A 144,179-nucleotide genomic window follows, 5' to 3' on the forward strand; every position below is an offset into this window, starting at 1 on the left:
AGTTCCAAAACACTCTTTTGAGAAAAGTTCTCTCCCTGTTTAAGCTTTTAGGGTATCTTGCATCTTGGAAAAAAAGTTTTGAAAGAACACTTGTTGTTGTCGTGTGGGAAGTACAAAATGAAAACTAAAAAAAAAAAAAGAGAGAGAACACTTACCTTGCAAATAAAGAGTGCTTATCTGCTGTTTTAAAAAGAAACTGAATTTTCTTAAAAGCTTTAATAAAATGAAACATGAGGAAGATGGAAACAAACTCGATTACCATCCTTGCGGTAATTTTATAACTAAACTGCAAGTGAGTGAAGACTAGGTAACATTTAGAAAAGATTCTGAGCGCTCTGCCTGTTTCTAAACAATTGTGTAGTTGTCATCGTTTGAAGATGACACTGTGAAAAAAGTTGTTCTTTAAAGAGCTGTAATTTTAAATTTTCCTCTCCAGCACTTTCACAAATGCAAAGTAACAGGTTTAAATTAGTTTTGGTAGTCATGTGGCAGGTTAATAAAAATTGATTTATGAATTGCACCTTCCCAGTAATTTTTCATGTGGAAATAAGGCATTATCATTTACTTTAGAAATACTGTACTGTGGGGTGAATAGAAACAAGGTATATTTTTAATCTTACTATTTTTTTTTTGGAAGATTAAATTTTGACGTAAATTACTTTTGTGAGTATTTTATATAAATTCAATGCATAATTTAGTTATTTTCTTTTAAAATGATTTTAGAATAAGAACTAGCTGCGTTGTCCGGTTCAACTTGAAAATAAAAATTGTGTCTAGTGATGTATATTCGACAAACAGGCTTAAATAAATAATAATAATAAAAAAAAAAAACATCATGCAAAATTTCCCTTCCAAACAATAACGACAGATATTAAAATACTTTTAAGAAATTAAATCAATAAAGATGGATTTAAAAAGCGGTAACTATGGAAACACAAATTAAATTAGGTTTAAGGAATTAAAATGCAAAAGAAAATGGTTAAAAATTTAAATGGACATGAGATTTTTCAAACTTGATTTAAAGAGGCTTGTAACTTTTTTTCCTTTGGAGATAAACTTAGTTTTTCGACCATAGGTTGAGTTAGGTCTGAAGTAAAAAATGTCGTTTTTTCCAATGGCGTCAAAAAGAAAACTGTGTGACAATTCATTCACTTTTTATTGATAGATTTAATGAAGAAGTGCCTAAATTTCAGCTAAGCCTAAAAAATTTTAGCTAAAAACGTAAATAACTCTTGCTGTAACTAAGTTAGAGCATTGAAGCAAACTGCGTAGAACGCAGAAAATTCTACCCTTTCCAACGATATGTGCTATTAATATGTGCAAGCATTTTTTCATCCACATATTGAGGAATTTATGTGAAAATTGGGCCTAAATTGGAAAAAAAAAGATCTATTTAGCGAAATTTTTTCAAACTGGTCTGCAAAACCTTTCTGGTGCTGAAAGGAAGATACTGTGAAAATTTCAGCGAAATCGGCCACGTAGTTTTCGAGTTTTGTGCATTAAAACAAACAGACGCTTTTTGGAGACTTCATTTTATACTATGTAGAGATACATTTCAAAGATTCAGAGGGTTGAATATGACCTACAGATTACAGATCGAGTATTGTTGCAGCAGAACTTCTTAAGCTTCTACACTGATTTTGTATACTGCCGTGTGCAGGTAAAGGGCAGTAACTGCAAATTTTTCATTTTTTTGCATTTTTGACATCTATTGTACGTTATCTTTATTGTACAAGCTTGCTTATTTAGTTCCGGCTGAAAAAAAACTTCTAATTCCAACATTTCCAGATTGTTAGTATTGAATCGAAAACACGTTTCATCAAATATCTCGAAAACTCATTTCTAGATACTGCCGTTTACCTGCACACAGCAGTATAGTGCAATTATTCACCTACACAAATCTCATGGGGAATGGAATGTTTCCATTTTCTCCTTAGTCTCTGGGCTAAAATAAAATACAATTTCATTTGATGAAAAACAAATGATGACAATTTTTCATACCCAGCTACTTTCAAAGAGCACAATCTGGGACACAATGCACTAAATTTCAGGTCCCGATTCATCCAGAAGAAAGGGAGTTGAAACACTGAAATTCTATCTCCCTTTACCCTAACCATCCCTATTTTATTAATTCATCTTTACAATACTTTTGAATATCCATAGCAATAGTACTTTTCTCCACCTCACTGATCTTTTAGCTGTGTGCAGGTATATGGCAGTATCTACAAAAATCAGTTATAGAGATATTCGAAGAAAAGTATTTTAGATTTCCATCAAACAGCAGTAAACTATTAGAAATTCTTTTCATGGTTTATTTTAAGCAAAAACCAAGTAAATACGTTTGTACAATAAAACTGAAGTTAAATTGCAGGGGCGGATACAGACTACCATTTTAGTGCGGGTCATGCTGAAGAATACTCCCCCTACCCCCATGAACAAACCAACAATTTTGGGACCAAAAAAATTCTGAAAATGCTTGAGTGTCGATAAAAAGTACCAAATCGACCAGTAAAAAGGTACCTAACAGGGCATAATTGTTACAAATTAATTTCATAAGTATTGAAAAAGTAGAATTTCAAATATTTACTTTCAAAAATAATGAACTGAAAGACTAGTGAAATTGTTTACACTTTATTTATAAAATATTTGAACATAATGTAAACAGATACCACTGTCGATGGTATAGGGTGGGGGGGGGGGGTCTTGACCCCCATGATCCTACCCTTGTATCCGCTATTGGTTAAATGGATGACTGAAACTCAAAAAAATGAAAAAAATATCAATACTGCCATCTACTTACCCAGTGCAGAATTGTACTTTATACCCTATCCCCAAGTTATTTGTTCATTTAAAAAGATGTATATTCATGCTCATTTAGTGAATTTAAGGTCCAACGAAATAACGTCTGTTTCCTTCACATTCTGGTATTATTTACCTTTTTATAATAAAAATATAGCAAAAACAAAATTTTTTTTTTGACCCCTTCAACTTTGCTATAAACAGGTACGACTGTAATTCTACTTATTTTAAACATGGTGGCTGAATGTGTGATACCTGGATCTAGACCTATATCGCAACTTTTCAGGTTTATGTGTTTTCTTATAATTATAACTGACTTCTCCCGGTTTCAAAAGTGTATGCCAAAATCCTATTTACAAACTTGACCAAAAAAAAGTGTAACAAAATATCTTTTTTTTTTATTTTATAGATTTACTTCAAAAGTTTATTTTAAGATTGAAAAAAGCTATTTGAAACCATTTCTTTTAGAGTCCCTGCTTCCTACAGATTTTTAAATTGGATAATTTCAACTAAATGATAGGTTTACAGTTCATTTAATATTCTTTTTAGACAATAAAAGATGCAAACTTTATAGGAATCAAACTTTTAGAAATTAAATCTATAAAAATAATGATTCTGAAGCTTCAAAAGTCTAATAAAAAGTAATGAAATAATTTGCCAAAACTACACTATTAAGCAATTTATTGGTGCATGATAGCTTTTGTAACTTTAAAACTCAAATGTTTCTTTCATTAGCATTTTAATACTTCAGTACTGTTTTCAGCCATGACTTTCTATGTTTTTGTATAGCATCAAATGTAAAGTGAAACTGATATAAGTGAGAAAATATTACAAAGACAAACACTAAAATATAGTAAGATATTCAATCTTTAATAATATATTTAATCGTACAATAATTTTAGTGAGTTTTTTGTACCACAATTGAGCCCTGATTTAAATACATAATAAAGCTTAAAATATTCAACAAAAGAACAATAAATGCAAGGAAAAGAACATCTGTAAAATCTGTACAATAACAAATAAAAATTGTCCATTTCCTTAAACCACAATAAACATTCAGACTTTAAAATCAAACAGGGCAGTCAAGCTGTGAAGGTCAATAAAATTTAGTGATTTACTTACAATATCAATCAGTAACTCACATTACAAAAAAGAAAAAAAAAATGTTCGAACTTCATGAGACCAATCCTGCAATTCAGGCATGCACTGATCACATGGTTTAAGAACAATCAAGATCACAGGAAAACTTTACAATACAATTGCTGAAAGATCAACTCCGAGACGGAAAGCTAAACAAATACTCTCTGTTCCACAACTAATACAGAAAATAAATTATCTATCAGAAAAATGGTGTCACAAGAGTTGCCAGTTGGGGAGGGTGGTGGACTGCTCCATGTTATGTGACACTCGCTCAGGTACGTTGTGACTCAGCCAAAGTTCATGAAGCTCTTCATATCTCTCAGGACAGAGGTGCAGGGGATTGCCTCGAAACAGACCCTGGTCTGTTTCTCCGTATTCATCTACGTATGGGGGTGGAATGAAGCAGCCTTCAAGAAACAAAACTTCAGTGAAAACCAATTAACAATACCACACAAGAAAACTGTTTATACTTAGTAGACTTGAAAATAATAACAAAGCTATTCTTGCAACAGTCGATTTTTAAAAAAATCTACTTACACTTTTTGAATTCGTAAGTTGATCATATATTTTTAACATATTGGATTTTTGTTTTACACTTCATTTTTCATATTAGTTTTTAGGAAGTCAATGCAGAGAGACATTTTTTAGATAAATTTTTCTGTACAGGTTAAAATGCAAGTTTATGTGTATTATTTTGGATACAAGCTATATGAGTTCAAAAAAAAGATTGTGATTTTGCCCTATTTCTACGGCCATCCTGTTTACTCAGCCAAATTTTAGTTTACAGAGCACGTTATGCGACACATACTGATGTCAAGGAAAAATAAGTACAAACCTATTAAAACTAAACCATTAAACTATTTTAAAAACCTCGTTATAAAAGAAGGATGTTTAAAAACCAAAGCTTGCTGACCTGAGGTGATGGTACTTGCCATTTAGAAAAGCGTCAAATAAAAAATTTAAACTATGTAGATAGGCTACTATTAGATTACCTTTTAAGTGCCATTTATCAATAGCTCCAATGACTTAATAAAAATACAAATGAAAAGCTTTGAACAAAATTACTAGTTTATCAGTAATGAGATGAAAAAAGTAACTTAATGTAAAGCAATTGAAAACATACCTTTATTTTTATCTGACAGCAGCAATACTTTACAATCCCTGATCCTCAAAAATATGCCAACTCCAGAGCCACAAAAATGAGCATGATGTGTACAAGCACCAACAAGGCTCCCGTTGAGGTCTATTTGGCAGCAATAACTCTGTGAACAGAGGACTGTACCACAAATTAGGCACATGGTGGGGTTACGACTGTCATCTGCATCTGATTTGGGGCACGTGAATTGAGAAACACTGTTGATCAGTTCACTATAGTCTGATGGTAAAGGAACTAATTTATTGATGGAAAAAGGATGTCGGACTAAGATCTCGGTTCCAGTCTGCTCTGGTGTCATAAGCAGGAGGTGTAATACTCGTGGATGTCTTGCCCAACTATTTCAAAATAAATAAACATATATATAAATGATAATAAAGAATATACAAAACTCGACAGTAGTTGATGAAAGTTTTTTATAATAATTTATAGGTGAATAAATTTTTTAAGCATTTTGAAAATATTTTACTGTTAACAAAATCTTAAAATAAAGCTATTAATCTTTCTGCCTCCAACATAACAAAAATAATGGGTCACTTGATTACAGGCAAGATTAAAGATGCAATACTTTTGTAATATCAAAACATTATTCAAGGTTGCACTATAAAATGTTAGCCCCCAAAATAAAGATTTCAGTTGAGAGTCCCAAGAAATTATTTTAGATTATTAGTTGAGAAAAGAATAAAAATAAATAAAAGCTAAATATTAGGACAATATTTTTCACCAGGAAAATTAAAAATACAAACAACTATGACTCTGGAACTCAACGGGATTTAAATCCTATTGAACAACTATTTGCCAGGATTTAATAATACTTTTCACTTTTGGCTAACAAAGCAAATGGAAAAGACAAAAATTTAATTCTTAAAATTTCTCATCAATTTTGTAAAAACGAAATTTTGATACGGTTAAAAGGGGGGGGGGGGCTGATGTAGAAATCAATTTGAATTTATCATTGTTTCACAGTTTTTAAAATGATTATTTTGGCAGCAAACCGTAAGATTTTTTTCCATTTGAAAACCAAATTAAGCAAGGAAAAACAAATTTCAGATACAACCCATTTATATTTGATCAAACCAATAACAAAAGAATTCCAACTATTTCCAAACAGTTTCAGAAATAGAAAAATTGTTTTTTCAATTTTTTCTTGCATTCTTCTGAAAATTTCAACAACACATAAAGGATAATGTGGCATCTAGAAAATTAGATTTTCATTTTTTTAAATCTCCTTTTCTTTCCACAACTGAAAACTTTGCTTGGGGCATAGTTTAGCATAAAAATAGGATCTTTGGTGTTTTTGCAGCAGCATTTAGCGAGGAGTTGAATTTAGCATGTTGTACAACAAATTTTTACCTGTGTTAAGTGTTTGATGGTATTTAGAAGGCCTTTTTAAACAGATGAAGGAAAGCAGGACCAAAGATCGATTTTTAGACAACTGAAGCACAAGCAACACTCAGCATACCTTTACTTGCACTCAGCGAAAATTATTTGTAGCACGCTTGGAGTCAATTAAGGGAAATTGTAATTGATTACGTTTATGATTACAAGCATGAAAAATAGGAGATTATGAGTATGATTATAATCCTTTGCTAAAAAACAATTACGATAACAGTTGGTAAAAATGTAATTGATTACAATTATCGTACACTGATTACGATTTTGATTATGATTACAGACTCCTGATACATACTCATATTTGCTGCAACAATGTCATAATTAAAACTTAAGATTTTTACTTGTAATATTGTAGAGATGATTTCAATGATGATTGCGACTGTGTCATATTAACTTGAAATTTTTTACTATTATTATACATTTATTTTGAATTATGACGTTGTTGTGGGAAAAGATAAAAATATGAAAGATGGGCACATCTAGATAACTTAATGTAGATTCATTACATAACACTACATTGACCGTATATTATATACAGGTGTAATTACACCCATATATCGAAATGTATTCGCAGTTCATACTGTATTTGACTTTAAATTGGTCCTTGTTATTTTGCTACAATTAGAAACGTACCGAGTACTCGGTAACTACTCGGTACTCGGCCAATTTGCCGAGTACTCAGTACTAGACCAAATTTTGATCAGATACTCGGCCAATACCGAGTAGTTGCAAAAAATTGAATATTGTCCAAGACAGATATTAAAATTTATAAAAAAGCGCAATCACAAATAATATTCTGCAATCATTTACAAGTCAAATTTAAATTTTGAGAATAATGAAGTTTGTAATGCTTCAATGGAATAAATCTTTATTTTAATGTCCCCAAAGTTAATAAAACTTATTTAATAAAAATTGTGCAAAAAAGTAAGTATAGAAAATATGGAATTTTTATATTAAAAATGGATTTTTGCTACAAACAAGAATTAGTTATAAGAAATATAAAAATACATTTGTTTAAAAAATAAAAGGAAATAAAACAACGTTAAAAGCACAGTGCAGACACGTGTTTTGGCATTACAAGTAATTCCTTTTTCAATGCACAAAATGTGAGCTCGTTTAAAGGCATACGACAAAAGTCGGATTCTTTTGTCGAATATCTTTACATTCTTTAGCTCACATTTTATGCACTGAAAAAGACGTTCCTTGTAACGCAGAAACAAGTATCTGCAGTGTTCCTGCACATTCGTTTTATTTGCTTTTAAAAATTATTTATTTTTGGCGGAAAAGAACTATAATAGATTGGTATAATTTGTTTTAATTTCAATTTGATTAATCATATCTTTTATATGTATTTTTAATTTTAAAAATAATTTTTTTGCAAAATTTTTGTCAAATATACAGTCGAACCTCCATATATCGCAGTAGCAAATTGCCGGAAAAAAAATCGATCTATAGAAATTTCGATATATAGAAACAATCTTATTTTATCCTAAAAATCTCCTAAAACATTAAAATTAAAGCCAATTTTCGTGCATGAAACTTAGTTTTTAATTTATACGAGCATTAAATGAAAGTTAATAATTAAAAAAATAACAGAAATTACATTTTTGTGCCTTACATATTCATTCTTCGGCAATTCAACTTGATTCGCAGGGGATTTTCGTTTTGAGAATGTAATCGAAAGAGAAGTAAAAAATCAATCTACGTAACTTGAATGATTTTCACTGAAGCTAAAGACTAGGAATGATGATCAGCAGGCTATAGAGATAACTGGAAACTGATTTTACTGTATTACTGGTTGCAACTAAGATATTTGAAATAAGCTTGAGGGAATTTAAGAACTCCAGAACAAAACAAAGACCTATCTACACACCCCTCAACCCCAGATTCCTTATAAGTTTCCCGCGTTGCTACGCCAACAAAAAAATACATCATTATACTGATTTTCATGACAATCGGTTGAATGGGGCAGAAGTTGCTACTCTGCAGTGCCACCTGGTGGCGAGTGGCTTCAATGAGCATATTATGCACTTTCTCTGTAGAAAAATACATATATATAGCAGTTTTCATAATAATCGGTCCAGGTATCAAGTGAAGCCGTGACTATACTCAAATTTTGTACTCACGCAGTTTGCAAGATCAATCAATCGCTAAAAATATCAAATAGAAAAAGTTTTAAATCCCCCCGTTGCATGAAAAGCCATAAAACAATAAAGAAAGAATTTATTTGTTCAAACTCAAGAAAAATGGCAACAGCTAACTTCTTATCAATGAGATCTTTCACGCGAATTAATTTCTGCAGCCGATAATTTTATTCGTATTTCTCCAATGGATTGTGACTTAAATTGGAATAAAAAAGGAACTATCGATCGGATTTTTTTCGAACTGGTCTATAAACATTTCCAGTACCAAAAATAACTAACGGTGAAAGTTTCAGCCAAATCTGCCGGGTAGTTTTTGAGTTCATGGATGACATACAGACAAACATTCATTTATATATATATATATATAGATGAGATAAACAGCCTAAAATAGAAAAAAAACGTACTAATGTCACGAAAAAAAATTCGATATATAGAGAGTTTTTCGATATATAGAAACAATATTTCTATGCAATGAACATAGAAATTTACTGGGATTTCGATATATAGAAAATTTCGATATTTGGAAGTTCGATATATGGAGGTTCGACTGTATGTATATATATATATATATATATATATATATATATATATGTAAACAAATTTTTTAAAATAATGCGCAATTAAATTTCAGCAGGAATTTAGTTTTAAAAACTATTATATCGACATGGAGGTCTATACAACTGTTCCAATAAGTTCAAAATTCATCACATGTGTGTCGGTGGTTCTTCTTAAAACAAAATTGGTACTTGGTAACTCGGCCGAGTACTCGGTAACTCGGTACTCGGCCGAGTAATGAAAGGCAAAGTACTCAGTACTCGGCCAAAGTGCTTCTCGGTACGTCTCTAGCTACAATCAAAATTTTAAGAGTTTACAATTACTGAAAATTGTGTGCTATTAAATTTCTACATTAGTTTCTTAACTGTATAATATAACATCAGAAAATATGGTGCAATTATTAAAAAAAATTACTTACAATGTTTTTTTATACATAGCACCTACAATATCATAAAAGATGTGGATAGTGGAAGTAAAATATACAGATATGAAAGTAAATGTTTGAAAAATTTACAAAATATGTTTTTTAATGCATTTTAAGTTTAACTAATGCCACAAGGTGCCTGTTTTTGTTCTCATTTTTTGAGATATAAAAAAATTGCTAACAATACTAAATAGTCGCTAAACTGGAACAAATGATATAAAAATTTAAAAGGTTTGTGTTATTATTTTTAGCACAGGGTACATGCAAGTTTTTGATCCTTATAAATATAGTGGATCGATGCCATGTTCATTTTAAGCTATTTGCATAAGCTTTGATTTCATTTTTGATTTAATCACCTATTAAAGAATTTGCACTTTCATAAGTCCTAGCAGGTTTCCACTCAACTTGCATTAAAAAATAAGAACGGACATGGATTCTAAGCAGTTTGATATTTTTTTTGCATACATGAATAATTTATATTATTACTTATATATCAGTTTTAAGTAGCGAAATGCACTTATTTTCACTTTAAAAAGTAATGTAAAACATTGAAAAACAAAATTTTAAAATAATTAATCGATATCACGAAATGTAAACAAAAGTTTAAAAAAAATATATCCATGCAAACGTGTTTACCTTTTATATATTTATTAAGTAAAAATAATATCAGCTTTAAATTGTAAAACATAAATTTAAGTTTAAATTGTATGAAAATTATTTTTGAAAAACATAATAATAAATCTCATGTATACCAGAGGCAATACATATAAATCTTGTGTGCACTAAAAATCATACAAAAGCAACAAACTGTTGTATGAATATGTGATTTTGAGATATAACACTTCACAGGATCAACAATTTTTATCACATTGTAAAAAAAGGGGGGAGGGGAATGTAATAATAAGTAATTTACATTGACGTCTGTTTCGTTAAGAAAAACAAGTGTAACGTGAGGTGTTATATAAATAATTTTATTAAAATCCTCTGTTTTTCTTACTGTGAGGATACAGTCATCAGTGCAAATTATTTACAACTACTTTTTCTTTTTACGATATCATAAAATATCTTGACTCTGTGAAGTATTATGGCTCTAACAGCATATTCATATGACAATTTAGATCTTTTCTCAGAATTTTAAAAATGTGTCAAGGACTTTTCGGACACCCTGTATAAAAAAGCCAAAAGATTTTAAACTGTTCCACAACATTGTTGAGCAGTAGTACTTTTGATATTCTTCGCTAATACAATTTTAAAACGACAATGTACTGCGCTTTTTTGCCAACCATCGACAGATGAAAAGGGAAATTGATACATGACCAATTGTGAGCATTAGGGAATCCAAGAGGTAGGCCCCTCCCATGGGGTACTAACAACCTAATGGCTTATTCTATGACCCTGGATTCAAGTCATCGCTTATTGTTGTTCAAAGCTTGTATGCTCGATCGGCTCGGGGATCCTAGGTTAGATAAGATAGGTCTCAATTTTATGACCCTCATTTACAAACTGCCTTTGAGGCGCAACTTGAAGTATTTTGCAAGTACGTGAAATACACAGCCAGCTCAGTCATTTCCAGCCGAGGACTGCAGTTTCGTGCTTATTAGCACTCATCAGCCCGGCATAGGAAAGTGACTGAGCTGGAGATGGAAAACCTCTTAAGGAAGCCAAGAGTGCGAAACAAACTGGTAGCTAATATATAATTAGCAGACCAGACGAGTGACCGAAGCAATGGTTCGGTTCAACTCGAAGATTGAACGCGAGGCAAGGTATATTCAGTAAATTACCGCCCATTAGCCAGGGCTAAAGCAGAAATACGTGAAATACACAGCCAGCTCAGTCATTTCCAGCCGAGGACTGCAGTTTCGTGCTTATTAGCACTCATCAGCCCGGCATAGGAAAGTGACTGAGCTGGAGATGGAAAACCTCTTAAGGAAGCTCGTCTGGTCTGCTAATTATATATTAGCTACCAGTTTGTTTCGCACTCTTGGCTTCCTTAAGAGGTTTTCCATCTCCAGCTCAGTCACTTTCCTATGCCGGGCTGATGAGTGCTAATAAGCACGAAACTGCAGTCCTCGGCTGGAAATGACTGAGCTGGCTGTGTATTTCACGTATTTCTGCTTTAGCCCTGGCTAATGGGCGGTAATTTACTGAATATACCTTGCCTCGCGTTCAATCTTCGAGTTGAACCGAACCATTGCTTCGGTCACTCGTCTGGTCTGCTAATTATATATTAGCTACCAGTTTGTTTCGCACTCTTGGCTTCCTTAAGAGGTTTTCCATCTCCAGCTCAGTCACTTTCCTATGCCGGGCTGATGAGTGCTAATAAGCACGAAACTGCAATTCATTTTATTTTGGTTGGATTATAGTTACCATTACGCAAGAAAAGCTTGACTAAAATTTTGATTACGATTACAAGAGTATCCCATTGACAAATTACGATTATGATTACACAAAAACCTAATCAATTACGCAGATTACAATTACGTAATCGATGATTACTCCAAGCCTGATTGATAGCTATTGCATTAGTGGACTGAAATCACTAAAATCATACAAATACATGAGCAAGAAAAGCACTATATATAATTCCTCAAATATTTTTGGTAATTATAGGTGAAGAAATTTACACCAACGTCATACGTAAATGAACATAACGTGTGACTACTAAGTTGCATTGAAATTGAAATCATTACTTACCTTAAAGCTAACTGCCTTAAAGATGTTGATGCAAGAAGCTCGTCAAGGGTTGGAGGCAAACCAAGGTATTTACAAATGTTCTCAAACTCACAATCATTTATTTCCTGAAGAGAAGGTGGAGGAGGAGTGTCTGTCAATACATGAAAGAAGATAGCAGCACATCTGAGAAATGGCAGAGAGCCTACTTTCAAGCAATGGACAATAGAGTGTCTGGACGGAGCTGATATCCACTGGTGGGAGGCAGCAGCCATCCTCATTTCTTCATAAAAAACAGAAGCAATAAAGTTTTCTCCTTGCATTTTTGGATCTTCACCGTCACTGGAGACGTCATCTGTTTCCATATTTTCTTCTTCATGAAATGGATATGTAAGAAGAACTTGTACAAAGTGAAAAATCAGCATAAGATGCAGCAAATGTTTATCAAGTGATGATCCCAAGGGATGCAAAATGCGTTGTTTCTCTTGATCAGAATGCTCAAATAAAACGGGCATGGATAGAACGAGGAAAACAAGCATAGAGAAAGCATCCATATCCAAGCAGCACTGGGGACTGGACACATGATGTTCTCCCAATACTAGGTAACGTAAGATACGAATGCAGTTTGTACGGACGACATCATGATCGAAAATGAGCAAGCTGGCTCCACAAAATCTAGTTATTGCATCCAGGCAAAGGGCATTTCTAGAAGAATGTGCACCAAATAATGCTTTCTTCTTATCTCGCAACATCCACTCCATAGCATGAATGGTGTACGTGCATGCCCACCAAGACATGGATATTATCCGAACATCGGATTCATTGACGACAACATTTAGGCCAACCTGAGAAAATCAAATTTTATATTAGAACATTGAATAAAATGAGTTTCATTAAAAAGATTAAAAACATTGTTTATAGATTAGACTGGTTGAGGAAAGCGGTAAAATAAAAAACATTCATTTTAACTTAAAGGCTCAAAGATTTCTGAAGTTCTTCATCAATTTCAAAAGTATCTGCATCTTCTCTCTCTTACTAGTCATTGACTTGGAGTTAAATATATGTTTTTTCAATTTATTTCTACTTCCAACATATGTTCATTGCCTATCCTAAGGTAGCAAAAAAACCTATTTTTCCAAAAACCTTTTATTTTTCTCAGAAATCTTTAATAATACATTGCCGTGGGGAGGTAAACGGCAGTATCTGCAGAAATGAGTTTTCAAGATAATTGAAGTAATGTGTGTTGGATTCAATACTAAGAATAGGAAAATGTTGGAATTACTCTATTTCCGCGCCTTTTTTCCAAAGGGAACCAAGCAATCAAGCTTGTACATTAAAGCTAAAGCACAATAGATGACAAAAATGCAAAAAAATTAAAAAAGAAAAATTTGCAACTACTGCCCTTTACCTGCCCACAGCAGTATACAGCACAGGTAGGCTCTAATGCTGTCATCCTGCAAACCATAATTTTATTTCAAAGTTTTTGATTCACAGAAATAAAATTTTTTTATTAAAATTGTATGGTAGTTTTCTTCTATGCAAATGCTTTCAGACATGCCAACCTTACAAAATGAAAAATCAGGAGAAACAAAAATTAGAAGTAGGAGACACATTTGCACCTTGGAAGCAAATTGATAATTTTAACGTTTTTAGACATACACTATAGAAATATTTATCCATAACATTTTGTTTTAGTTTTAGTCTTCTATGCAAATGCTTTCATGGTACTTCTATGCAAATGCTTTCAGACATGCCAACCGTACAAAATGAAAAATCAGGAGAAACAAAAATGTTAAGTAGGAGACACATTTGTATCTTGGAAGCAAATTGATAATTTTAATTTTCAGAGACATAAAGTATAGAAAAAATTATTCATAAAATTTTTTTTTAAGTTAACAAGTTTTTAAAGATAATTTAAAAATTAAGAAAAAAAAACTGATTTATGCAAGTTAGAATTATTATTTAGTACATTATTTAAAATTACTTTCTTAAGTCTAGCAATTGAATTAAGAGGGAAAACTTGAAATTGAATGAAATATATTCAATTATAATTAACTTTTACACATAGTCATGAGAAACAGAAAGAAAATAACCAAAGAAATTACTAAAGAAAATATTTATGTTATATAAAATTGCAGCCAGGCAACAGCATTTTGAAAACAAAAATTTACATAAGCAATAACACTTGTTTTAAGTTTTGGATAAGCTGCTTTAGTATTTATTCAAAAACATACAGACCAAATTTTTTGCTATTACAAAAATCTCTTAGCAGACAGTCATTAGGGACTCACTGAATTTTCACCACTGAGATAGAATTAAATTAAAGCAACTAACTCTACTCTTGACAGTCACAACATTTGAAGACTTTAAAAAGCAGGAGAAAGTTCTCAGGTGGCAGGAGCCTCCTGCATAAAACAGGAGAGTTTACATGTCTGCACCTTAATTAAAAATTTTAACTATATTTTATGTAGAATTTAAATCCTTCTGCTGTGAAACATCGAAAACCAGTTTATTACTCGAATTACACGAATCAGCATAATAAATTATCTTTTAAACAGGACAGAAAAGAATTCAAGGACAGAATTCAAAAAGACAATTTTCATTTCCTTAAACGTCACTTGAGGATTAATACTGAACTATTTATATATAAAGCACCACTTCAAAGCTTCTGATGCTAAAAGTGAAATTAGTCTTCATCAAGAGAAATTTTAAACATTTCAGTTAGTGATTCTGAGCAAGTCTCTGAACAATTTGCAATGTGCATACTCTAGGCCAAATATGGCCATCCTCGGCAAATTGTACCATTAACAGAAACACACAAAGACTTACTGAAAATTAAAATAATAATAATAATAATAAAATATTTAGAAACCTTCCCTGGTTTAGATCCTGAGAATGTGTTCCAAGTTGAAATTCTAACCCTTCAAATTGATTAGCTGCCTTTTTTTTAGTCTGCAGATGAACAAAAAAAGATTTAATCATTTTGACTGTATTTGTTGCCATTGTCTATTTGTTAATAAATAAGATTCTGGTATCAAAATACTTCTGGACTCAACATACACGAGTATATGGCAAAACTTCAATATTGAAAAAATGTTGGGACAACTCCTAAATTCTGACTATTCTTCTAACGCCATTAAAGATGTCCAGAAATGTGTTTCTAGGACTCAAGAGAGTCTAAAATTGCATTTTTAAAACTTATTTGCAAAAGGGCAAATTGTCTTAGACATCTAAAAATAAAAAAAAATTGATTTCATTTTTGAAAAATAATTGGGTAAGTGAATCGCAACCCCTCTTTCCCTTCATTTCTCTAAAATAGCATAAAAACGCTAATTTGGATGTGAATTTTGAAAATTTCTCTTTCGGTTGACTGAAATCTGTCCTCTGACCATCTCTAACAACAGCAAAGATTGATTAAAACTGCTTTTCTAAGATTTAATTCGGAAAACTTTAAGGGAGCTATCACTCGATCCTCCCACCTCTGTCCCTCTTCTGATTTGAAGACAGTCTAAAACTTTTAGTACCTATCTTTTGGCATGAGGAGGCAGTTAAAAACCGCCATCTTTTTGGACCTTGGCTTTCCCCTCCTTTATGTGAAAGGGGGGCTGGCTGCGTCCATGCTACTGAGTTTTTATTTAAAAAAAAAAGTTTTGGGTATGGAGGTGGGTATAGGGGGGAGGGAGGAGAACACTGACAAAACCTATTGAAACAATATTGTTGGATTGTTGACCCGCCTTGCCTTCAAAAATTTATAATGTGGCCCATGAGTAAAATAGGTTGGAGACCCCTGTTCGAATAGGTACTTCTATAAATGAGTAAAAAAAGGGCAACTTAACTCTTTCTTCGATATGATTTTTCTGTCAATCTATATATTAAAAATAAAAACTACTAGTTTGAATGGTAATATCAGGGCCCAACTAAAGTTTTTAAAGACAATGGGAACAAAATTTATTTGGTGCCCCTCCCCCCCCCAGCTTATTTTATATGCAGAAGCAGTAAAATATCTTGTTCCTTGTGTAATTAACATATCTGTACTAAATATGGTGGTATCTTATATTACAAAAAATAGAAGTGACATAGTATAACTAAACATGATAATATATCGTCAAACTTCGCCCGCTGGAAAAAGCCATTAATATCAAAATTATCTATGGTATAACTGTAAAAAGTGTTGTAAATTTAGAACAAACTTGGTGTGGTTTTGGATTTTGCAAAAAAGATTAAATTTTTACAGTTTTTTTTAGGTTTAATATTTACATCTTGCTATAGTGCGATATGGATTGAGTCCAAAATCAAAATTTTACCTACAGATTTGGTGCCCCCCAAATGTTGGTGCCTTAGGCTTGTGCTCGATGTGGCCATGCCTTAATTTGGCCCTGGGTAATATCTTTCGAAGTATTTTTTTCTGTTAATTGAACAAAACTGAACTTAATCTTGACACAACCTTAAAAACTGAGTATAGTTAATTTTAAAATGGGATTAAAGAGAACTTTTGCACACATGTACCATATTTTTCGGGAATAAGCGCTGCATCACGATTTTTTCTCAAAGAAAAAACCTTTAAAATGTATGGGCCGCACCTTCCATAAGGGCGCACCCCAACATTAAACAACTTGAAAACACAGTCAGTAGTAAAGAAAGTTGGATTAAATGAAAAAAATATTTTTTTTTATTTTTTCGTTAGTATTTTTAATTAACAGTAATGAAATATTTTTAAAAATCCCCATTTTGCACTTTTTGCCTTCGGCATCCATCGATTCGCCATCACTCCAATGGTTAATTTATCCGATTTCTAACAGTAAACGTCAATGCCAAACTTTATAGCAGCAAGACGTTTTCCAATTGCTTCTGCCTTTAGTACCTTAAACTTAATGACTGCAGTATAACTTTTCAATCGCTTAGGAGCCATTTCGAAAGCAACTCTGAAAAAATTCCATAAAAAAGATAAAACAAGAACGCTAGAACGACAGCAAAAGATGCAACGTGACGATGTGAGTAAATAATAAAATAAGAGCTAGGAGACAAGTTTCCAATTAGGTTGCTTGACCGAGCAACTCACTTTTATGAGGGGGGGGGGGGGGGGGTAAATTCTTTTTACAAAACTGGATATGCATCCCCCCCCCTCACGAGTACTTTTGCTGGCTCCTCTCCCTGACCCCATTGCTCTGACTCTATAAGACTTGCTGGATCACATGGATCAGTATTTCTCTCCTTAGTGAAATTCGTGCAACCTCTGACTCACCCCCCTCCCCCCCTTGCCTTACTTGTTTCCCAAAGTCGAAAGATTTTGCAAAATGAAAGGAAACAATGTGGTGCTATCTATTAGCAGCATTTTCATTTTTTTCATTTCTTTTTTTTTTAACTTAGAACTTTTTTTAAACTTGAAAATAAAAAAAAAGACATTGTATCTGCCTCACCTGTTATATGCACTGCACAGGCAATTTTTAAATTTTTTTTCTTGTACGCGGCACAGGACTACTTATTCCCGAAAATACGGTACATCAAACAACAGCAACTTATTTTTGAATTTTAAAAACACATCAGTAAATATAAATAAGTAGATAATTTAAACCACATTATTTTAGCAATATATTTTCAATTTAATTTATAACAAGGAAAAATGTCCTGTAACAAAACACTTGTGTTGATAAACAAATGATGAATGAGACAAAACTTACTGTATAAGTAGCTTCAGTGAACAGCTTCATCATATCAATTAAATTTTGTGAAAATGAAGGTACAGATTCGTCAATATTATCACTCTCAAATGCTGAAAACAAATCTTGGAATTTATCAATATTGAATTCACTTATTTCTTTTGTGGCATCTTCAACAGTTTGAGCTCGATAAGAAAATGGAAAATGTTTCAATCTTTCATCTAAAAGGGGGAAAAAATTACTGCATAAGTTACATGAAAGAATTTTTAAGTAAAATGACTGGCACCATAAAGGGGGGGGGGAGCTCAGGTACAAAGAGGTAATAAGTATAAAAATATACTGGATTGCAAGATATGCCAAGACAAAAATTTTTTTCGACAACAGTATTCATTTTGTACAGTAAGAAGATCTACAGTTTTACAAGTTGTCCATAGACCAGGGTTCATACTCTATTTCGATTAAAAAATTCCATGACTTTTCCAAGACTTTTTCATGACTTCAATAAAATTTTTCATGACCTTGTTATACGAAGAGAATAGCACTATTTAATATAAAACTTGCCAATTTCTGAAAATGAGCATTAGCAAAACTTCTACATGAATGCCACTGCATCATTGAAGCACCTACTCACAACGGAAAAATATCAGTGTACATTAAAAAACTTAACTATTCTTATTTGTCTTCAACATATAAATTTAAGCAAAGTAAAAATGCAGTGAATTGAATATGATGATGCTTAAGTGTCTAATATGTTTGTTATAAACAGGCAGGATGATAATGAATGGGACAAAGGTTGAATGAGTCATCACTAAGTTTCAATAAATTTGCTTCAAACGTTGCCTTTTAGTGTCAACAGTGCATTTAACCATCCACATAACTTGACAGTATTTTGATTCTGTAAAGTAAAGCCACAGAGTTTAGTTCTTTATGTTTCAAAACCAGATATTTATGTCAAAAAACCATTCAGTAGCGAATAAATCTTCTGATTCAAAAGTACTTGCTTTGTTTATTAATTTGCACATTTTCAAATGTATATAAATTAATAGTTCCAGAAATTCCAGAACATAATGTTTGATTCCTGACATTGAACGTAGCAGTGGGGCGCATGGATTAGTTTAGCAGGCCGTATGTATGGGTACTAATGTTTAGAGTATTAAAATTCCCCTTTTTCTGTCGTCTATTGCCTGGCTAAAGATCTTTATTCTCTAAAACCTTCAACAAATTAAGATAAACTCTGATAAATTTAACAATAAAGTTTTTAAGAGTGATGGAAACGAACTTTGATGCAACTGAATTGCATTTTTTGAGTGGGCTTGGCAAAACCAGGAACGTGCAATTTCACTACTATACAGAACATAAAACATAAGAAATATTGAAAATAATAGTAAATTCAAAATGAGTGATGCTCAAGCAGTAAAATCACCTCGAAAAAAAGGCAAGTGGCTGCGACAGAAGTGGATGTAATGAGATTTCAAAATTCAGATTTGATTTTGGGCTCGTTCAATTCTCCACTTTTAATAGCTTTTAAGTGTAATATTGTTAAATCACTCAAGATTTCTAATGCTCTTTTAGTTACTGTTACTTTCTCTTTGTCCAGGACATTTTTCCATGACTTGAAATAAATTTCCATGACCATCAGTGAAAATTTCAATTTTCCATGACTTTTCCAGGTCTGAAATTTGCTTATTTTTTTTCCATGACTTTCCAGGATTTCCATAATTCGTACAAACCCTGATGGACTTATGGAATTTAAGAAATAAAACTCCATGCCTGCATAGAGTTATACATAAACTAATTAGTAAAACCCATGTTATGCTTTTTTTGGGTTTCAATGGATATTACTAACATCATCACTTTTTTAAATGGAAATCTTTAAATGAAAATTAAAATTAACAAAAAGTAAATGAGCTTTAGCAGCAAATTTTTGGCTTAGAACATAATTACTATAAAGATTTAAAGTATCTATAGAAGAAAGGAGCCAAATGTACAATAGTTTAACACTAGAAAGACGGAGGGGCCTGTGTGGCCCCTCGCGTAGTTTGTTGTTTAATAACTCGGATAATATCTAACGGAACTTAATGGAGTTTTCTGACTTTTCATTATATGACACTATTTGAGTGCTTGTTTAATCATTTAATCATTCGCCTCATAGTACTGTTAATATTGATCCTTATACCTAGAAAGACGGGAGGGGCCACAGTGGCCCCTAAGTATTTTGACAATTAAAAAATTTAATTTTTTTTCCTTTCTCCTAATTGTTGTAGCATAAAAAAAATGTCATTCACTCCAGTTTAACCTGTAACTTCCTCTTTATACAGCCGTTGGATATCCAAATGCTATAAACAGTACCGACTGCTTACCATCCTAACGGTGGCCATTGCTCTTAGAAAGGAAAACTAATTCAACCTTTTGCCCAGTTATAGAGAGAAAAAATAAAAATAATTAAGTACCAAGTTTTTATTTAGTCATGAAAGAAGGTGTATCAGGCATGTGGACTCCCTCGGGAAGAATTTTTAAAAGAATTCACTCCAAAAATGGGTAGGGGCCACACTGGCCCCTTCAGTCGTTCTAGGTATACAGAAAATGTCAGTCGTTCTAGTGTTAATATGCAACATCCCTATTGTGGCTAAAGAAGTGATAAGCTATTTATTGATGAATAGATTTCGAAATGCATAAAAAACCAGATCAACATGCAAAAAATAGCTGTAATGCGTAAATTTTACACCAAATCAGCAAAAAAAAAAAAAAAGACACCTTTCTTGAGTTTTTAAGTAGGCCCAGTGGCTTAGTGGCCTACAACCCGGGTTCAATTAAAGCGAGTGATTGAAGTGTTATTTTTAAATGCAATTTTTTTTACAATACTACAATATCTTTTAATTGCTTGTATTACATTTTATGTACTAATACAATGAAGTTCCTAAGTAAGGTCAGCTTTTATCTTATTGGTTCCTTCCTTTTCACTTTTTTATAAGTTGCTTGCAATTTTCAAGAACTGTGGCATCCATGCTAACCAATTCCATGGATAATAGGGAGTTTACAGTATCTTATAAAAATAATATAACTTAATAAAATTTTGGGAGTTGTTATTACATGAGACAAAAAGATGACATATTAAAGAGAAAACAATTTTTGCCATTGTAATACTACATACGCAGTAGGGTGGGCCGAAAAAACTTTTTTTCGAAATCTGTTTTTGGATAGTGCGGAAAAGTTGCTATATGGGCCCGTTATTACCCATAAAAAATTTCGCTAAATTTGTTTAATATTTAGCCGGCGCTATTTGACCTTGAAAAACTGAAAAAAGGGCAAAAATGCACTTTTTGCAAAAAAAAAAAAAGAAAATGGGGGGGGGGGGGGGGGAATAAAAGTTTGAAGCTAGTTTCAGCAAACATTAGAAGTATCTGTCAGTGAATTAGTTGAAATCCTCAAAGACTTTTATACATTTCGTAGAATACTTAGCTAAGCTCCTTTAAGACTGACACATGGCAAAAATGAAAAAAAAAAAATTTAAATTAGTTTCAAAATAAGTAAATACTGAAATGTTACGCAATACGTTACTTAGAAAAAACAGTGAAAATTCAATCAATTTTATGCGACATTTGTACGCCAATTTAAAAAAATGCACACACTCAAATAAAAAATAGTTACATAAGATGCTAATTTTTTAATCTTCGGTTCCAATTGTTTCTCCTGGATAATAAACGGCGCTCAACTGCTTCTATTATTCCTAAGATTATGTTATAACTATTTTATATATGTTTGACAAATAGAGCCCTTGAGTATTAAAAAAATGTGAATCCTCTGAAGTCTTTTAAACGGGAGCCGGACATTTCGAATGTCATTGCATTATTATCTTTGTTTTGGTATACAACACGACTGTTATGTAGAAACGTGCGGAAAAGAAAGTAAAGCGAGCAAGCACAAGTAATCTTCTATTTGGACCTGGAAGAGATTTGTCTCCTCCTGATGCTTTATTTCTTCCAACATATGAGGACATTATCAGATGTTATCAAATCACTAAGATGCAAATAAAGGGAGAAGGAAGTAAGCAACCATCTTCAGCAAGTGTGGCCGCTGTAGTTGCAAAAAAAAAATTATTGATATTTGGGGGCGCGCTTCCCTTCCCCTTGTTTCGATAAGAAGAGAGATTTTATCTTATTATTCTAAATATAATAGCGCAACAAAAAATGCTAAAAATATAAAGACGCAACTTTTACAATCAAAGCTAGGCAAATTTAAAGCAGAGGCTACGACTTTGACGTTTGTGCCTCCAAATGCGCAGATTTATATTCGTGTAATTGCAGAAAAAAAGCAAAAGTCCCTGATAGAGAAAAAAAAATTGTAATTGATCAAAGGGCAGTAAGAAAAATGGCTATTGGAAAAGTGGATAACGTAACAATGCATATTTCGCTCATCCTGAACAGCTTCTGTTGACAATGTTGTTTGACTCAAGAAAATACATTTGGGAATTAGCTGTTAGGTGCATTCTGAACTCTAGAAATAAGAAGACGAAGAGCTCGGATGGTTACGATTTTTTAAGCGTCCTAAACTCAATTTTGAAGCCATTGATTATGTTGATTTAGTTCTTTGGGCAAACTGTGTTGCAACAGAGCCACCTCTTACAATGCATCTAAATGACCAACAATTGAAAGAATTGTGCAAAGAACAGCCTACAGCTGTTTCGAGAAATTTCCCTGTCACACGGAAGCTGTGAAACGTTGTGTGAAACTAATGACCGAAGCTGCAATATAAGTTCGTGGTGAAACTGCACAAGATGGATACATTCGTGCCAAACTTCAAGCTAGGAAAGAACTTCCATTTCCATTTGATAACAAGGGACAATATTATTCCAAAAAATAATATTCATTATGCATGAGGTATTATAAATCAAATTTGAAGATTTCTTTTTCAAAATTTTATTATCTTTATATGTAATTCTAGAAAATGTATGATATTTTTGCGTGATAATAATTACTATGATTAATAGTGTTATTTAATTAATTAGTCTATGATTTAATTTTGAAAAATAATTTTCAGAATGGTTTTTTAAAAAATTCAATATTTTTTCATTTTTCTCCAATTTTTGATGTCCGAAAGGAGAGATTAAATGCTCATTAAAATCAATGAAGATTTTATGGGCTCGAACTGGCTTATTATATAACATTTTCGGTGCATTCCAGCAAAATATTTGGAATTTAGTTTTCAAAAAAAAAAAAATGACGACAAAAATTCATTTTTCTCATTTTTTTCGGTTTTTTAGTGTCAAATAGCGCCGGCTAGATATTTTTTAATATCCAAGAAATTTTTTGTGAGTGCTAACTAGCTCATGACGCAACTTTTGCGCGCTATCCAAAAATTGATTTCGAAAAAAAAAAATTTCGGCTTATTTCGGCCCACCCTAATACGCAGTATGAGGATCCCAAAACTAGAAGGCTCAAAACCATGATATGACGTTCTGGATTATTGCAATATTTGGAATGTTTTCTAAATTTTGCTGATTTCCGCAATAAATTTCAATTTTTGTTTCTTCATACTCAATCTAAATGAAAACATACTTTGGTATGCTAAAAAAAAAAAAAAAAAAAAGTCAAAAATAATTCAATACTGCATATGAGCCCATGTTTTTATGATTATCATGCCAAGCGATAAAAAATAAATCACATTTGTAATGAAATATAGCTCTATTTTTGCTCACTATACTTTGCATTATTTATTAATTAAAATATTAAAATAAGTATTGTAAACTGAGATTGGATGCTAAAACATCATTGCATAATTACAGCAAAATGCTAATATCATGTGGGACAGGTAGTATCAATAAAGGATAAAAATAAGTTGCAAGTACTGTACTTTCAACAAGTAATAAACAAATGTTAACAATTTTGGAAAAAAAAAAAAGTTTTGCGATTCCGATATTGAGGTGCCATACTGTATAGCAAGAATAAATTGGAACCAAATGTGAAAAAAAGGTAATTTTAAAAGCAAAAATAGCAGTTTAGTAGAAAATAATATACATCTGACAAGGGTTTAAATATACTGCATTTTTTTCATACTTCGGACAAAAATTGCTTTACACAAGCCTGGTCCCCATTTTCAAAGACCCCCCCCCCCATAACATTTTTTCTCTTACACCGAGTTTGGCCTTAGAGATTTGCCTTTGACACTGCAAACTTCTTTTATATAGAGCTCTGCAATAACTAGAGTCACCACTGTTAATTATATATTTTGAAAAAGAAACTTACCATCAGGAGGTAAATTGGTTTTTTCCAACTGAAAGCCCTCTAAAACTTTTTTCATGATGCTTAGCCAATCATCAACTGGCATTGCTCTTGCTTTAGCTGGTTGTGATGATGGAATGAGTACTGACAATTGAGGTATGAGGGGAATAACACTATTACTCAGTCTTTCACATAAAGGACACAAGAACTCATTTTTCTCAACATCGAAACTAGTGTGCCTTCCAAAACTGTAATACAATGCACTATTATTAATAATAAAGAAGAATTTATACAGCTACGGATTATTTAGTTAAATTCATATATTACAGTTTTTAATTAAAAAGAAACAATGAGCCTGAAACAGTTTATAATTCACATGTTTTGATTGAAATACAATTTTTAACTTTTGTTGTTGTTACTAATCACAGATGGTGTAGCATAGTTAGACAGTCTCTGTGAAACTAAAACCTCCAAAAAATCCAGAAATTAGTTTGTGTCTCTTAAAATGTCAAGAACTGTGACATTTAAGCATTTGAGTATATGATTGGGGTTGGTCTGATTGGCAAAGAACCAATGACACAACGGTAAAACCGTTTCTCCTCCAGCTGGAAAGCAAGAGATTTGATGTGACCACTCCAAAAGCATGAGATAGCTGTCTGTTGTCTCCTAGGGATGTCCAACTGGTGAGACCATCCAGGTCTTCCGACCAAAATACCATGCATGATTCGGTGGAACCTGCCGAATTGCAATCAACTCCGACCTTTTGGTTGGGGAGATTTATGAGAAAGTTAAACTACTGTTATTATGCAAGGTCTCTTTAGAGGCAGTCTTGGGCAGGCTCTCTCATTTCCGATTAGACCAAAATGGGAGAGAAACCACCGACAGTATACAAGGTGTCTATCAGAAAACCGAAACACGAGATCTAGAATATTCAGGCTTGTCAAACCCCCAAAGTCATCCATCGAGAAAGGTGCTGTATAGAGACACGACTGTCCGTTACAATCCAAATGGCCTTGAAGCCAATATCTGTGGTTGGCTTTTGCTGAATGACTTTTTAATCATAAACTTTTCCCTTTTTTACATAGAGAAAAGGGTTCCTTCCAAAAACATGTCTGCTATTTTCAAGTGAAAAAAAGGAAGATTTATGCTAAAAAATTAGAAGAAACTAGAAGAATTAAAAAATAAACCAGAAGATATTGTGAAACAACCAGAAGAAATTATCACACAGTAATGCAAATATGAAAACCAAAAACTTAAAAATTGAAAATAAAATGATACACAAACTTGCACACATGCCAATTTTTGACACCCATGAACAAGAAGTGCAGAAAACTAATTAAGGAAAAAATTGTGATTTATGAGCTGAAGGTACATGTCAAAGAAACAAGAGAATTGAATTTTATACAGGTTTTAAAAATCTTTATTTTGATTATTTCTAAAGCAATAATGACTCCTACAAATGTAATTTCATTTTAGCAGGATTAAATCTCAAATTGGTAATAAAGTCTTCCTAAAATAGTTGATGGAATTCCTAAGCTAAAAGCAATTTTAAAGCAAAATGTTGCTTTCATCATTCATGAAAAATATTAGACTTGTTAATAATTTGGTGTTTAACACAAAAGTTTTTAATTAACTTTTGGAAGAACATAGTTATCACAATTCTGTAACATTATACAATTGTAAAAAATATATTTAGTATTACTTGTTTTCCATAAGATATATACAGGGGTGGAAAACCGAAAATTCATTTTTGTATCAGTTTTGTATCAGGATGATCACTTTTGTATCAATGAAAAAGTCAATTTTGTATCAGGATGATTACTTTTGTATCAATGAAAAAGTCAATTTTGTATCAGAAAGATCAGTTTTGTATCAGGTGAACTCATTGTTTTGTAACATAATCTTTAATATTGTATAAAATTACTATGCAATTTGAAGCAAATACAAAATATTTGTAGCAAAAATTACATAAACAACTTTTAAAATCCAATTTGGTGGCTGTATTGTCATTTAAGTGTAGGAGAAAAGACTTTTGGGGAATGAACAATTCATTATAATATACACTAATCTTATCTCTTAATCATCGCATATGAGTCAGACACAAGCTACTTCATAGCTTTAGGTTTTCTAGGGAGAAAATATGAGATTACTTGAAAGAAATTAAAGCATATAAGGCTCTAGGATATACTAATATATGTATCCAAACATCTTTGTTGAGAGTGCAGACGTTAATTCGAAAAAATTTCAATACTTCATATAGCTCGGGGATAGAGCCAAAAGACTGGAAGCTGATACAGATTAATTGATAAGCTCCCTTTTCACTAACAAATAAAATCTTAAAAATTTTCAGACTTTTTTAGTAAGCACCCTTAGAAGATTTTGAAAATCCTAAAAAGGGGGTTGAAAATTTCCCCTCAAATTTTTTATTAGCAAAAACTTAAGGAATTATTTATCAACACTTAGGTAAAAACAGAGCTCACTGAATTTTTTCAGGTAGTAGATTAACTCTACTTTTCTATTACTACTTTCATTCATCAGCTCATTTTCAGAAAAAAAATTTCATTAGCTTAACAAAAAAAAAAGAAGAAGAAGACGAACAAAGACTGCATATGAATGCTTGGTACCTATTAGAGACGTACCGAGTAGCACTTTGGCCGAGTACCGAGTACTCGGCCTTTCACTACTCGGTTGAGTTACCAAGTACCAATTATGTTTTAAGAAGAACCACCGACACACATGTGATGAATTTTGAACTTATTGGAGTAGTAGTATAAACCTCCTTGTCCATATAATAGTTTTTAAAACTAAATTCCTGCTGAAATTTAATTACGCATTATATATATACAATTTTGTTTGTGTCAAAAATTTTACAAAAAAATTATTTTTAAAATTAAAAACAAATAATTAAAAGGTATGATTAATCAAGTTGGAATTAAAACAAATAACAGTAAAATTCCTCTAATGCGGACACTAACGGGACAAATTTTTTTTGTCTGCAATATAAATGTGTCTGCAGGACAGGGGTTTAATAATGTTATTTGCATTGGAACTGGGGAATTAAAAATTGTCCGCATAAGAGGGGTGTCTGTTAGGAGGGGTTTCACTGTATACCAATCAATCATAGTTCTAGTCCGCCAAACTTAAATAATTTTTAAAAGCAGATAAAACAAATGTGCAGGAACACTGCAGACACGTGTTTCTGCCTCCCCCCCCCCTTGTTACAAGGAACGTCTTTTTCAGTGCATAATATGTGAGCTAAAGAATGTAAAGACATTCAACAAAAAAATCTGATTTTTGTCGGATGCCTTTAAATCTACGAGCTCCCATTTTGTGCAGTGAAAAAGGAATTCCTTGTAACGTCAAAACACGTGTCTGCAGAGTTTCTGCACTGTACTTTTAACGTTGTTTTATTTCCTTTTATTTTTTAAGCAAAGGTATTTTTATTTTTTATAACTAATTTTTGTTTGTAGCAAAAATCCATTTTTAATATAAAAATTCCATATTTTCTATACTTAACTTTTTTGCGTAATTTTTAATAAATAAGTTTTATTAACTTTGGGGACATTAAAATAAAGATTTATTCCATTGAAGCATTACAAACTTCATTATTCTCAAAATTTAAATTTGACTTATAAATTTTAATTGTAAATGATTGCAGAATATAATGCTTGCTCTTTTTTTTTATATAAATTTTAGTATATGTCTTGGACAATATTCAATTTTTTGCAACTACTCGGTATTGGTCGAGTATCTGATCAGAATTTGGCCGAGTACCGAGTAGTTACCGAGTACTCGGTATGTCTCTAGTATCTATTGACACATCACTTACCTGTTCACATATCTGCACATTTTATTTAACTTCATGAAATATCCATTTTTGATTAGTTCGAACTTCACCCAGTACCAAACGAACTTTTCTTATAAATTAAGTGGTTTAACCAACTACATATATTTTTATTTTAAAAGCAATTGATGCATGTACGTGAGATATTATATATATATATATATATATATATATATATTAGGGTGTCCCAAAAAAATGAAAGTCGTTTTTTTAAAACGCATACCCTCTTATTTTTTTCCTTTTATATCAAAATCGTTGGAAAAAAAGTTTCATGCAATTTGAAGCACGGTAACCCGTGCCGACTTGCGCCTAAAGGCCTAAACGTGTAAATAGCACGTGTATTCATATAAGCAAGCTAATGCTGGCGACGCGATATTTTTCAAAGCTCAAAACAGCTGTAAATAGTGCACAGAAAACAAATGAAAACAGAAAAACATATGTTGGGGGGAGGGGGGCTTATCCGTAGTAATTTGCAAACCGTCAAACATGTCAGTACGAATACATTCCGGTCAGCGAGCGCAGTATAGTCCTTCCATAGGGAACGAAACATGGCAGTGGAATTGCAAAGTTTGAAAAAAGGGATATTTTTAATAGGATTCGTAAAACAACAAACTACGGGCTTGAAACTTCCCTCTAACGGACAAGTTCTGTCGGTTTTGTTTTATAACATTCGAGAAGTAAATTTAACCATCAGTGAAAGTGCAAATATCGCTATTCGGGAATGCATCATCTTTTGGGAAAAGGCACGCGTTCCCACCAAAAAATAAATTGCTAAATTGTGTGAATAAACTTAAAAACCTGAATCAAATCTAGAGAGACTTACAAAAAAATGCAGAGAAACTGCAAGAAGTATTCAGGCAGCGCCAACAAGAATTTTCAAGTAATTTAAACAATTGATTCAGTATTGCACATGCTGATGCACTTCGGTTAATCAAAATAGAGGAAGATGGGACTGTTGCCTGCTTTGAGTGCTCAAAAATCAAAAGAAGATCGCTTATCTATAGTTATTTTATATGGATGTGACGGAACAACTCATTGCTGAGTCTAAACTGGATAATTCCACAGGAAAAGAACAAACAAAGGCTGTTTGAAAGGCAGTTTTAGATTGGAATCTCGAAGACAAAGTTAAGTTGTGATATTACAGCTTCCAGAACAGGTCCTTTAAGTGGTTCTTGCGCTATTCTTGAGCAAAAATTTGATAGAGAAATGCTTTCCTTTGCTTGCCGCCATCACATATATGAACTGATCTATCTCACTTAAATACAGTGCTATGGAGGAGCTGCGGAGTTGTTCCGAACTGTACCCTAACTTGGAAAATTTACTTGACTTTTACCGTGCTGAACTTACTAATATTACGCTCAGGGATGACTATCAAGAGTTGACAGAACTGCCTATCATATTTTTAGGTGGATATACCAGAAAATGAATTTAAAATAAGACCACCGGGAGTCATGCACAAAGCTCGATGGATGGCTCGAGCGATTTACTCCCTAAAACTATTATATTTAGTTCACAACTAAAATTAGATACGAAGGAAAATGAAGCATTGTTTGATGTCTGCTTTTTTGTAGTGACAATATACGTGAAACCATGGCTTCAATGCATTTTGACAGTCAAAGCACCCAAAAAAGATTTGTGCTTTTTGATAAAAGTGTACGAAAATGTGGACCCAATTATCTCAAAAGCTGCTCTACAAAAATTCATCCAGCTTTTATGGTATGGTCAATAATATTTCATTCCTTTATGTGAAAAAGACTGTCTCAAAGCTTAGTGCAGTAAACGATGCAGCTGAAAGAGCGGTAAAAATGATGCAGAACTTTCATGGTTTGCTAACAGCTGATGTGGAACAAAAACAATCTGTTACGTTGTGTTCAAGAGCAGAGGACGTTCTATTCTGACTGCAAAAAGCAAACATTGAATTAAAAATATGTACAGTAATGTTTCTTTTAGTCTAATATTGTTGTAAATATCTGCTTTAAATAAATTGATGTCGCGTGTAGTAATGAATTATGCAGTTAGCAATTTTTCCACTGTAGTCGCCTTACAGGATTTTAGGTCCAACTTTGACCTGAAGTCGGCACGGGTTCCCGTTATTTAATTGCAATGGAACTTTTTTCTCATGTTTCTGAGGTGAAATGGAAAAAATTTGGAGGGTATGCGTAATCGATTTCACAAATTTTTTTTTCGCCATTATATCTTGGGACACCCTAATATATATATATATATATATATATATATATATATATATATATATATATATATATATAGTTATTTTTCTTAAAAAATAATTTTTTAAAATATATTTTTAGATTTTTATAAACTCTTATATAATGTTTTTACAACAAACTATTAGTAGTTCTTAATATTACTTAAAAAAAATACAAAAAAAATACTTAAAGAATTATTTTCTCCCCTCTTTCACTTATTTGGTCTTTTTTGGCTTTCAATGGCAAAAAATGAATGTAACTGACTGCTGTTTATTTTCTTGTAGTAAACTTTCTTAGGTAATAAAATCGCATTTTTGGCGCAGTTTGGCAAAATCACGAATTTGGCCTTTTTGTATTAGGATGTATCAGAAATTCAAACAGGTGCAATTGGAGTAAATTTTGTATATAGTATGTTTAATTAGACACTAAATATACAATTCATGATGCAAAGACACAACATTTGCTTAATAAATGTTTAATTTTATCAAAATTTATAACTAAACTTTAGCATAATTTTTCATCCCCATTTAACACTACAAATATTTTAAAATTTAACAAACATTCAATATCACAACTAAATCTAAATTTAATTTCATTTGAAAAATATTAAACAAGAACTTAAGTTTCAGTATTATTTGGTTGATTTACTTCTATATATAAACATTTCTTAATTTGAATAGAATAGTTAAAAAATATAAATTGATCTGCCATTTGGAGATGATTAATAGGTGCTTTAAAAGCAATATCTGCAGTTTTTTTTTTTTTTTTAAGGCTATATTTCAACACACAAGTGCTCTAAAAGAAATGAGGGGAAAGAAAGGAAATAAATCATTTATTCATATGAATGTATTTCTTCTTCGTTCTTAAGATACACTGTGAGCATTATTATAGCTACAAACAGTAGTATCCTAAAACACTTATTGGTTGCTTAGGAAATATTGGCCAAATAAACAGGGATCCATAAATTTGTTTAATGCTAACTGGTTTAGTTAGTGGTATTGTCAACGTTTTGTTCCCATTTTCAATTTCATTGAAAACTGTTTACTCTCCCCTAAGTTTACACTCATGACTCAAAATTGATGCCATTTACATAGCACTAAAGCAATTGACTTCACACCCCACTTAAAATGGATATCCACAGTAGCCTAACAAGATAACAAAAATTATTAGACACATCAATTAGCAGATTTTCAAAGCAAATATGAACTATTAGAAAAATGAAAAGCTCAAAGAAAACATCTTAGGAGTCAGTACCATTTTTCGATTTAAGATTCAAGAACAATCATCAGGTAAAATAACAAAAATTGTAAAGGTTATTAATACAGTCAATCTTGCATTAAAAATATTTTTTTTTTTTTTTTTGAAAGTTCAAGAACATCAATAAAAAAATATTTTCCCTACTAATTATGTGATAATAAAAATAATTTAATGAGTTTTAAACAAAAATTCTTCACTGCATAAAATCTTACTCCCATTTCTAAAATGGTTCCTGCATAGGATAATGGTTTTAAAATAAATTCTTCCAATCTAAGTTCTCAACATTTTCAAAATTGCTGTGTGTATTCCCACTTGTACAAAAAATGTAAGTAGTAAATACAAAAATGAGGTTTTCTTCCAAATGTAATGAAAAATAAATCACAAAAAAATACAATGCTTGAGAGAAAAATAACATTAATTCACAAAAAACAAAAACAAACAAACAAAAAAAAATGTTTTACAAAGAATACAAATTTTGAAGATTTCATCTACATCCTAACATGAATATTTCAAGCAAAAATTTTTGACTTTTTTTCCTAGCTAGCAAAAAAATTTTTAAATGTTAAGAAGCAAATATTGATATCAGTTTATTAAATACTATATTAATCAATAAAACTTTTGCTTAATATAGATAATTACCGTAATGGTCTTCTTTGCTCTTTATGAAGGACAGACTCAAAAAATTTCTGCCAACAGTCACTGTGCATTACATGACCACAAGTGCTAATGTGAGGAGCTGAGAATAAATCAGACGGCAATAACAAAGGATCATATAATTCTGGCTCTATCAATTGGTGCTTTCGATTTTTTGATAAAATTGATGACTTCTGTACAAATGCAGCTAAAACTAATGCACGTCCTGAACATGTTAGTGCTTGATCTTCACGACACAGGATACACGTATAAACTTTATTTGAAAGTGAAGTCCACCTGGTATCTGAATAAAAACAAACCGGGTCGTCAGTACATAATTCAACATATATGTCCATTTCTGATTTGGATAAATTAGAAGAATCTTCTATCAAGGTATCCTTAAACATATCTGCATGCTCTTTGATGAAACTTTTTTGCATGGCAGACATTTGTGCCATTATTCGAGCCCTCCTAGCTGCAGCCATCTCAGCCTTGCGCTTCCTATCTTGAACAGTATTTTCACAAGAACTAGAAGTTGATTGAATTGCATCAACATCAGGAGTCTCTGTATCACTTCTCGCATGTAGAGCTTCAACTGCTTTAAATTTATTTATAACCCAACGTAAAAGGTCCTTAGGAGCCTCACCACATAAATCTACACGTGGAGATTTTAGACATTCCTCCAATAAGTTTATAAAATCTTTTTTATTAGCTCGTGCAGTGAAACAGAAGAAAGAACTCTCTTTTTCAGTACTAGTGGCACGTTCTTCCTCATGCAATGCAATTCCCATTAAGTGCAAAACTTTTTCCAGTTGTGTTTCAGAAAAGGCAGATGAATGCAGATTAACTGTTCTTTTCAAAACTAACTCCATAACATGCAGCATGACATCACACTGGAGAATGTTGGTTATTATAGCATATCTTGGACAAAATGCAGGTGGAACAGGAGGTAAGCAACACATTTCTTCACAATTCTGTTTCTTTCTTTTTGCCTGAATTTCTTCTGCTTTTGACTGTTCTTCCCTAGTATAATGATAGTAAAAAGGATTAAAGCATTTATAATACTCAGGTTTTAGCTCATATTTTCCTGTGCCAGATCCTTGAGGTTTCTTGAAATTTGCAACTTCATTAACAACTTTCTCCATTCCAGTTTCATCACTAGGATCTTTTGGCAACATCTTAAACAACTGACTGTGGGGCATAGGCTCGATACAAAGTAACTGAATGATTTCTTTTTTAATTTTTTCAGCTTCAGTAACACTTCCTAATCCTGGAACATATCTTTCAGACACAAGCACTAAAACAAGACTTAAAAATTCTTCAGCAATGGTCAAAATTTGACGAATATTATCATCCTCTGATTTGCGGTTGGTACCATCATAATTTTCAGCAGCCCAATTGAGTAAACCATACTTATAAATTAAATGAATAAGAAACTCGTTGCTTTCAATCATAGAAGCTGCTATTTGTAACATTAATATGTCCTTATCATACATCTCATCTCTGAGGCGAACATTGTGGTAAAAGTACACTTGATTCAACAAGGAATATCCATTCCTCCTCCACATTCCTGCACGGAACTGAGCTAACATTACCAAAGTTCTTAGAGGAAGTTCCATCAACTGCTCAGGACTAGGCCTTTCAACATTTTCCATTACAAACTGTGGTCCTTCATATGAGAGATTGAATTTCTCAAAGTGCAAGAAAAGGCCAGCTATAAACCTTACTAATGGTAAATGAATAGTAACAGGCTCTGTAGCAACATTATATTCAATACATGATGCTGAATGGTTGGCCAACTCTACTCCAACGCAGGTTATTTTTGATTGTGAGTTTTGAAAGTGCTTCAGATTGTTGCGAAAAGTTTTGACAAAGACACTATAATCAGATCCACACCACTTGAGCATAAGTGACATAATAGTTGCAACTTTAAGCTGCAAATTTATTCCAGTTTCCCATTCAGCTTCATATTCAACATGTTGACCTATTTGTCTCACAACAGCATCCATACCTTGCATCATACTTAACAGTGTAAAAAATGATTGCATGCCGCATCGAAAGTTCTTCCTCAGTTGATCATTCCACTGAGATGGTGTAACAGTGACTAAATAGCTTAAATCGTACAACATATATTGAGCTCTCCTGAAACTGTTATTATTTTGATTCCTTTGAAAAGCGAGTTTACCTTCTTCGTTTTTATTTCTTTCACATTCAGCCAAAAAGGCTCTTAGCACCACGGTAATTGCATTTTCTTCTTGAATCAAAGCATGAGCCAATGTAGGAACAGTAAATATCTGAACTGACAAAGAAGTCACTGAAATAGAATGTTCATGGTCATCAGCGATAAAATCTTGCATTAGTCTTGGGTAGACAGATGTAAAACACTTTGCAAATGCTTTTTTACAGTGCAATTCCATCAACATGCCACTGATGAACAGCTGATGCCACTGGTTTCGTGCAGTTTTCCACAACTTCGTATCAACAAGCATCACTTTTTCCAGAAGGTCATCATCCAATATTTCAGTGGTGAAAACATGACAAAATCCTATTGAAAGAAAAATTAATCTTTTAATGACAATAATATGCATCAACATACATATACAAATATGTACTTTAATCAATTGTACATTTTTATGTTCAGAACAATGGCACAAAAATATAAAACTCTTAAAATTACAAAGAACCTTGTAAACACAAATATGAAAAACATCTTGCTAAAATATTTCACCAATAAAGAAGGAATACTTTTATATTGAATAAAAATGTTTTTTAAAATCAATATTTGTATTTTCCTGCAAAATAACAACAGAATTAAATTAACTAATCTTTTCCAGTTCCCCAATAAACATTTTCTTTTGAAACTAACACATCTTTAAAGTACTTTTTTCTTTCAAATACTTCATTAAAATTTTTCTTATGTTATATTTTAAATATTTAACCGAGTTTCAGACACAACTTGCTTTAAAGTAAACGATAGAAAGCAGAAAAACTAAAAATAAACCTATTTGCATTTGACATCACTTTTTTTTACAATTCTCATAGTTCAACTTTCTAATTCCCTTTTAAACATCCCTATTTTTTTCTTTTTTCGTTTCAGTTTATTCCCATAACATTAATTTCTAATAGCAACAGTGCAAAAAGTTACAGATAGATTTTTTCTTTTAAAATTTTATACTTGAATTCTAGACCTACAAATTGTCAAAGAAAACTACTTTGTGACCAAAAAGTTAGCAATGCATATTGTTTAAACCATTGTAAAATGACTAATGAAATTCAGGGCAACAATTTAATTAATGTGTTGTCATTTCCATTGGGCAAAGGAAAACAAAAGAAACAAATGGACTACATTTTTACAGGGCTTTCCAGTTAATTCTGGAGAAAACATACCCTGTGCTTTTCCTGTATGATTTTGTAAGGAACATTCAAACTCTACTAGATCATTGATACCTTGATAGTTTCCATCACAAAATAAATAAGTAAATAAATAAATAAAATAAGTAAAAGTAATCAAGAATTCATCAAAATTGGAACAACAGTGTGGTAAGAGAATATTTATATTTAAATTTAGAAACAATAGTCTTCTTGTTAACATTCATTACTTAGACCTTATAAGAGAAAAAATAAGTTAAGCAAAACAAAACATATTGATGACTAATCTCACCCTCTTTAAATAAAAGTTGCATAAAGATGCATGTCAAATAAAATATTAAATCATTTTTGCATGTGTGATACATGTTTAAATAATTACTTCAAAAAAAAAAAAAAGATTTTTTTAAAAAAATTATTTGGGCATTGATTTTCACAACTATTGCTAACTTTTCAGTCATAAGTTTTTTTTTCTGTTGCAACAAGTAAATTTACCATGTTTCGAATTTGTTCAGACTCCTTTTTTCTTTTCCTGAACAATCTTCTCTTTTTCAAAAGCTTTATGATTTCTCATTCATGTTGCTAGTTTTATGTACAGAAGTAAATCTTTTTAAAATTGAAACATTTAAAATTCTAGCATAAAAAGTGTTGCTCTTTGGCTCATCAAAGAATTAAAAGCACATGCTAAATCCACTTCCCAGAGCTATACTGCCATGTGACACAACTTTCTAAAGATTTGGATCTTCTCTGGACTTCAAAACATTGCAATAAAATTCATTTAAACTAATTTCTCCATTAAATGAATGAAACTGTTCTTTGTATTCAGTTTTTTCAAGAAAACTCCAGACTAGACCTTTGCATGTTCTGAGCAAGAGTAGAAAAGAGTTTAACTTCCATGGTGTAACAGCCACAAATGGAGTATTGCCTTTAAAACTGACTTTGATGTTCTACCTTAGTGTTAATTGGAGAGATTGACAATTTTTGAATGAAAAAAATTGAAGAAACTGAAAACTCCCGTGACAACCCTGTTTTATATGCAAACAGGTTATATTTTATTCTTTACAGGATTTTTGTAAGTTCTCAAGAGAACAAAATGTAAAAATATGAATTCTTGGACATCCCTGTTTCAATCTCCCGGAACATCCCTCTCCCAAGCGAAAAGTTGTATTACCCGGTCCCTCTTGGTATAAGCAATGTAGAAAGCAAATGTAAGAGAAAAGGACTGATTTTTTTTTTCTTTTGTCTATAGAATTTTAGTTTGCTGCTGTCCAACTCTCTTTTTTTAAGACATTCTATTTTTGATGCAGAGTTGTATTACAAGTGAAAGGACGGCAATGACATCAGAGTAAGATAATGAGAATGGAAATAAAGAGCTTAAGTACCCCCAGCATAAATTAAGTATTTTTATTAAAGGCTCTAACCTTTAAAAATAAAAATTTGTTTGAGGCTTTTTTAAGGGCTGCAAAACCTTTGAATGAAAACTCATCATTACGTCTATAAATCAGTTATGGTAACGTGATCTATTGCCCGTCATATAAAGACTAAAATTTCATGGGTCTCCTCATTCTCAAGTGTAAGAAAATTTTTAAAAAATACATTCATTGAAGTATTAAAAACCAAAAACCTTCCACATTTAAATATCCACATTAAAACCTTCCACATTTCATCTTTTAAGATTAAGCATTGAACAAACCTTCATTCAGGGACACAATTTTCTGCATCCAGTTAAGAAGCTTCAGAGCAAATGTTTGATGAGCAATAACTTCAGAATGCATCACACATACATTAAGCTTGCTTGCTTGTCTTGAAGTTACTCTTTCAATCACATGCCGTACCTGATTGCAGACATTAAAAGTTGAGCACTTGACAATACTACGACCTTCTCGATCAATCATAGTCGCAAAATCTATTGCAGCTTTTTTCGAACAACTAATAGCTTTGCCTAAAGTTTCGATAACCTAGAAAAAAAGGAAGAATTTAAGTTGGATTAACTGGATTATATATAAAGACACATACATAATAAGCATTTCTTTCAAACCTATTAATTATGATTTCTTTTCCAACTTTTTTTTTTAAATTTTACAAATGTGCTTGAAAAGAATTTTTCTGAATTCTTCATTCTATTATTATTTTTTATTTCAAATGACTATTTTGAAGAGTGGAAATTTATAGATTGGAACTCTACATAGATTTTTACTTTAAAACTTTAACAGGAAACAAATTACTTTTGATAATTTTTCCAGCTAAAAGTGCCATTTATAATGTTAACTAGAATGGTTTTGAAATTATCATCAAATCAATAAATTATCAAAACACCATATTTTGACTAATAAATAGTCCTTCAATGTTTTAAACTATGTTTTACCATTTATATATTCTTAAGCTTCTCCTTAACAATAACTATTACAGCATTTTCTTTCAATTATTCTTCTTTTGAAAACTACAATTTAACAAAGTCTAATGCAAAATGTTTCTTCAAAAAAATTAACTTTTACTATAAAACACGAAAAGGTATTTATGTTTCTTAAAACAAAGCTTTTTTGTTTATTTTCCCCTTACTTTTCAAATTTATACGCCTCAATTATGTCAGTAAATCAAATTACAAGATTGTATGGTTGTTTAAAGAATGCTTTTTTATCTTAAATTAATTTCTTTAAAATACACACACACAAAAAAAGAAAAAAAACACACCACATCACTAGCAAGTGGAGACATTAAAATACTTCCTTACTCCTTTTCATTATAAGATTTCAAAATTTTGAAAATTAAAAACTTACATTTAAAAAGTAGAAAATCAGATGAAAAATATTGAAAATTAGGAAATCGACCAAAACGTCGAAACTGTTAACCTGACGGCCAACAATGTCAAAAATCTGTGACTTACAGACTGTTGATTAAATTTGCTAATTTAATTTAAAAAAACCTTGATGCATGTTAATGTTTATATTTTACTAGCATTCCCGTATCCGGCATTGCTCAGGTAATGGAATTAGCAGGGATTAACAGTGCTTGGTGCACCTAGTTTCGAAAATCCCCTATAATAATTACTAATTACCTATAATTTTTTCTAATTTTGGGAGGATCCTGGGGCCCCTGGACTCTTTATATATATGCCCTTGTCTTTAACCAATCTTTAACTGCTATTAACAATCCTTTTAAAGTATTGATTATCTTTGCAAACACAGACCATCCACATTTTATTGTTATACCTATATTTAAGCAAGAACTTCTTTGTATACAACATTTTTAGTTTTTTTATCTGGTGCTAAAATTATTAAGCTGCTTGATGAACTGACTTTGGAACAAGCTACATAAAATTGGCCGTGTGAAAAAAAGTCTTCTCTTAAATCGATGTCTGCTACTTTTAATGTCTGTCCTTGTGACTTATTAACGGTTATTGCAAAGCAAACTTTTACAGGAAACTGCACTCTTATAAATTCAAAAGGATAGTCCGCCTGTGATGATGTTCTTAAAAACTTCGTTTCTAGTTTTGAAAAAATGAAAGTAAAAGACAGAAACATTATTATTTGACTTGAGAAAAGCCTCGAAGAATCACGTGAGAAACAAAAACAATATCAAATTTAAAATTCGCTATCGACCAAAAGTTGAGATGAAGTACTGAATAATGATTTGAATGGAGGAAAGCCTCTGAAAATAAGGGATTTAAATTTCAGTGACAGGTTTTAATTTCACAGAAATTAAGGGGTTTTAATTAATTTCTCCTGAACTAATTGATCTTTTGAAAAATCCTTTCTTAGTGGATACTTTCGTAATCATATGGACAAATTTCAAGTCCGAGGCTTAAGCGGTATTGGCTGTGCGTTGATATATATATGTTATCTCAGGACATTGATTTTTATATATTAAGATACACTATAGTGAGAGTAAACCTAACTTGACAGCAATTCTAATGGTATGATTAGGATCTCCTAGCCTTCACATTGTTTGCAGATCATCAACAATTAATTCTAAAGCAGCTAAGAAAATTCAAAGTAAAAATTGAGAGAAGAAATATGTGTCTTATAGAGAAAGTTATTTGCATAAAACTGTATACCACTTGTTTCACCTCTCAAATTTAATTTTTATAATCTACTTTAGAATCAACCGAAATATAGAGTTATTGCGATTAACTGCACTTTTAGAAGATTGTAATCAAGAAATCATATAAACATTTTTAGGGCGAACCAGCTCATAGAAATGGTCTTCAGATTAAAAAAAAAAAAACTTTATTTAAAAGCTTTTTTTGTTTTGATATTTATTTGAGGTGAAACTTTTTGAAATGGGAACCTGCTTATCCATCCCTATTAAAGAAAATAAAAAACTATTTATTTTTGTTGCAATATAAATGTATTGCACATGAAGAAAGAATAGCTTACATTTATCGCAAATCTGCTCTAATTATCGCCAGTTTGTATGCTCAAGTTAAAAATTTTTTTTTAACAAGTATTTAATGGGGAAAAAAAAGGGGCTTTTAAAAACGCTTCTAAACTAATGACTTGACTTGAATCAAAGCAAGCCTTGAAAACCTGTATTATTTGAAAAGTTTCAACTGTCTAAAATCCTAATCTATGCTTGTTCGAGTTCCCCGACTTGAAAAACATTATTAATATTAACTTTATAATTACTAATATTTTTCATTGTTTTTGGCAACAGTTAAAGAGAATTAGTGGCAGGCATTATGACACAGAAAGTAGCTTAAGAAACAGTCATTAATAAATATATGTTTTTGATTTTCACCAGCACAAGTCGAAAACAGGTGGTGAGCAGAGGAATGATTGTGAACTTGGACTACATTGTTACCTGGTCATAAGTGTGAGTTTCATCATTGAAGAGAACTGTGCAATAAATATCAGGCAATTCATTCTTCCCCACATTCGGATGATCGGATTCTAAGTCGGGAGGTAAGCTAATTCTTTGATCCCAAGTCAGCATTAAATGACAATAATTAAGGACAATATTCATTAACATTCGTAATCGTTCAACAATCTCAGGAGGTAATTTATCCAATGGACAAGTGTCTTGTTGAACCTAAAGTAAAAATTTGAAACTATGAAAATACAGTCATAAAACCATGACAGAGAATAAAGTACTGAAAATGTAGAAACAAAATTCATTTAAAAAATACATGATTTTGACAAACTAAAGTTTCCACAATCAAGGGTTACTCAGGTTCTGAAACATTACTTTTTCATTAATAAATATTAATATTAAAGTTATTTATTTATTTTGAAACATTCTTTTTCTCTTTTTGAATTTCTATTCCACACTTCATACAGTCAAACATCACTATAACAAACCCTCAACTGACCGACTTGAGAGATCGCTACATCGGATTTTTCAGAAAAAACAGTCAGAATTCATTAAAATACTTCTACGAGTGCAAATCAAAAAGTCTTTGCGCCTATTTTTTAAAAACGGGTACATACAGGTATTTACAAATATACATAGTGTACTACGTACATTACCTTTGTTCACCACATAGTCATCACACCGGTTCAGACATTTGTTCCTTTGCAGTACTAAATTAGAGATCCCCCTGTGGTAAATTCTTCCGGTTGCCTGTGGAACCACCGCCAGACTGCGTTCTTGGCTTCTTCGTCACTTGTGAATCTCTGTCCTGCGAGAAACTTCTTCAGTGGAGCGAAAACGTGAAAATCACTAGGGTGAGGTCTGGAATGTAGGTGCCCCTGTGAATTGCTAAGGGCTTTTGTCCGTTGCTCCATACAAAATGAATAACACTTCGTTGCTCATAACATCTGAAGAACAACTGTCCTCTTAAATGACTGATAGCAGCTCTGCTCTTCCGAGCAAAAAGCAGATAGGGCTGGTACGGTTCAAGGAACTGTCACTGCTGGGAATGTATATGTTTGCTTTGTATTCATAGCCATATTTTGGCTCAAAAAAAAAAAAGGCGCAAAGACTTTTTGATTTGCCCTCGTATGATGATCATCTTAATTACAGGATGTTCAATTAATAACTGGGGCAATGGGGCAATAAAGTAAAATGTATTAATTCTATATTGCTCAATAATAAGCAAACAAAAAATTTACCCTTTTCATTAATTTTCCCATAGTACAGCATGGAAGAAGATGTTATTCTCGGCTGCAAGTTTTTAAATTTTATGCTCATGTCGCACATTTTTAATCATTTATTGCAAACAAACCCGCAACATGTTGATCTAGAGTCAAAAGAAAAAATTCAAAATATTGACAGATGCCTTTGGAGGAGAAATTTAGGGTCCAGGACTAATATCTTTTGTTTCTTCATCAATGTCCGACAATTATTCCACCTATCAAGATATTCCTGTCAAAGCCTTTTGAATTGCTCACAAAATACCAAAGATCATAAAACCAGAAAACCTTCTTTGTACATGTTCAAAATTGAAAATTTCTGTCAAAAAAAATTGGTTTTAAATTAATCCTTCTTTTAGACCAGGTTCACTTATGAAAAATATGTCTTTCTTGCATTTTTCACCAAATGATAAAAAGTTTGAAATAAAAAATATTTTTGGATTGCTATAGCCAAATCTCTAGCATTTGGGTATTGTTACAAGCGCTTGAAATTGCATTAGCGACATAGGACTTCGGACCATTTAAAAGGTTCGTTACAATCGGGGATCACTATATCCAGGGTTCGCTACAGAGGGAGTTTGACAGTAGTTGATTATTCCATGATTCTAAAAGATTTATTTTTGCATACATTTCAGATTACCTTTTCATGTTTTTATTCACATTTAATATTATAAAAAAAGAACAGCAATTGAAACACTTGAAAAGCTGTTAAATAATACATAAAACAATTTGGGGGAGAAATGAATGCAATAAGAATGTGCATAACTATAACATTATTAAAAAATATTTTAATAAAAATAAATATCCATTTTTTAAGCAGACAAAATGAAAATTAAAAATATAGACATGAATTCAATTCAATATCTTTAGTATAATCCTGTACTGCTGGTACACATAGCTGGATAATGTAGACGAGCACGCTGTGCACAGATACATTTGCGGCAATGTACTTCGCTCAAAATTTTTAAATTAATATTAAACAATAGTTATCTTGAAAATCTGTAGATAAATTAATGAAATTAATCTCTTGCTTTCAAGGATACATGATCAGCAATAATTATAAAAAAATAAATACAGTAGTCTCAGAAATTTGAGGTAACTGGTGCTGAGACAACCATACATTTCTGAAAACGCCCTATGTGACAAATAAAATATTTTAAATGATTCCAATTTTGCACAACAAAAGGATCTCTACTATTGTAGCTTTGGCATAGCTATTTCAAATAATTAGAGCTTTATTTAAGATGATTATTCATTTCATTTACAACTAGCTGCGTCACCCGGCTTTGTTCGGTCTGCCTCAAAAATAAAAGTTAGGTCAATTGATACGTGTTCAACAATCAGGCTTGAACAAAAAAAATCTGTTAAATCTCGCGACAGATTGTGGAAAATTAACCAAAAAGGAAAATTATTAAATGATTGCAGGAAAAGCCTCAAAACATAAGTCAGAATTTTATTTGTTCATTTTCGAGAGAAAAAATGGCAACAGATCTTCCTTCTCAATGCATTTTTCCAAGCTACAAAATTAAATAATAAAGCATTGTTCAACAATGGATTTTTAATTGATGGCTTACTTACATTTTAGCGCAAGATAAGTTAAAAACAGTTATAATTCACATTCTAATTATCTTGGAACATTGGAATAAATTTTATCTCATGCAGAAAAATGAGGGATTTTCGAGTATGTTTAGTGAACGACACACAAGAACATTTTTTAACACGCTTTTATTAGCTTCACCTGTATGTATGTATGTATGTATCTTGTAAGGGAATCTTGCAGCTCAAATTTCGCCCACTTTCTGTGATCGGATTCTTTTGAAATTTGGCACGCGACCTCAGACCCGATGACAATGCAATATTCTATAATCAAATTAATTAATTAACTCTTTTAATTGTTAGTTTCCTCCAATTTTAATCAATATTTAGGCATAAATCCAACAATGTGAAAAAGGAAAAATTTTAAAAAATACATTCAAAAATACTCGTAAAAATTATTTAAAGATATCTACAAAAACCTTTAATTTTTCTGCATCAGACAAAATTTGTTCCAATGTTCCAAGGTAATTAGAACATGAAATATAATTGTTTTTAACTAATTTCGTGCCAAAATTTAGGTGAGCCTTCAATTGGAAATTCATTGCTGATCAGACCATTGTTGAACAAAACTTTCATTCAAATGCATCTCAAATTTTCAAAGTAATATAAATATGATTTCCGCAAACATACATCGATGACTCACAGCAGTTTCCCATCGGGGTGCCTTTGTCTTAACTTTAAGATATTACCTCACACTCGTTCTATAAATAATTTCATCGCCTGATAATTCTCCAACATAAGACTAAAAAACAGAAAAATAAAATAATAGTTTAAAAAACTAAAAAACACGCTTTCGTAGCAAAATGAACTAAAAAGTGAAAAATAATCTTTGGATGATAGTAGTTGACCAATCACTTAATTTTAATGCAATACAAAAAAGCGTGGGGGGCTTCTTATCAGTTGTCTTGAATTTCTTCCATTTGTTGTCTATGCAAAAATGTAAATCGACAGCAACCCACGGTTTTTTGTATTACATTAAAATTAAGTGATTGGTCAACTACTATCATCCAAAGATTATTTTTCACTTTTTAGTTCATTTTGCTACGAAAGCGTGTTTTTTAGTTTTTTAAACTATTATTTTATTAATCTAAATTCTGGTACGCAAAGGATGAAAAATCATTTCTTTTACATGAGATTCATAAAGTAAATACAAAACAAAAAATTACTTGAGATTTTCCACGATGATGATTGTCACAATAACTATGAGTTTTCCAAGCTTCTTCATCTCCACAATCACAATATCCTCCACCTCCACTTGCACTCATTTTATATCGATGTAGCCTATGAGCACTAATAAAATTAAAGAAAGAAAGTAATTATATTAAACTTGATACATGAAAAATATGAATATGTTTGAAACAATGTGATCTACTAAGCAAATGAGTTTAACAACAGTTTATAGTCGAAACTTCAGGATATAAAAAACATATAAAGAAGAAAAAAACATTATTGCTTGTTGATCTTATTGCATTTGATAAAATTTAAAACTAAAAATACAGATCATATTAATGCTAGCATTATAATTTACTTTCTTGGAGCTTTATTCCTTCCAAAATGTCTAGACTCCTTTTGATGCAAGGGTGCCTTTTTTACTTCCTTTTACAAAAAAGGAAGTATTGTATTCGCGAAAAAATTTTCACTCAAAAATCGCCCTTAATTTCCATTTTGCTCACCCCCAAATGAATGTTGAGTTTTTTTTTCGATTCGACCACATGCGGAAAAGTGCCTAAGAATGTATAGACACGCGAAATATCCATTTTGACCATCACCGAGGTAATTACAACGACTTTTCTCGTGACGTCTGTATGTATGTGCGTATGTGTGTATGTGCGTATGTATCTCGCATAACTCAAAAATGGTATGTCCTAGAAAGTTGAAATTTGGTACATAGACTCGTAGTGGGGTCTAGTTGTGCACCTCCCCTTTTGGTTGCTTTCGGATGTTCCTAAGGGGGTCTTTTGCACCTTTTTGGGGGGAAATCATTGTTAATATCAATGCAAACTTAAGTGGTGTTATAATTTGGTAAACACTTGGTGACGTATCGCCAAGCTTTTGGTCGCCAAGTTTTTTCGCCAACTTGGCGACGATTTTTTTTTTTTTTTTTTTGTGCTTCTTATAAATTAATTGTTCTCCTGCCAAATATACCTAGCCATTCCTGATTTGTTATTTTATAAGAATGAGATTAAAAAAACATATATTCAGCTCAGTGGTGACTCTTTTTTACTTCCTTTTACAAAAAAGGAAGTATTGTATTCGCGAAAAAATGTTCACTCAAAAATCGGCCTTAATTTCCATTTTGCTCACCCCCAAATGAATGCTGAGTTTTTTTTTTCGACCCGACCACACGTACATATGTACCTAAGAACGTATAGACGCTCGAAATATCCATTTTGAAGTTTCCCGAGTTAATTACAACGAGTTTTCTCGTGGCGTCTGTATGTACGTATGTGCGTATGTATGTCGCATAACTCAAGAACGTAATGTCCTAGAAAGTTGAAATTTGGTACGTAGACTCCTAGTGAGGTTTAGTTGTGCACCTCCTTTTTTGGTTGCATTCGGGTGTTTCTAACGGGGACTTTTGCCCCTTTTTGGGGGGAATTCATTGTTAATTTCGATGCAAACTCAAGTGGTGTTACAATTTGGCGGACACTTGGCGATATATCGCCAGTCTTTTGGTAGCCGTTTTGTTGCCAAATTTTTTCGCCAACTTGGCGACAAATTTGGCTATTTTTTTTAAAATCTGGTTTTAATGTAGCCATTGTTGGTGATATTTAGAGAGTTAGAGAGAGAATCACATTAAAATTGCAATAATAGAGAAATAACATTAAATTGGTGTAAAAGGAAGTCATATGATGCACACATCAGCTCGTTTTTTCTTCATATGTATTACAAAATAAAATTTATATGATTGTACTGCTTTTTATTCATTTTGGAAGGAGCATTTTTGTTCTGTCTTGTGAAAATGAGCAATCTTCAACACGACACCATTTTGAAAATGCATTGCTTAAAAAGTAGTGTGAAACTTAAAAATAACATTTTTAAAGGAGGAATAAAGTAATTGAACGAGTTTACAATCATCAGAAATGTATATTTTACTAAATCAAATAAGAGATTTGTCTATGTTTAGGTTCGCAAACTTTGTAAAGCTCAGTTTTCGAAATTACGATCTTCGTAACTAATTTGCGATCATGATAGCGATTTTTACTTCTATTCTGAACTTGCTTCAAGAACATTAAGATTTTGCTTCTTCATTAAGATTTTGCCATAATACCCTTATTACATTCAGTACATGATGAATTTTCAAGCGATAAATTATAGGGGTTTTGCCAACTTAAGGTGAAAAATTCTTTCTTTCAAAAAAAAAAGGCACCCACATGCAATTTATTACTAGAAAATTATGACAGATTTTTATTCATTCATTTTTCACTCTTCATTAATATTAAATCTTATTTGCTTATTTCTTTTCCGTACTCTAAAATTAATACTACTAAAAATAATTACTTTGGCTAATTTTTCAAAAAAATCTCGATTATAAATTGAAAATACTTATTAAATATATTAAATATATTCTTAAAAACAAAATAATAGACACACAAAATCAAACGAATAGAAAATCACACATATGCCTTGTCATATTTGAGTTATATACTATTGGGATTCATTTTTATTAAAAACTAAAATGCCATAATACCTGTTTCGAAAACAATCCACACAGAGTACACATGTTTGATCGAGCCCACAATCTCTACAAGAATATGTGGGCTCCCCTGCCTTGAATACTTTACCACATAATGAAGGAGTTTCACTAAGTGATTTTAAATATTCAAACACCTGTGAAGGATCTTTGCTTCCACACACAAATTGTTCAAGAGGTTCAAATAAAACCTTGTTCGCCTTTTCTTCATCGTAAGTTAAATTAAGACAGTCACAGTCCAATGTTGGGCTGTAAATTACAGGAACATTTTTTGCCCAAAATTGCTTGAAATCAGAACTGCTCAAAGTTTTGCATTCATATTTTTTATTCCAATCGTATACAGTGTAAGCCAGGTCACTTTCAAATGATTTTGCAAGTAGTATACAATCATCCAAGCAGGCATCCAAAGTGGCCATTACTTCAATAAATGTGTAAAAGCTGAAAACAGAGAGAGAAAATAGGATCAACAAAATTATAAAAGTATTATAAGTAACACACTAAGATACATTTCCATTTACAAATGTGTATTTATCTGACAAAATCATGTATTTTTCTCCAGTTGTGAATAACTTTCGTACAAAACAGCTACTGTCGGGGGACCAATCTAGATTTTTTTTTTTCTTCTGCTGGGCTCTTATGCTTCATGGGGAGGTATGGGAAGGGGAGGTGTCAAGGCAATGCCTACAATGAGATAGCAGGATTCCCAATGAAACTTCTGAAACCACTTTCTTGAAAATACTACCACAGTAGCGTGACTACGGGGTCTGGCGCCCCTGGCGAACTTAAGAAATTGCCCCCCCCCCAGGCTTGCCTCGATGGAAAGTCACCGGAGGTCACCGTGACCTCCTAATTTTTTTTTGGGGGGGGGGACATGCACTAATTAACTCGACAAATTAGGAGACAGTATTGCAACTTAAATATATATATATATATATATATATTTTTTTTTTTTTTGAATAGTTTTCAATGGTGCCCAATGTTCCTTCACAGTAGATGTTATGTATGTATATATGTGCATGCTCAAATTTTATCATTTGGTGAATTGAGAATTTTCCCCTTCCCAAAAATTTTAGTTCTCCCCCCACCATTTCATAAATTCAATAAAACCAATAGTATTTGCGGTTCTTTAATAAATATAAATAATGTACTTCTTGGACAGATTTAACGTTTAATAGAACTTGTTTCAAACCAATAGGAGAATGTATAATAAACATAATTAACATATTTTCTAAAAGAAAGAAAGAAAAAAATTTTTTTTTTCAAATAAAAATCAAAGCATTTAAAAAATTCTATTATAATTAGGAAAGCAAAGCAAATACAAAAAGCATTGCTAATCTGAAATTGACTAAAAAACAAGACCATTTACAGACAGGCAAAATAAAACCACTATATATTCGCTAATTAAGGCCTCCCAATATTTTGTTCAAGTAAGGCTTTTTATGCTTAGATTATTTATTATAATGAGAGTAAATACTTAGCCTAAGAAAAAATATACACTTCAAGCTATAACAGGACAAAATATCACCCCCTTCCCGAAAAAACAAAAAAATAAAATCATCCGGCATAGAACGCCCTCCACTACCGCTCCCTGGTACACAAATTATTTGCTTTTAAAACAAATTGTGTGCTTAGCTAAAAACTTAAACTAACTCAATGAATTGGAATAGAATTTCACGCCACAGGTAAAATCCCCCTCCCCTTCTTTTTAGAACTTCGGATTTTTTCATTTTCTCTTTAGCTCTTTTTCTTGTCAATTTTATTTTTATTTTTCATTTTATTCATAAAAGCATTTTTCTACTTATATGATTATTTTTTTTAAATAAAAAAAAAACCTATATTTTTTTGGGGAGGGGGAGGGGTCCAGAAAAAATCACGAAACATCACATAGGGGGAGGGAGGGCTGTAGTAATATATCACGTATTTTTATTTTTTCGACAAATGCACAACACTCAACCGAAAAGTGGCTTGTAGTGTGCGACTTAGATTCGCCGCCGCGCAGTTACCAAACGAATGAAGTGAAGTTCTCGATCGGGAGTCACGACAACCGCCCGCCTGACTCCATTATTCTGTTGTTTTGGTACTGAATACATACAACTACAAATGAAGATGCTTATCCAATTGTTGGCATGGAAGAAAGTCTTGGTAATCTGTGATCCAAGGATACCCTACTTTAATATATTTTTTTTGCATACCTTTCATTATTATAATCTTTGTTGTTATTATTGTAGTCTTTCATTATTAGATGATACTTTATGACTGTATTTTATAAATATTTAAAAAGAATAATAAGATTTTTGTTAAAATAATCTTTTTTGTAGGTACTAAAAATACACATGATATAGTATGGGGGGAGGGGGGCTTAGTTTTCAACCTCACCATGTATCACCAAGGGGGGAGAGGGGGTTTAAAATGACATGTATCACAGTAAGAAATTTCATTACAAAAAACAGAGCTGGCTTTCTTATTGTCCTTTGGCAACGGGTTAAATATTTATTTCAGTTCTCGCTCAACAATAGGTTAAAATAAATATTCATCATTTGGGAGATATAACCATCCAATGTTTAAATTAATTCATTAATTAACAAAAATGTTTCCGATTCGATCCATCGCGCTTCGAAACCATGCTTGCCACAAGTTAATTACAGACAAAAAATTTGATCAAAATCGGTCCAGCCGTTTAAAAGCCTTATGGTGACAAACGTCCGCACAGAAGATCCTTATATATTATTTCTGTAGCCTGTTTCTGGTTTCTACGCGAGATCTTCCTCAATTCTTGATCGATTTCTCTGATTTACACCTTATTTTAAAGCTTATCGTGCTGGCTACTGACGAAAAATACACCCACAATCTAAAAATTGTTTTTTTTTCTGCCAAAAAACCTGTTTAAAAGAACCAGAATGAGGTTTTCGGTGAAATTTATAACTTTAACTTGCACTATGACCGTCAGAGCTGAATAGCTTGAACGGAAGAGCGTTCGACTGGTAACCAGGAGAATGAGTGTTCGGGCCCACGTCCAGACAATCTGCATCAAAAAATTGGAGAAATATCGCGCATTACATGAGCACTTAATAAAATGAACAAACTCGAGGGAATAGAATAAATGAGAAGAAAACGCTCCTTGCTGTTATGAAAACTCGATGCAACATGGTGCTACATTACTTCTGAATTGTAAGACTTTTTTTTTTGTTTGTTTGTTTTTAAAGCTTTGGCTCCAGTAAGAAAATTAAAGCATAATGTAAGAGAAAGTATGAGTATCAGGTTTAAGATTTCAGACTACAATGGAATTGTTTTTTGCCCAGAAAAAAATAATAAATCATATATTGAAATATAGATTCTTCTAATGAGTTTTTGACTCTTTGTACAAATAAAAAAAAATTACTACCTCAATTTGAAGTGTAAACTACATTTTTTTTCTTCTTTTTGAAGAAAACAAATAACCTATCAAATTTTTACTGCATTCGAAAAGCTACGCTTAAAAAGAGCTTAATACAAATTATTTTGTATTTTAACCGTGCTGTTAAATGATGAATAGGTGCTGCCATCTAAGCCATAACGGTTCAAGCAGCCTGCGGTAACAAATTGTAAAAATTTTGAAAATTAAAAAACATTCTCTTCAATATTTTATTTTATATATTATCCTCTCATTTTAAAACTTATCAGGCCGGCTAATGCCGAAAAATAGACTTACGGTCAAAAAATAAAGTTTCCGAAAACGCCCCTTGCTGTTGCAAAACTTTGATGCAGCCTGAAGTTCTTATGCAGATTTTTTTTTAAAGCAAAGTTCTAATACAATTTTCCAATTTTTACGTTGTTTTCGGCAAGGAAAAAAAATAAAATTAACCTGTGTGTGTTTCTTTCTTTTTTTTTTTGTAATAAAGCTTAAAAGCACTGGACTTAGTCGTTCGGTTAAATTGATAAGTTTTTTTTTTCGGTAAAGCATTTGGCTATAAACTAACTGAACTTTGGGCAAGCTCGAGCTGTCCGACGAGATAACACACGTAATAAAATAAATGTAATCAGGGGTCTGTCCAGGGTTTTCCACAGGGTCCGTTTTTTGTGAAAAATCAAATATTTTTGTGAAAACAGAATAATTTTCTAAAAAACGAAAAGTTTGTGAAAAATCAAAAAAAAATTTGTGAAAGGTCGTTTTTTTTCTTCTTTTTTTTTTTGCAAAATAAAATTTTTTTGTAAAAACGAAAATTTTAAATTTATAAACATTAATAAATGCATTGGAGGAGGGGGGAGGCTTTCCAAGTCCCTGTGAAAGGTTTACTAGCCGTTTAGTTTATTTATTTAGCGTTAATGTTAATTTTAATTTTATAGTTGGTAACCGTATCTGAAGTGATCACTTGTGTATTCCTTCCCCAACCTATAGCTACTCTATTCGTTAGCAGTACCAAGTTCAATTCGCTGATATATGTTATTATTGTTTAGATTGAGAGCAGTGGGAGAAAGGTGCTGAGGCAGCAATATCAAGCTGCAGGTCAAAAAACATTTTCAGAAAAATCTATAACAACACCATCATTGCTGGCTATTTTGATTCTGCTGTGATAACAAAAACAGTAAGCATCACAGAAATATGCAGACGTTTCTTTTGAAAAATTAGCCATTATTATGATTTTAGATTTGCTTTTACAATAAATTTTTTGTGAAAGATCCGTTTTTGTTGATTAGAATTTTGTGAAGGGTCCGTTATGGTTGATCGGAATTTTGTGAAGGGTCCATTTTGAGTGATCGTATTTTTGTGAAGGGTCGGTCAACGGACCCAAATTTCCTCTGGCCAGACCCCTGGCAATGGGAATGCTACTTGGTGTTTCAACTCCTTTATGCAGGCTACAGTTATCATTCGGATAAGTTGACTGTTAATCGAAGGGTGTTCCTCCTTTTCTTTAAAGCTTTGACTCCATCCAGACCTTTAAGCATAATGTAAGCATAAAAATGTATTAGATTTACCTCCAGGAAATCCTTTTTGTGCAGAAAAACATTTTCATAGTATGCTGAAATGTAGATTTTTCTAATAGCAGTGTTCCACCTTTTGTACAAATGAAAAAATACTATGCCAAATTGAAACTACGAGTTTTACTCAGTAAACCTTTCATTATTTATTCGCGAATACAATATAAAACATTAAAATTACTATCAATTTTAATAGTAAGAAATCATTTTCTATTCCTCTGCTTTCGGCTGAAAAAAAAAATTGAAGCAGAGTGCGGAGTTCCACACGGGTCAACTAGTTTTTGTATATTAAGATTGTGTGAAACAACTTAGCAATCTAAAAAAAAATGAAAAAATTTGAATAAATTTACATCATGAAGTATCGGGGAGCAAATGCAAATGAGCAAGGAACCAGAAAACAATATTTTGATTCTTTTTTTTTTGCTTATTAATGTGAAAACTGTTTCTATATTTGCCACGTTATCACTAAAACAGCAATAAAATAAAAAAATAACACAATAGTCTTAATAACATCTCAGTTTATTTTTCCAAATATACCTCATGCTTCCTTTTTTTTTTTTCATTTTGGATATGACTAACCTAGATTGTGATTTTGAAATCCTGAAGTTCACCATTGAATTGCTTATACTTCTCCAATTATGACATAAAAAGAAAGATTCTCTGGTTCACTCGATATATTTCTTTCATAATTTCGTCAAGTCTTTCAATAAAAAAATATTATAAACTGTGTAATACATATGTATGTATCAGTTTAACCAATTATTTCATATCTAGATTGAAAAAAAAAAGAAAATCCCATTCACATTTTGCATTTTTTTTTTTTTTGTAAAATGCCCAGTTTTTGGGTATTTACCCAGGCCTTGGGTAAATACCCGAGTAAATACCCAAAAAATATTTACCTACCCGCTGGGTATTTACCCGATCCATATCACTAAGGGTATTTGAAGAGCATTTTTACCATAATTTATGTCAATTCCTGTCTCTATACAGTATTATAATTTAACTCAAAAATTTTTGAGTCGATTAAAATGAAAGTTATTTGGTGTTGAAGCTTCAAAGTTGAGGTCTGTATTTGCTCCCACCTTTTGAGAACTGCCCTATTACCTTATTGTATGTTGTTAGGAAAATTCTACATCGCAAAATATTTCGACTTACAGATTAAAGTATTTTTGGTCTGTAAAAAGCATAAAATTGTCAACCAAATGCCTCGAATTAAGCGAAACCTCGGACTTTTGGGTCTCGGATTTTCGAGACTTTACTGTATTTTGAAAGCATTTTTGAATAGCAAATTAATGTATGGTATTTCTGTATTGTTTATGTTTAGGATGTTCTGTCAAGACATTTTTACTTTTCATACATCGAAATTTGAATAACTAAGCATTTTTTGGCTGAAATAATTATATTTTGGGGATGTTTACTGCTTTAAACATCGCATATTGAATCGCTTTGCTATTTTTTAGAGTATGAGAATTGTTTTTGTTTGATGAAATGCAAGTTGGAAAATAGCTTTCTATTGGTACATATTTCTTTGGTGAGCTGTGATAGTAATTTGTTAATTTAAGCATTTCAAATACTTACTAGTAATTTTTCTTTGTGTACAAAAACTTTCTAGTTTCTGGTGTTTTTGAAGCAAATATTTGAGATGTTTTTTGCTGTGGTTTTATGTTGTTTTTATATATATTGTCTTCTGAAGTACTTTGATCATGTTTTTTATCTGAATTTTTCCTGTTGGCGCTACAAAAGCATCGCTAAGAACGATGTATGACATGTGTCGTCATACGTCGTTTTCTTGGCGCCAACAGAAAAACGTCGCCAAGGGTGGAGTATATGACATTAGTTCCCATATCTGTCTTAACTAGGGTTGCCAGACATCCCGGATTTCAAAGAATTGTCCCACATCCCGGGGAACTTCCATACACGGCTCTTAAGTCCCGTATTCTAGCCGATAACAATTTTTTTCACAACGAGAAATTATTCAAAAGGGAAAAAATAAAGTAAAACAAAAAAATAAAATAAGCAATAAAAAAATCATGTGGCAGCAAACGCAAAAATTGTTTTCGTTTTGATTTAATACAGAAACTACACAGCTTCACACACATAGAGGACTGTGTACTAAGCGCCTTGCCTAGGACACACACAGGATTTACAACATAAGAGAAGGAAATAACACCCAGGGCCAGGGTTCGCAGATATATATCAGTCGATATATATATCCGATATTTATTTTGAAAATATCATATTTTGATATTTTCGGTATTTATTTTTTCAACGTAAAAATTTCAACGTATTTTCAATGTAAAAATTATATTAATCATGGTAATATTGTTCATTTTTTAAAAAATAACCAAAAGTTATGTACTATATTTTTATGATATATTAATACATCATTAATATAACAAAGTAATATAATATTTCATTTTTTCTTGTATTTTGTATTCATAAAATTATTAGTAATGTAACAGCTTTAATTCATATCAAAAGTACCTAATTAAATATCAAACATTGGTCAGAAAAAAGAAATGTCTTATGACTGTGCACCGACTAATGCATATTTTTTTATTTCTGAATCATATGGGCAGTTCTCAAAAGGTGGGAACAAAAAAGTTAACTTTGAGCAATTTCAAAAATTTTCAAATTTGACATCAATTTTGCTTTTATTCTACAGCATGCATACCTAGAACACAATATATGAACATGAAAAGACAGCAGGTATTTGTAAAAATTGTTAATTAGCAAATTAAATCAGCTGTCTGTAGGTAACAGATTTTGGACATTGTTGTCCTGTAGGTAACGCATTTTGGACCTCATCATAATGTAAGTTTCACCATTTTTGACAATTGTTAATCTGATTTTTAACTTTTCCAATGAAAATTTTATTTACTACTTTTTGAATTTTGAAATTTAATAATAAAGAGGATATTAATGAAGTACTTGAATGGCTATACATACTGCTCTTTACATATAATAAAGTCTTGGAATGATTTTGAAGAAGTTGATGAAAGGTAAAAAAAAAAAAGCTTCATGGAAATAACTATACAAACTCATAGCTTCTTTTATTAAATAACATTTGTATTTCTCTGGATTATTAACTTTCATTTCTGCAGATATTTTCCATACTTAGAATGTACTTCTACCAGAACCTTACTTTTTGTTCTACTTCTAGGAGACATAATCTCGTGTGAGCATTAAACTTTGCAATAAATCCTTTTGCAAATAGGCATTAAAAATCAATAATGACTTCAAAAAGCATATAAATACAAATTCCATAAAAGAACTTAATTAAATTGTTTAAAGCACTTTTTCAAAACATGTTGTTGATTCAAAAAGCTTACTATCTCTCAAATCTCAAGATAGAATGAAAATTACCAACTGATATTTGTTTACAAATCAACTGCAGACGATTATTTTTAACTCAAAAAAATTAAAAATAAAAAAATTGCTAGCGCAGGTGATAAAGTCACCAAAACTGGTGCAGCTGACGATAAACTACATTTATCAAACTGGAATTCCCATAGACTAATAATAAGAGTAGACCGAGCTTTCTCATTCTTGCTGATGAAGAAAATTGGTTCATAGATGTATCATGTGACTAGTGGAAGGGCTTGGCGAAGACTTTGGCAGCATGGTTGCTAGATGGCAGCATTATCTATAGTTTGACACTCGACATGTATTTTAAGACAATGTGTTTTCATTAAAAAAAACTTCCAGGTGCAGAGATTGAACTGTTTTTCTTTTAGGTATGCATTATTTTGACATTAGTAATAGATTTTGATCAGTTTTCGGTAACTTTTATTTCATTTGGAGCTGTCAGCGTTGGCGTGAACGAAATGGCGTAAACGTTTTGCGTTAACGCAAAAATGTACTAATCGGTATCTTAAATTGAAACTGTAGGCAAAAATCTTACCGTTTGCCGATTCTTCTTGGTCGCCTGCATCTTTTATTGCTTAGAGAGTTATTGAAATTGACTAAAGAAAATGCACAATACTATCTAAACGAAAAACTCACTATATTAACAAAATATTTACAACTTAGAATAACAAATTTACAAATCGGACTCAATAAAAGATCATTCTTCCGTGTTCCATAAATTCTATTTATTTTATTTCGCGCTGGCGTCGATCGTCTGCTACGATTAACGCCCGCTGTTGCTAGGATATCCACCAGTCACATGGTTTGGTTTATGAGCAGCAAAAGGGTTGCCATAGCTCAGTCTACTCTTATTATTAGTCTATGGGAACTCCCCTCTGGTAACCTTTAGCTTATCGTATACTGTGTTGTCGCCAATGGAGGTCTGCTTGGCGATTTTAGCGCAAAATGGCTTTCGTTACGAACATAGCCAGCCATGTTTCTACTGTAATTTATGTATTGTTCAATGTGTAACGTATTAATTATGCAAAATACCAATAGATTAAAGAAGATAACATTATAATAATATTTTTTATTGAGGTCAGAAGACAGTGGATCATCAAAAATTATGAATAAACGGACAGAATTATCGGCGTCAAGATCGTAACGCCATTTGGACATCTCACATGTATGTTTAAGAAAAATCATTTTTCTTCTATGATACTGCATAAAAGCTTATGAAAACACTTTAAAGCAATTAAAAATTGATTCTGAGGATCGATAAATACCTTTAAAACGAAAACATCATATACTTAGTTCTCAAATAATAGCATTGTAAAGATCGTAATTTTTGGACATAGGCTACATCAAATTTCAAACTTACGTTTTTTAAAAATCGTTTACAAAGTAAATAATCTATCTTTACTTTTGTTATTTGTGTAAAATATTAACAAAAAGTTATTCATTGTAAGATTCATACCTTTAATTTTTTTTGAAACGTATGGAAATAATTAAAAAAATTTTTTTTTTAATGCTACATTTACTCAGTTAACGTTTTGGTATGTCCAAAATTGTGCCTTTTAGCAAAGAAAATATTTTTTAAGGGCATTTGAAGAGCATTTTTTCCATAATTTATGTCAATTCTTGTCTCTATACAGTATTATAGTTTAACTCAAAAATTTTTGAGTTAATTAAAATGAAAGTTATTTGGTGTTGCAGCTTCAAAGTTGAGGTCTGTGTTTGTTCCCACCTTTTGAGAACTGCCCATATAACTCTGCAAAAGTAGCTAACAGAAGAAAAATGAGCAAAACATCTAATGTTAAATTAACACCATTAAAATCAATGAAAATGTGAAATGAAATATTAGATGTAAATAATGAAAAAAAACCTTAATTTGAAGTCTACATATTGTAATTAACAATATAAGAAAATAAAGAGTGATTTGAGGATGCATTTACTATTATGAAGACTTAAGTTTTTACTGGTTGAAAATATCGGATAGATATCAAAATATCATGATACTTTTGAACCCTGCCCAGGGCACTGGCGAGAATCTAACCCACGACCTCCGGCTTAGAAGCCAGAGCTCATACCACGTGGCCACGGAAGCCCCTCGTTTTGATTCGATTTTATTGAATGTTTTGTTGACAGACTATGAGGAGCCAAATGGTTGCTTCTTCTTTGCTCATCGACTAATGTTGGAAATAATTTTTTAATTCTGTGCATGCATCGTCAATCTCAATGAAAATGATTTTTACACTTTGACTAGAAAGTCGCCCGTTAAGGTATGAAGGGTGAAAATCGCTTCTGCATTTAAACCAAGTCATTGCCAGTTTGATAGTTGAAATTATAACTCGAACTACAGTGGATTAACCATACACTCCAGTATGTAGCGTTTATTGTTGACCATTTTTTTCCCTTCTTCATTCTCCTGAAATTACAGTCTTACCAGTAAAACAGTTTAGTTACCAGTCGAGTTCAACCTTGTCACAATAAAGCCTTTCCCTGCATGTTAAACCTTACCAAAACATATTATCAAATTATCATGTCGTGTCGCGAATTTCATTGTTGAAGCACACAGGTTACTCGATCATCGACTATTTATTAATGAGGATAGGAGACATTTTGCGAGATTTAATGCTTTGTTCTGATTGAATTTTTCTGATTTTTCATGAATAGAAGTCTCAAAAATCTCCCCCCCCCCCCTTTCACTTTTTAGAAGCCTGTCCCGTATTTACTGTTCTGAAATCTGGCAATCCCGGTCTTAACTGCCTTAATCTGCTTCATTACAGCTGAAAGCTTAATTCAAAATTTAGCCATGATAGTTTTAAAGAAATAAATACAGTTTAGCTCACATAGTCATATTCTTTAAAAATTTGAAATAAAAAATTTGGAATTGCACTTAGTATTGAGAAAACACAAGTTTGATTTCTAAATATAACAATAATGCACTTAATTGCTGGGACATAATGCCCATTAAAATATACAGTTGAGTAATTGCATGTGAAAATCTATTTTACTACATTTAAAATTAATGACAGAATAGCACTCAAATAAGCAGTCAGACAATTTTATGCTAAGTTTGCATAGTTAAACGAATTTCATGAATTAAAAACAAATTAAAAAACGTTTTACTTAAAAGATCGTATGCTTCATTCTAAAAATTTTCATTTGTAAATGAAAACGAAAAACAATGACCAAAATAAAATGAAACACAATTTCATAATAAAAATATGGAATTGAAAAGATAAATGTTTAGTATGCACCGCATGCTTTTTGATTTCTCATAGCGTAGCACTATTTTCAGTTTGCTAAATTGAGCTCCAAAATGAAGGAGTTTTTTTTTATGTATTTATTTATACAATGACAAAGGAATATTTTGTAAACACTGCGTTGGTATTTCAAGCATCAGAATGATTCTTAATTTTTGAGATGATCATGCAGGTAATATTTCTCGATAAAGTTAAAAAAGAAAAATACAAGATTCTTTTACATAATAAAACTAACTTCATGTCTACTTATACATTGTTTGCGTGATAGCAAGGCTTCAGACAAATGATTATAGAAAGTCTTTTAAATTTTAGATTGAATTGCAAAGCATTTATCTAATATGGAAACAAAAATGAGCTTCACTTACTGAAATTAATATTACATGTTGAAATTTATAGTACAATAACAATCAGTCAATCCATCTGATGATATGAACTACTTTGCAATGTTCGCAACTCCAACGAACTATAGGGGGCACTGCAGTCACTGTTTAATGGCGGAATTGAAAACTAAAACAAACGCATGTGGTAGCGAAGAAAATGCTAAAAGTGTTGTGATTTTTGTTCGTATGTATGATTTTTTCGCTTTATTCGTTTGAAAAGATTTTTCAAAGTCTTGTGGATATTCTGACCCATATAGAAAGAGATTAGAAACCAAAAAGTATTACGAAAGTAAACAATTAATGTAGAACACACAGTAAGTTGTTCTGAAGCAGCCATTTTCACGATGTTGAATTCGGAATTCATAAATTTTTGGTTCGCTTCGAACGGCATTTTCATTTTGTACCGTTTTTTTCTATACATTAGTACATATTAAGTTCAGTTTCGTGACATTTCCAGCATTTGTTGACATTTTTGTCACATAGTGCACATACGTGGCAGACTGTCAAGAGTAACGTTTAACACTAGATAATTTATTTCTATGACTATATGATTGGATATCCAAAGAAATCATGCATTTAATTCATTCGTCATGGAAATGATTTACCTGATATGCGAAATCTTGTCAAGATACATTATTCTTTCACATAATTTTAAAACCATAACACTATAAACAGATTTTTGGCGAACTTTTATTTTTTATTGTTCAAATTCTTAACGTTCTTTCTGGATTTTTCAATCTGTTCTGCGATAAATATTTTCAAGAAAATTTATTTGCATACTGTCTATTTCAGTAGGATACTGTAGTAACAAATTTTATTTAAATCATTTATGTGGAATTAGGTTAAAGAAAAGTGTCCAGTCAATGTTGTTAAGTTCGTTTTTTTTTCATCGAATTGAAAAACTGATATTTATTCAAATTCACTCAGAACAAAATAAATAAAATGTGTACTCACAGTTTATATATGGTGGTAGTTTTCTTTTCAGTTGATTGACCATTATTTCTTTTTACTTATCGAATTCTGTAATCTTACTATCATTTTATTCCACTCATGATAAAAATTAAAAATGGTTTAACTAAAAACGCGAAAACTCGCCAAGGCTACTTTGCTTGCACAATACTAAAACTACTATAACCCTAAACAAATTTGGCGAAACCTTTCAGCTGAGAATAAAAGGAATAAAGTAAATTCTTTCTCGGTTATTCATTTTGTTCTACGATAATATATTCAAGAAAATATTTTGCATACTGTCCATTCCAACTAAATGCTGCTGTAAAATATGATTAGTTAAATTAATTTAAGATTAAAAAAAACTCATATTCTTACAAATTCATACAAAACAATAAAAAATTTTACCTGGTATAACGTTATCCAATTTTGTTAATCCAGAGTTTTCTTGTTTACGCGTCCACCATTTAATACTTTTTTGAAAGAAATAAGGAAAACTAACATTATTTTGAGAAGCTCGAGAATACTCTTAGAGGACGAATTAATTTCTGTAGCTGAAAGCAAACTAAGACACATCGATTGCGTTAATAAATACTCAGAACAAACTGCCTGTGTTTACGTCAACAGACACACGTGATGCGCAACGTGGCAATGTTTTAGGTGCAGACGCAGTTTTATAAATCACCGCAAGGTAGCGTATTTGAGCGCTGGAGTTCCGAATTCAATCCCGTTTGGTTCAATGATTTACAACTAAAAATAGTTTTATCTCACGTTTTTTCCTGAAAATAACACTTTGTGTTCTAATAACATGTAATTTAATTAGAGTTTTAGTCTGTACATTAAATATTTTAATGAATGCTTCACATTTGTGCTCTGAAATTAATACAATGGGTTTTTTTTTTCTATTTTTTATAATGTTATGTAGCTTCAATGTTCACACTAAAATATCATTTTTAAAATCATAGTCATTTTTTAAAATATAATTGCATAAGATTACATTCTATATTAATTAGTTTTTTTTATATATTTAAATACCCATTTAGGCATCAACTTGTCGTGTTATGTCAAAAAGTGATGGAATTATCCCGAAGAAACGAATAAAGGATATTCAAATCATAAATGGTAAGTTATACAATGGCTTGTACCTCTATAAAAATGTAAAATATTCAAATAAATGTCGGTAATTTATTTCAAATAAATTATGTTTTTCTGTCCTGTGAAATTGTGTGTATTTTATTTTATCTACGTTCGCGCGGAGCTATAGTTTACATGTCGCCATGTTCGTTTGTAAATTATGACCATGTGCAAATGGAAGAATGTATGTTTATAGAATTATGACCAAACCTTTTTTGTGAACTATATATTCTGCTGTTTCTTTTCATTTTATTTTTTGTTACAATTTTTATTTTTCAATAAACTTTTTCTTAAAGTGCACTTATGTTATCTTTAAAACTCCAGTTTGATTTGTTTCGAATTATTACTCGTGTGGCTAGTTCTATTTAATTCAAAGCTAAATTGGTATGATCAATTTTGGCTAAGAGGTATAAACCGGTCAATTAGGTAACTGTTTGAGACGAATTAATACTTCCATGTTAATTGCTAAAGAATCATTAAATAATAAAACTGAAAATTGAAAACAATTTTTCAAAGTTAATTTTAAAGAGCAATGTCACCCGTACGGGGCTTATGACAAATAAAGAATGGCGCGAACCTTGTAGTCTTCGAACCTATTTTCATGTGTAAATATCCTGAATTCCTAGACAATTTTTTGGTCTTGAAATCTATGCCTATGAAATTGAAATCGTGCCAAGAAGCAGCATAACTTCAAATCTTCGGCCTTCCGAATAATTGTTCAGCCCCTCCCCCGTGGTACCCAACCCCTTGCGTAATATATATTTTTGAGCTACCCATACTCTTGATAAGCAATAGAAATAATCAAGGAAGGAAATCTTAATTTTTGTTCTACACCTGAAAAAATTGTTTAGATGGTCTTAAACTAGGCAGAGTGTGCGTTACTATCACGGATTTTCTTATGGAGTTATGAAATATACCAAAAGGATTTTGCAATTCGCAACTCCAGCGCTTGATTATGCTACCTTGCGGTGGTTAATAATACTAAGGAAAAACATTCCATTCCACATGTTTTCTTTGGGGTAAATTACAGGCTTCAGACAGTTTGTGGTGTAAGGTAATTTCAGAAGAATAGAAAAGAAAGGTTCCCACAAACAGAATGAAAAATTACTATCATTCACTTAGCATCAAAGCAAGTTATAAGTTACAGCATTTGTTTGTTTTACCTTTTTCATCCGCCATTAGACTGGCTGCAGCGCCCCCTATAGTTAATTGGAGTTGCGAATAAAATGTTTTTCCCAGCCAGCTCAAAGCTGTTTTTGGAAAAAAAAAAGAAACATCCAGCATTCTTTTGAATTTTGACTTCTTCAATTTGAGTCATGTGTTTTGGCAGTTGGGAATTGCAATAGAACCATGTTGGGTTTCTTGTTTGCTTGTTTCTACAAAGGAAATAGAAATAGCAAAGAAATTGATGCCTGCCAAATTGTGACTTTTGATTTTCTAGAAAAGGTACTATTTTTTGTTAAGAGCTTTTCATAAAAAGTTCCACTTTCTGCAAGTTTTTGGAAAAGTGAAGGTGTTTGTTCGATTCTAGAGACGCCTCGAAGTTAAATGTTTTGGAGGGAGAAATATTTTGAATTGCTGAATGATACTCTGAATTTTACCAAATGATAAAATACGAGCATGAACGCAAACATGTATCAAATGAGAAGATACATTAACCTATTAAGCACCAATGTTCCCAAATGGGAACATCAACTTTAAAAAAATGTAAAAAATAAAATTTCGCTTGTGAGGACTTCATTTTTTTATCTATTTATTGCCGAAAATAGACCTGAATTTTTGAAAGAAAAACTTGGTCTAATTTGCAGAATCTACAAAAATTGGCAAAAATGTGCTTTTGTACCAATTTTCACGGAGACTAATTAAAAATTTTACAATTTTTTAAAAAATTGCTTAACTGTTTAGATATTTTAGAGTAACAATAAATAGGAAAGGATTCTTTTGACGACCAAACATGACTGATAATAATTTCCAATAAAAATGAAGATTCTATAAACGAACTTTTGTTCCCGTTTGGGAACATTGGTGTAATCCAGTATACAAAACTGGGCAATTTACGCACTGTGTAAGTGCTGTTATGTGATGAGTGCAAGCCTCAGAGCTAAAAACAATCTCTATTGATGCATCTAAAAGCAGATGGGTGCCATTTCAACCTTTCATTATTCCCCTTTCTGTCACCTCCCCCTTCGTCTCCAGTTTTAGGGTGGGAGTGATGTCGAAAAATAGTTTTGTATGAAGAATGTTTACAGCTTTTCTCTATTACCCCACTAGACTTCAAACTGTTAACAATAAATTCCCTTCCCTGGTGACATGAGACTTTCCAGAGATTCGGTTCCCAATCAATTACTGTATATACTTTCATATGAGTTGAGAAATTTATAACAAAAAATGATGTTTAAAGTTAGAGGGTCAACTTATATGCAAGGCAGAATTCTGAAAATTTTCCCAGACTTTTTTCTTAGAAAAAATATTTGAAAACGTTAACATTTTCCCGATTTTAGTCCATTCCTTTTTAGCAGATGCTAAAGAAGTAAATACTTAAACATTCTGCAATGATTTTACGTGGTCTAACTGTGACATAAAGACGAAAAAAGTACAGTAAATGGCCGACAACGTGAAAAGTGTGGGGATTGCCGTATTCGTGAATTTTCCCCGATAGTTGCGAATTATTGCTCATTTTCTTAAAACAAATATAATATAGTTACAATGTAGAATGTTATCGTTTTTTATTCAAAATAACAGTGAAAGCGAACCCTTTACAACAATAGCGATCGCAAAAGTGAAGCTTTTTGGTGCTAAAGAATAAAAATCTGAGATTTTTGTTATAAAAATCTTCGTAACATTTCATTTTCCTCCTTTTTATAAGGTTTAAATTCAAAATTTGTGGCAAAATGCTCCCGTTTTTCCAAAAAAAGAGACTCAACTTATACGCAAGTTTTTGATTTTTTTCCTGATTTTTCTCCTAAAAGTAGGGAATTCGATTTGTATGCGAGTATATACGGTACTTTGTTTTTTTGGCGTACTTTCCCTGAAAAAGTCGGATGAAGAAAAAAAAGCATGAAAGAAGGCTAATGTATCTTAAAAAATATCGCTAAAAACAAAAAAAAAAGTCGGAAAAAATTCAATAAAAGAAATGTTGAGAAGTAAAATTAGAAAGTAGGGTATTGAGATGGGAAAATGTCTGTTGGTCTATCTTTCTGTCCTCCTCAAATATGTTTTAAGCAAAGAGTCCAATTCAAACATTTTTTGTTCAAAAGATCTCAGGAAGCACACCTCATTCCCATATTTCATTTTTTGATTTGAGCAATTTTTCGTTTTATTTTGAACAGTTCAAAAAAACTTAACATTAGCGCCTACGGGGGAAGTTCATGGCAAATACAAATCTCGAACTTGCAGGCGAATTTGCTTCAAACAAATTTTGTCAGGAAAAATTTTTAAAGAAGAGCATGTATAGAAAACATTTTTCTGATTTGAACAATCTTCCATTCAATTTTAAACAGTTTAAATCCCATCCTTTAACAGTAGCACCTGTGGGGAAACTAAAAGGCAAATTTACTTCAAACAAATTTTGTTGGAAATAGCTCTTGTTGACCAACTCCTGACTCCGACTCCTCGAATTTTAGAGCAGTCGACTCCGACTTCTGTAACCGAAAATTAGTGGGACTCCAACTATTTTTCTGTAGTTTTGGAAAAAATTTAGATAGAGAAAAAAATGACTGATTTCAACTCTTGGATTTCATGTAATTGGTATCAGATTCGGAATAAATTTGCTTATAAATACATATTGATTTTTTTTTCTATTTTTACATTTTTTGAAGAATTTGAAATTGAAATGAAAGAAACAAAAAGCATGTATAGCAAGCATGCAAAGCATAATCAATTAAAAGCCTTAGTAAAAAACTTAACGTAACATGCCAACATTCCCAAAGGGGAACATGTCCAAAATATTAGATAAAAAAAAATCAGAAAATTTCTTCTTGCATTGTGTGAAGGGATGCCTAAGCATCCTACTTTTATGAAACAATTCAATGTTTTACACTTGTAACATAGAGCGGCATTTAAAGGGTTAAACAACTGAATCATGTCCCCTCTGACTCTCCTTTGCTCCAGGCTATACATATTAAGTCTGTTAACATTGTCTAAATCTGAAAGTCCCCTTACTAGTCTAGAAACCCTTTTTTGAACCCTTTCCAACACAGAAATATCTTTCCTGAGATACGGAGACTAAAACTGAACAGCATGCTCCAAGTGAAACAGTATCAGATGCCGGGGGGGGGGGGGGGGGGTAGGAAAGAGAGAAGGGACACCTGTCGGGGGGGGGGGGGTAGGAAAGAGAGAAGGGACACCTGTTGGCTCGTCCCCCATCCAGAAGGGAGTCCGAGGTTTTTAAAATGAGGGGTGAAATATGTCGGGACATAGAGGCAAACAATGGGGGAGGGGGGGGGGGGAATTTCTATGCATGCCTCTGAGCAGATGCCATACAAAATGCTTTTAAAATTAGTATAATTTAGTAGAGCTTAGAAAAGTAACTATTTTATACTTTCATTTAATAAAAAAATCATCTTTTTCAATTAGACTGATGTTTCTTGTAAGGTAGTTAATTAGTAAGAATTTGCACAAATGCCTCATAACTATCTTGCTTTATTTTGAAAGCCTCCTTATAATTGCAATCCTGGACAAGTGTTGCTATCTGTTGGCAATATACTGTCGTAAGCATTTGCTCTAAATTTACCATTTTGCTGTTACATGAAAAGAAATTTCATTCAAGTTTGACTCTGACTGGTAGGAAACAAAGAGTAAGTGGTTGTTGTGGGAAGTCATTCCAAATGAAGTGTGTGTAAGTGAGGTGATCAGTTTTAGAGCCTCTATTGTTTTATATTTTTGAATGATATTCTTGATTTACATTATTTATTTTGTGATGATGTCAAACTTAAAGAGATTATGGAGGATGAAAAACAAGTGAAACAGCCGCGAGAAGATTTAGATCACATTTCTACATGGACAGTCAAATGAGGTATGGGAGTTAATGTTAGGGAGAAATGTTCAGTGCTTCCTATAGGTTATGGAACAAAACATATGCAGGGGGGGGGGGGGGTGGCGGTGGTGGTATATATGGATTTTTTTAGTGAAACAGAAAAAGTTCTTTATCAGGGTGTTTCAATAAATCTGGATTTCGAGATTCGTCAACACAGTGCAGCATAAGCACAGCCAGGGCCCAATTTATAATTATTAGGACTGCAAGCACAACAAACCTGCAGTGCCCCCTTGAATTGCATAGTCAAAGAAAGTACTCAATTGCTGACCTTTTTGTCATTGCAGAGGTTCCCATCCCCCAAGAGCTACGGCATACCCTTCAAAGAGAAAAACTGACCCCTCCCCCCCCCAAAAAAAAACTGGTGCAACCAGCACAATGTGCAGTGACATGTGAGTGGTCTAATTCTATGTTACATGTCACTCCTGATAATTCTCTCACTAAATGGGGGAGTGTTAACTGATTTATCATATTGAAACACAGCCAACAATAATAATTAAATTTTTGAACTTACATTTGAATAAAAAATATTCAGAATTTTTTTTTTTTTTTGTTCAAAACAATTGAAAACATTTATGAAAAATTTTACGGGCTCCTAAGCCTGGCTTCACATTTCTTACACTTAAATCAGGCCCTAAGCACAGCAAGTAGCAACGCCAACAGAATGCAATAGATCGATTTCAAACATTTCTGAGAAGATTGTTCTACCTTTGTACAAATGTTTATTGGAACCTCATTCCGAGTATGCTCATGGACACGCATATGCAAAATTTTGATGGGGGCTCAGATATTTTCCCCATACAAACTAATTCCAGTGCAGATTAGAATTATTAAAATTTGATGTTTTCACTATCTTATACATTAATGCAAAGAAAAAAGTACTAAAAGCAAAAGGAAGTTCTAATTTCTAAGGGGGGGGGGGGCTGAGCCCCACTTGCTCCCCCCCATATGGGTGTTTATGAGTATGCTGTCCAGTTTGACAACCTCATCTCAGAAAAGATATTTTGTTATTAGAAAGGATTCACGGTATGGTTGCTAGGTTATTTAGTGCACTTAAAGTTTTAGATTATATCAGGCTTAAAATGTATAGGCTCAAGCAATGGAGAGTCAAGGGGCATGATTCAGTTGTTCAAATTCATCAAAGTGAATGACGTTGGTTGGCTGAATTTTAAATGGAAGACAGGGCAAGCTGTCATTGTTTTAAGCTATTCAAAGCTCGAGCTAATCTTGAAATTAGGGAAAATTATTACTTCAGTAGGAACAGCCTACCATAAAAAGGTGTTACAAGAAAGGGGGTAGACAGCTTTAAAAGTGTTATAGATCCTCACAGGACAGATAAATGACCAGCCTAGGTATACCCAAAGCCTGTTACTGGTTTTCACTTTTGTATTTTTGTTCAAAGGACTTTTAGATGGTTGCCAAAATAGCATTTTAGGGGGGGGGGGCAAAATATTTACGGTCGGACCGCGATATAAGGTCACTTACCTAAACCCTGGCTCACTGAATAGGAATTTATTCTCGGATATATAGTCTGGTCACAATACATTAATCGCTTATAAGGTCACTTTTGTCTGATTTCTTTGAATGATTCCAGTGCCTAACAGATTCACTGCCAAGAATTTTCGACAATATATACAATCCTTGAAAAGTGAAAAATAATTTTTTATATTAATGTAGCGTGTAGTGTACGGAATGCAGTAGAAAATGAGTATTATGACAGTGAATACTGAAATAAGAAGCAGTTACACGGGCACTCAGTGTGTACATATACTGCCGTGTTAAGCGCAAAAGTGGTATCTGCAGTGGAGCTCAAAATGAAAAATTCATGATTAAAGTTTTACAACACGTTTCTTTGATTTGTGACTTAATTAAATGTTCAACTTGTGGTAGTTGTTCGGCAAATACCTTATCTAACCTACATAAGAGGACATTTTTGTAAAAGTCTTAATTTAAAATTAATGAATGCAGTTACGACAAATTTTCTCTTCAAAACCTTTTCATTGCTAGGTTATTTTCACCGTAAGTGACTATTACTGAAGCATTTTTTGGTGTATCTGCACAGATACAACAAAAATAGCTCAGTAAAATGCACTTAGTACATCTTTAAGTGCTTATGCTCTGCTTTACTTGGACTTAGCTTGCGCTTTATTTTGTTAATACAAATGAAACAGAATCTACCTTCTGAAAAATACCGTTTTTCAAAATTTTGGACATTAAAAAATGTAAACCATAATAATTTTCTATTTTTTATATTCAAAGGATGTGTTGATGTTATCATTTATACAAATACAAAAATGACGACCAGCAACAGGCTCTGGGCCCAGCCTGTCACTAGTCAATTCACAATCCCCAGTGAAGATCAATGGCCCTCTTAAAACTATTTACTCCCTTGCTCATTACCACCTCTTCCGGTAAACTGTTCCAAGGTTCCACTACCCTGCTATAATAATAATTTTTCCTAACATCCATGTTAGCCTGAGATTTAAATAGCTTAAAACAATGACCCCTTGTCCTATTTTCAATGCTAAACTTCAGCCCCGTAACATCTTTCATTTTAATAAATTTAAACAACTGAATCATGTCCCCTCAGTCGCTTCTTTGCTCAAGACTGTACATTTTTAGCCTTCTAAGCCTGGAATCATAGTCTAAGTGAGAAAGTCCATTTATTAGCCTTGTAGCTCGCCTTTGAACCCTTTCCAATACATTAATGTCTTTCTTAAGATAAGGAGACCAAAACTGAACAGCATACTCCAAATGAGGTCTTACCAAACTTCTATATAAGGGCAGAAGAACTTCTTTAGATTTTTTTGAAATAGATCTATTGATAAACCCAAGCATCTTATTGGCCTTGTTACTAGCAATGCTGCACTGTTAGCTAAACTTTAGATCCTGACTTATTAAGACCCCCAGATCAGTAACTTTGTCTGCCTGACTAATGGCTGAACCTTGCAAATAATAACTTGTACACTTATTTCCATGCCCTAAATGTAACACTTGACATTTCCCAACATTAACAGCCATACCCCATTTATCAGCCCACTCCGTAATATGATCTAGATCCTCTTGCAGCTGTTTTGTTTGTTCTTCATTTTCTACAGTGCCCATAACTTTGACATCATCAGCAAAACAATTCATGTTCCCAGAAATATTTTTGTGAATATCGTTCATAAAAACAATGAACAAAACAGGCCTTAACACTGATCCTTGAGGAACCCCACTTAAAACCTCACTCCAATTAGAATAATTTCCCCTTACAACTACCCTTTCTTTCCTTCGGGTCAGCCAGTTTTTTACCCAAATGAAAGTTTTCCCTCCTATTCCTATATCAGCTAATTTGCTAAGTAGAGCAACATGCGGTACCTTATCGAAAGCTTTTTGAAAATCAATGTAAACAACATCTACAGGCTTCTTATTGTCCAAAGCCATGGTAACTTTGTCATAGAAATGTAATAAATTAGTTGCACAAGATTTACCTTTCCTAAAACCGTACTGAAAACTAGTCAATAGATTATTAGTCTCTAGAAAATTTACTATCTTAATTTTTATCAATGTTTCAAAAATTTTGCAAACCACCGAAGTTAGACTCCCAGGTCTATAATTTCCCGCACTCCCTTTAGACCCTTTCTTGAAGAGCGGTGTAATGTTAGCCAGCTTCCAGTCCTCTGGCACTGTCACCGAGTTATAAGAAGTATTGAAAATATTTACGATTACATCTGGGTACGTCCACCGTTACTCTTGTGACCATCAGAGAAAATTTGTGTGGTTATTTCCAATTATTATGTCACATTATACATTTAGGTTAAAATTCAGGATTATTTCAGGAAGTCATGTGTGTTTTGCTTAAAAAAACATATTTGAATTATAATTTAAGAAATTTTGCTTCCCTTGGGAGAAGATTAAACATTTGTTACTCTTGTGACCAATGGAAAAGGCAAATTTCAAATTTTAAGTTTGAGCTACAAGTCCTGTGAATTGTACAGGAATAATAGATTGAAATTCAGAGATTTACCAAAGGTATTATTGCTCTTGAAAAGGATAGTAGCAAAAAAGTTATCTGATTACAAGTTAACATATTGCACTTGCTTTTGTAAAAAACAGAGTGTTACTCTTGTGACGTTACTCTTGTGACAATTTGTCCAAAATAGTATTTCTGGACAAATGTAACATTTGATACACTTTTAAGACACTAAATTGATACTTTGATACATTTATTTTCATATAATAGAACTTTTAGACATTTATTACATTTTAAGGCATGGAAAATTTAATAAATAATAAAACAATTATATTCTATAAAATCCTTGAAAGTTGATTAAGGTGGGAGCATCAGCGTTAGCTATAATTTGGTTTTTTTTGTACCAAATACTGTGCTCATCAGGCTCAAACTTGAAAACTCCTTTTATTTTTGTTGGGACCAAACACTTAACCTGGTATTCTTCATTCATAACAGCAGTTATCATGCCATAAAAACATGCACCATCATATGTTAAAGATACCCATTGACCACATTGCAGCTTCTCATTCTTTGCTTCTGAGCTAAGTAAAACCTCACTGTCATCATCAGTATTGTCACTTTTTTCATCAATGTTTTCGGTATTAAATCTATATTTTATGAATGAGTGATGTTGCGGATAGGGCTTGTAGTGGATTGCATCGCACCTTGCTTCAACAAAATGTATTTTTTGCGTGCCTTTCACACTTTTTATTTTCCCATTGAGGTGACACACGTTCTTTGGCTGTTTCGATTTCTTCGTTTGAAATGTGGATAACATTGACTTTTGTTTTTCCATCAACGATTTTTGTGAAGTCTGCAGCATTTCTTACAATTCCTTTTTTAGCACGTACTTCACCCCAAACGTATCTTTTAACAACAGCACCAATTCCATCAACAGCTCCTTTTCCATGCGCTGTTGAAAAGAATGTTACAAAACTAGGTCTCATTGCTGCAAATGATGATTTCCCAATCTTAATGTCCGGAAATGTGTCTTTAAATATTTGGAAAGCTTCCCTTATTGTGAATAATAAATACCGCCTAGGATTTATGGCATTGTTTTGATTCTTCTTACGCCGTACTAATGCAGCTTTAGCTGAAGGATCAACTCTACTTATATCATCTCGAAGATAAAAATCGGTTACTAATTTATGCGCTGTGCTAGTTAAACAAACATTAGCTTTAGGAACTGGGGTGGTTTTTAGAATTACACCAGATTTTTGAGCTAAATTTGTAATGACAGAAAGCTTCTTAGTAGGTGATCTTGGAAGTTTTCTTTCTATACGCTTCATCATTCTCCCTAAAGCTTGCGGAGTTAAAGATTTCTTTGTTTCATTACCATGTCTGACTTTTGCTAATTCTCTACTTTTTCTTTTCCTAAGCTTCGCCTTTTCTCTTGCCAAAGCCTTTTCAGATTCTGATATCAATCCTTTCACTTTATCATAATATGTTTTGTTTTGCTTCTTTCTCATCTTCAAATATTCTTTTTCATTTTTGTGCCTTTGCCTCCATAATTTCTGACGCTCTGCAGCATTTTTTCTCTTATTTTGAGCTATTTCCTCCATTGCAAACAGACTTCTTGTTGAAACCAAAATGAAATTTTAAGTAATGGTAACACTAAGAAGAAAGCAAACACATGTGCATATTAAACTAAAAATGAATAAGTTGAGCTGTTTCACTAAACCTGATATTTCATACATTCCAAATAAAACACAATTAGAAAGTATATGAAAATATATACTAATAGCATAATTAAAAGTATAATGTGTTTGAAGAATTGATCCACTGATGAAGTATAATTAAGAATTAATCACCTTGATTAAGTGTCTAATTAAATACTTCAGAATTATTCTGATCAGAAAGATAACTACTCAACTTGAAGGATTGTTGTTTATTTTTATTTTGATCTTATTTATTTGATTTCATTTTAGTATTACTTAGAAGTCAACCTACTGAGAACAAAATGTTACTCTTGTGAGAGTAAAATGTTACTCTTGTGACATCACCCCAGAGCTTAATCTATGGATTAAAAAAATGAAATATTTAGTGTAAAATGTGTCTGATATTAACAAATCAGAAAATATGAAGTTTGAAGTGAAAATTTTAAAAAGTTTTTTCAAAATTAAAGCTTTGATATGTTTTTGTTACTCTTGTGACATGCATGTATTGACTACTAATTAAGCACTTGAAATTAGCTATTAATTAATAATAAAAATGTTTTAACTACATACATATGATAAATAAGATTATACTCTATTAAATTAAATGCAAAGTATCTATTTTTTTTTGAAAAAAGGGAGATCCTTAGTCAGTTTTACAAAATCAACATTTTAAGCCTTAGTGGAAATAAAATTGAGTGATCTTAATTCCCATTAAATTTTCATTGTTTATTTACCTATGTGGAAATTTAAGTTACATTTTCAGTAACATCAATTTCTGAGGATTAAAATGGTGTATAACACTTGAGGTTTCATGAAAAAAAAAATTTGTGAAAAAAGGTTCAATTGCTGTGGATGTACCCATCTGCTAATTCCTCCGCACATTCAACTAAAATTTTTGGATAAATATTATCAGGTCCCGGAGCCTTAGTCTCTTTAATTTTTTTCAAATGAAGTAAAATGTCATCCCTGGAAAATACAAAGTCCTCAAGCTCTTTAGTTTCCCTGGAGAACCACATTGGCCAAATTTTAGTGTTGACAACCTTTCTCCTAAAAGAAACATGATCCCCAACCGTTTTCGCTAGCTTTTCCTTAAACTCTGCCCACTGAAGATTCACATCGCTATTGTCCAATCCAGAAGAAAAAACTGCTTTCAAACTCTGCCTAAGTGCCACAAAATCAGTATTTCTGAAATTGGGCACAAACCTAAAATTCTCTACTTTGTGCGTATCAAATTTAATCCCAAACCTAATAAACTGTTGTGGTCACTGTTTCAAATGTGTTCCCCTATACATAATCCCTGAACAGAACCTTCCATATCACAGAAAACTAGATTCAAAATCACGTCCTGTCGAGTACCCTGAGTTACAATTTGATCTAAAAAACAGTCACCAATTACTTTCAAAAATTCCTCTTTTCTGCTATTACTATGGTAAAAATTATTCCAATCAATTCCTGGAAAATTAAAATCTCCCATTATAATGATGACCCCTTGCTTGAAATGTCACTAATAATACTAAACATCTGTTCATCTTGACCCTGGCATAAGTTGGGTGGCCTATAAATGTTCCCTAAACGTAGTTTATTGCCCTTATTGCTCATCAACTCCAGCCAAATCATATCAATCTCATTAGGTTTATCATTAATTACCAATTCATTGCAAGTTAAAGTGTCTCTGACATAAAATAAAACCCCACCACCTCTTTTACCTACTCTATCTTGTCTAAACAAATTATACCCAGCAATAGATAATAAATCATCATCACTTTCGGTTGCCCATGTCTCGGTAACTCCAATAATATCCAACCTCTCGTCTATTGTTATGCTTTTCAATTCTTCCATCTTGTTCCTAATACTACGAGCATTTGTATAAAAAACCTTAAGTAAGCCCATCTTACCTTTATTTAATGCTACGCGATTATTTGAATCCCAACGGTTAAAATCTTTTCTCTTACTAGCCACACTATTTCCGTTTCTACTAAAATCCCAATAGTTAGTACCCATTCAAATTCTGCTCCTTAAAGCATGCCCCCCATTCCAACTTAGTTTTTTGACTCTGAATCCTATAAAACCAAACCACTAACCATTTTGACCCCCGTAGAGCTCAGATGCAGGTCATCCCTAGCAATCCAATCGCATTTTACATTTACTCCACACATCAATAAACCTGATACTACGCTTAACGCAAATTTCCTTGAGTACCAGGTTCATACACTTAGCCTGTTGGTAAATGTTTTGTTATAATGTTTTGTTTTCTAGATTCATTTTTACCCAGCATGAAGATGATTTACGCTTTATTTTGTTAATACAAATGAAATAGAATCTACCTTCTGAAAAATACCATTTTTCAAAATTCTGAACGTTAAAAAAAATTGTAAACCATAATAATTTTCTGTTTTTTATATTCAAAGAATGTTGATGTTATCATTTATAATATTTTGTTTTCTAGATTCATTTTTACCCAGCATGAAGATGATTTTGACAACAGACAATACTTAAATAAAAATATAATTGGTCATAGAATGAAATGAGTTTTTTTTTTTTTAATGTATATATATTCATGAAAGAATTGGATAAGAATATTTTGGATGCATTTCATTTTTAAGAATTTGCTTTTTAAATAAAAATTTGAATAGAAAAAAACTGAACATCTACTTGAACATTCATCCAAAGTAGTATTAGTTTTTATTTTCGACCTATATCAACTATTTAACGATAAATTAATTTTACTACTCCGTTACAATAAACTGCTACGTTGTTAAATATGCTGCTTTACTAAGGTATAAAAGTCGTATCTACAAATTACTGAGAAAAAATGTGGTAACTGCGCAGATACCACTTTTAAGGCTTAGTATTTGTCACTTATGTTCAAATTGCCTTATCAAACTAAGCAAATTTGCAGTTACGACCTTTTTTCTTAAAGCTGTTTTTAATATTTCACGTTCACAAATCACCAAAAAAACTTGAGATTTAGGTAAATTAAATTACTAACAAACCACCTGGTGAAAATAACTCAATTTTGATAAAATGTGCAGATACCACATCTGTGCTTAGCACGACAGTATAGCACTTTTTAATCAGCCATGAGAGGATAAAGAAACTTTAAAAAATACTCAGAAACCATTGTGCTTAAATTAAAGAAAAAACGTGTCAGTGTTGTATTGGTGATAATCCCTAAAGCAGAATACTTGACGATGTTCTGCAACGTAAAATCATTTAACCAAAATTGTTCTGCAAGTACTTCAAGCATTGTATACACAAGCAACCAAGGTGACCTTTTCCACAAATCGGGAGCCCTAAATCAAAATCGTTTCATACAGGAGGGGGTTTTTTTTTCTTCAGTTTTTAAAGCTTTACTGTAGCTATACATTTATGTGGAACCTAAACCAATTGAGTCTACAAAAATATTTTATATTATTTTTTAAATGCATAGAAAAAGCAAAGATACAAAATTTTATAAAAATCCGAACCTAGGCGTCAAATCACGTTTCTTTTTGATTAATTTTACATGGCATGAAGGAGAAATTAAAATAATGTTAATAAATAATTTTATTACAAAAATAATAAATAAAATGAGTCGAGTTAAGGTAGCAAATAATAAAATGCTTCAAAACTTTCTAAACAATTCAAATATTTTCAGAATGCAAAAGGATTGAAATCTCAAATAAGACACGCAATTTTCGGCAATGGATGTGTTTCAATGTTGACATGTATCCAAAACATACGCTTATGGGGGAAATTGCAATGGATGAAGGTCGATTGGGAAAAATAAGGAGAAGGGGAAACACAAAAAGGCTAGAAAAATCAGAATCATTTCAGATTTAGAACGTGAAATTTCTGCCGAAAATCTCCAGAAACTGCCGATTTTCCACAAATATCGTCCAACTCAAGATAGAACTTTGCAGAAATTCTGCAGATTTCTTTGAGTTCAAAGTAAATTTAAAGTTCCGGCAGATGACTTTTTGAATTCAACACTTTTCGCGAGCTCTCCTCCGAATTATCGTATTTTCGAGAATTTTTGATTTGCTTCTAATTTTAAGAGCTCTGCAGAATTTTATGTTGAGTTGGAAGATATTTGCAGAAAATCTGCAGTTTCTGCAGGAATTTCACTGAAATCTAGAATTTCTGCAGAAAGTAAAGTACTTAAGTAAGTAGCAAATCAGTACTTTGCTTGAGCATATATGTATGCAGCTTCATTCTAAATGAAAGTTGTAAAATATTTCAAAATTTCTTATTGATTCCAGAAATTTGACTGGGTTCACATCGTTTAAACTATGATAACCTAATAAAATCTCATTTTTGAATGTATTAACTTTTGCAAAGAATTAATGTATATACATGCTTATTTATCAATAAATATATATCAATCTGTTATAAGGTCACCCCGTTTATAAGGTCAGTTTCGCGAAGTCCCAAAGGGTGACCTTATATCGAGGTCCGACTGTAAAAATTTTTCTTTACAGTGGCAGCTTTCAAGCCAATATTTTACTATGTGATTATTGCAGAGTGAATGTACATACTAGAGAAATTGCTAATAAAACAGCAAATAGATATGTATATAAAAAATATAAAATGGCTTTTGTGTAATAAAACCTTCCATAAAAATAAAGGTCCATGGACTTCAATTCAGGACTGTCCTGTTAACAAAATGTAGTCAATGCTTCCATTGCTTTTTATACTGTTGGTCCCTTAAAAATATGTACTGTACAATTTTCCTTTTATTCTTCTAGCAATGACAGAAGATGTAGAAGTATGTTCACTGCTCCAGTCTGATGAGACACTTGTTACCGAAGGAGAGATAATCTCTTCTGACTCTTGTTTACCCACTGCTCCTTCAAACAGCATTTACATCAATTCAAACATGACTGTGGGTGATAACTGTATATATACAGCAGCTATTCCTGCTGATATAGCAGGAACATTTCCAGAAGGTACTGGCCTTTATATGTTTTGTTTTATTTGTCAGATTTCGCTAAGCAACAATTGCATAAAAATATTTTGTATATATACAAATATATATTTATTTTCAGTTCTAAAATTGTAAATTGTTATGATCCTAATACTATTTAAAAAAAGAAAGAAACTACTTTATTTAAACTACTTATTGTAGGGTTTTTTTTTTTTTTTTTTTTGCAAATAAAAAACAATTGTCTTTAGTAGATGATTACTTTTTTTTTTTTAATTTCTTTATTATAATAAAGCATTTATTGAAATGTCTCAGATACATTCTATGAGTTAATTTGTAATAAATTTGATCTTATAGTTGCATTGGAAATGCAACTGGGATATGAAATGTTTTTATTTTGGGCATATCTTAAATTCATATTGAAGTTGTAGTCTCCAAGAGCCAAGGCGACTCTGATTTCGAGCTGTGTCCCTACTTACCGACTAGGCTGACACGTCCTCTCCTCAGCCTTGAGTGAAGTCACTTTTTGACTCTTATCAAATCATGCAATTGACTGTTGTGTCTACCTTTTTGATCCTTGGTATGTGTAAGAAGTGTATTCAGTGTAACAGCAGCATTCTTTTTGTGTTTCTTTCCCTTTTTCCACCAACTCAATAAAGCTCATTCTATCTTTTACCTTAAAAAACTCTTTATGCTCATCATTTTCTGAATTTGTCTGTATGAACAGACATTGTCCAATGTATTTATTACTCCTTTGAGCTAAATGAAAGAAAAGTTTCACACTGGGTTTTCAAATACATGTACTTTTTTTCGAAAGAAATCCTTTAAGCTTCACTGAGGGCTGCATTATTTCTTTGAATTAATTTTCAATGTTTTTGTTTATAGGTACTGTTTTGCAAATAATGCCAGATTCGACCTTCATAGCAGTTGCTCCTACCAAAGATGTCAGCAATGACAGTACAACTAACAATCTGTTTAAAGATGCATCATTTTCGGCAGATAATAGTGCAACTCAAAACCCATTAACAATCTCTAATTTATTAGTAGAATCTCCAGCAAATAATGAACCACAGACTGCAGAGATTCCAGTTTGCTCAGAAGGAAATATGTCTGATATCGTTCTGAGTTTTTTAAATGAAACTGATGAATCGGCATCAATGCCAGAGAAAACTTTGAATGAAGCGGAAGTGAAAGAATTAGAAGGGATGATGAATGCATCATCCCAATCTTTAGATTTGCTTAATATGCATTCAGAAAGTACAAAAACAGCCCAGGAGCCTGAGCAACCGAAGGCAGATGACAGAACAAATGAAAATAATGCTGCAGAAACGGACAGTATGTTACTTTCTTTTTTATATTTGTGTCTAAATTTATGACTTCAAATTCTTGCATGTGCTTGGAGTACTTTTCAGTTAAGTACTTTTTTTGTGAGGTGTTTAACTTTTGTATGTGTTAAAATATGCATCTAAACATTCATTTATTTTATTTACGGTTTTTGTTTTAACCAAGTTCTTCAGTTTTTTAGATTAGTCATGGTCCACCTCAGTAGCAGCTCCTCTGTATGTGCATATGAGTGTTTGAGAAACCTCAAGGGAAAAGAAGTTAAATAAATTTAATGGAAGTTGAAAGATTAAATACAACACTAAACCAAATAGATTTTTGTAAATCTCCAAGACGAGTCCCCCTTTTTTCAACACTCTTAAATGTAGCTGAAGTATTGTTATACACCCTTGCTTACTAAAAGCTCTTGATGCTCGATCATAGATGCGATTGTGGGATGAGTTGGAAAAAAGTGAATGGTTGCAAAAGCACACGAGAAACAAAAAGGGGAAAGCATGGTTGTATATTATTCCTTTCTCATACTTTTATTAAGCTTCCGAAAACAAAAAAAAATGTCATATTTGAAAACTTATCAAAATTCATTTGATATTTGGCTCTCCCCTCGACTAAATTTTCCCATACTTGTCACCAGTGCATGTTAACAAAACTGGCTAAATGAATGGTAAATGAATTTGGTTGATACATTAGTTTTAGGAGGCATTTTATGCTCCCTTGTTTTCAGTTTTAATATTAATTCGTGAAAGTCATTAAAATGCTATTTTTAAGAATCCTTGATGAGCCAAGTGATGACAGACTAAGGCGGATAACCATTTTCCAATTGAAAAAGCATGTTAAATGACATACTTAAATTCAATGAAACTGTTATTGATTTGTTTGGCTTGAAAAATGAATAAAGAAAGAAAATAAAATTAAAGATTAGTGAAAAAAACCTTGTTAGTTGAGTTTTTACTTTGTCTTGTGAAACTCCATTTAAGGGACCCACAAGCTGCCACTGCTCCACATCAGTTTGATTAATTGGGACTCTACTGTATATATAGCTGTTCAACGAGTACAAAATAAAAAATGTTATTTGTAATAGTTGTCAAGTGGCATGATTCTCTTAATCTAAAGAAATCTTCATTTTTCCCCCCTTTTATCTCTGTTAATCTATTGTTTCTAATTCATTATTTCTGATAAAGCAATGCCATTTTTCTATTTGGCTTTTAACCAGTAATTAAACTAGTATGAAAATACAACTAATAAAGTGATGCTGTTCTTATAATTTAAATCTAGATTCATCTAATAATGTTGTGATGATAGATGTTACCAAGCCAATTCCACTGTCACAAAATTCATTAATCATGGTGAATGGTCAAAAGTGCGTTCTTCAACAAGATTTGCAAACTGGCCAAGTTTTAGCTTATCCAGTTAGAGAGCAGGAAAAACCACACCGGAAAAGAGGGAGACCTAGGTATTTTTTTTATGTGTTGTAAAAAATTACTAGGAGTTTTTAATTTCAAATACTTTTTGTGTCAATTATGAATTGAAAAAATATTATTAATATTATCATTGATTTTATTATTTTTGTATCGTGACTGGTTGCTAAAAAGTTAGTTGTTATTAAAAGATGATTTTTTAATTAAATATTGGGATCAAGTTAACTGTTCATTTTATTTATTTTTAGTTAAATCTTCAATATTACACATTTAATTAATTTCAGCCGCAATATCAAGCACAGCTCTGTACTGGGAGGTAAGGGGCACTGTCACAAAAGCAAAGTTAGCCTGGCAAGGAGTTTAAACTTTTTCCTCTAAAGATTTATTATACTGGATTGTCGTTTATATGGAATGAAAACTTTCTTATCAACATCTTAGTACTTTATACCTCTGAATAGAGAATGAGAAGTTGAATAAGATGCTTAAATCAGGACTTTAAAAAAAAGTAGGCGTAGTGCCTTTTTCCTTCCAAGTACAGAACTGTAAGCTGCAGTGCTTGTAACTGATATCCTATGCAAATTTTAGGTTAGTGCAGAGTGTGGGATTGTGCGATTCCTGCAACTTTTCTAAAATCCCAATCATTAAAAATCCCTTTGCTGGATGTTCCCTCTGATCTCCATTGCGGACATACGTTGGAAACATCCCGAAATTTCTCACCTCTGGTTTTTCTATTCAATTTTCATAATCAGTAGTTTAAAAAAAACTCTCACTTCAATTTTAAAAATCCCACTTAAAATTTTGGTCAAAGTTAAGAGATCCCACCTTATTGTTGTCCCTAGTGGGAACCGTGTGTTAGTGGATTTGAGAGAGTTTACTGTATTATTATTCTTCAAGTTTTTTTTTGCTTGATTGTTATTTATTTGCATTTATTTTCATAACTTTGATTCTTTCTCTGTAACTACTTTTGCATATTACGGATAGCTGCTAGAATTATGACTGTACTTTGATAGAAGTATGTATCTTTATTTAGAAAAACATGCAAAGAACAAACTTCAGAAATAATTTCAAATCAGTCAGAGGTGTCACAGAACGAGCGTGAAAATGCTGCATCAGAAGAAGAAAAGGAAAAGGGCTTGTTGGAAGTTGTCAATGATGGTAAATATGGCAGTTTCAGTTGAATTTTAATTTAGCATTTCTTTAACTTCATAATTACAAGAAGCTATATCACATTCAGACAAAAATATAGTACTACATGTATGCAAATTAATAGTTATTAATATTGAAATTTTAAAGTAATAATAATTATAATCATTCAGTTTTTTCAATATTTCCAAGTTCAGATTTAGGCCTGTGTTACATAAATGAAAGTTGTCTTAGTGTCTTCCAAATTAACCAAAATATGTTCAGTATTTTTACTAATGTCCTTTAAATTTAAAATATGTTTGTGAGATATTTCAGTAAGTATGTAATACCTTTTATAGAGTTTCATGTATTCAAATTCTAATATCAGTCCCTTACCTCATTCATTTATCCTCAGGACCAATTTTAAGGATAATAAGAAAAGTATTTTTTCAAAATCACAATTGAATCATGCAAGATTCAAAATATGTGTTCTAAAGGGCCATTGAATCGCTCAAAGTTAGCTATAATATTTATATCCACCTTGTGTGTAAGTGTCTTCTTTTAAATTTTGTTTTGAAATCAATTTCTGTTTCAATATGAAAGTCAAGTATTATGCTGATGTACAGTACTGAGGCTTTAGATTTTTTTTTTCTGATATGCACTGTTTATTATTTTCTCTGTTTATTTGATTCATAGTATTCAGTTGTTTTCAGCTTTGAATCAAAAATGTTTTTTAGAAATTTGATTTTTCTGTAGATGGATCCTTAGTTCGCAGAAGTTCAAGAAAACGAAAAATAGCTAAAGTCCTTAAAGGTAAATATTGATAGGTATTATTCTAATGCTGTTAGCATTTTAACGAAAAAACACTAAGCTTTTGTTGCAGTTCTCACGAGGTTTAGATGAAGAAAAAAAAATGTTATATTCAACCTATAAAGTAATAATGTAATTAGTGAAGAAACATTTTTGCTGCTTAGCATATTGTGTAGTCATCAGGTCTATCTAATTATTCACTATAGATTATCAAATATAATTTAATGACATATTTATTTCTGAAAATATGCAGTTAATGTTTCTGTTAATTCATTTTTTTCAATGGCTGGAGTTATTTGATTTGCAATCATTTAAATATTTTTCACTGATAAATATGAAATGTATGTCTTGCAGTACACAACAAAAATACAGATACTACTTACATTTTTGAGTATTGGATTGATAAAGCAATTTTTTTCGACATTTTATCATCCTTTTCAGTTTACCTCAGTTTTGTTACAACATTGGTGCAAAACATATTGTCCAATCCCTGCAATATAATAGCACTCTACTGTAACATTTTCCAATGTAATATTGTATATTTGTTTGGGCATCTTTGGATTTGAAAAAAAAAAAAAAATATTAATTTTTTTTCCAGATTATGAAACTGGAAATCTAAAGCAAGAGCTTGGTAGTGATGTTGATGATGATGTGAACGAATACGATATTGATGTTCACTTACGGAAAAGAAAATCTAAGGGGCCTGGACGACCAAGGAAATATGGTGTTTCCCAGATAAAAAATGATTCTCAGCCAGACATCAATTCATGTAAATAAATATGTTGTTTTCTCACTTATTTCCTTTCAACTTTTGAATTCTTGTCAAATATGTATTGAACTTTTGGAAAAGATATGGGATTTACTAAATTTGCAAAAATTGTTAAAAAAGTAAGTTTAAGCACAAATTGGTAACAATTTGGTGGCAAATTGGTTTAGTATACTGGAAGATCACGTGTGTTAAAAGTTGAAGTTTCTCTCAGTTGTTTTTATTTTGAAGGGGGTTGACATAACCAAGCTCAGCCCCCTACTCTCCCCCCCCCCCCCTTTCTTTTGTAATTTGAATTTTTTGGAGGGGAAGCAACAATGCTAGATCTTCAAAACTCAAAAAAAGAGAGATTGATAAAAACTAAGATACGTTTAAAACAGAAATTCTTTATATGCAACTTTTTACTTTAAAGCAAAATGGATACTAAAAGCTAAAGTCTTAAAACACCAATTTTAATATATCTCTGGTTACAACAGAGGAAAGGAGGAAATAGAGAGGCATCGGTGGAAGTCCTCGAAAAATTTTAGAGTTGAAAAATACTCTTATAGTCAATCTTTCAAGGTATTAAGAGAAAGAGGAGATTTGTGCAGAGCTGATTATTGCACGGTCCTACAGGTCCATGAACCTGAGCACTAAAATAGGGTAAATTTCTTTTGTTCTTCCCTTTATTTGGAACAACTTTCTTTGAAATTGTGCCGATTTTCTTGTGAGAGGGTTACTAAATTTTACCATGTACAGGGCATTACTTTGGCTTGATCAGGCCTTGAATATGTGTTTGAAGAAAAAAACAGCCTGTGAGTGCAATTACTTTCAACAAGCATGGTAATCGGTGTGGAACATAGTAAGAAATGGTTTTACCAAATTTTCCAAAAACTATTGATTGTGTAATTAACACATTCTTTAACTTTTTTGTTACAGTGTTAGGACAAAGTTGTTCATTTTTGCATCCAAGTATTCCCCCCCCCCCCCCAGTAGTGTACCTACAGGGTCTGGCAAACTTAAGAAGTTGTGCCACCCCCCCCCCCCTCTCCCCAGGATTGCCTCAATGGGAAGTCATCAGAAGTCACTATGACCTCCCAAAAAATATTTATTTGGGGGGGGGGGGGTTGGTTGGGGGGACATTTGACTTATTGATTCGGCAAATTAGGAGACGGTATTGAAACTTTAATACTCTTATTTTCTTTTTATAAATTGTTTTTAATGATGCCCAATGTTCCTTTGTGGTAGATGTTATTTATGTACATGGTTCATGATGAAAGTAATGAACATTTTCTTGGAAAATAGATTTATTGATCATAATTGTACAAATGTTTAAAGTTCTTCAAAATACTGTCTTCTTGCATCAATGCAATTGCAGAGATGTTTTTGCCATGTCTCAAAGGCACCCTGAAACTCCTTGATGGAAATGTCTCTCAGAAACGTTGTAACATGGTTTTAGATGCTTTCCACAGTATCCCAATGTTTTCCTTTCAGTACTCTTTTGAATCTTGGAAACAAAAAAAAAGTTACATGGAGTCAAGCTGTGAAGGGGTTAGGGGAACATCGGAGTGTTGATCTCGGTCAGGAAGTTGGTTTTCCGTCAACACTTTTAGCACAAGCTTCGGACAGACCTTGCGCATTTGCAGATCCTTGGTCACTATTCCATGTACCACAAATGAGGACATGTATTGGGTTTCAGCAGGGGGGGGGGGGGGTGAATGCTCTATCAACGCTGGGAATGCAAAAATTCGTATTTAATTTTTTTCTCAAAACAACTTTGACTGATAATAGAATTTGTGTTAAACCGCTGGGATATTGTACAATAAACATAATTTACACATTTTCTAAAAGAAAGAAAGAAGCCTTAATTTTATTTTAAATAAAAATAAAAGCACTGCTAATTTGAAATTGACTAAAAAACAAGACCATTTACATACAGGCAAAATGAAAGTACTATATATTTGCTAGGTAATAGAGGTGCGACAACAATGGCTAAAAACCGATGTTTCAAAACATCGATGTTAAAAATTAAATCATTGATTTGATACATCGATAAAAAAACATCGATGTTTCCAAACATCAATGTTTTAAATCATCAATCTTTTTATCAACGTATAATATACATTTTTGATTATACTACACTAATTTAAGCAATACAAAAGAATATATACCTGACGAATATATTGAAAATACTGAACCTCAAATCATGAATATAATTTAATAAGAATAATTTTGTAACATCTTGGTATTATAGTGAGACAAAAATTGATAAGACAAGCACTGATTAATACAAACTAGTTACAGTAATAAGGAAATATTTTCAAACTCAATGAAACTAAAAGTAAATTTACTTCAAAAAAGAATCTAAGAAAAAATGTATCATAGCACTTACTGTCAGTCGAACGATGAGAAATTGTGCTAATTATTTTAAAAGTACAAAATTAATGCTAACAATTAGTTTTAAGAGCAAGAAATATGTATTGCACTGTTAGTTAATAATTAAACGCAAATTGTAAGTAATAGAGGGACGACTTGTTGAGGGAAATCAATAAGTAACCCCGAATATTGGTGTTGACAGTTTGGAGAAAAAGAAGTTTATTTACTCTGTCACCCCAAAAGCGCATTTTTCTTTTCACAGACTATCCCATCAGTCAGAGAAACATCTCTTTCGGATGGAACAGAAGTTGCCATCACTATCAAATACTTTGAAGCAATTTTTACCAGCTCTGAATTTTTAAAGTTATAATTTTCTCCGTAGTAACGTATAGGATTTTCCTTTGGTTTAAGAACTGGAGCCTTGAAATAGACTGCAAGTTCTGGCACCAAACTACCAGTGTCAGGTTTTTCCAATAGCTTTGACCTCTTCCTCACCCTCTAGTTAATCTTCCATCTTCCCAAAAATCATCCTATACACAGAAAAATTGATCTTATAAAACGAGTGCAAAAAACGATTTTTTTTTTGGCAACTCCATAAGTAAACTTAAATACCTAGCGAGAAAATTGGAGCAAATTTTATAATTTTCAATTGAAATGCAAAAACATCAACATCAAAAAAACATCCTCCCAATATTTTGTTCACATAAGGTTTTTCATGCTTAGATTATTTATTATAATGAGAATAATTACTTAGCCTAAGAAAAACTATACACTTCAATCTATATACGACAAAATGTCATCCTCTCTTCAAAAAAATGGAATCCTCCGGCATAGAACGTCCTCCACCAGCCCTCCCTGGTATACAAATTTTGTGTATAAGTGTTTAGCTAACTCAATCAATCCAAATAGAATTTCATGCCACAGGAAAAATTCCCTTTCTTTTTTTTTTTTTTGAGAATTAAGGATTGTTCTATTTTCCCCTCTAGCTCTTTTTCTTGTGAGGGTTTTTTTTCTTTCAATTTTATTTATAAAAGCATTTTTTCTACTTATATAATCTTGTTTTTTAATTTCAAAAAAAAAAAAAAAAAAAGAAAAGAAAGAAAGAAAGATAATCCTTTAAAAAAAAATGTTGAAATGACACTCCTGCCAACCTCTTGGTACGCTACTTCCCCCCCCCCCCCCCTCTCGTATGTCAGTAGATATTTTGATTTACAGCAAGGAGGTAGCTCAAATATGTATATTAGCTATTGTAGCAGAAATGTGCTAAATGTCTGTTAAATGCTTTGTGCCTGCCACAGTCAAATACTTGTTGCATAAGCAAAAAAGCATTTCTGTTTAGAAATGAAATTACTTTCATACAAGTTAAAGGTTTTGTCCATGAGCTACTAATTTAGATCATTTTGACATTATTTAAATTTCATGATTTAGCCTTACGCAATTGGGTCATTTCACATCAAATCGCCTAATGCCATATGCCGTCATGTCTCCAATTTTGTCCATTATTTTTTTACAAATAGATATCTGAGAAAAAAACAAATTAATTTTTTTAGATTTTTTGAATGAAAATTACACTTTGGAGATTTTTTTCTCAAAAATTCGATTTTTGATCATTATTCGAGTTGCCATTTTGGCATGAATTTAGAATACCTCTGTCTTATTTCTTTATTTTCAACTAATTAAGCTGAATTTGGTATCAATTTCAAGCTAATACTTTTCTTTTTCAGTGTGATCAGCAGAAAGTATTCTGTGAATATTTGGGTGTTGCCACTCTTTATCTAAAGTCCGTTTTTATGTTTTTTCAATTGGGAGATTAAATAAATCATATCTCCAAAGTACCTACTATGATCTGCATATTTTTTTTTTTTTTTTTTTTTGTAGCATATTTAAATCATTCTCTTCCTGTGTAGAAAAAAATAGAAGGAATTTTTTTTTATTGTTTTGAAATGAAAAAATAAAGTTTGTTTTGCAGAAAATACAAGTTTTCTATTACTTTAAATCCCATTTAAGCTTAAAAAAGGCCAAACACTTTTCAGAACAATTAATACTGGACTTTCAAAGGATTTGTATCAATAGTTAATCGCTGAAAAGTTGTTTATTTTGGAAAAGAGTTGTGCAAAATATTATATAATAAATAATTTGAAGAATAGTGTAAAGAAATATTTCTAATGACATTATTTAGCTTTTTTTCATTTTAACAGTAAAAGATGGGGAGGGGAAGGATAAAACTTGTTCGGATTACGTAACACCTGACAATGATCTTCCGCTCTTACAATACTCATGCAATACACATCATTCTTCTTTCGCTTTAAAAGTTAATCAACACATAGCTTCCGTTGATTATAAAATGTGAAATAAAAGGCATGCTTGTGCGGCCGGCTTTTTTTTTTTTTTTTAATTTACCATTTCCTTTGTATCAGGAGATGAGCAAATCAGAATTTCTATCAATTAGTTTCAAAGAAATTTTAAAATATACTTCAGACAGCAAAAATAATAATCTTCTTCAGAGAAATCTAGAGTTGAGAGAACTTACCATAAGTGTAGAAGTTCATTGTCAAGTATTACGTAATCCAAACAAGTTAGGCTAAGAAAAATTTTCAACAATATTTTTTTTTCCATCCTTTAATGTCAAAAAAAAAGCAAATTAATTCCATTAGAAATCTTTTTTATACTATTCCTCAAATTATTATTCTTAATATTTAGTACACTTTCAATCAAAAGCGTTTTTATTTATTTATTTTTGCGAAATCTGAAACAGAGGTTTTTGCACAATTCTTTTCCAAAGTAAACAACGTTTTAGCAAATAACTATTGATACAAATCCTTTGAGAGTCCAGTATTAATTGTTCTGAAAAGTTTTGGGCCTTTTTTAAGCTTAAATGGGATTTAAAGTAATAGAAAACTTGTATTATTTTCTGCAAAACAAACTTAATTTTTTTATTTCAAAACAATTTTAAAAAATCCTTCTACTTTTTTCATCATAGCAAGAGAATGATTTAAATGTGTTACAAAAGAAAAAAATTGATGCAGATCATTGTAGTTACTCCGGAGATATGACTTACTTAATCTCCCAATTGAAAAACATAAAAACTGACTTTAGATAAAGAGTGGCAACACCCAACTGTTCATAGAATACTTTTTGTCATTCACACTAAAAGTGAAAAATATTAGCTTGAAATTGATCCCAAATTCAGCTTAATTGGTTGAAAAATAACGAAATTAGAGCGATTTTCTGAATTTATGCCAAAACAGACTTCAAAAAATGATCAAAAATCGAATTTTTGAATAAATTCTCCAAAACATTTTTTATTCAAAATATCTGAAAAAAAAATAATTTGGGCTTTTCTCATAGATATCTATTCGTAAAAAAATAATGGACAAAATCAGAGACATGACGGCATGGCCAACTATTTAATTTAGGTGATTTGAATTGTAAAATCTATTCATTGGTTTTATTTTAGTAAAAAAGATTAGAGGTAGACCACGCAAAACAGCTGTCGAAAACGAGCCTGTACAAGCATTTTTGGTTCAAACAGCTGATGGCCAAACTTTGATGATGCACGTACCCCTCTCCTGCATTCCTGCTGGGGCTGCATTGGAAGAAGTGGCAGTAGAAATTGCAAAAAGATTAAATTTAGGCCTTGCTCAGGTAGTTATTTACAACTCTTAATCTGCACGAAAATGCAAGTGGTCTGGAAATGGGCGTACCTCTGCCCTCTCTTTCTTGATACATAACATAATGGAACTTATGATTGATTGATTGTTACACTTAGTTACTTCATAGTCTTAAAGAGTCATAAACATTGGTAGGACACCATCTGTGTCATAACACGGCTCCTTTTTGGACCATGCTCTTGCAGATGTTTTGTGTAGTTTCTGGCACTTGGAGATGATTTTTCGCAAAACATACGTGAGAAAATGGGGAAGAGTTCAACTGTGTTACAACATGGATGGTGTTCTACCTGGGTTTATGACTCTTCTTAACTGAAAATGTAACTGTATAACAAAATACGTTACATAATGTTGAAAATAAAGGAGTGGTAGGCCCACTTCCATATCACTCTGTAATAGATTTAAGGTATTATTCTTTTCCATAAATTTAATTCTTGGTTGACCAAAAGAAAAATATTGTTGATTGAAGAAAATATTTTCAATAATGTCACTGTATAAATTTTTTTGTTAGTATTTTCTGAGTCATTATATTAAACATCTAGTATATAAACATTAATCAATAATAAATGCAATTTTTGTTTTTTATTCTAAGTAAAAGAATTGTTGCACATTGTGAGTTGTTATTTTGTAATTTAAAATTAATTTGCATTTTTTTCTGATTCAATTTCATCTCTTTATAGGTTGTTGATAATTTTATTAATAAGTGCAACTTATTATAATTATTTTTAACCATGGATTGAATTAATATTGATATCATTATTAAGCACAAACTCAATAGGGGAGAAGACTATTTGCTACTTTGGAACCACAAGCCTGAGGATGGGAGATTCGATTGGGAAAATTGTTTTTTTTTTTTTATTGGAAAGTTTTTCAGCAGCGTGTGAAACGTGGGTGCCATGTTTGGTCATTCACAAGATGGAAGTAGACAGGATGCTTAAAAGCCTAAATTTCCAAAAACAGTGATAAATAATAAAAATAACGTAAAATGTGCTACAATTTTTTTTTTTTTTAATTTTTAAATATGTATCTAATTTTCTTGAACAATGAAAAATTTTGTTCTTAAAAATTAATTTTATCTTCATTCCCTTGGATGCAAATGTGCTAAAAACTTTTCAGCTGAATTGTAATTCATGAAGATTTATTATTTTTAAATTGTTTTCATGCTACAAACTCAAAAAAATATTTATTAATTTTTGGCATAGCCGCAATATTTGGTCACTCTCAAGATGGAAGTACACAATACTTTTTAAGTGCCTAGGTTTTCGAAAACGGCATTGGATGTTTATTGTAATGCAAACTGTTGAAAACAATGCAAAATGTGCTTTTTTTTGTGGACAATTTGTAATTATTTTCTGGAAAAATGCAAAATTTTTATCTTCAGAACATTGTTTTTATTCTTATTGATTTAGACGCTTACATGCTAAAAACTGACTATTTTATCTTAATTGTAGTTTTTTAAGGATTATTAATTATTTATCAGTACTTTTCTGCTACAAATTCCAAAAATCTACTTATTATCTTAAATTTTTCACTTAGTTGCCATATTTGGTCATTTGCAAGATAGAAGTAGACGTAAATTTCCAAAAACAGAATTGCATGTTTATCTCAATGTAAACTAATGAAACAAACATAAAATGTGGAATAAATTATGACTTTTTAAAAATTAATTATTTTCTAGAAAAGACAAATTGTAATGTAATTAAAATTTCTTTTCTGGACAAATTTTAATATGTGAAAGAAAAAAAAACTGATGATTATTTATTGGCATCGCCCTAGAATCGGTGGTTGTTCATTGTTGTTATTATGCATAATATGGTATGCCAATCGATGCAACATGTTAATCATATTTATACTGAAAAATAGATTTGTATTTTGCTCACTATGTTTTGTGTTATATACTAACAAGAAAGTAAACAGAAGTATAGTATTGTAAACCAAAAGCGGATGCTATAAGATTGTGAATAAAATACGACAACGTATATAAAGTACAAATTGAGAATGGAAAAAGGTTAAAAAACCAGCAAAGAGCTGTTTTGGCACTCTAAAATACAAGTGTCATCATCAGTGCATTAAAAACGAAGACAGGTTCACCCGACTAAAACACAGTCGAGGCTATAAGATTGCTGCACAATTAGAGCAAAGTTCTAATACTAAGCATGAGATGTAGCATCGATGAAACGCTAAAATAAGTTGAAAGTACTTTGTTTTCAACAAGTAGTAAACGAAAGAGAAGAATTTTGAACAAAATGTTGAAAAAAAACTTAAATTTTGAGAGAAAAAAGAAAAAAATTCCAAGATTTCTTTCTTTTTTAAATCTAAGGGGAAAAGTTTCAGTTCTTTCACATGGCTTCTTTAAACAATTTTAATTATTTAAGAATAGTGGGGATCCTCTGACATACCTTGAACTATACTCCACATTTAAGAGGGCCATTGATCTTCACTTGGGATTGTAAATTGACTAGGACCAGTCTAGCTGGGCCCAGAGCCTGTTGCTGGTCGTCACTTTTGTATTTGTATTTATATACTCCACATGTAAGGCTACTATAAACAGCTCTTGGAGATGTCCTCCTGAGCATCCATGGTATTTTTGCGAGGGTCCTGGTGCTTCCCTTGGTTTTTAGGGTGACAGGAGGGATCAAACTAACTTTGACTCGCCTGAGAATAGGTCATCTAAAAACCCTCAGATTTTCCCATGGTAAAAGGACTTTTCCAATTTGCACCAAATGTCATACTGAAGAAGTCACTGCACAACATCTGATTTTTTGTGTTGCTCTGGCACGCGAGGATCTACTGAAGAGACCTGCTTCTGTCTTCAAGTTGATTAAGGCGAACACCCTCATGGATCTGATCTGATTCAGAACAGAGAGATAAATAAGAAGAAGAAAAAGAAGAAGATTATTTTTAAAATATTGTAATTTAAACTTAATTTTGAATGAAGCAAGTAACCTGAAAATATCTAAAAAATAACCTGGAAAAGTCAGGGAATTTTTTTTTTAACCACAAGTGTATGAACCCTGGACTGTACTTTTATTTCTTTGTCAAGTACTTTAGTTAAGCTTATTTAATATCACAATATTCAATCTTTTTTCGAAAACACGTGCATTTTCTGTAATTTTAATTTTTTATAATTCAAGCCTTTTTTACTTTAAAAATGATATTGTTTGTTGAATTGTGTTTTTTCTTGAAAATCCTTATCCTCCCCCCTCCCCCTCGCTACCCTCTCACACAAAGAAGTTTTTTTTTTTACTGTTGTCATTATGATGCAACCAAATGTTTTTCTTATTTTGACATGCTATCACTTTAGCTGCTGCAGTATGACCAAAAAAATGAAATGTGATTCTTTGAATTCTTATTTTCTCTGGCAATTTTTACATTCAAAGTTTCCTCTCAGTTTCATACATTTCTATTATAAATTTAGCTGATGTGCATTTAGTTCAAATAAAGGGAGTTTTTTTGGTGTGGTGTTTGTGTGTGCATGTGTACATTTAGTAGGTCAAAAACCTCAACATGGTTTAACTATACTGCACCAGTATGTGATTTTCTGATAGTATACTAAAAGACTTCTCAAAATGGCTGCCCTATATTTAAAAGGAAACCTTTATAACACCAATTAGGCAACTCGGTGCACCTCACCTCCTTGTTGCTCAAAGCAAGAACTGCAATGCTTTAATCTCAACATAGGAAAATCAAGTTCTACTGTCATTGAAATGTATTACCACTGTATCGCAACAATCAGCTTCAGCAATAAATGCTGTTTAATGCAATGAAATTTTTGAGCATTCATCTATACTTATGTCTCACTGTCACTAAATTTTGAAGAAAAAAAATCATTTGTGGTCCTTTTTTTTTTACAGAATGGCAATGTTTCCAACGATTCTTCTAAAACTGTACAATCAACGTTGAAAACTGTCGATGAGTTTGCAACAAACAACAACTCTGCAACACAAAACCTTGATAGTCAAAGTTCTCCAGAAAGCGCCATAGAACCGTCGATTCAAGATCACTCCATTGGTAGTACAACTACTTTTCCATCTATAGAGTCATTAGAAGCATCTAGTGAGCAGTCTGATGTCTGTGTTGACAGTTCTTGCCAAGATATTTTAAATAACATTGATCCTATTGTTGGTTCTGTATGTGAGAATGAAGTATGTGAGGTAACCTTAGAAAGTAAGTATTTTATTTTACTACATTTACAGTTTTCTTATTTAAAATCCTTCAATGGTCTGAACTCTCAAACAACAAGCTCATTTTTTTAATATTGTAAGTTTAAAAATGCATGGATACAAGAAAAAAATTTTAATTCCGTTTTTATTATTTAGCTTAATGATTTTAAGTTCTTCACATTAATTCAGGGTTGCCACACACCTGGAAAACATGGAAAACCTGGAATTGTCAGGGAAAATGAAAATCACCTAAAATGGTCAGGGAAATGTCAGGGAATATTACAAATTGTTGACATTTCTGGAAATTTCAGAGAATCAAGTGCAAAGAAAAAAGAAAACTACTCGTAAAGCAGAAAAAGAAAATGATTGTAAAAGAGCCAAACAATTCTGTGTTTAAAAATAAGATTACATCTCATAGCATGCAGATACAAATGAAATCTTTAAATTTATAAAGAAAGAAGCAAGTAATAAAACAATAAAAAAATTGTTTTTATTAAAAATGGAGCACAAAATTTCGAAGGGAGGGGATGTGGTTGCATATGGATCTAGTCAAAATTTACCTAATATGCATTTGTAATTTATATTTCTCTTTTTATGTAGATTAGCCAACTTAAATTTTTGTTACATCAGATAAATATCAATTTGAAAATTGTATGAACTGCATGTTTAAACATAACATTAAAACATTTTTATATGGGGAGAGGGATGTGACACCACAAATTACCTCATCAGGTGTCAACCGTGCTAAGTAGGAATGCTACTGCTTACTATTGTATTCAAATGAAGTTCTAAACAGCATTCAGATCATGGAGAAATATATCAGTTTTTTATCTTTTAAGACTGCCAGTGTAATGGTTTAAATGTATTTTTTGTTTGTTTTAGAAATGATCGAGCTCTGTTTTAGGTCTCTAAGAAATTATAAATCACTTGTAACTACATACTGTCTAACCAAGGATTGTATGGAAAGGTAACCATGTGGTTTACAGGCGGAAATACAAATACAAATTCAAAAGTGTCATCCAGCAACAGGCTCTGGGCCCAGCTAGACTGGTCCTAGTCAATTTACAATCCCCAGTGAAGATCAATGGCCCTCTTAAAACTATAGACTCCCTTGCTCATTACCACCTCTTCCGATAAGCTGTTCCAAGGTTCCACTACCCTGCTAAAATAATAATTTTTCCTAATATCCATGTTAGCCTGAGATTTAAATAGTTTAAAACAATGACCCCTTGTCCTGTTTTCAGTGCTAAACTTCAGCCCCATAACATCTTTCATTTTAATAAATTTAAACAACTGAATCATGTTCCCTCGGTCTCTTCTTTGCTCAAGACTACATTTTTAGCCTTCTAAGCCTGGAATCATAGTCTAAATGAGAAAGTCCATTTATTAGCCTTGTAGCCTGCCTTTGAACCCTTTCCAATACATTAATATCTTTCTTAAGATAAGGAGACCAAAACTGAACAGCATACTCCAAATGAGGTCTTACCAAACTTCTCCATAAGGGTAGAAGAACTTCTTTTGATTTGCTTGAAATAGATCTATTGATAAACCCAAGCATCTTATTGGCTTTGTTACTAGCTATGCTGCACTTTTTCTGCCTGACTATGAACCTTGCAAATAATAACTTGTACACTTACTTCCATGCCTTAAAAGTAGCACTTGACATTTCCCAACATTAACAGCCATACCCCCGATTTAGGAGTCTACTCCGTAATATGATCTAGATCCTCTTGCAGACGCATCTATTAGTTTTCTGGGATGTCTGCTTTTGCAGATGGATGTTAGCTTCTAAATTAAGCAGAGTCACATTTGAATGAGCAGAACATGTGCATCAAATTTTTACTTTTCCCCCTCATTCAGATAGACTTGTCTTAACTGGATTCCAGTCAGTTGTCTTAACCAATTCCATACAATCCATGGTTGGACTGTAAGATAGTTAATTAAAAGTAGTGTATTGTTGATCTTAGTTGAATTTATTGTTGTATTTTTAATGTATTTTATTATTTTTTGTGCTGTGTACAAGTGTAATACAGTATTAGTTGTATTGGGCATGAATAGAAATTTGAGTTTAATTATAAAATTTAACACAATTATTCTTTTTTATTTCTAGATCACTCTTCAAACAATCAAACTCTGAAAGTAAGTAGTATGTTGCCTGACAGCATTGTTGAAAATAATACTCAATATTCAAGTTTGACTGTGCCTACTTGCTCAGCTGACAGTTTTTGTATTAATATTCCGACATCAAATGCTTCAGTTGAAAATTCACCTATTCTCAGCTTGACTAATCATTCAAATGGATCTGATTTCGTTGATGATAATTTTAATCAGGTTCAAACTATTGAAAACTCTCAAGTTCAGAAAGATCTTTTTAACAACAGCGATTTTGTGAGAGATAAAGTTGATATTCGTTTGTTTCTACAAAATATTGTTAATACATCCACAAAAACTAATTCTTTAGATTGTTCTAGTATGAAAATCCAAACAGTTGCTGATAAAGATTGTGATATTAATCAAGCAATTGTGAGTTCAAATAATAGTTTAAAGCAATTTGAAATTGCATGTAATTCAGAAGAATTGAACAATTTTAAGAATATTAATGAACAATGCTCTGAATCGGAACCAAATCTAGTCGAATCAACTAAAGATATATTTGAAACCAATGTTGATAGTTTTGTTAACCATGTTGCTATTGAAAAAAACTGTTTACAAACTATTTCAAATGTTGAAGATGACAATGAACATGGACAAGATAAAGATATTTCAAATCCCACTGAAAGCTCTGAAACTGTTTCCAACAATGCAAGTGCCCAATCTTCATTAAGTCAGCCAAAAATATTGAATAATAGGATTAGAACTTTACCAACTATTTTTCCTTTGCAAACACTTTCATCAATTTTGGGGACATCTGCTTCAAATGATACTTCCACTGTTAGTTCTACAACTGCAACTATTATACCGTTGTCAGAGAAGACCTTGCCTGCCTTTTTGCCAACTGAGGAAGAAAATGGTAATGTTTCATTGTTTTGTCTTGTGAAATTTGAAGTAAGGCCTGCTTGTAACTTAACTGTGTTCTATTTTTGTTATTATTCTTTCTTTCTTTTTGTTTAAGGCTTTGTTTATATTTTAAAGATGATAAAGTGTATTCAGCATAATCCTGATTTTACGATTGTCATGGAATTGGAAAAAGTTACCGTTAAATCAAGGAACATAGAAATTCAATGCAACCAAATCCGGACCAGTGAAATGTATCATTAAATTGAGGAAATCGTTAAATGGTGTATCGTTAAATCAAAGTTATATTGTACTTTATATAAAAAAGAAAAATAAACAAATTTGAGGCTTCTAAGAATAGAACAGTGTACTAAATATATGCTTACTGAAGAGCTTATATAAATATTTGGTGAAAAGTAGTGGCCCCTTTCACTTTAAACTTTTGAGTACAGAAATATCACACTTTGTACTCAGATTTAATTATAACTTTTTATAAATGTTGAACAAGAAAACTTCATGCAATTCCCCATTGCCCATTCTATGTTCCACAATAGTATGCTTAAGTTGTTTAGAAATGGTTTTTTAAGTCTTATTGCATATTTATTTTTGTCTGTAATGTATGATTTTTTTAAAGAACATTTTTATGCTTATTTTTGCAGTTAGTAAGTCAATTAGGTACCAAATTTGTTTTTCTTAACCGTTACATGTTAGTGTGCCTTACCACATGTTTTATTCTTATTATTGTGCTTGACAAATAGTTGAGACACAAAAATCAGTAATAATCAGTTTACTTTTAGAAAATATACAGTAGTACCTCCTTTAAGGGACACCTCCGAATAAGGGACACCTCTATTTAAGGGACATTTTTTCTGGTCCCAGTCCCTTTGAATAGGGACCTCCATGTATTTGCCTCTGAATAAGGGACACTCTATTTAAGGGACAGTTACAGAGAAAACTTACAAAAATTAATGTATAAATGCATATAAAGTATTGAATTTACTGGAATTAAGAACGTAAAATTCAATTGGTGAAAGTTTTACATTAATGTGTACTAGTATGATGTATTGTAAAATTCTTGCCAAAATTTACAGGCATGTTTTTCCCTCTCAGCAATTTATTCAAGTAGGCCAACAGCCGATGGATAGTTAATGGCTCATGAATAGTTTTGTGTAAAAACTTGAAATGTGAACTCGAATTGAAAATTATATTGTATTGACTTTTAAATTCCATGGAGTCGAACAAGTTCATGTGAGAAATTATTTCAAAATAATTCATATACGTTACAAAAATCTTCCATTATCAAATTTTTATTATTAAAAGAATAAATTTTGAAATTTGGATAATTTTGACTTTTATTCAAAGGAAATAAATCATTTTTAACATTTTATCTTAAATGTTAATAGTTCATGTTTATTACAAAATTATACTGAGTTAATATCTACTGCACGTATCATTTCATACACCTCCGAAGAAGGGACAATCTCTATTTAATTAACTGAAATTAAATAGAGGTGTTTAATTAACATAACAAAATTATACTGAGTTAATATCTACTGCACGTATCATTTCATACACCTCCGAAGAAGAGCCACCTCTATTTAATTAACTGAAATTAAATAGAGGTGTTTAATTAACCTAACAAAATTATACTTCGTTAATATCTACTGCACGGATCATTTCATACACCTCCGAAGAAGAGACACCTCTATTTAATTAACTGAAATTAAATAGAGGTGTTTAATTAAGCTAACAAAATTATACTGAGTTAATATCTACTGCACGTATCATTTCATACACCTCCGAAGAAGGGACACCTCTATTTAAGGGACACAATTTCTGGTCCCCTTAGTGTCCCTTACTGAGAGGTTCTACTGTATATCCAAACTTTCTATTATGCAACAGTATTTTTAATTTTAAAGCTCAAAACAAGTATCTGCTTAGGGCTTAGCTCTTAGAACTGAAATAACTTTTAAAATATGTTAAATGACACAATTTGAATTTTGTTCCAAACTGGAAAATATACAATCAACTATTACAATAGAATTTTGCTGTTTGATAATAAAAAGTTGTTTTAAGGTTTTTGCCAAAGATTGCAGTGAACCCTTAACTCCTGATTATCCACGGAAAAGTGTGGCATGGTAATCACAGATTTAACAAAATCTATGGATAATTCACAAAATAGAAGATCAGTAACCTTGAAAGGTTTGATGCCACTGAAGGGGAAGAAAAGAAAGTACTCCCCAAAGAAGTTATTATGCTCTATATTTCCCGACCGAACGTTTGCAAACTTATATTTTGCTATTATTATGGCAAACATGTAAATATGGGAAATTAAAGATGCTTATACTCAAAGATTAAAATAACTCTGTTTTATTAATTAAAAAATATTTTTTTAATACTGGTACTTAAAATTATTATTAAAGCTCTAAAACAATTTTAGATAAGTTGTTTTAGTTATTTTAATTAATTTTTATATAAAATACTGAACTGCTCCGCAAATTTTCAATTTGCTCCTCAAAGCCACAAATGTTCCTCGAATTGTTCCTCCAATGTTGGAAACCCTGAGTTAAAATGGGTGTATTTAGCTATATTCAGCTAATCATTTCCCCTTTTTTTAAAGTGTGAAAAACCGTGGATAATCTTTCTGCTGATAATCAAAAGTTTACCATACCCCCCCCCCCCCAAAAAAAAAAATAAATAAATAAATAAAAAAACAAGAATATGCGAGTACATTAATGAAAATAATCAAAGTAAGTGTTATTAGTTATAATTTTTCTGTGTGTTCGGGATGGGGCAATACCGTTTATCACAGTGTGAATAAGTAAACACAGCTTCTTTAGAAAGTTGACGGATCATTAAAACTAACATTGAACATATAACCGAAATTTTATATGGAGAAAGTATTAAAATAATTATAGCTTTCCAGTACTCCTTTTTTTCCACCTTATTAACTCTTGTTTTGTCTTTGTTTTTAGTTTCCAAAAAGTGCAAAATTTGTCAAAAATCATTCTCATCCGAAGAAGAAATAATTGAACATTTTAAGGTAAGTCCCGCTCCCCCATTTTGCATGAAATTAAAATATAAAAGTCTCAAAACTTTAATATTTTGTCACTTCTTTATTTTCAAAAAGAAATTTTCATGTGTTAAGCTTTTCACTACATTGTTAGTTTCAGTCTGTTTTAAGTTTTTTAATTCATTGTCTGAGGACTGTCCCAAGAGGTGATGACTCTCAGGACCAGCACTTCTCTGCACAACCTATCTCTGAATCATTATTAAATGTGAAATATTCTGTCAACTCTATAATATTAAACAAATACAATGGTTTTCCTCTTATGTTTGAGTAGTTATTGTACCTCATTATCTTTAACATCTTAAAGCCCTTTCAATTTCCTAATCAAATGAGGGGACAATTTAGTTTTGCTTCATTGAGAAATGTAACAATAAAGTTGCAACCCTTTCAGCAGCTCTCATGTTGTGGTGCACAGAGTAGTTGCTCCGCTAGCACTCTCCTTTGGACAGCTCTGTTTTTTCTCTTATATGTTGATTGAGTTTTGCTTTGTGTTACCACATATTGAACTTCTTTGTGTTTTTAACTAAAAAGCAGCAATATTTAGAGCCAACATATCGACTATGTTTAATCAACATTAAACATTCACTTAAATTTCATTGTTATTACTTTAAGACAAACGATACAGGATACAGTAATCGGATCAAATATTAGGAAAAAATAATCAAATGACTTGATGTAAATGGATTTAGTTTTAATTTGTAAACCTCCATTGAGCTAGTTTTGAATGCAAAGGGGGGTTCATTTGCACTTTGCTATTTAGTTTGCGAATTCAAAAAGTTTCCATAGTATCAAGGACAGATCTAGAAATGTTTCAAGGAGGGGGCAGTTGATTTTTTAACTTAACTTTTACTACATATCTGATTACACAAACTTTGGGGGGGGGGGGGGGGTGACACAGCATTTTTATCTAAAACAACTAAAATATTAATATTTAGCCAAGGAGATCCTCAAACCTTTCCATTGAAAGACGCATTCTAACATTACTTTTTTAAGCTTCAATTTATTAATACTTCTGAAAGGTTGTTTTGGAAGTACCCGCCCCCCTCCCTTCCACCCTCAACATTGTCAAAAGCTTTCTTTTCGAAAAATTGCCGGAGGAAAGTCACATCAATTCTGTCTCCTAACACTACCTAAGATTTCTATAATCTCGTATTTAAAAGAAATTTTGTGGGGGAAGTCTTCCTAACATCGTCTAAAATTCCCTTTTTGAAACTTCCAATTCTAAAACATTTTGAGAGGGAAGTTTTAACCATAACGTCATCAAAAATGGCCTACACTTCCTTTTTAGATCTTTAATTAGGAAAAATAGCCAGTGCAGGGTAACTCAAGAGAGGGGCGATTGCCTCCATGGCCCCAACCTTGTATCCGTCCTTGCTTAGTATAAAGGTAATAGAGTTTGTATGCCTTCTCAAAAACTCCTGAAATTACTTTTTTCTTCTTAGTGCCGCAAAATTTGAGATACTTACTTTTACTTTTTTTTCAACTCCTGAAAAAGAAAGTTTTTTTTGTCATTTCTTCTATAACCAGGAACGAAAAAATCAAGAAAATAGAAAAAGCATTTAAATACTGAAAAAAATGTTTGAAAAAAAAACTGAGATATTTGCAGAACATAATTCCTAATATTTTGGACGGTAGAGCCTCGACTTATACAAAGGAAGCATTCCAAGCCCCTTGCACAAGTCAAAATTTTGTGTTGTTGAAAAGGGTATGCATAAGATTTGTTTAAAAACACACCTAATTATTTCTCTGTAAAAGCATAAACATTGGAATAGTTTGTGTGTGCAGTGTACTTGTGCTTGAATGCCTTTATATTTTTATTGATCATTTTTAATGAAACCTAAATGAATTTAAATATATAAGCTTCTTGAAGTACACAAGAAGTGAAGCAGTTTCAGAAAATAATTTTTCGTGTTTATTTTTAGACTAAACATCCCAGATGTATTTGCAGTGAATGCAATTACATGGCAGAACTTCCTTATGTCATTAAGAGGCATTTCTACAGACACATCAACAATGGCTGTTTTTGTAAAATTTGTGGCAAAAAATATAAAGTAAGTAATTTTGTTTCAATACTACAGTATAACTTTGATTTAACGATACCCAATTGAACGATTTCCTCAATTTAACGATACTGTTCACTGGTCCAGATTTGACCGGTGACTATGTTCCTTTATTTAACAATAGCCTTGATTTAACGATAACTTTTTCCAGTCTTTTGGCAATCGTTAAATCAAGGTTATTCTGTTTTAATTTTATTTTTTGAAGTTTCCTAGTACAAATTTTATTTTAATTTCTATTATTTTTTATTTTTAAAAACTTTTTTTATTAGTGCTATTTTGCAATATTAATTTAATTATTTCTTTTATTTTTGACTTTTCTTTATTTTTGTTGGCCTATAGCCAATATTTTTTGTTCTTGGAGAAATTCCTAAAGTTTTAGGAAGGTTTATAAAAGTTTCCAGAACTTACTTCCTTCTTTTTTCGAACTTTGAATATCATCCTGTTACTTTACCAGCGTTCAAATCGTTCCCCAGAGCCAATATTCCCTGCATGCGTTTGTTGACCCGCCACGATGATGTGATGTCATAGGAAAGATGTTGAAAAGATTCTTGCTGTATGCATGTTGGAAACAATTTTAAAGATTTTAGTTTTTGAATTGTAAACTGTGTTGAGTTGTTTCATCAATATAATTTATACATGCTATTTGAGATGCATCGCGTAGGGAGATAGGGAATGCTATTTATGTGTGAACTCTCAATCAATCAATCTCTTATTGTTTTACCATGTTGTGACTGCAGTCCGATGTTTTGCTGAGGTGCAAAGATTGTGCCTGGGAGCTGTGTGCTCCGGAGTTCCACGTTGTAGTGTGGATTCTTTTTGAAAGATGTAGGATGTTTTTCTTTGAGCCCAGCCAGAAATGCGGGCATGTTCCAGTTGTTGTCTTGAGATGATTTTTTAAGTGAGGGATTTTCTCTCTAAAATTAAGAGTTTAAATCAAGTCGCTTTTGCTGAGAAAAGGCCTAGGGCCATGGAAGGTCCACGCTCGAGAGCTGGATTGAATGTCCGTCAGATGGATGGATGGTTCCTGTTGTCCGGGAGGACAAGTTTCTTTTTCTGAATTCAGCATGATGGCATGGAATGGCCACGGACAATTTTGATATGTAATCCAAATTGGTGGATCGGGCCCTCACATGTTGTGCCAACTTTTAAGGAAGGAATAGCTTGTTTGGTATGAACTTTTAACTCGTTTGTCTGAACTATTCTGTTTTTGGCATAGGACTCAAGGTTGTACTTGTATTAAACTAGTCATATAAATTTTACTGGAACTTTAACTATACTATTTTAAGAAATATTTTCCTACTGATATTTTTGGAAGGATTTTTTTATTCAGTTGTTGGGGAATGTGATTTTTATTTACACTTGTTAATATTTCCATGTTTTGATATATTTATTGTTTAATAAAATGTTTATGTAATTGTTAAATATGTGTCTGTATGTCCTTTCTTCCCAAGCAGATCATTCCACAAATTTTCAGTTGGGTTTGCTTGCTAAAAACCTGCTTTTAGTTCTTTGAACTTCGGGTTTTGATTGAGCTATCAGATTGAATTCCCAACAATTTTTAGGGATATTTTAAAGATGCTTTAAGTTTTCTTTTATGCGTTTTTCTTCTTTCTTTGTTTTATAGGAAAGTAGACTTAAAAAAGAGATAATTTTCTTGTAATGGCTATAGAGAATGATCAAAACTTCCATTGTTTGTTTTCATAATATTCAATCCTTGGGATATTTATTTACTACTCTAGTTTTTGGTTGTTAATCGTTTACTTACTTTATAGGATCATTATATATTAAAAATGCATATGAAAATGGTTCATTTCCCACCTGAAGTTTTATTTCCTTGTGAAAAGTGTGACAAGAAGTTTTCAAGGAAAGCTCATTTGAAACGGCACCTTAGAATTCATGAGCCCATCAAGCCATACAAGTGTCCATTTTGCGAATATAAGTGAGTTTTATTTATTAAAAAATTATATTATATGTGAATGAGGATTTAAAAAAGGCAATTTTTAATTTCAGTTTTCCAATTTCAAACAAAATAGCAATTAAAAGCCATCCCATGTTATAAAAATTTTCCCATTGCTCTGTTTATATTTTATCTGATCAGTTTTCAAAAATCAGACATAAAATCTAAACCTTTAAACTCTAATGTTATTCGTTTGACTTGCTATTTTACCACACATTGGATTGAATAACAACAGTGAACTTTTTTTTGCTAGAAATGTATCTGATAAATCCATTAATTGTTGGAGCTGGCATCTTCTGAACAAACTTTGTACATGTTACTAGCCACTTAGGGCAGAAAAAATTTAAAATTTTTATTTTAAAGAAATAGGTTCATAAAGGAACATACAAATATGCAGTTTTTTAAAATTTATTTTTTTATTTTCTGGATAATGTGTAAAGCTATATTTATCTCACTGAAACTGTGATCTCACTCTGCTGTGTATTACAAGTACTCTATTTATATTTTTGCTTAATATATTGTACGCTCTGTGTTTTGCTGATACATTTCTTTGCTATGCATAACTTGTCAATGTGTGATTACAGAGGCTGTGAAAAATCAGACATCACAAAGCACTTACTGATCCATGAGGCTCCTAAACACAAATGTGAAGTTTGTGGTAAATGCTTCCGTCACTTGAAAAATAAGGAATTGCACTTAAAAAGGTAATTTTCTAACTGATTTTTTGGGTTTTCAACTTCAATTTTGTACCTCTGAAAATGGCTACTTTTGAGGAATGAATGACATTAAGTGATACCTTTAAAGAAATAGAAAATTTTATGTGAATGAAGGTGGTTTTAAATGATTTAAACTTGTAATTATACTAACTTCTTTAGTTAAACCTTTTTTTTTAAATTTGTTTTTAATGCATGAAATTTCAATCATTGCAACTGGTTACATTTTACTTTTACTGGAAATTCAATTGAGCTCCTCGAGTAAAATTGAATAAATTTTATCGTAGGGTTGTGGGGAAAAGACAAAATAAAATAAACTACCATAAATGTTTTACATCTAAAGTGCAAACTGCTTACAGATATAAAGAAAAAGCACAAAAATAACAAAGTAAGTGATGAATACAGATAATAGCATATGTTTGCTGTTAAAATTGAAAAAATGAATCATAATGTCAGAAAAAACTTGCTGAATTTTCAAATTTATTTATTTATTTATTTATTTGAGACATTGAAATTCAATGATCAGAATGCAAATTATTTTGTTCTTCATTCCTTAAAAATATATATATGTATTTTTTTTATTTCAGGCATTCTGGGCAGAGAGATTATAAATGCGGTGTATGTGACTTTTATGGCTACACATTTACAGATATTAGAAAGCACATTGAACGGCGCCATTCAGATGCCAAGCTTTTTACATGTACTCAATGCGGTCAAGCTTACAAAACTGGGGAGCTTCTTAAGGTATTATCATTGTTATTGTTATTATCTTTATTACATTGTACAATATTTACACTGTTACATTGAAGACCTTTACAAATTATAAGTACTGCCATGTTTTCCTGCATATTATCAAAAAAGTAAAATTAATGAGATGCGAATTATACGCTGCCATGGATTATCCGTGCTTTTTCCTTTTTACAACGCATTGAGCCTCAATTTACAGCCAGATTTTCCAATAGAGACCGTTACGTATTCTGTAGAGTTATTTATTTTACATAGTTTGAATTTTCCTCTTACCCGATTCGATGGTAAAAAAAAACAACCATACAGTCTAGGAAGAAGCAGTTTTCATTTGAACTAGACTAGACTTTGTCTTGACTGATTTAGTAATAATAGCTTACTATTTCAAGAAAAAATCTTTTTTTTTATTTTTTTTTAAAAGATTAATTTTGATTATACTTTTAAAAATTATTACTTTGCATTTTTGATTTAGTTGCTAAAATTGTATGTTAAATCAAAACAACTTCTTTTTTTTGACATTGTAATATCTGCAAATTACAGTCGACTCCCGCTACAACGCGATCCGACCTACGCAAAATGGCTATAACGCGATTTTTTCAACAGTAAAGAATTTTTGAGCTGGTGCGAATTCCTCGCCCGCAACATGAAAATTTTCGGAAGGGAACCACGGTGTGTAAGTTTTTTTCGTGAATGGACCTTCATCCCTTTAGCATCACTGAGAGTAAAAGTACCCACACTGTACTATTTTTATGCTTATACAAATAACTACTTCTCATTTCCCATTAATTTTTTTCATTCTAAATGCAAAAGTTAACGAAATATAACGACACCTAAGAGTGCTGTTTCATCTAAAGATGGTGAAGATAGAAAGAAAAAGAGAACGTTTCTGATAATTGAAGAAAAGGTAAAGCTCCTCAAAAAGCTGAAGCTGAACCAAAAAATGCTTCGAAGGGTAGCACAATAATTAGGTATGACGGTATGAGTGAATCTTCCATACGTACAATTAAAAGTCAAGAAAACTGTTTAAGGTGGTGTTTAAAAGTGTCTAAAACGATTTCACATACCCTTTTCCACAACGCGAATTTTCGACTTACGCAAGGAGTCTTGGAACGCATCCCTCGCGTAAGTCGGGACTCGACTGTGTACGCTCCAGCTGATATAGAGATTTTTTTTTTCTTTCTTCGGACCAATTTTAGTACCTGCGGATTATACGGTGCCTCAGATAATATGCAGGAAAAAAAATATTTGTTTCAAATCAAACCATTGTAACATGTCTAATGAATTTTTCTTGTTCTGTCTATATTTTTCCAGTAATTATAAAAGAATAATAGTACTTTCAATAATAAATAATCTTGGAAAAAAAATAAAATTTAAAATAAAAGTTGATTAATTGAAAGTACAACTACATTATGTTAGAATTTGTAAAACTGCTTAGTTTGTTCATTAATGAAACGTTAAAATTAATTTATACATATATATATTCTTACCTATTGGTATCAGACATATATTGCTCTGGTGTTTATAGATTTATGCTTAAAATCTAAGTAGCTTATCTAATTTCACTTGAATTTTTAATTATAACTCCTCAAAAATAATCAAAACATTTTAAATCCTTATTTCACTATTCTCAGAAGTTTTTTTTTTCTAAATTTGTTAGCAAATTATGCATATTTTATTACTAAATCCAATTGTTTTGGATAATATTTGTTTCCACTTTTTCATCCTATTTTAAATGTTTCTGTGATAAATCCCATACAAAAATTTAGGTAATTGCATTTTCACCACTTTACAAAAACAGAATCCAATTTTCACTAATAATGAAACCAGGATCCTAGCTGACAGAACCAAAGTTGATGCTGATTTCAATTTCAAAAAATTATAAACAGAATTTGTAGCAAACTAAAAATAGGACCCAATATGAAAAGTCCAGGCAAAGGCTTGCAGACAGATTTTTTTAAAAGCACTAGCCTCAAAAAGTTAAGGTACAACTATTTTTTTGAGTCAAATTTACAAATGAATGAATGTAGAAACAAAAAATTTGGAGGATATGTGTATTAAATGGTTTTTTATTGAATGCGTCATAAAAATTTGTATAAATGTATTGCAAAAATGATTTATAACAAAAAGGCAATCTTTGCGGAAAAGTCCATTCTTGAAGAAAAACAGAACATCACAGTGTTTTGTAGGAAAATGTCACGAAAATAAAAATGGGTTCTAATAAGGAATGTCTCCCCTCTAACTTGAATTCATTGGCGGCATTGATTTTCCATGCTGTTTATTAAGTCGTCAGACACTGGAATAGGATGCAAAGACCAGACACAGATTAAGCCTTCTTCCAGCTCATCTAACGACGTTGGAGGATTATTTAAAGCATCAACCTGTCTGCCAAGATAGTCTCAAAGATGTTCTATCAGATTCAGGTTATGAGATTGAGCTGGCTATTCCATTCGTCCCAAACTGTGGTCCTCAAGATACTCCTCAACAATTGGAGCTCGGTGAGGTCATGCATTATAATCCATCAGAATGAATTCATTACCAATAGCACCAGCATATGGGTGGACATATGGATCAAAGATCTCATGCAAATATCTCAGACCAGTCAGATTTCCTCCATGGAACACATGCAGATCAGTGTGACCACCGAGCGAGATCCCTGCCCAAACCATGATTCCACCACCTCTATAACTGTGGTCTTTCAACAGTGTTGGATTCATGGTATCTATTGCGCTGTTCCCACCAGATCAGTAGACGCCCTGAATCACTCTCCAATATAAATCTAGACTCTTCTGTTAACAGTACGGAAGCCAAATTGCTGCTGGGTCCAGGAAACATGTTCTCTTGCCCAACATAAGCGGATCCTTCGCTGTGGTCCGTTGAGGGGAACACACACAAGTGGTCGTCTTGCAGAGAGACCTGCACTGTGAAGACGATTTTGCACCGTAGTAGCAGAGATTCTTCTTCCTGATGCTACAAAGTGGTCTGCAACGAGCTGCGGCACAGAAGTGGTTCTTCTCCTTCGGGCTGAAAGAACTAGAAAATGGTCTTCTGCAGGTGTTGTAGCTTGTGGTTGGCCTGCAACAGGTCTTCAGACAGGGCTAGATACAGAATCTTTGGATTGGTATTGATCCCAAAGTCGCTGAACAACACTACGAGATACATTGAGACGTCTGGCAGCATCAGCCTGCGACAGTCCCATTTCAAATACAAATACAAAAGTGACGACCAGCAACAGGCTCTGGGCCAGCTAGGCTGGTCCTAGTCAATTTACAATCCCCAGTGAAGATCAATGACCTTCTTAAAACTATCTACTCCCTTACTCATTACCACCTCTTCCGGTAAGCTGTTTAAAGTTCTACTACTCTGCTAAAATAAATTTTTCCTAATATCCATGTTAACTTGAGATTTAAATAGCTCAAAACAATGACCCCTTGTCCTGTTTTCAGTGCTAAATTTTAGAACCAGAACATCTTTCATTGTAATAAATTTAAACAACTGAATCATGTTTCCTCGATCTCTTCTTTGCTCAAGCCTGTACATTTTTAGCATTCTAATCCTGGAATCGTAGTCTAAATGAGAAAGTCCAATTATTAACTTTGTAGCCCGCCTTTGAACCCTTTCCAATACATTAATATATTTCTTAAGATAAGGAGACCAAAACTGAACTGCATACTCCAAATGAGGTCTTATCAAACTTCTATATAAGGGCAGAAGAACTTCTTTAGATTTGTTTGAAATAGATCTATTGATTAACCCAAGCATCTTATTTGCTTTGTTACTCACTATGCTGCACTGTTGGCTAAACTTTAAATCCTTACTTATTAAGACGCCCAGATCAGTAACTTTTCTGCCTGACTAATGACTGAACCTTGCAAATAATAACTTGTACACTTATTTCCATGCCCTAAATGTAGCACTTGACATTTCCCAACATTAACAGCCATACCCCATTTATCAGCCCACTCCGTAACATGATCTAGATCTTCTTGCAGCTGATTTGCTTGTTCTTCATTTTCTACAATCCCCATAACTTTGACATCATCAGCAAAACAATTCATGTTCCCAGAAATATTTTTATGAATATCGATCATAAAGACAATGATCAAAACAGGCCCTAACACTGATCCCTGAGGAACCCCGCTTAAAACCTCACTCCATTTAGAATAATTTCCCCTTACAACTACCCTTTGTTTCCTTCCGGTCAGCCAGTTTTTTACTCAAATGAAAATTTTCTCTCCTCTTCCTATATCAGCTAATTTGCTAAGTAGAGCAACATTTGGTACCTTATCAAAAGCTTTTCCATCCATCTATCTGCCCTCCACCTTAACAAATCGGGTAAATGACGTCTCTGAGACATTTTGTAAACTCTATTGACTATTGCCACCGAAACTGCCGACAATAGCTGAAAATCAACACAACTTATACAAAAGTACGAAAGCTTGATATTTGCATATTTTTTCTCACTTATAAAAATACCCTCTTTTCTATAAAATAAAAGTAGCTACCTTTTTTTCATAAATAGTTTTAAAGTTCGTTATTATCATTCGTGCAAGCTATGCATTTTATTGTTACTGCCATTTTTTTATGCTGAGCTTCGAAAAATATGTTGTACTTTAACTTTTTGAGGTCAGTAAAAATATCTGTGTAATGGGCTCATTTCCAAAATTTTAAAAATATTTTTTTTCTGAAAGAGCATGCTTAAAAACATAGGATCTGACCATTTTTCAAATAATTTATTTAAGTTTAATATTTTTAAAAAATTACTTAAATCGGTGCGCTTTCATTGTTTATGCTTCTGTTGTATGACATCACAAATGATGAAATGCCATTCAGTGTTGCTATTCACAGAGCAAAATATTTAATTTGCACCTTGGTTATCATAACGTGGGAACATGGTAGAAAGATGCGCCAAATTTCATCATTTGTGACGTCATAAAGACCATGCCTTATTTCAAAATCGGACATTTTAAAAAATTAATTAAAAAATAACTGTTGGAAAATGAATGTATTATCTGGGTCCATATTTTTTTTTACTCATTCTATCAATTTCAGTGACTAAAAATAGTACTTTTGACTGATGGAAACAACCCCATTTTTTAATATGAAATTAACGTAAATAATGTACAAAATGTTATAGTGCCTTTTTTACTTAAAACATTGACCTTGAATTTTATTTTGACCTATCTGGAAAAGTCGGGGAATTTTTTCCAGCTATTTGAGTATGAACCCTGTAATATTTTATCAAATATATTTTTTCTGCCTACTGTTACAGGACCACATAAAAAGAACGGGACAATGTCAATCCTTCTTGTTAGAACAAGGATTAAAAGTGCAAGAACCTGGTACTTCAAACATAAATAAAGAACCTCCATTGATGGAAGAAGTTCCTCTTGACATTTTAGGAGGTATGTAGTGAATAAAAATACCAAAGAGAATGAATGGTGTAATTTTGTATATAGGGACTCTAAAATTAAAAATTCTGAGTAAAATGGGGACTCGTTTCCAGATCTAGGTTTGGAGAGGTAAGGGGCGGATTACAGCCTACCAATTTAGGGGATCTTGCTAAAGACCCCTCTCCCCCCCCCCCCCCCCCCCCCCCCCCCCCACCACACACACATGAACAACCCCATGGTTTTGGGTAAGAAAAATTTCTGAAACTGCTTGGGTGTCAATAAAAAGCACAAAATCAGCCAGGAATAAGGCCTCAAAAGGGAATAAATGTTACAAATTAATTTTTATAAGCAATGAAAAGAAGTAGTATTTCAAATATTTACTTTCAAAAATAATTACTAAATCAAAAAGGCTACTGAAATTGTGTACATTTTATTCATACAGTGTTTGAACGCAATGTGGATGAATACTACTATTATCGATGGTTTGCGGGAGGGGGGGCATGGTCTATATATATAACCCTCCCGTTGTATTCGCCCCTGGGACAATTCTTTTTATGAGAGAGAAGGCCGTAATATTTGGCAATTTTTACCTTTTATGCATTTCCTAGTTTGCTGCATTAAATATTGACTTTTTGTTGACTAAATATCGACAAAATGTTGACTGATGTGCATGCCAACCTCAACTAGATCCTAGATTACCTTTTAAAAAAATCCTTTGCTTTATGGATTTCATAGGTTCTAATATGTTTCGAATAAAGTTCTAAAATTTTCTAGATTCTTAATTTTTAATAACTAGCTTCAGTTTCCTACTGTATTTCTTGCATTAGCCACATATAGTGAAGAAAGGCATGACTTGAAGGGGGGGGGGGGGGATTGTCTGAAAGGTTGAGAATTATTGTAGTCAAGTGGATTTTTTTTTCTTTTTTTTAAAGCAAGTACAATAATGTTTTGCAAAATGTTAAAATTAATAATGTTTTTTTTTTCTTTGAGAGTAATATAAAAGTTATTATTTTCTTCCCCCAAAGATATACATATAACATTTTTTTTTTTTTTTTTTTTTTGCTTTAAAATGTAGTGTTAGTTGTTGAGAATCTGTCACTGCCCTGAATGGAATACAAGTCTTATGATTGGAGCACATTTCCACTTTTCCTTCTCCAGTAGGAAAATTTGATAAAGTGTCAAATCTGTTAGATGTACTCAAAGGAAAATTTCTGAATTATTTTTAGTCAAATAACCTGCATTGATTAATAAGATGATCTTCATCTGTCTATCAAAAATGTAAATTAAAGCTTAAAAATCATTTTTTGAATATAATATTTTTCTAGTATAGCATGTATTACATTTATTAGTTGCATTGTTATGTATTTAAAGTATATTATATTTATTGAATAACAATATTATAAAGTTACTAATTAATTGCAATTATTTCTTGTTTAGAACCAGATCCAGATCAATCTACTACTATAGATACTGAATGCTCTGAAGAAACCTTGACTTCCTTACAAGCTGGACAATTAGTGCTCAATATGCAAAATGGACAGTTTGTTTTGAGTGGCTTAGATGATAGTGAAATCATTACATCTGATAATTTGTCTATGATATCAGCAGGAAAGGATCCTAGCAAACTTGTAAGTTGATTTTATTAAGTGTAGCTGTTTCAAAAGCATTTGTTTATTCATCCCATATCCTCTCATTTTGAAATCAGTCATCTTTACTAACAATAAAGCTGAAAGTCTGGATCTCGGTAACGCGCGTAGCGCCTAGATCGTTCGACCGATTTTCATGAAATTTGGCACAAAATTAGGAGCAGGGGAATGTGCACATCAAATAGATTTTTTTTTAATTTGATTTTGTTCTTTTTTTTTAATTCCAATTTTTAGCCCATTTTTCACATTAGTTTATATGAGGACGAAATATTTCATTCACATTTTTAAGTTTAAGATTATTTGAAAGCTTGAAATTTTCTACATCAGATGCAGTTTATTTGAAGTTTCTACGAGCATTCGGAGAGCTACAGGAAATGTTTAAGAAAACCAAACTCCAAGGCCTACCTTAAATAAGCCAAACGATTCTAAATGATTAAACTCAGGAATAAAATCAAGAATTAAGGATAATTTAATTTGAAAGTCAATTCCGTTTAACTTTTGTTTGTTACCATGGTTACGTCTTTTATTCCCTTTGACTGTTTCATTTTTTATTTATTTATCTATTTTTATTTATTTATTTATTTATTTATTTATTATTATTATTATTATTATTTTTTTGTTAAAACTCTCAAACAATGAAAAAGCTATCATAAAAAGGTAAATCTTCAAAATACAATTATAAAACTCCACAGTCCATTGATATGCTTTGAATCCGACAATTTGTCAACCCATAACCTATTATTAAACTACTTTAACTTTTTTAAAACCCAGTTGCATTATTTCAGAACATTCCTACGTAAATATGGGAGGGGGTATAAAAGTTAATTACAGTAGAAGACCGTTAAACCGCGGATCTATAAACCGCAATTCTCTATAAACCGCGTAACTTCTCGGATGTAAACAGTGAATTTTGCAGTTAAGAAATTGCAAGACTTCCGCGCTGAAAATCTGCAAAAAAAAAAAAAACCTTTCGCTGTGTAAAAGTTTTAAACTATAAAAAAAATCTACTATTGGGTTGAAATTATTTTTAAAATATGAAATGGATGATGTGAGTACGATAAGCAAGCACATTTGCAGTGCTATTTGTTCGCCAATGACTAAACCGCAATGCAAACAGAAATTAGCTTTTCACAATTGGCAACAAGCCATCAACTACGCACGTTGTTTTGGTTTGCTTGCTGTTTGCACGTTTTATGCAATACAACATTTCTTTTATACTTCGCACGTTTATTTCGCTTTTTCGATGAAGTCCAGCCGCTGCGATGTTACAAAGTGTCTTCATAATCTCACAAAATCACCAGTCACAAATTGTTACAACAATCTTGTAGTGTTGTCCAGGGGTGCCCACCTAGGGAGGGGGGGTGTCTGCGCTATTGAAATTTTTAGGGAGTTTTGAGGGGTATGTTTTACTTTATTTGGGGGGGGGGATCCCCTGGTGTTGTCACAAATGTGTCACAGCAGGACTCCTGTGAAGCATCCTAATTGTGTCACTTTGTACTGTGACTTGTGTGACTCACAGTGTAATTCTGCTATGACTTTTTTGTGTTCTCAGGTTCTTTTTCTTAGTTTTCCTAACAAACTGAATATGTCAACCTTTGTTTTTCAATACTAGTGTTGAAAATTGCTTCATTTGTTTTGATATAAATTTCTCACTAAATTGAATTTTTTACTGTTATTTTCTTCCAGATAACTTTAGTGACATCTGATGGGAAAAGTGTGTCTTTACCTCTCCATAACTCAATATCTAAAGAATGTCCTGCTGTTGAAGACAAGTATTCGGATTCGTAATTGTATTGTATCTGATTTGTGCCTAAATTCAAATCATTTCAGAAATGTGATAATAATTTTACAAATATGGACATCTTTTACAAAGATGTCAAAATATTTAGTATTACTTCCAGAAAATGCAGCTTATGTATTGGTAATGTTCATATGTTCATAAATGACTTAGGTTATAAAATATGTAACTTATCTATGCAAATATTTATTAAATAAAAAATGTGTGAATGTGCCTTATATAGGAAAGAAAGCATTCATTTTATTTTACAGCACATGCCTTTTTTTTTTTTTTTATAAATCTTTTATTTTACTTAAATGTTTGTATTATTTAATCCAAAGTTTTTGGATTCTAATCTAAACATCATCCATCACTTTATTCGAAGATGCATCTGATGAAACAAAATATTAGTTTTTGTTTGATTTGAATGATTGCTCTACAATGTTTGACAGTTAGCATATTTTGAATCTAGGCTATACTTGAAGTACTAAGTTTATTTAAGTATAGTTTATTTGTAGTTATTTTTTGCATATATTTATGTTTATTGTTTATCATTCAATTGAGCTTCTCTGCAATTAATGGGAAAACTATTTTTATATGAAACACTTCTTTTATTTGCAGTGTAACTTCCAGAAATGTATATATTGTAGCTAACTGTGCCATGTATATTAATGTACATATCATTGAAATACTTTTTGTTATTACAAATTTGTTTTGCTATTACTTATACTAAATGTATATACTTTTCACCAATAGCTTGCATATTTATTTATTATTTTCATGTTTGTTCAGATACATTATTTTCCCCAACTTATCAATGAAACGAATTTGAAGTTGTATAAGATTTGTTTTAGCTTTTGAGCAAGTTATTTTGTCATACAATATGAATAAATCTATTTATTACTTGTTAATTCTCTACTTTATTACTGTGTCCTTCCAAGTATTCACCAAATGATTTTGAGAAAAAATATCTGATGTAAAAAATATTTTTCACCCTGAAAAAGTGGTCGTTAATGCAGGTTGGTAGCTCTTAGAGTTGGTTTTTGAAAATGCAAAAAACAATAATTGGACCAACATAAATCATTTGTGTTCTGCTTACAGTATGTAAAGAACATTATGAAAAGGATTTATTTAAATAGATAAACTAAAATGTTTCTTCTAAAATATACTTCTTACATTATTTTTCCATTTAGGAACTGATTCGCTTTGAAATGTGAGAAGATATATGTCTGTTTTAGATTCTTCGTGTGTTCTAAACCAACTTTTGTTTCTTGTTTATCTTTTTGCTGCAGAAATAGATTATTAATGAGTTTATCATTAGTGCAATCAGAGTGTAATACAGGGCTCATAATCCTCCTATATCTTCTATATTTCCTATAATTTCACAGTCTGTCAGATATTCTCCTATATTTTCTCACAAACTCCCATATTTTTTCGTCAAATGTTAAATGCTACCCGAAAATGTAAAATCTTTGATCCATTTTTTTCTTCTTTCTCCCCTGCACTGTGCACTCTTACATCTTTAATGTTGGTATATGTATTAAACTTCTGTTTGTAATTTTTTATGAAAGATATAAAATATAGATGGTTTTACTTGCAACTTTTAACTTGTTCTCAATTATTTTCTTTTAATGAGTTTACTTTGTAATTTTAATAGTATAACATGTTAACTTTAAGTACTGCTGTAAAGATTTTGAAAGCTTGTAACTTTGTCTCATATGATCTTACATGTAGTTCAAATGACCGGTTGTAGCTCAAAGAATTGTTTTTGAAAATGCCTAGTCCTGTGTACAGATTTCGGTACCAATTCAACATTGAGTACTTCAAATGTTTCAAAGCTAATACCTCGCTGAAAAATATAACTATCTCGATGAACAAAGTGTCATTTCATAGGATTTTGTCTGCGTTTTTCAAATATGTACTTATTTTGTGTGTAGATTTCCCAAGAATTTCAGAAATCGGTCTTCATCTCAGAAAATTTTTTTGGCTCCTTTTTTTCTATCTTACTCGGTTACAGTTACAAATTGGAGAGGATAATGAATGGTTCTACATTGCTATGATTTCATGCATTTTAGAATTGTATTGATACTGATGCCCTTTTTTTTCAATGCTCCAAACATACTAGATGCTATACTTTTCCGAAATTCCTATATATTTTTCTACCAAACTCCTATATTTTTTCTTTTAAACTCTTATATATTATATTCTTAAACTCCTATATTTTTTCTTTTAAACTCTTATATATTATATTCTCAAACTCCTATATATTTTTCTATCTAACTCCTATATTTTTCCTTTTAAACTCCTATATGTTTTTCCCACTTGCTATGAGGCCTGGAAATATGAGACTATCTTATTTCTCAAATGTTCAAATGAGTTAAAGACAGATTCTGACCACAAAAATGACTTTATGCCCTTGTTTTATTTGTAAGCCAGGGGTGCAGCCCCCACAAAATATTGCAAAGACCACCCTACTAAAAGCAAGCGCCCCTCCCCAGAGTGAGAAATACACCTTTAAACAACTCCCCTTAAAAATTTTAATGGTGCAGTCCCTGCACCATGACCCCCCCCCCCCCCCCCCCACCCAGGTGGGCACCCCTGGGTAAGCAACAACTAAATTCCAAGAAAAACTACCTGTCCTTATCAGCCTCCAACAATGATGAACATGCGCCTGACCTGTTGCAAGATTCACAAGCGCCACTTTAGCTTCCCAAGGGTGTAAAAAAACTACATCCTCTTTTTTGTAACATTTTTTAGGCTCTAAAAAGAAGGACGCAAAAAGAATCCATTTGAAACGTCTAGAAAAATGGATTTTGGATTTCACCACCTTATTCTGCTTTATTTTCACTTTTGTAAAGAAAGCAGGTGGTTGTCCAGACTAAAATATTTTGTGACTTTTCTTCCTTTATCTCTCTTTTGGTTTTCTGTTACCTAAAATTTCTTCAATTTTTTGTGCTGAGTTCTATAATTTGCTGGTTGTTAGAAGAAGTTTCTATGGTCTCTTCCTGAGGATTTTTAACAATGAGTGTATAGGGAGGAAAATCGGTGCCTTAGAAATCTGGTCGTTAATGGAAGTGGTCCCTCATAGAAGTTTGGCATTGTGTTTGGGATTTTTTGTTGGTGAAATTGAAAAATTTGTGGATCAATGGAAACTGGAATTTTTGATAAGACTTCTTCAGTAAGACAATGAAGATCGAGAGTATAAGTCTTATACTCAGGGCTTAATTTGTAGCGAAAGAAGTGTGGGAGCCCTATAGTCACAAAAACGTATTTTAATACAGAAATAGTCTGAATTCTGCCCAAAACGGGGAAAGATCACATGAAATCGAAAAGAAATGTCGGAGAATCAAACTCTCATAAGCTCTTATGCAAATTAAGTCCTGCAAACAGTGCTCTAAACATCAGACATTATAATACATCTTCTGTTGAAAGAAATATTTAAGTCTTTGTTTTGTCTCTTTTACATGCTTAATCAGTAGCAATTTTATTAATAAATAAAAATATTTGCTCAAAAATTACATATAATAATGTGAGAAAGTTACTTGTTTATCTATATATATATATATATATATATATATATATATATATATATATATATATATATATATATAGAACTGTGGATTTAAAAGTAACCAGTGTTCCTGAATGTGCTTTAAATAGTTGTTAAAAACCAGTAGTTAATGTTTCAAATACGATTTTCTTGTTAATTTGTGAAGAATATATTTCTATCTTTATTTAGTATGATTTAACATAAAGTTTGTTAGAGTGGCACATGGGTGCAAGACCTTCCGTCTCAGGACGGATTTCCGTCTTGGACAAATTTCCGAGACGGAGGTCGGGACGGAAAGAAGTTCGATGACTTTCTTTCAGTTTTTACTTAAAAAAGAAAAATTGAGTGTTAGAAAAATATGCTGTAATATTACTGGACCTTTCTATAACCACGAATTGATATCGACATTTTCTTGATTTTCCGCCATGGGCTTGTTTTGTTTGCAACGTGCTTTTGGAGGAGTTTTCTTTTAGACTCGCGCCGTTTGACTTTTTTAGGTACAGCTCTGTTATTTCCAACTCACTGCATTGCAGACTGCGGAGTTGATCGCTATTCACCCTGAATTTTCGAAATAATCGTCTGTAATTGAAAATTTAGCCTTTTTTCTTGCTGTTTTCGATCATCCTTTCGTTTTTTTTTTTTTTTTTTTACAAACTTTACACGCATAAATGAAAATTATGTGCGCTTTTAAAATGTCTTAGAGTCGAGTCTGAATCACCGATTGAGAGCGATTGCTGCCGGTTTAAAACACCGATGGGCAACCGTTCCTGCATTTTTGACAAAGACTTGAAGAATCATTAAATTCCAATGTCATTCAATCTAACACTCGCTAGAATGGAAGTATGGAGTAGGGGAGGGGGGGAATTAAAGAAACCAGAAAAATAAAAGCAGCACGAGTTTGCGAAAAAATGCTGCTCTTGCAAAGAGGGTAAGTCCGCAAATTAATCCACGATACGGATGTCTTAAAAAGTTTATAGCTTGAACAGTCTAAGAGGGGGGGGGGGCTACTAAAGAGCTCCAGTATAAAATATCGAAAACTGAATTGAAAACCATTTTTGAAGCTAGGAGTGGTCCGGGATTTATCCTCTGCAAACTCTTAAAAATTTAAAAGTCAAATGTTTAGGATGTCTTTAATGATGTAAAAGTGGGGAGGGGTAGGTTTAAAAAAAAATCGAAAACTGGAATCTTAAAAACACTAATTTAGGCAATCTTTGGTGAATTGATGAGAGATGGTTTTGGTGTTCTAACATGAAAATGTTTTGTAGCTATTTGAGGCTATACTTAAGAGAAAGGGAATTTGGGACCCTCTCCGGAAAAGTGTTTGTAATTGAAGTCTTAAAATTTTTAGGCTGTCTTTGGCAACGTCAAGAGGGGCGAGAGGGCGCTCTTTAGGCGAAATTTCGAAACGTGAGTCTTAAAAGCGCAACTTTAGACGGTTTTGGGGTTCGGGTCCCCCTTCTCCGAAAAATATTCAAAGCTGAATTATTCAGAACTTAGCTTTAATTAATGTTTGGAGGACTTAAAAACAGGGAATTCGAAGGCTTTCTCTCAATAAATTTTAGAACGTAATTTCTTAAAACTTCGGTGATGAAGAGAACCGCAAATTTAAGTCAAATTTAGTGAACTTAGGGGAATGAGGATGGGGAGGGGGGAGGGGCTCTCTCCCTCGAAAATTTCGTCATGCTGAAGTATTGAAATACTTTTTTGGCTATTTTGAGTGAGTTAAGAGTTAGGAAACTCGGGGGGGGGGGGTCTTTCTCGAAACATTTTCGAAATTGAAGTCTTAAAACTTTGGGTTGTCTTTGGCGATGTGGGGAGGGGAGTTGCTCTTTTAATAGAAAAATAAATCTTAAACACAAACTTACACTACCTTTAGTAAACACAATGAAAGATGGGGGGGGGGGGGGGTATTTCGCCGCTCAGCCCAAAATATTTCCGTTTCTGAAATTTTAAGAGCTCTGTTTTGGGCTATCTTTGGATGACTTAAGGGGGATGAGTGTAGGGAGCTTCTTTCAAAAAGTTTCCGAAATTAAAGTACTAAAACTTTTAGGTAGTCGTAAATCATGTTTATACGTAAGAGGGGTACTATTCCTAGAAAATTTTTTAGGAACTGAAGCCTTACAAATTCAACTTGAGGGCATTTGTGGTGAACTCAGAGGAAGGGGGGTTCGGGAGTTCTCTTCCAAAAATTTTTTGATGCTGAAATATTAAAAAGGCCATTTTAGGCTACATTTGAGTACCTAAAGAAGGATGTGATTGGAAGGCCCTGCTTGAGGTAAGGATTCAGTTCCCTTGTTTCTTTTTTTAATTAATAAACATTGGAAAGTGTACCTCGTTTAAAAAAGATATCTATTTCATTGAAGCGGTTTTTTTATTGCTAATTTCTCCACCTTTTTCTCTTTCCACCTTTTCCACCTAAGAATTCTTTTTCAAATGAAAACTGTGTGGGGGAATGGTGCCAGTTCATTATCATTAGTCGCCCATACCCTTCCCACAACTTTCCTTCTTTTCTGGTTTATTGGCTACTAAAAAAATTGGCAAAAAACTAATTGCGAGGAGCTGCGAACGGTGTTACCCCTAACATTATCCAACATCATCTAAAATTGCGTTTTTGGAACTTCAATTTCGAAATATTGCCGAAGGAATGTTACTGAACTCCATCCCTTCGATAATGCATTCAAAAACCAAAAAATGTTATGAAAGATTTAGTACAATTTCGTTTTTAAAGCTTCAACTTTGGGAGAGCCCAGAGCACCCCCCCCCCCTCTTTCTCTAATATTTTTGAAGGTCGTCCAATATTGTGATTTTGGAACTATCAACTTGAAATAATTGATGTAAAAGCCCCTGAACTTTACCAAAATGGCCTACCATTGTGTTTTTTGGACTTCAATTTAAAAAAAAAAGTCTGGGGGAGAGCTCCAGACCCCCCGTTATTGGCGGTTTTTAGGTGTTTGGAATTACGATATCAAAACGCTGAAATATTACCATTTAAAGGCTTAAAATTCAAATCAAACACAGTTTCAAAAACTGGCATTGTTAAAATCGACAACATTTATGCACATAAATTTTTCCTTAAGCACGCATACGGAGGGGTTGGGGGACTGAAAATATTTTCCGTCTTAAACACATCACCAAACTTGCACCCATGGAGTGGCATTACATTACACTAAATCAGTGCATTTCAACCGGTGTGCCGCAACAAGGTCGTTGGTGTGCCACAGCGCTTTCGGAGTTGTAGAAAAAGGAAGAGTGATGCATTTCACTTGCACAAGAGATCAGATATTATGTTACTAGTTTCATTAAATGTCATCTTGCATTGAAAACTGCATACCAACAGTGAAACATTTATTTTACCAGCGTGTAAAGAAATCATACAGATGAAGATAGGTTTTGATGCAATGAATGAGTTGGTGGTCAGAGTACCGATTCTTGAAGATGTTTTCAAAAGACGAATTAATGACATGACGGAGGACATTAAAAAAACATTGGTGTATAATGTACTTATAGCTAGAAAAGTTCTATTTAATGTTGATGAATCAACAGACATAAAAGATGTGCTGCTCTTGCTTTAATGACAGTATTCAAGATCATTATATTTTTGCAAAGAACTTTCTCAGCTTGCAACTGGTGATGAAATATTACAAGTTGCTGCTAAATAAACTGCAACAGAATCCATTGTTATAACTGCTCAAGCGCTGCAGGGACGGAGCAGTTGCAATGATGAGAAATGTCGAAGGGTTCCTGTTGAATGAGAAAAATCAAAATCTAAGTGCTCTTTCAGCGGAAGTTAGCCATAAAAATTGTCAGCATACAACCAAGGCTACTTAATTCTCATTTGCATTGTACTTTTTGAAAAGGCAATTCTTAGAGCAGGAATTAGTAAAGGGAGAGAGCAAGTCCAATCATTGGCTCAGCAAAAGCTGAAGTGAGATCCCAAGTTATGTGACTCAATGACAAATGGTTGACACATTATGTGTGAAACTAGTTAAAGAGTTCTGATTTCTTCCAATGTCTTGCTTTAAAATTTGTCACGCGACTTGATGTCTTTGCTTCATGAATGAAAGTTTCACTCCTCCATTTTATCTTTTCTCAATGGGGCAGATCATCGCTCCCTGTTTCTTCACACGGTGGTTCACTGGATTTTGACAGCAAGGATTTTTAAGTTGAGGGGAAGGGGTACAAATTTCTGATGATTCACAACAAAATGAAACATACCAGTTTCTTACAAAATAAATTTTGTCTAGGAAAGCAAGCGCACTTGGCTGATATTTTTGAGAATCTTAACGAACTGAATAGAGGAATTCAATAACGCAGTGAGATTGCTTATATGTATAGACAAGTTAAATGGATTTAAGTTAAAAATTCAGCTATGGACAGAGGAATTAGATCGTGGCTCACTATGCATGTTTTAACAGGGCAACTTCACACTTTTTAAAAGAAAAGCTATATGAATGCGTTGTCAGAACATTTGGCAATGATTTAGAACATATTTAAAGCACTACACTTGTAGTTGACTGGAATAAAACAATATGACTGGGTTCGTGATTCGTTGAAGCTTCAGCAAGGAACTTTCTTTGAAGGCAAGAGAAAAATTTATATCGACCTTATAGTCTGGGAGCCAGCTACAAATTTGGTCAATTATTTCCTCTAGAACGATAATTGGTGAGAGGCTTCTTGGAATAGTATCAAAACGCCTCGTGAAAGTTAGCTGCGTGTCCGTCGGTGGGATGAGCGGCGGTAGCCTCCCAATCATGCAAAAAATAAAAGTCAGTCATTTCCTCCTGGCTGAAACTTTGTCAAATTATAGTTAAGACAATATCTCGAAGGAAAGAAAAGTCAGCTGGTAGGTCGAACATGTAAAAAAAAAAATCAATTATTTCCTCTCAGCTAAGAATTTGTCTGATAACAGCTTATATGCAACTACAAATTAATACACAAGTCAGATGGCTGTACCCCGGTGGAAAAATGGTCAGCTGGTACATTGAAAGGTTTATGACGCAGGAGGGTGAAGCAGGAGCATCTATCGCCTACTAGAATGCATCAGCTGACGAGTTTTTCCTCGACTTATTGCCAGCTGACTTTATTTATTAGTTAGAGAAGTGTCTTAACAATCAGCGCACAAATTTTCATCTGGGAGGAAATGACATATGTTAAATCATTTTTAACCGACTTCAAAAAGGAGGCGGTTATCAATTCATACCGTATGTATGTTTTTTTTTTTTTTTTTTTTTTGTTTGTCCACTCATAGCGTCTCACCTAGTGAAGCGATTTTGATGATTCTTTTTTTAATGGATAGGAGATGGCTCAACTTAGGTCCCATTACTTTGTTTGACCATATTTGTTCATTAGAAAAAAAGTTATGGGCAAAAAACAGTAAATTTTATGCAATTTCCCTATTAAATGATTTTGTAGCGAAGTTCGCACTTTTCATCCGTGGATAACGGTGGTTCATGGTAGAATTCTTGCCTCCCACACAAGCGACCCGGGTTCAAATCCCGACTAGGACGAAGTGAATTTTACTAAAATTTCGTTTCTACTGTTTCTCGTATTTTCTCGAATCTTCTATTAATTTTTGTATCTTTCTAAGTCTGGAAAGTTCCAGCACTTTCTCAAGTTGTATATAAGGAGATGTAACGTTCATTCGTGGTTCTGAATAAAGATCTCGAGTTGAGACTAAAGAGTATTCGCTTCATTTGGCTTTCACATTGTCTTCGCTATCTTCATCTACGCGACAATAGGAAACTCACTGTTATAAAAGTTTGGTGCCATATAACAGTAACATTAATAGTAATTGTAATGATAATTTTGAATGAAGGCTTCTCTGAAGCAAGCATTAAATTTCTTCAAGGGATATTTCGATAATGGGGAATCTGGCGCTGTCGTCTCATTTTTGGCGTAAATAATTTTATTTTAGTAACCCTGCTGATTTATAGTAACCCTATGTGAATTATCAAAATCTTCCTTTCTTCAGTGCTATTGCTCCATAGTAGGGGTAAACCTAACCTGGAAGCGAGGTGATGCAGTGATTAGGATCTGCTTAGCCTTCACAATGCTACCATTAGGTTTGACTCAACTACTCTGTAGTATTTTTATCGTATCATCTATGCCGATAACAGATGATCGGGGCTAAGTAAGAAAATACAGGATTGCATCATGAGCAACTTAGATGCTGTGGAATGTAAATTAGTTAGGAAAAACGTAATACTTAAATGGTTATAATTAAATTAACTACGCATGATTTCCAGAGAGGAACAAAGATAAGTTTTTAGTGCCAATCGTTTAAAGTTTAACGCGTGTCAATAGTTTTTTTTAGTATGGAGCATTTTTAAGAAAAAAATGTGAAGTTTCGTGCTGGTAACTTCTTATTATTTCTGAAATACCTACATTTACACTAAAAAGAATGAAATAAAAAAATTTTGAAAAAAAAAATAGAACCGACTTCAAAATTGCTCTAAAAAGTGAAAAATAATTTTGTCCTTTAAACACCATCGATAATGCTTTTAAACATAATTTTTGAAGTTGGCGCAAAAACGATAGATAAAATCATTCACAGCCATAACTCAAACACAACTGTAAATTTAACCAGGACCAATTTTTTCACTATCACATACATTATGCATTGATGACAGCATATTTGAATACCGATATAAATGTTTCGTTCGTAATTTTGGATGCTTTTCTGAAAAAAAATATGAACGAAGCATGGTTACACTGGATTTTACGTTTTGTTTTTGCGCCAACTTCAAAAATTATGTTTAAAAGCATTATCGATGGTGTTTAAAGAATAAAATTATTTTTCACTTTTTAGAGCAATTTTGAAGTCGGTTCTATTTTTTTTTTTCAAAAATTTTTTTTTGTTATTCCTAAATATTGAAGTAACACACGCTAGCATTAGTGGTATCCAACCTACTGCCTGCGGGTCACACTTGTCCAGTGAATGGATTCGGTCCGACCAGGGGGAAGATTACAAACCAAGTGTGGCCTTTAGTGGGTAATACGTTCTCTCTTTTCATTTTTAAGAGAAGACTAAGCCCAAAAAAATTTAAAAAGCGCAGTACTGATCGTTTAAGTAAGAAAATTTGGTGGGTGTACAGCGAGGAGGAGGGGTAACTCTGATTACACTAAGGGGGTCGCAACCTTTCAGGCTATGCGCCCCTTCAGAACACTAATGTGAATTCACGCCCCCCCCCCCCGCACTACCATAATTGTAATTGGAATCTAACGCTGATTATCAAACGAACATGTTGGTTGATAAGTTTGTGCTGAGAATTTAATATTACAGCACAGAATTTAATTTTGTGCATATTACTATAACAGCAGCAATGAAAGAATAAAAAAACTAAACAAATTAATTTGACGTAATCTAGGATTCGGTGAGATTGGCATTTACATTCACTTTCATAATATTATTGGGAGGACTGCCACTGTTTGTCCTGGGAAAGTTTTTAAGTATTAGATTGTAACACCTGGGGTGACTTTCAATGCCTTGCTCTATATTTTGACTTAATGTATGCTAATATTGAAAACCTAGATTCATGAGGATACTATAGTATTAATCCTGTGCTCGTCTGTCTGTGTGTGTTTTGTAACCCTATCTCCTCTGAACTGGAAATGTCTATGAGGTCAATACTGGTAGTGTCGAATACAGAACATCCATGGGAAGGCGGTTTTCCCCTGTCTCAACCCTCTAAACCTAAAGAGGCTGGAAATCTAGTCCTGAGGATGTCCTGACACACTTAGAAGCATTAAAATATCAAATATCACCCACCGCAGTCCTTATTGAATCACCGTAAGTGCCAAACGGGAGCTGGCGAGTGAAACGAACAGGGGGTGGAACCCAGTGTGTAATGAAACTGTTCTAAAAGTCTCAAAAACAGGTGATAGTGTCAAAAATATTTTCAGGTTGTCACAAATGTGAGCAAAATACTTTCCTTTTTTATTTTGCTTTTTTAAACATTCACGCCTGCCTTCTAATTCTACTACGCTCCCATGTGGATAACCGCTGAACCAGTGTTGGGCATTAATCAACTAAATCCTCTATCGACTAAAGTAATATGACTCCCATTTAGTTCAGACTAATATTTTAAAAATTTAATTCAATTGCAGATGAAGATTAACGTTAGTTTAAACTAACTCGTTAGTTGACTAAAAAAACTAATTTAGTTCAGATTGATTTAGTTCAGATTAAATAAATCAGATTGAATTTAGTCAAACTAATTTAATCAGATTGATTTAGTCAACTAAAAAGTAATCAGATTAAATTTCGTTACATTAAAATTTATACTAAATCTAATCAGATTGAAAAATATCTACACTGTTAAAACTACAGATTGCGTTTGGATTCTTTAAGGGGTTCCTTTCTCTTCTCCCCCCCCCAATGAATATTAAGTAGCTCCTAATGTGTTACGGGGGGGGGACATTGGGGGTTGGGGGGCTGCCCCCCTTACCGATTTAAGACCTTAAAAAATCAATATTTAAAAACACCCCCTTTGAAGTGACGCAGTTTGCGACATGACCCACACTACCCCCCCCCCCATTTGGTACACAATACTGCTTTTGGTCTTCCTTATCTTTATCTTCTTTACTAATAATAAAGCTGAAAGTCTCTCTGTCGGGAGGATGTCTGTAGGATGTCTGGATCTCTGTGACGCGCATAGCGCCTAGACCGTTCGGCCGATTTTCATGAAATTTGGCACAAAGTTAGTTTGTGCATGGGGGTGTGCACCTCGAAGCGATTTTTCGAAAATTCGATTTTGTTCTTTTTCTATTCCAATTTTAAGCCCATTTTTCACAGAAATTTAATAAAATGGGAAAGAATTTGTTCTGAAAATTATCTTTCTTTATCTTTCTTTTCTTTACTTCTTTATCTTTCTCCTTTTCTTTTCTTTTTAAATAACAAACCTGAAAGTCTCTCTGTATGGATGTTTGGATCTCTGTGACGCGCATAGCGCCTAGACCGTTCAGCCGATTTTCATGAAATTTGACACACAATTAGTTTGAAGCATGGGGGTGTGCACCTCGAAGCGATTTTTCGAAAATTCCATTTTATTAATTTTCTATTAAAATTTTAAGCCCTTTTTCACAATCTTTAATAATAATAAAGCTGAAATTCTCTCTGTCCGGAGGATGTCTTGATGTCTGGATCTTTGTGACGCGCATAGCGCCTACACCGTTCGGCCGATTTTCATGAAATTTGACACAAAGTTAGTTTGTTGCATAGTGGTGTGCACCTCGAAGCGATTTTTCGAAAATTCGATTTTGTTCTTTTTCTATTCCAATTTTAAGCCCATTTTTCACAGAAATTTAATAAAATGGGAAAGAATTTGTTCTGAAAATTATCTTTCTTTTCTTTACTTCTTTATCTTTCTCCTTTTCTTTTCTTTTTAACTAACAAACCTGAAAGTCTCTCTGTATGGATGTTTGGATCTCCGTGACGTGCATAGCGCCTAGACCGTTCAGCCGATTTTCATGAAATTTAACACACAATTAGTTTGAAGCATGGGGGTGTGCACCTCGAAGCGATTTTTCGAAAATTCGATTTTAATTAATTTTTTATTAAAATTTTAAGCCCTTTTTCACATAATCTTTACTAATAATAAAGCTGAAAGTCTTTCTGTCTGTAGGATGTCTGGATCTCTGTGACGCGCTTAGCGCTTAGACCGTTCGGCCGATTTTCATGAAATTTGGCACAAAGTTAGTTTGTTGCATAGTGGTGTGCACCTCGAAGCGATTTTTCGAAAATTCGATTTTGTTCTTTTTCTATTCCAATTTTAAGCCCATTTTTCACAGAAATTTAATAAAATGGGAAAGAATTTGTTCTGAAAATTATCTTTCCTTTCTTTACTTCTTTATCTTTCTCCTTTTCTTTTCTTTTTAAATAACAAACCTGAAAGTCTCTCTGTATGGATGTTTGGATCTCTGTGACGCGCATAGCGCCTAGACCGTTCAGCCGATTTTCATGAAATTTGACACACAATTAGTTTGAAGCATGGGGTGTGCACCTCGAAGCGATTTTTCGAAAATTCGATTTTATTAATTTTTTATTAAAATTTTAAGCCCTTTTTCACATAATCTTTACTAATAATAAAGCTGAAAGTCTCTCTGTCTGGAGGATGTCTGGATGTCTGAATCTCTGTGACGCGCATAGCGCTTAGACTGTTCGGCCGATTTTCATGAAATTTGGCAAAGTTAGTTTGTATCATGGGGGTGCGCACCTCGTAGCGATTTTTCAAAAATTCGATGTGGTTATTTTTCTATTCCGATTTTAGGAACAAAATTATCATAAGATGGACGAGATTACCATAACGTGGAACCATAACATGGGCATAAGCCAACTGGCGATAAAATTCCCCATACATTATTTGTAAATATACAGGCGGACCAAAAGACCTTTTAATTTTCTATTACGGGCAAAGCCGTGCGGGTACCACTAGTACTGGAATAAACGCTTGATTTTTTTCATATCCAGATAGCCGATGCCTATTCCCTATTGCAGTTACTTATATGAGGGGATGCCCCCCTCTCAAAAAGAAATTCACTTCACTCAAATTATGGGGGGTGGTTAAAAACGCGAAAATTTTCCAAAAACAAACCTTAAAATTTTGAAGTCTGCGCCACCCGCCCCACTAATTCCCCCCCCCTTTAGGTCACACCACTTCTGATCTTATTCGAATAAAATGCTTGAATTTTTTTATCCAGATGGCCGATGCTCTTGTTCTGTTTCAAAGTAACTTACTTAAAGGGATACCCCCCTTAGATTGAACCCCCCTCAAATTACGGGGGAAGGGGGCTCCCCCCAAAAAAACATAAGTACAAATTTTTTCAAAAACAAGCGCTAAAAATTTTAAGTTATAACCAACCTCTCCACTGACCACGCCCCCCCCCCCCCCCCGTAGACCACACTGCTTCTGGTTTTATTGGAATAAAATGTTTGATTTTTTTAAATCCAGATGGCTGATGCATGGTCTGTTTCTGAGTAACTTACGTAAGGGGATACCCCTCCTTAAATAAGAAAGTCCCTCATATTCTGGGGGGCTCCCCCACCTTCAAAAAACCTATTAAAACACGAAAGTTTTTCAAAAACAAACCTTAAAAATTTGAAGTCGGCGCTACGGACCCCGTTAGTCTGGATCACCGGATAATCCGGCTCGATCGATTTGACCGATTTCCCTTTACATTTAAAGAGCGATCGTCAAAATTCCATAATAATTATTTATTTAACCCTCTCACGGGCAAGACCGTGTTATGTCGTTGATTGAGTTCCCATTTTCTTCGCAATGCAACTTTTGAATCAATTTGTTTTACTCGATAGGGAAAAAATTGAACTGTCACAGGAGAAGATTACAGACTTTGTAATAACAAAGTAGACATGTTTACTGTTTATTTGTAATTCTATGTGTTTCCTTTTAAGGTGATTTTCAGTGAGTATGTTTTATTTTGTTTTGTTTTTTTCATTCTCCGGATTTTCGATATTCCGGATTGGGTCGGATTCCAATTAATTCAAATTATCGAGGTTCTACTGTAATGCCCCCCCCCCCCCAAAAAAAAAAATCAAAAAGATTATTACATTTTCTCATGGTTTCGATATTTTTTTGTATTTTTCAAGCAAACGTTCAAAATTTTCCCCGCGGTGTGGGGGGGGGGGGGAGCGGGTCCTGACCTTCATGACCCCTCTTTGTATCTGCAATTGACACACACTTGGACATAAAAATATACATATGTACACCAATATACTCGGGATAACAAGTTACACTTATGTACTCCTTTATACACGTATTTACTTGTGTTTGCACGTACTTTGATGTACATACACGTGGCAAATACAAAATTAGTGTAAACGTATATACTCGGACTAACACGTTTACATACGTGTATACACGCACATACTCGTATATACACGTACTTACTCGTATATACACGCATTAACTCGTGTATGCATCATAAATATGTATTTTAACTTACAAATACAAATGTACGTCTGTACACGAGTATACTCGGGTTCAACAAGTATCTACACGCATATTCTCGTCTGTACACGTACATACTCGAAAATACAAGTATTTTTTCTTATATGCAAGCATTAATATATATATACACGTTTAAAAGCTAATTTACCCCTGTACACGAGTACACTTGGGGTAACACGTATCTATACGCATATTCTCGTGTGTACAAGTACACACTCGTATATACACGTATTTACTCGTGCAAAAATGCATAAATATGCATATACGCGTAGAAATACAAATGTACCATTGTACACGAGTATACTCAGATTAAACACGTATCTTTACGTCTTTTCTCGTGTGGAATCGCACTTACTCGTTTGTACACGTATTTTCTCGTATATGCATGCATAAATCTTAATATATAAAAATGGAGTTTGGTAAATTTGTTCCCTAAGATCTCAGAAACTACCCAGCAGATTTGGCTGAAACTTTCACCGTTTGTTCAGTTTGGTACTGGGAAGGTTTATAGACCAGTTCGAAAAAAAACCGATTGATAGTTCCCTTTTTATTCCAATTTTAGTCCCAAGTTTCGCATAAATGCCCCAATATGGGGGGGGGGGGGAAACGTGCACATATTAACATTATATGTCCATCGAAAGCCCCAATTTTTCTGCTGAAGATAGCATCTGTTCGAAGTTTCTAAGTTGTATAAAAAACGAGTTATGAGCTTTTTTGTTCCCTGTTCGAAGGCTTTCATCAACCCAAGTCATTATTTAGTGTGTCATCTCAACTCCCAAGCATTGCTGTATTGTTGAATATTTTTGCGTTTCGTCTGACTTTTTGAGGCTTTTCTCAAGTCAAATCTTAAAGTAACATTTTTCCACATGACTGGGTAAAAATAAATGGATTTGGCTGATCATTTTACTTTTAAACGGAACTTATGTAGTTAATGGTTTATTATTATTATTTATGCTGATTCGACACTTGCTCACTATATCCAACCAACCAGCAGAAATATCGCCAGAATTTTTTCAGAAAGATTTCAGTAGCTGATGCATTTGGCAGTTTTTTCCACTGTCGCAGTTTTTGAGCCCAAAGACTATGTAATAATGTTTCTCAGCTTTCACCATATAAACAAAATATCGCCAATCAAAGATACTTAAAAAAAAAAAAAAATACTGTGTAAAATAATTCAACAACTAAATTAGGCAAATCCATAAACCGCACAAAAACTTCCATTAATTTTTCTTTTTGCACGATTTCAAACAATCGCCAAATTTTACTTCTTATTTTTGAAACATTTTGGATGAAACCGTTTAGCGCCATTTTTTTTTTTTTAGATCAAAAGTATCTCAGCATCTGGCAACAATATTTCTATAAAAAAAATTAGTAAGGAGGGGGAGTATTATCGAAAGCGTCCCAAAATGATTCTCGCAAATTTGATAAGATTTTAAACCACATCAAGTGCTCACAAAAATTGAAATTTCCCAAAATAACTAAAGCAAGTGTAAGGGGAACACGGGAGGCTACATTTTTTAAAACAGTTCGTACATCAATAGCCATACAGAGAAGGTTTTAGATTTAAAAAAAAAAAGTACTGACAGATAAATCTTTTTAAACATGTAAAGTTTAACTTCATATTTCGGAAATTCTTCAAATTTGTATATGCTTAAATGTCGTGCATTCGTTTCTAATTTTCTAATTGAATACTATTTTGTTCTTTATACTTATTGCTATTTTAGTTTAATGAGTAAGGAAAAAGCTCGATTTTTAATCACGTCAAAAAGGTTTGTTTTAAATTCTTTCGCTTAAAACAGAAAACAAGGGCAAGTAACGATTGTTTCTCATAATTATTACTGACCCAGGCAACGCCGGGTATTTTTGCTAGTATGTATATAAACGTTTAAATACAAATTTACCTTTGTACGCGAGTTTAGTCGGGTTAACACGCATCCATACACAAATTCTAGTATGTACACGAACATACTCGTATATACAAGTATTTACTCGTGTTTGCACACATAAATAAGTATACAGGATGTATCAGTACAGCGTTTACATACTTTCAGGGCAGATACAGTGCACCTAGACTTGATAGTGACGACACAAAGCGTAAGACAGGGCACGATTAAGAGGAGAAAACATCTTTATTATTTTTAATGCAGCAAAAATACTGGTAAGATTTGTCTGGTGCATACAACAGATGTTGCTACGTAAACCGAAGCATCAGATGACGGTGCATGTGCACACGTGGTTTTTGTTCCACCAGGAAGTCCGGGACCCGCCCGGTATTTTTGCTAAATTTCGATATTACGGGCGGGGTCGTAATTTCGAACACCTTCTTTGATGATGATCGTTCGCCCCTTAATTTTCTTTTTCCTAATTTTTTTACTGTACTAAAGATTCTGAACATGTTCTCTTTTCGTATTCGTGTTTTGTCTTTTTGGTGATTGGTGTTGTCACTACCGCGCCAGGAAAGTGTTTCCGACCATGCATTGCTATGTGTTTCCCCCCGTCTAGGTGTACTCTATCTGCCCTGAAAGTCTGTAAACGCTGTACTGATAAACATTGTGTACACTTAGAAGTTTGAATATAAATCCGTGCAGTAATAGACTCGGGAAATACGTATTTATACGTAAAATTTGGTGTTTACACTTACGAACTCGTATATATACGTATTTACTTCTGTTTGCACGTAGAGATACAAAATTCCTGTAGACACGAATATACTCAGGTTAACACGTACAGCTCCGTATATACACGTACACTCTCGTATATACACGTACTTACTCGTATATACACGTACTAACTCGTGTATGCACACATAAATATGTATTTTAACCAAAAATACAAATGTACCTCCCTACTCGAGTATACTCGGGTTAAACACGCATCTATACGCATATTCTTGTGTGTGCACGTACATACTCGTATATACTTGTATTTTCTCATGTATGCACGCATAAAAATGTATATGCAATCTTAAATACAAATGTACCTCTACACACGAGTATACTCGGTGTAACATTTATCTATACGCATATACTCGTGTGAATACGTACATACTCGTATTCTCTTATATGCACGCATAAATATGTATATACAAAGCAAATTTCTCTGTACACGAGTATATTCGGGGTAACAAGTATCTATACACATATTCTCTCGTGTGTTCACGTACATACTCGTTTATACACGCATTTATTTATGTATAAACGCACAAATATGCATATACACATAGAAATACAAATGTACCATTGTACACGAGTATACTAGGGCTAAAAAAAGAACCTAGAAATCTATTCTCGCTTGTACACGAACTTACTCGAATATACACGTATTTTCTATATGCATGCATAAATATGTATATATACGTTTAAATACAAATTTACCTCTGTTCACGAGTATACTCGGATTAACACGTATCCATACGTATATTCCTTTGTGTACACGTATATACTCGTGTGTTCACGTATACTCGTTTATACACGCATTTATTTATGTATACAAATATGCATATACACATAGAAATACAAATGTACCATTGTAGTATACTCGGGCATCTATTCTCGCTTGTACACGAACTTACTCGAATATACACGTATTTTCTCGTATATGCATGCATAAATATGTATATATACGTTTAAATACAAATTTACCTCTGTTCACGAGTATACTCGGATTAACACGTATCCATACGTATATTCCGTTGTGTACACGTATATACTCGTGTATACATGTATTTACTCGTGTATGCACAAATAAATTTGTACATACACTTAGAAATTAAACATATCTCCGTGCACGAATATACTCGGGATAACACGTATTTATACGTATAAACTCGTGTTTACAAATATGTGTCGTATATACACATATTTACTTGTGTTCACACGTACTTGTAGGTATATACACGTAGAAATACAAAATTCCTGTATACACGAATATCGTCGAGTCAACACGTATATACACGTATATGCACAAAAATACTCTATATACACGTACTTACTCGTATATACACGTATAACTCGTGTATGCACACATAAATATGTATTTTAACGTACAAGTACAAATGTACCTCTGTACACGAGTATACTCGGGTTAAACACGTATCTATACGCATATTCTCGTGCGTACATGAACATACTCGTATATACTTGTCTTTTCTCGTATATGCACGCATGAAAGTGCATGTAAAAGATTAAATACGAATTCACCTCTGTGCACGAGTATACTCGGGTTAACACGTATCTATATGCATATTCTCGTGTGTACTCGAACATACTTGTATATACACGTACTTTCTCGTATATGCACGCTTAAATATGTATATAAACGTAGAAATACAAATGTACTTCTTTACACGAGTATACTCGGGGTAACACATATCTATACGCATATTCTCATGTGTACACGTATATACACGTATCTTCGCTTGTGTGCACGCATAAATATGTATTTACACAATTAATTCCCTGCATTACTTTTAGAACCCCTTTCTTGTAGAGTAGCGTTATGTTATTTGCCAGTTCAGTCCTCTGGCACTGCCCCGGATTTATAAGAAGCATTGAAAATATTTAAAATAACTTGTACTAATTCCTCTGCACATTCAACTAAAATTTTTGGATAAATATTATCTGGTCCCGGAGGTTTAGTTGCTTTAATTTTTTAATTTTTTTCAAGTGAAATAGAACCTCCTCCCTGGAAAACAAAATACTCAAGCTGTATAATAGCTTGTGTCTTGCCAGCGTCTACTGTTGAGATACAGTTGTTTAGTAAATAAAGTCAGCTGGCAGTAAGTCATGAGAAAACTTGCAGCTGATGCATAAGTATAGGCGATAGATGCTCCCGCTTTAACTCCTGCGTCATAACTGAATCAATTATTTCAGAAAGGGCGTAAGTTCTACAGGAATCCATTGGACTTACGCCCTTTCTGAAATAATCGCTTCCTTTCAATGTACCAGCTGACAATTTTCCCTCCGGGGTCAGCTGACTTGTGTATTCATTCATAGTTGCGTGTAAGCTATCATCAGGCTAATTCTCAGCTGAGAGGAAATCATTGATTTTTTTTTTTTTACATGTTCGACCTACCAGCTGACTCATAACTCACCGCGTTACGTCAGCTGACTTTTTATTTTTCTTCGAGATATTGTCTTAACACTATAATTTGACAAAGTTTCAGCCGGAAGGAAATGACTTTATTTATTTTTTTAAAGTCGAGGATGGCTCCTATAATTTAGGAACTGAGTGTGGGGTACTTGAAACATTGTATTCCGTAAGTGAATTTTACATTGTGCCCGAGAAACCACTTTCAATGGAATCCGCGGAGACGGAAGAAAAGTCATTAAGAAAAAATAGCTTGCACCCTATCATTGAATTGCTAGTTGCAATACATTGCTCATTGCTATAAATATCTCTAGTTGTAGACAGAGGTGCGCACAGGGGCGGGGGGGGGGGGGAGTGAAACCTGTTGGCCAGGGCCCGAAACTGGAGAGGACCCCAGATTTTTCAACTGAGGGGTGAAAATTCATATATGTTAAGACATGGGGGTAAACAATATGTTGGGGAGCCCGTAAAAGTCATTTGTAACGGACCCAAAAGTTTATGTGCACGCATCTGATTGAAGGAGAGATCTATGTTTATGCAAGTCGAAACGTCATGGAAGTTCAACTTGTAGTAGTAATTGATGGGTTTTACACTATCGTAAGTTTACATCATTTGAAATTAACAATTTTCACTATTAAAGCAGATAATACTTAAAAATATGTAAAGTGTACTCATTCCTGAGTACTTCAAGTCGTTGTAACAGTTCCGAGTGCAGAACACTTACATTTGAGAAATGTATGTAGGGTAAAATGAAAAGGGGGCACATGTGAACAGTTTTTTGCAATTCTTAATTTTTCCAAAAATAATATATCAATTTCTCAACGCAAAAGTGATTAACTCTCAAAAAGAAGACTTTTTAATTTAATAAAAAAAAATTAAACATTGTCATAAATTTACTTGAATGTTCATACAATGGTTCGTAATACTTAGGTTTAATTGCAGTTAGTTTTGAAAATATTTTCACGAGAAGAAAACTGAAAAAAAAAAAAAAAAAAAATCAACACGTACTAAAACAAAGAAGTTGCCACCACAGACACATAAAATGGCTCATCGCTCTAAATGTTTGTCCAAGAGTTACAATAGAGAGTCCTTATTTGAGAATTTTTCAAGATTTTTTGCTTGAAGCGATCTTAGTAAAACACACCATGTTAACCTCGTGTTCAAACAAGCCCCCTTTTCCCCAGTGGCGCAGCCACGGGAGGGGTTTTGGGGTTAAAACCCCTGCCATAACACAAGCACATTCATTTCCTCCCTTAAGATCAAGGGAAAAAGCAGAGTATTTAAGCTTTTCCAAGTGGAATAGGTTTCAACAAAATATTTTACTGTTTTTAATAATCGGGAAGCAGTCAGAAATTACTTTACAATTCTTAAATATAAAAGTTGTATTTCATGATGAGCACCCCACGTCCCCACTGGTATAAGATAGCTAAAATGGTGTCAATAAAGCTCTACAGGGTATCATGGTCCCTCAGCACTTCCATCTCAGCACAAATCCTTTTTAGGGACATCTAGAGAGAGGAAGCCTATCGCACTCGATTTTCTGAGACTCTTAACCAATTCTCATCAAAAGATCGAAACCGTTATTAGCTAGCATTTGACATTCAAAAATACATGAATGTATTTTAGGAGGAGCTTTTAAGTGATCTCGCGAAAAACACTCAAAAAATGAATATAAGATTAAAGTAATACTAATAATAAATATTCTGTGCTTTTCCCACTTTCTTCGTTTCATAGTGACATCAATACGAATTATTAATTGTTTTTAAGAAGTTACTTAAAATTAATAATTACTGATCTGTAGAAATTCTTTGATATTGAATAATTACGCACAAGGGCGCCCATATGCAAAATTTTAAGAGGGGGGGGGGCTCAAAAATTTTCCCCATGGTTTAGCAGAATATTTTCCCCATGAAAACCGATTTCAGTACATATTAAAGATGTTAAAATTTGACATTTTTTATAACTTATTCATTATTGGCTTATATTATTCATTAATGCCTGGAAAAGAAATTTTTATACATTTTTGCAAAGAAGAAAGCACTAAAAGCAAGGAAGTTCTCATTTCTAAGGGGGGCTTGAGCCCCCTCTTGCCCCCCTATATAGGCGCCCTTGATTACGCATTGCAAATAAATGGGAAAGAAAGCAACAATTTTTAATTTTGAAAACCCCTCCCAGAAAAATTGTGTGGCTGCGCCACTGCTTTTCCCCAACTTTTCTTTTTTATTTGGAACGAATCATACTAATTTCCGAGAGTTTGGACGTAAATCCAGGCCTACTTGGGAATCTGAATCAGTTTTCAAACAATAAATGTCTTCAATTTCAATTATAATCAGTATTCTAGAAAATGTATCATTTGAAAGTATATTTTGTAGCAGTTATAAACACTACGCCGTAATCCATTACCAATAGTTAAATAGAAAAAAAAAAAATTAAACCAAACTGAAGGTTAAAAGAAGATGAAAGAGAATAATAGTACTTCTTAAAATTTGGTTTTGTTTTGCTCATTAATTATGCAGTAATATACCATTAAAAAAAAAAAATAAATAAATAAATAAATAATAAAAAAAAAATGTGCTGAACTTTTTAACGCTTTAAAAGCTTCCAAGAATTATTACTATAATCTATCATTATTATTTTTACCTGAATTTTAATGAAAGTTAAAATAAGTTACAGAGAAAATGGAATAAATAAATAAATACAGAATCAAATGAACCCAAAACCAAGAGGCTATAAAATAATATCCAGTTGCTGAGCTGAGCAAAAGCGTGGCCATTCCAAACAAAATAAAACTATATTTATATGTATACAGCTTTTTGTATTTCTTTTATTCTGTCATCAATCAACCAACCCACAACTCGCAGCAACTACCAAAAACAGATAGGTCCATACAACTTTCGCACATAAGCATTGCGGATATATTTTTATTGGAAAAATGATACTGATATCTGAGATGAAGTTGTTGCTAAAAGATGTTCGATTTTCTTGGAACAGGAAGTATTAAAAGTTTTTCATTGTATAACTTACTGTTACTTTGGTCTTCGTGTTTATATGCATTTTGCTTTAATCAGATTAGCAAAATTATTCAAACTAGTGTTCGCCCAATGGTCGAAATTCGATCATTTTCATAACTGAAAATTTGAGATAACTTATATGAATTTTTCCTGTTCCCAACATTTTTGTTTCTACACCGTTACATTCTTTTTCAGGGGTCAGATAGTAATTTTAGGTGGAGTCCAGATAAATGTGAAAATTCTTATCAAATTTTCTTCCTCTCCACCCCCCCCCCTCCTCCCATGATAAAGTACACAAAATGATAAAATGTTTGTTACTAAGGTTTTAAATATTACTTCACGCCTACTAATATTCGATGTAGTAGTTAATTATTTATTTAATATATGGCTTATTTTTTATTTTGAATGCTTTTCACAATTAGTCAAGTGCATGCAGGACATAGTGAAATAGTTCATTTTGTTCTCATATTATTCAACCACTAGCAGTACCTGCACGGCGACGCCCGTACTAAGAAGTTAAAGGACGTCCGTTGAACAAAAAAATAAAAATAAATAAATAAATAAATAAAATCCACGCCCCGCCTTCCTTCTGATGTGAAATGATCATTTTTCTTCGACTAAAATGCGTACACACCTTTTCAAAACAACTATTAAAGTCTATTTGGAATTTAAAACTATTCGCCGAAACACATAAAAATATTAACGGTAGCTTTAAAACTTAAAATAATGCTTCAACTTCATGGTTCATCACTTAACGCGCTAAGCAACCACGCTACCGTAATCCTGCCCTTTAGCGAGTGAAGCGGTTTTTTTCCCCTGCAATTTAAAGTGTTTCACCACATAAACAATGCTGTAATATAAACGTTATAAAGAACAATCACAATTGAATAATCCAACAAATCAAATTATTTACTTAGATAAGTAACTGTCTTCAACTATTAGAACAAAAACAAACGTTGAAGAAATAAGGAGAACAAAACCCAATAGAAAAATCCTACAAAATCAAATTATGCACCTGAACTTCTCAACAAAAATCATCAAAACAAAATCTGAACAAAAAAAAAAGGCATTCAAAAATCTGTTCGCTGATCACAACAGTGTAGCATGGGCATGGTTCCTCGCAGCTATCGACACTGTTGGCCAGCGCACTCTCGAACAGTTAACTTACCCCGCCATCTATTAGGATTTCATAGAACTAAACAATTAGTTAAACATTTAATTCGTAATTACAAACATTTCGGTCAATCTGATTTGAAAAAAAAAATAAAAAAATATAACCAATAGCTTTCCTCAATAAATGGACTATTTAACACAATAAGAATTTTTCAATGCGAACCAGTAGTTCTTGAGATTAGCGCGTTTAAACAAATAAACTCTTCAGCTTTATAATATTAGAATAGATATAAATTTTCCCGTTTTTATAACATTTTCTATTGCTGCTTCACTCCTATTAGTCATAGCGTGATGTTATATAGCCTGTAGTCAAGAGCCGTAACCAGAAAATAATTTCAATGAGGGTTTAAAAACTTTCACGCGGAGCTTTGCGATAATGGTCAAGTCGTCGTGATATCTATTATGAAAGCGTTCTATGAAATTAATATACTGTTACAAATTCTGTAAATAGTAATTATTTTTGTGGATTAATTTGTCGTAATCTAGCTAAATTTGGCATTTATTAAATTATCTTTTATCTAAAATTATTGTAAAAACGTAACCTGTAAATAGTTTCTTGTAATGAATATACAGCCTCCGTACATCCGGCTGAAGTATACGGTCCCCTCATTTCTGAATGATAAAATTTGTGAATGGAAAGAAATAAGATAACGGTTTACGATTATCTGTAATCTTTTGGAATATTGTGGAAACTTTTCAATGTCTATAAATAGCCGCGCCGCATGATAAAAAGTTAATCTCGATGAGAATTTGTACTGAGAGTGTATTAGCTCTGTTTATTGCGAGGCATTTCGCTGTGTTGTTTTTCGTATTTGGATGTAAATACGTGTGTAACCGTTAAGTTTACGGTGTTGATTGATATTTGCTTCATTGCTGATGATTAATTTAGCAGTTGTTAACGATCTTTCCTGTACATAGTGTAAATAAATCTCCTGTGTTTTTCTCAAGAACTATGTCGTCCTTTCAAGACAGTTGAAGCTGCACCGGAACCTTTAACAATACATAAGAACGACATTTGAGTTTTGGAACAATATTTTTGGAAATTTTAAATATAAACCAACATTTAAATGTCCAACCGAACTTTGGGGGAGGGGGGGGGGTGGAGTTGAACCCTAAGAACCCCCCTCTTTGTATACGGCCCTGCTGCATCCTTTCTCAATGAATGGACTATTCAACACAAAAAGAATTTTTCAATTCGAACCAGTAGTTCCTGAGATTAGTGCGTTCAAACAAACTCTTCAACTTTAGTTGAAATTAATAAGAAAAATAAGACAATGATACGTATATCTACATTTTTTTTTTTACAAATCATTTTTAGCATCGTTTAAGATTTCTCTGAAAAGTTCCCCCAAAATTTGCCCCATGGCTGACTCGAACCTATGTCTATTGGATCGTGAAGTCCGCATCTTCATTTCGAGCAATCTTGGCAACGCATATTCTGCGTTCCAAGCGTTTTTTTATTATAATATAAATTTTCCCGTTTTCATAACATTTGTTATTGCTTCTCCACTCCTATTGGTCATAGCGTGATGTTATATAGCCCACAGCCTTCCTCATTCGGATGGTGCGCCCGCCGCAGGCGGGCGTCATTAGGAGTAGAGGGGATACCTCTTTTACCTGGTCTCAGATAGGAAATTCATAGATAGATTTTATAGTATTAAACTGTGCAGTTCAATACTTAATAACCGTCAAAGCACGGGTTAGGCCCATATAAATAAACAAACCATCAAGCGAAAGCAAAGCCGTAAGAAAAGTCCAAATGAATGGACTATTCAACACAAAAAGAATTTTTCAGTTCGAACCAGTAGTTCCTGAAATTAGCGCGTTCAAACAAACAAACTCTACTGCTTTATATTATTAGTACAGATTTATTAAATCACTTACGTGCTCATTAATTAATTAATTAATTAACACTCCTTTATGTAAAAGTTCACTTATTTGTTATTTCATTTACTATTTTATTTGCTCATTTATTTTTACCATATTTTAATTTATTCATTAGTTTATTATTTCATTATCTATTCCTTTATTCATTAATTCTTTTTTTTATTCATTAGTTATATCAAAATGTTTTCACTAATCAAATAGAAAATATTTCATTAAAATCTTTTTTCTTGTTTATCTTAAACATTTTTCGCTTGCCCCATGAAAGAAAAAAAAGTTAAAAATTTCCATTTTTTTTAAAGGTACAATTTATTGAAAAAGTAAAAAATAATACATCCTTAGCCTTGGCTATATTGGGCGGTAACTTACTAAAAAATAATGTTTCACTGCAAGTTTTAGGAAAACGTTTTTTCCTTATACTGTAATTTTCAAAACAAATTTCTAAAGTTAAGCTATCTTATTTATTTCACTTTGCTCTACATTTCCCTTCAGGCCCGGATCCTATAATATTTCCCTTCAGGTCAGCAGTGTATATTTGCAACGTTAATAACTCTTAGTGCTTTTTCATATTTTTTTCAATTTCTCGGGCCGTTAGGCCCCTTAAGGACGTGCCCCCCTCCCCCATCCGCACTGCGGGGTCTGCGGATAAACAGATCCGGGCCTGTTTTCCTTCATTAAAAAAATTCTCAATCGAGAGGTTGAACCCCTTTAGGCGCAAAAGAATTTTTTTAAAGTTACTTAGATATCAAAAGCTCGTAATTTTTGCAAAAAGGTCAAGAAGACCTTCATCGAATAGTAGATAAATAGGAATTTTGTTTCACAACTAATTTTTTTTGCGATTAAAATTCCTATCGATTCAAAAAAGTGACATTTTGTGATAAAATGATACTATTTGTACGGTCAAGAAAACTTGAAAATAAATCAATAAACAGATACGTGGGAAGCTACAAACCCTAAAGAAAAGGAACATGAAAAATATGTTTCTTGATGGAATAGATTTTCCATAGAACAGATTTTCGTCCTTAGAATAGGTTTACTGCCTGACATTGATTGTTTTATCCTTTGTTACTTGGATTTCTTTCGAAGACGGCAGCAGTTTAATTTTACGCATCGTTTCTTGCTTTTTTTTTCCTACAGCCACTTTGAATCTTGTTGTTGGAAAGTATGCGTGATACCAGAAATGGTGCTTTTGGATGAGTTTTTCCTTTTGCATTCCCAATGAAGCATGAAAATTCGAAAATGCATTTGAATGTGCAAAATGTATTTCTTTTACTTTCTTCTTAAAAGAAAGGTAAAATATTTATGCCCCAGCAAAGTAGATTCTTTCGTTTTTATGCATTCGTTCCAATGTGGCTAGCATTCTGAGAATGTACTTGAAAAACTTAAATCGTTACACAGATATTTTATTCGTTGAGCTCAAGAATTCACGAAGCATTTATATTTCTTAATCATCTATTAAGTACGTTTGTATACCAAATTAATGCAAATATAACGCTTTTTAAAAAATATATTGGCAAAGTAAAGGAATAAAATATTACGACCAAGGAATTCAAGAAAACGAACAAAATCAAACGTAAACGAAATGAATTCCATAAAAAATAAGACAAAACGCAAATATAACCTATATAAATTCAGTTAATAAGCTGTAAACTACCGCCCACGGGGGCTAAGGAATAAGATGGGGCTAAGGCATAACTAAATTTTATTTACATAAAAAATACTGACAATCTGATTATGGCATCCAGAGAATGCAATTTTGCCCTAGTTATGAACTCATTAGTCTGGAATAGTCAGTAACCGAGCTGGAGGCATACCGTAAAGCCGTACAACTTTAGACCATCGAAGAAATCTGGTAGTGTGTGCCATGTAGTGGTCGTTGGAGCAAAGCTAAAGTCTTTTTAAAAAAATCCGTAGGTTCGCTAGTGTTGTCCAGCGAAGTTCATGTTATTTACCCCAAGCTCCAGCGTTATCATTCTCGTGTCAATATTCATTTGTGTTGGGAGCAGGGTTGCCAGACGTCCCGGATTTCAAGTGACAGTTCCGTATTTTGTAAAATTGTCCCGCGTACCGGGGAACTTCCACACGGGACGGCTAAAGTCCCGTATTCTGGCTAAAAACAATATTTTTAAAAGAGACATTTTTTGAGGGGAAAAAATAAAGTAAAACAAAAAATGTGGAATAAAGAGCAATAAGAAAATCATGTGGCAGCAAATGCAAAAATTAGTTTTGTTTTAATTTGGTTTTTGTTTAGGCGGCAGACCGTGAGGAGCAGAATGACCGTTTCCTCTTGGCGCATCGACTAATGTAAATAAAATATATCTCTGCGCAGGCGTTGTCAATCGCAATGAAAAGGATTTTTGTGCTTTGATCGGTGACATTTTGTAAGGTTTAATGCTTTGTTACGATTGATTTTTTTTCAGATTAATCATGACGAGACGTTCTACGTCGGAAAGCACATCTTAAAAATACGCTATATCCAGTAATTGCCCTCAACTTCAAAAATATCCCCCCCCCCTTTCCACTCCTAGAAGCCTGTCCCGTATTTACTGTTCTTTCATCTGGCAACCCTGGTTGGGAAGTTTTTTGAAATTTTTGCTTCAGCTCGCAAAGTCTCCTTCGGAACCTATATTTGTTGACTGAATTCTCCGAAGGTAAGTTTATTGATTTACTACTTAGGTATCTAAGATGATTTAGCCTTATCGGCGAATCCTGATGTTGCCTTGTTTACTTGTCGTTTCGAAGTAAACAAAATACGAGAATTCGACTTGCAACTTTAGAACACCTATTTTTATTATCGTTTGTCATTATTTTGAGAATAATTTTGTATTAACTTGAGCAATTTTTTAGTTTTCGGGCTTTCTTTGGTTTTAGACATGAATCCAGGGAAAAAAAAAGAAGATAGGTGGCCGTCCTTGCCTCAACTATTCGCCTGAACTGATGGAAAAGGTGATCCAAGAAATCAGTAGCAACCAAATTTCAACCAGGAAGGCAAAAAAAGGTAAACTTTGTTGTTTGCTTTATTCCACCGATGTCATTTAGTACAAAAAAAAAAAAAAAAAAAAAAAAAACGATAACGAAGAAACCTACCAAATTGGGACAAAATTTGTATCAAGCCCCTGTAAAAAAAATGGTAAACAAAACTGCCTTTGTAAAAAATAAAAAATAAATAAATAAAATCCAGAAGTAGGTACCAACTAATTGCTTTTCATACTATTTAACGTTCATATTTATATATCCGAATAAAATATTGTATTTTTCATAATTGATTTTATTTAAGAGAACCTGAAATTGACTCAAAAAATATTAAAAAAAATATAAATCGAAAAAATTAAGTAAATCTTTTTTTTTAAAAATTTTTGCAGTGCATGGGATTGAAACAGAACAATCTAAGCATTGTAATTTTAGACCGGAGCGGTTTAGCGGTGCATATCAAGGAAAATATGAGGTGGTCTAAAGTTGTCACAACTATATTCAAACTTTATACCACTATACAAAAAATTCCCCTCCCTTTGTGTGTAATTTAGAATTTTTTTCGAAGCGTCACTCTACAGCTGAGATGTATGGTAGTGTATGGTTAAATTGTCAACCTTTTTTTTGGCAAATGATAAAGAAAATATGAAGAAAAATACGCATAAAGTGGTCTAAAGTTTTACGGTTTTACGGTATGTTGTCTCATTGAAGCTGAGATTACCAAATCAACTGGTAGCTAAAGTGAATTTGGCATACCTGCAAGAATCTACAAGCAATGGTGCGGTTTAACTCGCACCGTCCTAAGCCAGTGCAAAGGCGGAACTTTTAGCCCTGGCTTAGGACGGAAACTTACTACTTATTACAATTTAGTCAGTTCTGAATTTTAAAACTTATTATTACTTTCGCCAAGAGACCTAGAGTTACTGCAAATTAACCTCATTGAAGATAACCGTATCTAAACCTTCAAAGTCAAATGAAATGGTAATTTTCGAAAAATCTGAATTTCTTAAATAACTACAGAAAAATTGAGACATTTTCTAGAAACTTGGACATGCTGATTGATCGAAATTTTGTGATTTTTTTTAAGCTATCATATATTTCAGGATTTTTTTGTGGGGGGGGGGGGGGGGGGGGAGGGTGGATATTATTGGCGAAAGTTTACCATTGCTAAAATAACCAAAAATCAAGAGTGTTTATTTCATGAAAGATTACAACTGCTGCCCTGAAGGTTTCTACTCTTTGCTTACAGTACAAAAGGCTGAAAAGATGCTAATCACTATTTTGAAGATAAAGTTCTTTTAGCACGAGACTTGCCTTTTTTTATTATTAGAACCAAATAGTTTTGAATTATTATTAAAAACTGCTCAGTCTATTTGTACGGGTGTGACATTTTAACGCATTTGCTCTTTATTCCCGAAACTTTAAACTCTGGCTTTTAATTGTGATACATTCATACATCGCTTTTTTGGAAGAAGAGTGCCCACAGTACGAAGAAATGAAATTTTACAGGAGAAGCGTTTGAAGTTTAACTCTTCAGGCAATTCGCATTAAGAAAAGTAAGTTTGCTGTGCTCTTCAGTGGTTAATATTAGCACCAAAAAATCTATCATTATTTCTCAAAGTACGTACCATCATTTGATGCCCTTTAAGCGAAAAAAAAGAAAAGAAAAAAAAAAATTAAAAATTTTGTATTGTAGCATTTTTTTTTCAAACGAGCGATCTAAGGAGCCTTTATGTATTATAAGATGAAGTATCAACCTTGAAAAAAAATAATAAAAAAAAGCACTTGAAACATAATGATTTGTACGTGATGCTGGCGAGACTGGTCACGCCAGCAACACATGTAAATCTTCATTTTTGAAATGCGAGAAAACTTTCTAGAAAGTTCTAGTTAATATTTCATGTTATGATACACAATGGTTCCTTATATTTGAATATATCACCATTAAAAGTAAAAATTCTGATTACGAAAACTTTAATTTATTAAAAACAAAGTTTTATTACACACTAGGACAGGGCTAGATTTACTTGCAAGCTAAAAAACTAAATATTTATCTAAAAGCTTAAAGCACCCGCTTATAGTTCCTATAAAAATTATAAGT

The 144,179-nt window shown here is 32.5% G+C and overlaps 2 protein-coding genes across 2 annotated transcripts; one reads left to right on the forward strand and one right to left on the reverse strand.

Moving 5' to 3' along the window:
* Nucleotides 1–3,658: 3,658 nt before the first annotated feature.
* On the reverse strand, nt 3,659–58,841 carry LOC129229450 (E3 ubiquitin-protein ligase UBR2-like). Its single transcript, XM_054863761.1, has 11 exons — nt 58,762–58,841; nt 46,821–47,261; nt 44,296–44,419; nt 40,263–40,490; nt 37,156–37,420; nt 32,103–34,641; nt 24,180–24,403; nt 17,959–18,158; nt 12,305–13,125; nt 5,063–5,430; nt 3,659–4,346 (listed from the first exon to the last, which is right to left on the reverse strand). The coding sequence occupies exons 2-11, from the start codon at nt 47,237–47,239 to the stop codon at nt 4,153–4,155; spliced, it is 5,382 nt and encodes a 1,793-aa protein (XP_054719736.1). The 5' UTR covers nt 47,240–47,261; nt 58,762–58,841; the 3' UTR covers nt 3,659–4,152.
* A 2,193-nt stretch (nt 58,842–61,034) lies between these two features.
* On the forward strand, nt 61,035–113,396 carry LOC129230441 (uncharacterized). The gene is made up of 19 exons (XM_054864840.1): nt 61,035–61,042; nt 76,270–76,470; nt 77,331–77,780; nt 79,059–79,236; nt 80,232–80,356; nt 81,080–81,136; nt 81,732–81,902; nt 87,712–87,899; nt 91,777–92,089; nt 94,196–95,095; nt 98,055–98,122; nt 100,072–100,200; nt 101,982–102,148; nt 102,751–102,870; nt 103,467–103,623; nt 105,926–106,123; nt 108,893–109,025; nt 110,451–110,641; nt 112,346–113,396. The coding sequence occupies exons 2-19, from the start codon at nt 76,272–76,274 to the stop codon at nt 112,445–112,447; spliced, it is 3,846 nt and encodes a 1,281-aa protein (XP_054720815.1). The 5' UTR covers nt 61,035–61,042; nt 76,270–76,271; the 3' UTR covers nt 112,448–113,396.
* The last annotated feature ends 30,783 nt before the right edge of the window (nt 113,397–144,179 follow it).

The sequence above is a fragment of the Uloborus diversus genome, chromosome 9 (genome assembly GCF_026930045.1).
Source record: "Uloborus diversus isolate 005 chromosome 9, Udiv.v.3.1, whole genome shotgun sequence".
NCBI classification, from domain to species: domain Eukaryota; kingdom Metazoa; phylum Arthropoda; class Arachnida; order Araneae; family Uloboridae; genus Uloborus; species Uloborus diversus.

What these genes read in the sequence shown, in the direction of transcription:
- LOC129229450 (XM_054863761.1), bottom strand. Translation starts at nt 47,239, where the DNA reads ATGGCCACTTTGGATGCCTGCTTGGATGATTGTATACTACTTGCAAAA. An exon ending in AATTGTGTCCCTGAATGAAG is followed by an intron (nt 34,642 to 37,155) that starts GTTTGTTCAATG and finishes TTCTTTCAATAG; the next exon opens with GATTTTGTCATGTTTTCACC. An exon ending in GCTGTCAGATAAAAATAAAG is followed by an intron (nt 4,347 to 5,062) that starts GTATGTTTTCAA and finishes TGTTTCTTGAAG; the next exon opens with GCTGCTTCATTCCACCCCCA.
- LOC129230441 (XM_054864840.1), top strand. Translation starts at nt 76,272, where the DNA reads ATGACAGAAGATGTAGAAGTATGTTCACTGCTCCAGTCTGATGAGACA. An exon ending in TTTGTGGCAAAAAATATAAA is followed by an intron (nt 100,201 to 101,981) that starts GTAAGTAATTTT and finishes CTTACTTTATAG; the next exon opens with GATCATTATATATTAAAAAT. An exon ending in GAAAGGATCCTAGCAAACTT is followed by an intron (nt 110,642 to 112,345) that starts GTAAGTTGATTT and finishes ATTTTCTTCCAG; the next exon opens with ATAACTTTAGTGACATCTGA.